Source organism: Ovis canadensis, chromosome 24 (assembly GCF_042477335.2).
Source record: "Ovis canadensis isolate MfBH-ARS-UI-01 breed Bighorn chromosome 24, ARS-UI_OviCan_v2, whole genome shotgun sequence".
Lineage (NCBI taxonomy): Eukaryota > Metazoa > Chordata > Mammalia > Artiodactyla > Bovidae > Ovis > Ovis canadensis.
Genome location: NC_091268.1, coordinates 53,647,418 through 53,766,010, shown reverse-complemented (window position 1 = coordinate 53,766,010; position 118,593 = coordinate 53,647,418). Strand labels below are relative to the sequence as shown.

The 118,593-nt window shown below is 47.4% G+C and overlaps 4 protein-coding genes, 3 long non-coding RNA genes and 1 pseudogene across 8 annotated transcripts; 2 read left to right on the top strand and 6 right to left on the bottom strand.

Moving 5' to 3' along the window:
* Window positions 1-9,527: 9,527 nt before the first annotated feature.
* On the bottom strand, window positions 9,528-10,625 carry LOC138429584 (uncharacterized). The gene is made up of 2 exons (XR_011252850.1): window positions 10,304-10,625; window positions 9,528-9,831 (listed from the first exon to the last, which is right to left on the bottom strand). It is a non-coding gene; the product is annotated as an uncharacterized lncRNA (long non-coding RNA).
* A 4,259-nt stretch (window positions 10,626-14,884) lies between these two features.
* RBAK (RB associated KRAB zinc finger) lies at window positions 14,885-25,760 on the bottom strand. 2 transcript variants are annotated; one of them, XM_069571265.1, is made up of 5 exons: window positions 25,209-25,760; window positions 24,115-24,172; window positions 18,355-18,481; window positions 17,992-18,087; window positions 14,885-17,826 (listed from the first exon to the last, which is right to left on the bottom strand). In XM_069571265.1, exons 2-5 carry the CDS (start codon window positions 24,127-24,129, stop codon window positions 15,923-15,925), a joined length of 2,142 nt encoding a protein of 713 aa, XP_069427366.1. In that variant the 5' UTR covers window positions 24,130-24,172; window positions 25,209-25,760; the 3' UTR covers window positions 14,885-15,922. The 2 variants fall into 2 exon arrangements, with proteins under 2 accessions (XP_069427366.1, XP_069427365.1); XM_069571264.1 differs by lacking the exons at window positions 24,115-24,172; window positions 25,209-25,760 and having other exon boundaries at window positions 18,355-18,665.
* Window positions 25,761-31,247: 5,487 nt separating this feature from the next.
* On the bottom strand, window positions 31,248-36,480 carry LOC138428891 (speedy protein E4-like). The gene is made up of 6 exons (XM_069569816.1): window positions 36,372-36,480; window positions 35,489-35,689; window positions 34,649-34,707; window positions 33,883-33,968; window positions 31,457-31,625; window positions 31,248-31,307 (listed from the first exon to the last, which is right to left on the bottom strand). The coding sequence occupies exons 1-6, from the start codon at window positions 36,478-36,480 to the stop codon at window positions 31,248-31,250; spliced, it is 684 nt and encodes a 227-aa protein (XP_069425917.1).
* Window positions 36,481-42,801: 6,321 nt separating this feature from the next.
* Window positions 42,802-43,339, bottom strand: LOC138428890 (large ribosomal subunit protein uL11-like; annotated as a pseudogene).
* Window positions 43,340-45,860: 2,521 nt separating this feature from the next.
* Window positions 45,861-62,832, top strand: ZNF12 (zinc finger protein 12). Its single transcript, XM_069571266.1, has 5 exons — window positions 45,861-46,407; window positions 47,842-47,906; window positions 54,808-54,934; window positions 55,436-55,531; window positions 57,690-62,832. The coding sequence occupies exons 2-5, from the start codon at window positions 47,892-47,894 to the stop codon at window positions 59,537-59,539; spliced, it is 2,088 nt and encodes a 695-aa protein (XP_069427367.1). The 5' UTR covers window positions 45,861-46,407; window positions 47,842-47,891; the 3' UTR covers window positions 59,540-62,832.
* Window positions 62,833-63,046: 214 nt separating this feature from the next.
* LOC138429583 (uncharacterized) lies at window positions 63,047-79,045 on the bottom strand. The gene is made up of 5 exons (XR_011252849.1): window positions 78,721-79,045; window positions 77,378-77,436; window positions 73,171-73,249; window positions 72,747-72,836; window positions 63,047-69,572 (listed from the first exon to the last, which is right to left on the bottom strand). It is a non-coding gene; the product is annotated as an uncharacterized lncRNA (long non-coding RNA).
* Window positions 79,046-95,024: 15,979 nt separating this feature from the next.
* Window positions 95,025-107,839, bottom strand: ZNF316 (zinc finger protein 316). The gene is made up of 6 exons (XM_069571522.1): window positions 107,750-107,839; window positions 103,485-103,791; window positions 103,157-103,275; window positions 102,351-102,477; window positions 101,777-101,890; window positions 95,025-99,194 (listed from the first exon to the last, which is right to left on the bottom strand). The coding sequence occupies exons 2-6, from the start codon at window positions 103,762-103,764 to the stop codon at window positions 96,868-96,870; spliced, it is 2,967 nt and encodes a 988-aa protein (XP_069427623.1). The 5' UTR covers window positions 103,765-103,791; window positions 107,750-107,839; the 3' UTR covers window positions 95,025-96,867.
* A 74-nt stretch (window positions 107,840-107,913) lies between these two features.
* On the top strand, window positions 107,914-110,767 carry LOC138429754 (uncharacterized). The gene is made up of 3 exons (XR_011252878.1): window positions 107,914-108,389; window positions 108,721-108,800; window positions 110,351-110,767. It is a non-coding gene; the product is annotated as an uncharacterized lncRNA (long non-coding RNA).
* The last annotated feature ends 7,826 nt before the right edge of the window (window positions 110,768-118,593 follow it).

Below are 118,593 nucleotides of genomic sequence, written 5' to 3'. Positions count from 1 at the left end.
GAATGAATGCTCACAAAGGGATAAAATGGAATTCTGCCAGAATTCCAGAAACCCTTCTCACCTCTCTTCCTACTGTTACCCTCCCTCTCCCCTGAAGGAAAACACTAGTCAAGTGTTTAGCACCTTATATTCGTTTTGCTTGTCTCTGAACTCTACGGTACATATTCTTTTGTGTCTGACATTAAAGAAAAACTTAAAAAAGACACTTGGTTAGCGATCAGCATGCTGCTTACTCATATACAACAGAGATCACAACCGTGGATTGACTTCTAAGTAACTAAAAACAAAACCCACCAAGATTTAAATTAAAGAAAGAGGGAAAGGAAAGAATAAATGCTGCAGACAGTCTTGGAATGGACATTTTTTTTCCCCCAGATACACTGATTTGCTGTAATCTAGCAAGGAGGTCAGAAAAATCTGTCATTCATTAGGTGGATTAATGAGTGGTATCAGAGAAAACAATTTCAGTGGTTTGTAGATTCACCAGAAAACCTTGAGAGTTTAGCTATGGAAAATAAGTATAAGCTATCTTTCTGTAATGCCTTATCTGCAATCAAAAATGACCCAGCATGCAAAGAAGCAGGAAAATATGATCCATAATCAGGTGAAAAATCAGTCAGAACTGATCCAGAAATAACACAGATGATAGATTTTAGCAGAGAAGGACATTACAAGTTATAATAACTGTATTCCATATATTCATGAACTAGAGGAAAAACTGGACATGTTTAGGAGAAACATGGCATATACCAAAAAGGTGAAAAAAGAAACTTCTAGAGGAGAAAATAACGATGTCCTAATGAAAAATTACACTGGATGAAATTAACAGCAGATTAGACAATGCAGAAGAGATCAGTGAACTTGATACTGAGATAGAAACTATCCAAAATGAAAAGAAGAGAAAATAAGGGCTAAAGAAACTTCCAAATGTAAAAACAAAAACAAAACTAAGTCCACAGATCCAAGAAATTAAAAAAATCCCAAGCACAAGAAATATGAAGAAAACAATGAAATATCTTTATATCAGTGACAAAATGGGACTTCCCTGGAGGTGCAGTAGTTAAGACTCTGAGCTTCCCATGCAGGGGGCACAGGCTCAATCCTTGCTCAGGGAACTAAGATCTCACATGTTGCACAGTGTAGTCTAAACATCCATCCATCAGTGACAAAAAGAAAATATAAAAATATCTATAGTGAAGTTGCTTAGTCGTGTCCAACTTTTTGTGACCCCATGGACTGTAGCCCACCAGGCTCCTCCATCCATGGGATTTTCCAGGAAGAATACTGGAGTGGGTTGCCATTTCCTTCTCCAGGAGATCTTCCCGACCCTGGGATTGAACTCAGGGGTCTCCAACATTGTAGGCAGACGCTTTACCATCTGAGCCACCAGGGAAGTAAATATCTATAAAGATATATTATATACAGAGTAATAAACACAGAGTTATGGCCAACTATTTGTCATAAACAATGCAAGGCTGAAGACAGTGGAACAACATTTTTAAAGTACAAAAAAAATCCATACACAGTAAAAATATCTTTCAAAAAAGATGACGAAAATTTCAAATTTTCTGGATGTAAAAAAAAAGCAGAAAGAATTCATTACCTGCAGTAAATCTTTTAAGATGTGTTGCAACTGATGTTGGCAAAAGTTTCTGTAGAGCAGAAAAAGGCTCAGCTTGACAAATATACAAAGCATGTGAAAATATAAGACCATGGTCAAACCCCAAGCCAACGTAATACTCAATGGTGAAAAGCTGAAAGCCTTCGTGCTAAACTTTGGAACAAAACAAGAATACTTTCTCTTTCAACACAGTACTGGAAGTCCTAGGCACGGCAACCATTTACGAAAAAGAAATAAAAGGGATTCAAATGAAAGGGAAGAGGTTCAATTGTCATATCCAGGTGAGAATGACACTCTATGCAGAAAACCCTAGAGACTCCACACAAAAACTAATACAGCTAAGAAATTAACTCAGCAAGTTAGTAGGATACAAGATTGATAAATATAAATCTATTTCATTTCTTTATACCAACAATGAAACAACAGAAAGAGAAAGAAAAAAAAACCCACCACCCATTTAAAATAACTAGGAATAAACCTAACCAAGGAGGTGAAAGATCTACATCCTGAAAAGTATAAAACACTGATAAAGAAAACTGAAGAAGATTCAAAGAAATAAAAAGATATACCATACTCTTGGATTGAAAGAATTAATATTGTTAAAGTGGCCATATTACCCAAAGCAATCTACAGATTTAATGCATCTCCTATCAAAATAACCCATGAAACTTTCCAGAGCACTAGAACAAATAATCCTAAAATGTATATGCGACCACAAAAGATCCAGAATTGCCAAAGCATTGCTGAGGAAAAAGAACAAACCTGAAGCATAACCCGTCAAGCTTTCAGACAATACTGCAAAGCTACAGTAATCGATTAAATTGGTATTTAATACACCTAACCTACCAAACTTCACAGCCTAATCGAGTCTACCTTAACACGCTCAGAACACTCACATTAGCCTACAGTTGGGTGAAATCATCTAACACAAAGCTTATTTTATAATAAATGCTGAGTATCTCATATAATTGATTGAATGCTATACTGAAAGTGAAAACCAGAACGGTGTCTGTGTCCAGGATGGTTGTACGTGTATTGGTCATTTACCGTCATGACTGTGAATGCGTGGCTGACTGGGAGCTGTGGCTCACTGCCACTACCCAGCATCATGAAAGAGTAGCACGCTGCATATTGCTAGCCCGGGAAAAGATCAAAATTCTGCAGACCGTGTATTGCTTTCACACCACGGTAGAGTTAGAAAATGGTAAATCAAACCATGGTATGTCAGAGACCATCTGAAAACCTACAATTAACATGTTAATTTAAGACAATCTAGCTTGGATGACTACCAACCTAATTCGGTAGGATACAAAAACACTCTGACAATATACCTGCCTCCTCTATCACATCCTTTGTGCCAAACAAATTACATCTGGAAGGAAATCTGTCCCTACAAATTACCGTCTCAAGTTCCATATTCGCTTGGTGGATCCCGTTGGGCCAGAGACTCTATCAGATCCGTGAGGGAGCATAGTCCTCCCAGCCCCGAGGACCAACAGAGAGCTTTTGCCCAATGGGTCATGGTGGAGATCTCGATGCTGGGAAAACTCAACTCCACACTTTGACACCAGAGGGCGGAGCTCTGCGCTGTTCTTGGGGGAGGAGGCCATTTCCTCCAGATGCGGAAATTAGAGACCTGGAAGGATCCCATTGCTTTAAAATGTACCTGGGGAACTTCCCTGGTGGTCCAGTGGCTAAGACTCCAGGCTCCCAAAGCAGGGGGCCCAGGTTCCATCCCCGATCAGGGAACTAGATCACACATGCCGGCACTAAGAACCTGCATTCCACAACTCTCACGCCACAACTAAAGATCCTGCGGGCTGCAAGGGAGATCGACAACTCTCACGCCACAACTAAAGATCCTGCGGGATGCAAGGGAGATCGAAGATCCTGAACGTGCTGCAACTAAGACCTGGAGCAGTCAAAAAAAATAAATATTTTAAAAATCTTGTTACAAATAAATAAAATAAAATAATTGTATCTGGGATTAAACTGATAGGTATGACTGAGTGATAACAATGAGAGGTCAATGGCATCGACTGGTTTTATTACTCGAAGCTCCCCTCTAAACCAGTGGGACATCATGCCCTCCCAGGACAAACCCCGGAACACAACTGGTGGGTAGTTTAGCCACAATCAGCAGAGGCCAAATCATCTATGATACCATCTACAAAAGCTGATTAGCACACCCCTTCACGCTCCCAGACTTCACACCCCCATCATACACAGCAGCCCAAGACAACGGGGATCTGCCTCTTGTGGGAGGAGCCACTCCTGTTCCCATTTTGCAGATGGGGAAAGGAGACCCAAAGTTTGAGCGGAAAGCAGTTACAATCTCAGCAGAGACCATCCCGGGAGAGGACCGGAGCCAGGTGCCTATGCCTCAACTCTCACCTTCCGCTTTACTGCTGACCTGTGCATGCTCTCCAGCTGGCGGGGCCTCCTCGGGCTCCCAAGTCTTCCCCACGCTTCTCAGGGGGACACCGCCACTCCCCTCAACCCCCCAACTCAGTCCTTCCTTTCCAGGGGCTCTGGAATTCTCTCCAGGGAGGACTGACCTGGGGGTGACATAGAGGTCTTCTGGGCACAGGTCTTGAGGCTGTAACTCTCGCCTTCATCTCGGTCTTGGGGCGGGTCTATGGCATCAGGGAGAAGAGGGTTCAGTCCTTTTGAAACCGAGGGCAGTCTTCAGATCCATTAAACTATAACTTGCTTAAGAAATAATCAACTGTACCCTGACTTCAGCATCCAGCTGGCTTTAACTGTTGCTACGAAAGACGTGAACATCCTCCAAGCGGCCTAAACAATAAGATGTTTGCCCAAGCTGTTTCTCAGGGACTTGAAGCCACTGGTTAAGACCGGTTGAGCCCACGTACCCGCCACGTGGGGACGCGCAAGCGTGCCTTCTGACGTCAGAGAGCCACGAGCTCCACCTGCAGAACTTGCTGGAGCCGCCCTTCCGCGTCCAGGAAGCCGGAAGCTCAGCTGCGCCTGCACAGTACTACGATGATCTCACCTTTACCGTCTCTCCAATCAGCTTCCCCCACGTGCATCCTCACGCCGCAGCTTTATCCCACAAATATCCCAAGCCCCGCCCCTTCAAGCAGGTGGGTCGAGATTTGTTCTCTTCTTCCCCGGGGGAAGTGAATAATAACACTTTTCTTTGCTATGTGCCTCGCATTTCGCTGTTTGGCCTGTTGTGCATCCGGAAAACGAAGAACTTCCCCCAAGACCCTTTGCTACCCGAACCCTGATCCCTTTCTGGGGAGAGAGGAGCCCAGGCCTTGGGCAGGGGCCGCCCAAAGGCCGCAGCACCAGGGGGCTCACAGCCCAGCACTCAGAGCCTGGGGGCAGGAGGAGGAGATCAGCATGGGGAGCCCAGCGAGAATCCCTGTTCTCCAGCCCGGAGTAGTCCCGGGGGCAAAGGTTCCAGCCCCTGGAACCCAGAGGCCAGCTTGCAAACCTCATGAACGTCCCTGGTCTTCAGTGGCCCCTCACTTACCACCTCCTTCGGACCCTTGCTTCATTCACAGCAGTAATTGTTTTAATCAATTAGGTTGTTAGCCCAAAGGATGCTCACGACTGGGGTGTCCCCAGGTCCCCAACACGGAGGGGGCCCACCTGGAGAGGGGGAAAGTGAAAAGGGAAAGTGAAGTCGCTCAGTTCAGTTCAGTTCAGTCGCTCAGTAGTGTCCGACTCTTTGCGACCCCATGAATCGCAGCAAGCCAGGCCTCCCTGTCCATCACCAACTCCCGGAGTTCACTCAAACTCACATCCATCGAGTCAGTGATGCCATCCAGCCATCTCATCCTCTGTCATCCCCTTCTCCTCCTGCCCTCAATCCCTCCCAGCATCAGAGTCTTTCCAATGAGTCAACTCTTCACATGAGGTGGCTAAAGTACTGGAGTTTTAGCTTTAGCATCATTCCTTCCAAAGAAATCCCAGGGCTGATCTCCTTCAGAATGGACTGGTTGGATCTCCTTGCAGTCCAAGGGACTCTCAAGAGTCTTCTCCAACACCACAGTTCAAAAGCATCGATTCTTCAGCGCTCAGCCTTCTTCACAGTCCAACACTCACATCCATACATGACCACAGGAAAAACCATAGCCTTGACTAGATGGACCTTAGTTGGCAAAGTAATGCCTCTGCTTTTGAATATACTATCTAGGTTGGTCATAACTTTTCTTCCAAGGAGTAAGCGTCTTTTAATTTCATGGCTGCAATCACCATCTGCAGTGATTTTGGAGCCCCCCAAAATAAAGTCTGACACTGTTTCCACTGTTTCCACATCTATTTGCCATGAAGTGATGGGACCAGATGCCATGATCTTGGTTTTCTGAATGTTGAGTTTTAGGCCAACTTTTTCACTCTCCTCTTTCACTTTCATCAAGAGGCTTTATAGTTCCTCTTCACTTTCTGCCATAAGGGTGGTGTCATCTGCATATCTGAGGTTATTGATATTTCTCCTGGCAATCTTGATTCCAGCTTGTGCTTCTTCCAGCCCAGCGTTTCTCATGATGTACTCTGCATATAAGTTAAATAAGCAGGGTGACAATATACAGCCTTGATGTACTCCTTTTCCTTTTTGGAACCAGTCTGTTGTTCCATGTCCAGTTCTAACTGCTGCTTCCTGACTTGCATACAGATTTCTCAAGAGGCAGGTCAGGTGGTCTGGTATTCCCATCTCTTTCAGAATTTTCCACAGTTTATTGTGATCCACACAGTCAAAGGTTTTGGCATAGTCAATAAAGCAGAAATAGATGTTTTTCTGGAACTGTCTTGCTTTTTCCATGATCCATCGGATGTTGGCAATTTGATCTCTGGCTCCTCTGCCTTTTCTAAAACCAGCTTGAACATCAGGAAGATCATGGTTCACGTATTGCTGAAGCCTGGCTTGGAGAATTTTGAGCATTACTTTACTAGCGTGTGAGATGAGTGCAATTGTGTGGTAGTTTGAGCATTCTTTGGCATTGCCTTTCTTTGAGATTGGAATGAAAACTGACCTTTTCCAGTCTTGTGGCCACTGCTGAGTTTTCCAAATTTGTTGGCATATTGAGTGCAGCACTTTCACAGCATCATCTTTCAGGATTTGAAACAGCTCAACTGGAATTCCATCACCTCCACTAGCTTTGTTCGTAGCAATGCTTTCCAAGGCCCGCTTGACTTCACATTCCAGGATGTCTGGCTCTAGATGAGTGATCACACCATCATGATTCTCTGGGTCATGAAGATCTTTTTTGTACAGTTCTTCTGTGTATTCTTGCCACCTCTTCTTAATATCTTCTGCTTCTGTTAGGTCCATACCATTTCTGTCCTTTATCGAGCCCATCTTTGCATGAAATGTTCCCTTGGTATCTCTAATTTTCTTGAAGAGATCTCTAGTCTTTCCCATTCTGTTCTTTTCCTCTATTTCTTTGCACTGATTGCTGAAGAAGGCTTTCTTATCTCTTCTTGCTATTCTCTGGAACTCTGCATTCAGATGCTTATATCTTTCCTTTTCTCCTTTGCTTTTCGCCTCTATTCTTTTCACCGCTATTTGTAAGGCCTCCCCAGACAGCCATTTTGCTTTTTTGCATTTCTTTTCCATGGGGGTGCTCTTGATCCCTGACTCCTGTACAATGTCACGAACCTCATTCCATAGTTCATCAGGCACTCTATCTATCAGATCTAGGCCCTTAAATCTATTTCTAACTTCCACTGTATAATCATAAGGGATTTGATTTAGGTCATACCTGAATGGTCTAGCGGTTTTCCCTACTTTCTTCAATTGAAGTCTGAATTTGCTAATAAGGAGTTCATGATCTGAGCCACAGTCAGCTCCTAGTCTTGTTTTTGTTGACTGTATAGAGCTTCTCCATCTTTGGCTGCAAAGAATATAATCAATCTGATTTCGGTGTTGACCATCTGGTGATGTCCATGTGTAGAGTCTTCTCTTGTGTTTTTGGAAAAGAGTGTTTGCTATGACCAGTGCATTTTCTTGGCAAAACTCTATTAGTCTTTGCCCTGCTTCATTCTGCATTCCAAGTCCAAATTTGCCTGTTACTCCAGGTGTTTCTTAACTTCTTACTTTTTCACTTCAGTCCCCTGTAATGAAAAGGACATCTAACTCTTTGGGACCCCATGGACTGTAACCTACAGGGCTCCTCCGTTCATGGGATTTTCCGGGCAGAGGTACTGGAGTGGGTTGCCATTTCCTCCTCCAGAGGGTCTTCCTGACCCACGGATCGGACCCAGGTCTACCTGCACTGCAGGCAGATGCTTTACCCTTTGAACCACTAGAGAAGCTCGCTAGGGAGAGGGGGAACAATTCCATAATGAACGCGAGGTGGCGGTGCAGTTCCGGGTTCTGCCGCCAGAGGGCAGGGCTGCCCGCAGGTCCCGGGGGACCGCGGTGGTTTCCGCCCCAGGAATCCCGCCTTCCCGCGTGGGCTCATTTCTCCACGAGAATCCTACACACTCCTGCCCAGGGTGATCGGCGACCCGCTCTGGAGCCTAGGCTTTCAGTCACAGGTGACATAGTGATAGATGTCTTCTGTGAGGGGAAGAAGGACCCAAGAGGGGGCCCCGGAGAGACCGGGTCGGGTCTGCTCAGCACACTCAGTGCTGCTTCAAACTCACAAATGCTATGAGTCTAGCTGTGTATGTCTGTGTGTGCTCAGTCGTGTCCAACTCTTTGCAACCCCGTGGTCTGTAGCCCGCCAGGCTCCTCTGTCCATGAGATTCTCCAGGCAAGAATCCTGGAGTGGGTTGCCATGCCCTCCTGTAGGGGATCTACCCGACCCAGGGACTGAACCTAAATCTCTTGTATTGACAGGCGGGTTCTTTACCAGTCCAGGTGAGCAGGGGGCAAGGGAGGTGGGAAAACATCCTGTGCTTCCTGAGAGGTCTTTCTGGAAACAAGGAGAGAGGAGTCCTGCCCACAGCATAAGATTTTTTCACATTTCAATTTATAACCCATGATGGTGAAACCCACTTTTGGAAATAAAATAATAGCATCCTTGGGCTGTCCTCCTCAGATAACTGGGCATCATGCATCCCAAGTATGGTCAATGGAATTGATGGTTAGCAAAAAGTACCTACCGCTCTAGTGAAAAAAGCATACAGAGATCGCTGAAGGCCCAACAGCATTGAAGAGCTGCTGGCCAGGGACCTAAAAATCATTGATTGTGTGCACCAGCAGGCTCATGGGGAAGACAGTTAGTTGTCTTTTCTGAGAAGCAGAATGTACAGGTCATATTGGTATGTTTAGATCGGCCAGTGTGGGATTATTTACGCTGTAAAAATTGGCAGGACTTCCCTGGTGGTCCAGTGGTTGGGGGACATAGATTTGATCCCTGGTCAGGGAAGATCCTGCATGCCACGCAGCCCAGCCAAAAAAGAAAAGAAAATTGGCATTACCAATCAGGGTTCGGTTTATTCAGTCAGTTGTTGACACTCAGTGTCACACCACGGCCACAGTGCAGGCACGGCAACCATCCCACCTCCTGTAGGCTTCCCTGCTCCACCGGGGACCCATTTCTTGTTGCCCGAAATCTCCATCAGGCATGGTCACTCCAGGCCCCTGGTGCACCCCACCTGTGCAAGCTACACCCCTACCCTTGCTGGGCCAGTTTATACCCCATCTTGCCTTCTTCTGCCAGCCCCAGGCTCTCTGCCCTTTCTGGCCCCCAGCTCCACCCCTGGCTCTTTTCCTGATGCCCAGGCATTCCCCCTCCGACCACCTGAAGGCAGATGTCACTATGGGCCAGCGCCTCTGGCTTGGATGGAATAGGGGGGTCTCTCCAGACAATATTTGGGATCCCTAGAGCTGGAGTTATGGCTCCTGCTGCCCACAGGGCCCAGACAGCCCCATGGCCTGTGCCCCCCACTGGACCCCACAGAACAGAGCTGTCAATGAACACATCACTTTAACTTCAAAACAATTTTAATAATCCAAAAAGAAGCAAGAGAGGGTACATGTCTGCCAGTGCTCTGATGCCCACACCCAGCCCCTGATGCTGAGCCTGGGGAAGGGGGCCTCAGAAGTGGGTCTTGGGGGGTGTTCACTGGGGTGGGGGAAGCCCCAGGTCCCCCCCATAAGCCCCAGTCCTGCCTCCTGGGCTTCAGGGCTGCACCGCGGTGGCAGTGACATCATGCCACAGGAGGACAGCCAAAGTGAGGGAGGTGGTTTGCGACTGCCCGCTGGCCTCTGTTTTCTCCAGCTTGGGGACCTGGGGAAGAACAAGCAGGCTCCAGGTGTGGCTGGAAGGGTGCCCGCCCCAGCCAGTGCCCTGGTTCTCTGTGCAGGGCAGTTCCTGGAGAGAAGCCACAGGCAGACCCCCCGGGCTTGGAGCAGGTGTGGGGTTGGATCTCCGATGCCCCTCCAGACCTGTTCCCAGCTCCCTGCCACCCCCTTGTCTCTCCATCCTCTTGACTCTCAGGGCTGGACCAGTCCACCCTCATCCTGTCCCCTGTTCTTACCCATCCTTGCCCCCTGCCCCACCTTCCTTCTGTCCCATCATCTCTTTATTCCTGCCCCTCATCTGTCCTGCCCAATCGCCTCTGTCCCTCAGGCCCCCTCCCTGTATGTCATGTCTATGTCTCTCCCTTCTTGGTGTCCCTCTGGCTCCCACCCTTGCTGTCTGCCTCCGCCCCTCTTCCCTGTCCTCCTCTCCCCAACCCCCAGTGAGAGGCTGTTGTGACCTTGGAGGAGGCTCTGCTGCAGGCTCTCCTGGGTTTTGGTTTCCGGGATGGGAGCGGCAGTGGCAGCGGGGCCGGGGGCAGCCGGGAGGAGCAGCAGCAGCAGGAGCAGCGCGCACCGCATGGCCGGGCAGGCGGGGCGGCTAGGAGTGGGCGAGAGGTGGGTGGTCAGAGCCCCCGCCCTTTGGCTCCCCGCTTCCGCGGGCCTGGCGCCTCACTCACAGCTCTGTCACTCTCTGGCCCACAGGCCCGTGCGGTTCTCGCCGGTGGGGCCGAGGCGCCTCTGAGCCCAGGCCGAGCTCCACTGCTGACCACGCCCCCGCCTGGCCCCGCCCCTCGACTGTTACGCCCAACCCCAACTTGTTATGAATGCCACGCCCCCAGGGCAAAGCCACGGCCCAACTCCGGAAGCCCTGGTTTCATCTGTAGTGTCCAATTTTTCGGTTGTTTAGCATGAGATTAAATCTGTTTCCTGTTACTGTATCGTCGAAGGCACAGCTGTACTGTCTCTGTTCCCACTCCACACCCTTTGCTCACAAGTCAGCGATTCAATGGCCGTTCACCAGTCTGGAAGGAACTATAACGGTTTTGAGTTCTTCAGTATGAACCCGAGTTTATTTTTTGTTGTGATTACCTGTGGTGACCGGGGAGTCATCTTTTTCCCTTATGGCCCTCATATAACTAGGGAAACCTGTGACATTATCATCACCACATATCATGTGTCCCCTCTAAACGGCTCAGGTGGTTGGATAACAAACCTGGACATAATTTGGGATGGAACAAGGATCCGCTGGTGAATTTTTGCCCTCAGGGGTAAGTGGTCTTGTATTAAGGTCTTTTGACCTACTTAAAAAGAGAATTCAGAGATAAAACCTGGAGTTAACGGGCTCCAAGTTGAACACGGGTTAATATATGAACTGGGCTTACGATGCAAGGGGTGGGCGTGACCTAGCTTGACCACATACCTAGTGCTTGAGCCCAGGAGACAGAGTGAACAGTGAGCCAATGTGAGGGTCACACCTAACTCCTTGGTCACGCCTCCACCAGCAAGCAAGGCACAAATAATACACAGCGCACTCCATCCTGCAATGCGGAAGACCTAGATTTGATCCCTGGGTGGGAAAGATCCCCTGGAGAAGGAAATGGCAACCCACTCCAGTACTCTTGCCTGGAAAATCCCATGGATGGAGGAGCCTGGTAGGCTACAGCCTACGGGCTCGCAAACAGTTGGACACACCGAGCGACTTCCCTCACTCCATCTAATGTCCTAATTCTTCATTGCTGTGCCATACTCCCAGCCAACTTCCCCCACCTCCCATGCTGAGGATTTTTGCATTTTATGCTGCAAGGTCTTAGCTATATCCTTCAGTTAGTAACCTTTGCACTGTTAACTGTGTATTTTACGTTGGTTGAAAGGATAACCTGAAAACTTAAATTTTTCATCACATCAAACTCACCACTGTATTTGACCTCAAAGAAAGGCCACCTCTGTGACAAGGTGATGGTTAAGATGCACCCCAAATTAATATAAAAAATACTTCACCTGAGAAAACTGGAAAGGCTTACACACATCAGTTTATTGAAGAGGTGGTCCAAACCTATTTGTATGTTCCAGACCCCATTTACATATGCCAAAGGGGAGCATGACAATGTATGTAATAGTCCTGTTCCTTTCCAAATATTTACTGAAGATATACATTATACTAAGCTTTAAGGTCACAATGTAGGAAATCTTAGTAGTGGCCCTTAAAACTAAGAGTATTTCCTGCACAGTTATGCAAAATCTACCATTTAGTTCCTGTTATGCAGCATATTCATGTACATCTAGAAAAAAATATGGCTAAAAGGCTGAGCAACAAAAATGGTAGATGTCTGTGACTTTTAAAAATGTTTTATGGAAGTGTAATATACATGCAGAAAAACACACGTATCTTGAGTGCACTGAACACTCAGATAGTCAGCACCGATTTACAAACCAATTATCACCAGCACCAGATAAATACTCCTCACAAGCCTTTGCTGAAGCTGACTGCTATCCTGATTTCTAACTGCATAGACAAGTTTTGCCTGTTCTTATACTTTATATGGATGGGATCATAGTCTGTTTGCTTTTGTGTCTGAATTCCTTCACTCAGCATTAAATGTGAAACTGTTATTACCTGTGCTTGTTGCTCATTCTCCTTGGTCCCTGAAGGGAAAGGCTACCCACTCCAGTATTCTGGCCTGGAGAATTCCATGGACTGTATAGTCCATGGGGTCACAAAGAGTTGGACATGACTGAGCAACTTTCATTTTTCTCTTTGCTTTACAGTGTTTTCCGGTGGAAACACCCCTGACATTTAAGGTTCTATTGCACAGGTGTCTTCAGAGTTGTTTTCCACAGTTTTATGCCATGAACATTCCAGGACACGTCCTTTGGTGGACATCTACATGTACAGTGGACACGTGCATGACTGCTAGGCTTGGGTTAAAAGGGTAGACACACAGGTTTGGCTCCAAGTGCCAGCTTTCTCAAATGATTCTATTAGTGGGCTACAGCACCAGCAGTGTAGATGGGTTTCTGTTACATCCTTGTCAGAGCTTGATGCTTTTTTATGCTTTTCATTTTAACCACTTCAGAGGTGGGCAGCAGTGCCACATGGGGTTTTAAATCTGCCTTCTCCAGATTAGGAATTCCCTGGTGACCCAGATGGTAGAGTCTGCCTGCAATGCAGGAGAACCAGGTTCAATCCCTGGGTCAGGAAGCTCCCCTGAAGAAAGAAATAGCAACCCACTCCAGTACTCTTGTCTGAAAAATCCCATGGATGGAGGAGCCTGGCAGGCTTCAGTCCATGGGGTTGCAAAGAGTCGGACACAACTGAAGCGACTTCACTTCACTTCTCCAGATTACTAGCAAATGTAACATACCTTTTCATGTGTTTATTCTCAGTGCAGATAGTCTCTTTTGTGATGTCCAAGTCTTTCACCCATTTTTTTTTTCTCGTGGATCTGTAGGAGTTCTTTTAATTTTAGATCAGGGGTCAGTAACTACAGCCTGCTGGCCAAATCCAGACTTCCACCAGTGTCTGCAAATAGTCTTACTGGGACATCTCTGTTCAATGTTTGAGCAGTTGTAAAGGAAACCGTGTCGCCCACGAAGTCCCAAATACGATCTGATCATCTACCATGCATTCTTCTACACTAGATTCTGCTGCCAGGTATCGTAATTGCAAAGTTTATTATTTTACATTTCATACTTAATCTGTGACTGCATTTCAACTGGTCTATTTTCTATTAAATTATAAAATTTAATCGATAAACCATTTATTGGAAACAATAGCCTTCCCCACATTACAACACATTATCACCTTTGCCAAAAACGACTGAATTATGTACGGATTTTCTGGAATCTCTATTATAGTTTCACCGATCAATCTGTTTATCTTTGTGCCAATACCACAGGAACGTAATTCCTATCGCTTTCTAACAGCTCTTGATATCTGGCACTACTTCTATCTGTTCTAGAAGATAGCTTTGACGGTTACTGGTCTTTACATTTTTCACATGAATTTGAGAATTCATTTCCATTAAAAAATGCTAGCATTTTAGGGTCACACTGAATATATGAATTAACTTGGGGAAAACTGACATCTTTTTAACACATCATTGACCAGGGGATTTTTGCAGAAACTAAAGCCTGTGGCATTAATAAGTCTCCAGTCAATAATGTGTTAAGATTGTCCTGGAAACAATGAACAAGTTATATCCCACTGAATCTTCTGGAATTTTTTTTTTCTGGACCCAATTCTTGAAAATACAGTTAGATAATTTCCCCCCTCAGGCACTTAAGGATTTCTGTTATTACTGTAAGTGGTATTGCTTTAAACTTTTCATTTTGTTTGTTGCTGGTATATTAAAAAACCAATTTTTGCATAATGACCTTGTTTGCAGGGATTCTGCTCAATTCACTCAATTTTAATTACCTGAATATTCCCTAGAATTTTCCATGTACAAACAAGTTTTACTTGTAATCCTTATGCCTTTTCATTCTTTTGCTTCCCTTGCTTCCCTGGCTAGGTCTTTCTGCACAATAATGAATAAAACCAGGGACAGCAGATACCACTTTTTTTTTTTTTTTAAATCATCTTGGGAGAAAAGTTCCAATATTTCACCATTCAAAATATGCTGTTTGTTGTAGCAGAAGATATTCTTTATCCAATAAAGGAAATTCTTTTCTATATGTGGTTTGTTAAGAACACAAATGAATGCTAATTTCATGAGTCTCCTGCATACTAGGTTACTTTTCTTCAACGTGATTAATTACAGTGATTTTTAAAAAAAATTAACATATCCTCACATTCCTGGAGTAAGACCCATTTGATCACTCTTTTGTTATCTTTTTTCCAGAACTATTTCTGTTATGTTAGCCCAGGATTCAGTCACGTGACCACTATAAACAAGTTACCAATAATCAGAATGAAATTATCACGACTGGTTTAGATCACTCAGGATTCACCCTCTGTGTCATGTGAAGTAATAGTAGATACCTAACTTCTTCCAGTGAGTAAAGAGGGGAGAAGGGACGCTGCATTAATCAACCAAAAATGACTGCTAGAAAGTTGCATCAATTTGTTTTCAAAATTCTGGAATAAAAGTCAGTACAGAAAGTAATGACACCAGATTCACATCAAATAAAAACACAGGCAGATTTTCTGGATTACATCATAGTGGCAAACTGCACACTCTAACCTGTGGGTTAAAAAACAAGAGTGGCAGGAGAGACGGGCGTATTTTAGAGTGTGACCAGTATAGCTGTCCTTCACCAAACAGACTAGATTCCAAGTGATCTATGCACGGTTTATGAAAATAGTATTTTTACGTCTTTTTTGCTCCAGTGCAGTTGGAAACTGTACAAAAGTCACTGGCTCCTTTGTAGTACTCACTAAAAGCCCATTTGAAAATGCCTCAAAAGAATTATGAATTTTAACTATTTAGTACCTGTGAAACACCTCAACAACAATATGCCTACATTAGCACATTTTGCCAGCTTAATATTCAAATAAGAATACTGCCTTTTCACAAATTATTGAAATCCAAACTTCCATAGGGTTGCATAGAATTAACATTTTGGAAATGTGAGAGAAACTGCCATGTACATTTTTAATGCTAGAGTCCTCATTATCAACTCCAGAATATTTTAAAAGTTCATTTTCTGCAATGAAAGTTTATTCAGAGCTGATAGCTTCTGATACTGTTTCTATACACATTAGATTTTATGTCAGAAATATGGCTTTTAGTATAACAACTGCCAAGACAATGTATTTTCCACATTCATCACTTCAACAGATTTTGCCTCAGTATGACTCCCTGATATGTAAATACAATTGGAATCCAAAATAAATATTAAATATTTATAGAGTTTTACTCTTGTATAAACTGTCTAGTTGTCCAATGAGTTGCTGAAAGCTTTGCTTCTTGTGTTTTTAGGGATTGGTCTTTGTGAAAATTCAGGTTAGAATCAACCCAATGCCTAAACGCTTTTCCTCATTCAGAAACAGGAACTCTCAGACAGTGGTATCTGACTCTCAGCTGAACTTTCCACATCCATTATGTGCAGAGGATTTTCTAGAATGAGAACTAACTTCAGAGGAGACTTCCCATGTCAAGTACATTCAAGGTCCCTCTCCTGTGAATTCTCTGATGGCTGTTGAAGGCCGACCTGTGGTGGAATTTTTTCCCACACTCACTACATTCATACGGCTTCTCTCCTGAATGAGTCCTGTAATGCACAGTGAGGTATGACTTCTGAGAGAAGACTTTCCCACATTCATTACATTCGTAGGGCTTCTCTCCCGAATGGCTTCTGTAGTGCACAGTGAGGTTTGACATCCGAGAGAAGACTTTCCCGCACTTGCTACATTCGTAGGGTTTCTCTCCCGAGTGGATCCTGTGATGTATTGTTAGATAAGACTTCTGAGAGAAGAACTTCCCACACTCGTAACACTCGTAAGGCTTCTCTCCTGTGTGGACTCTCTGGTGTCGGAAGAGGGACGAGTTATGGGAGAAGGTTTTCCCACACTCGTTACACCCGTAGGGTTTCTCTTCTGAATGACTCCTATAATGTATGGTGTAGTACGACAGCTCAGAGAACACCTTCCCGCATATGTTACATTCATATGACTTCTCCCCTGTGGGAAGCGGCTGATGCCCATCGAAAGCTGAGTTTTCAAGGAAGGTTTTCCCACACTCACTACATTCATAGGGCTTCTCTCCTAGATGAGTTGTGTGAAGGCTGGTGAGGTGTGAGAGCTTCCCGCACTCACTGCATTCATGGGGCTTCTCATCTGTGTGTACTTTCCTATGTCTGATAAAGGCTGAGTTGAGGTTGAAGGTTTTCCCGCATTCATTACATTCATAGGGCTTCTCTTCTAAGTGACTCCTGTAATGGATAGTGAGGTATGATACCCGAGAGAAAAACTTCCCACACTCACTGCACTGGTAGGGCTTCTCTCCTGTGTGTGTTCTCTGGTGTGTGATGAGTGTGGATTTCCGGTAGTAGGATTTCCCACATTCATTGCATTTGTAAAGCTTCTCTCCTGTGTGGGTTCTCTGGTGGTCACTAAGAGCTGACTTGCGGGAGAAGGATTTTCCGCATTCGCTACATGGATAGGGTCTTTCTCCTGAATGGTTTCTCTGGTGTAGGGTGAGATGTGTCTTTTGGCAGAAGGTTTTCCCACACTCATTACATTCATAGGGCTTCTCTCCTGAATGAGTCCTCAGGTGTTGTGTGAGGTGCAACTTTTGACAGAAGGTTTTCCCACACTCATTGCATTTATACGGTTTCTCCTCTAAATGTGATCTCCGATGCACGGTGAGGGTTCCTTTTTGGCTGAAGGATTTCCCACATACGTTACATGCATAAGGTTTCTCTCCTGTGTGAGCCCTCTGATGTATAATGAATTTTGACTTTTTGCAGAAGGATTTTCCACACTCACTGCATTCAAAGGGCTTCAAGTCCATCTGCGATCTCTGGTATATATTAAAATTTGACATCTGGATGAAGTCAGGTCTAGAATCATTCCACTCATAGCACTTCTCCCCCATATAAGTGCTCTTATGAGTAATGAAAACGGCTTCATTGTCTAAGGCTTCTGTGCATCCATTATATTCAAAGGGTTTCTCCAAAATACTAATTTTCTGAATACTTTCTTCATTTTGGGAACAGGCTTCCCCATTTTGATGAAATTCATACAGTTTCTCTCCATACGTTTTCCCACATTCATTACACTCATCCGGTTTCTTTCTTGCATAGCTTCCATCACTAATAATTAATTCTGAAGTAGATTCCAAAGTCTTCCCACATGAGACACAATTATAAGACATTAGATTTAAAGGAGCAAGACTTGTTTCCACGTTATATGTTTTATCAAACACATCCTCTCTCTCCTTGGTCAGGGTTCTGCTGCTGATAGAAACAGCTTGCCTTGAACATGCATCTTCATTTTCTTGGATTCTCTCTATCAGGTCACCAACTTTCCAGACTTTTTCTAAAAGAGAATAAAAATAAACAAATCTTGTGAATCCGAACACACCAAATTATAGGATGAGAGCAGTACTCAAGGGCCTACTGCAGGCTTGACTCTAGCTTTAGGGTCAATCTCCACACATAAAACCAAGTGACCATTTACAAACATCACATCCCACCACCTCACCTGAATGCTGCTGCTGTAGGAACTTGCTGTCTACTACCCATGGCTCTTCTCCTTGCTCCAACTTGATGATCACGTTGGGTTTGGTGCTGTCATAACCTGTGAATGAGAAAGAGCCAACATGGACCAGCTGCTGGGTTCTGGGTCCCTAAACAGAAGCTGCTGCCTCAGGAGCTGCAGAATAAAGTGTCTATTTTTGCACTTAATCAAAACTAGAGCCTTTCAATGGAGAAGCAAAGATATAAATTACTCTAACTGGTGCCCAAAAGGAATTAAATGGTTTTATTGATTTCCTCAAAGGCAAGCATAAAGTCCTTAAACTGGAAGCCCCCACAGAGCAGCAACTCAGAAAGCAGTTCTCCTCACCCACGGAGACAAGGTGGCTGTAGTTCTCCAGCATCACGTCCCTGTAGGTCATCTTCTCCTCAGGGTCCAACTGCTGCCACTCCTCCTGGGTGAAGTCCACAGCCACATCCCTGAACGATACTGACCCCTGTAATGGCACCATGATGGGAACTGGGTGACATGAACCTGACACACAAGGACAGGAGCTCCCCAGCTCACTGGGAAAAGTAACTGTGAAGACTGAAAGCCTCATTTGTGTTAACAGATGTTGAGAGGAAAACAAGCCATGTTAGAAACACACTACCTTTGAGTTCTTTAATGTGTCAAAAAACAAAACTTCCAAAAAACTCTCAAACCAAAAGAAATGAAAAAGAGCTCTAACTTTGTGTTTAAAGTATCTGAGTTCTCTATCAGAGGATGAAGGAAGGTGAAACCCCACTCCGGCTCAAAAAAGCTTACAGCCCATTGGGAGGCACTGGGTCCGTGAACACATGCATTCCACTCCATCATTCCTTTCAGTGGCCTCTACGGGCAAGGCCTCTGCCTCCCACCTCTTCATGCTCGTGCAGCCCAGCAGTCAGCCATCCTGGTTCTGTGCTTTCATCCTCTGGCCCCTCTGTTCTCACCAGTTACTTGGAGCCATCTGCTTGGCTAAACTTTTTACTGCCTTCAAATGATATCTCAAGCATCTCATTCTGGGAGCAATAAAATGTGTTACTTGAATGACTGCTCGAGGAATTATTAGAGTGACACATACAAGGTGGAGAGTGGTCTACCAAGAGAGAAGTGAACCATTTTAATTATATGTTGGCAGACAAGGCTTTGCAGGTTCAGCTGAGTTCAGGGGAAATCCTCTGAATCTCAGGAATCCTCTATAACTCACAAGAGGTGGCGAAAGTGGAACCTTTATGCATTGTTAGTGGTAAAGTAAAATGGTGCAGCTACTATGGAAAACAGCATGGTGGCTCCCCCAAAAATGAAAAACAGAATTAACACATAATTCAGCAATTCCACTTCTGGGTCTCCACCCTCCAAAAAAATATGAAAGCAAGGCCTTGAAGAGATACTGTACACCCAGGTTCATAGCAACATTATTTACAAAAACTAAAAGCATGGGAGGAAAAAAAAATACTAAAACACAGAAATAACCATCCATTGATGGATGAATGGTTAAGCAAAATGTGATAATACACACAATGGAATGTGATTCAGCTTGAAAAAGGCAGGAAATTCTGACACATGGTACCACATGGATGACCTTTAAGGATATTATGCTGAGTGAAATAAGTCAGTCACAAAAGGACAAATACTGCATAATTCCACTTAGATGAGCTATTCAAAGTAGTCAAAATCCTAGAGAGAGAGAGAAAATGGTGATCGCCAGGGGCTGGGGAAGTGGAACGGGGAGTCAGTGTTCAATGGGTACAGAGTTTCAGTTCTGAAAGATGAGAAACAGATGGAGATGGAGATGGAGAGTGGTGATGACTGCACAGCAACATGAATGTTCTTAAGACCACTATCCTGTACACTTAGAAACGGACACCATACTAAATTTTGTTATGTGTATTTTCCCACAATAAAAAATGTGGAGGAGAAAATGCAGTGATGCCTAAGGACACACCCTCACCCATTCCCTTCCACAGCTCTGCAGCCACCCCCTCCCTGAAGGAAAGAGGAATGAGGTGTGGTCACTGGTTAAGTGTGCTCACAATGTTGTTACTGTTTAGTTGTTAAGTTGTGTCCAGCTCTTTTGGGACCCCATGGACTGCAGCCCACCAGGCTCCAGTGTCCATGGGGTTTCCTAGGCAAGAATACTGGAACATGCTGCCATTTCCTTTCCAGGGGATCTTCATAATCCAGGGATCAAACCCGTGTCTCCTGCACTGGTAGGTGGACTTTACCACTGAGCCATCACTGATTAGAAATTATTTTCTCAAAAGATGAAATTTTAAAAAATCAAGAATTGTCAGCTGAGGAAAACAACATAAATAAAAAATAAACATCAGGATAAACAACTCAACAATGATGAAACCAAATTTATAAAGGAAAACAACTCACACTGACATATTTTATAATAAATTAAGCAGAATATTGCTTCCAGAAAATGAGAACATTCTGCTAAGAAACAGCAACTGGAAATACTTAGAAATTGAAGACTGGATTGTGGAATTACAAAAAAAAAAATCCTGGAGTAAGACGCTTGATTATCAAATGGGACACAGAATATATAACTTAGAAAATTTCTCTGAAAACAAGAAATTGGAATGATGAAAGAAAAATCATAGGTATGAAAGTCAGATCCAACATTTTCAGAAAGAGATTATAGAGGATGAACAATGAAAAATCATCAGATATTCCTCAATCAAAGATCATAAAAATAAACAAACAAAATAAAATAAAACATCCTTAAAAGGGGCCATATAATCTGCAAAGAACAACACTGGGGGAAATATAGATTAAGAAATATTCGGATAAAATTTCTAAAATTTCACGATCAGAAAAAAAAATCCTAAAATTAAAAAACACTAGTTACCCTGGTTTAACTCTAGCCCACTCCAATATTTCTTGCCTGAAAAATCCCATGGACAGAGGAGCCTGGCAGGCTACTGTCCAAAGGGGCTCAAACAGTTGGACCTGACTGAGCACACACATAGGAAGTAAAAATCTTCTGGGTTAATTTAGTTTGGAAGACAAGAAGTGGCAGGGGTTAGAAGACTGAGCAATCAAAAAAAAAAACAAAAAAAAACCAAACCCCAAATGAGACATTTTCTAAGCATACCATTTGGTTTAATATTTGGAAATTCATTAATACAATCTGCCATTGTAATACAGCTAAAAGGAAAAGTGTCACAATTCCAGAGATGCTGAAAAGACCTCTGAAAATATTCAAATGCATCCTAATTTTTTTTTTTTTAAAAAAAGACCCTCAAGAAAATAGGAACTGATGGAAAGTTCACTAAGATGAATACGTGTATGTGGTGGTGTTGTTCAGTTGCTAAGTTGTGTGGGTCTTTTGCGAACCCATGGACTGTAACCCCTCGGCTCCTCTGTCCATGGGATTTCCCAGGCAAGAATACTGGAGTGGGTTGCCAATTCCTTCTCCAGGGGATCTTCCCAACTCATGTTGAACCCGAATCTCCTGAGTTGGCAGGCAGGTTCTTTACCACTGAGCCATCAGAGAAGCCATATGTCTATACATACTCATACCCTACCATGCACAGTATGTGTGATACATACACATACAACCACATGGATACACTTTAAGTTTACAAACACATATTTATGCTTCAGTTCTCTGAGTTCTACAGTCAGGACTAATTTAATGGGGGAAGCAACAGACACATTCTCACTAAGATTACACTAAGATTAGAAACAAGGCAAAACACTCATCATCTCCAATTAGAGAAAACAATTACAGGCCTAACAAAAGGTCAGTAAAAGTATTTCTATTAACAGATAATATATTATACCTAGAAAACTCAGAAAATCAACAATGGAACTAAATCAGTAAAAGGAACTCTTTAGGTAACAGAATTTATAGTTAACACACATAAAAGCAATAGCTCTCACTACATAAAAAGGAAAAAGATGTAATTTGGGCATACATGCAGTTTACAACAGCAACAGAAATGTACAAAATCTATACTAGAAAAACTTAAAAACATTCCTGAAAGAGAATGAATGGAATGATTCTCTTTGTTCTTGGACAGGCTGTGAGGCATAAAATGAGATGTGCCTTTACCAAGACACATCACAATCCAATGGCTAAAAACCAGTGATAAAGAGAATAAACACAGCAAGAGGAGAAGGGAAAAAAAAGATTTTATATACAGAAGAACAAAGATAAGGATAACATCAGATTTCTGGTGGAAACCATGTAAACAAGACACTGGAGGAAAAAACAATAGCAGCAATGATTCCTTTAAAAGGGAAGGTAAAATAAAGACATTTTCAGACATACAAGAGCTAAAAGAATTCAGTAACAACTAGAAGAAATACAGGGCTTCCTGGTGGTTCAGAAAGTAAAGAGTCTACCTGCAATGCAGGAGACCTGGATTTGATCCCTGGGTCAGAAAGTTCCCTTGAAGAAGGGAATGGCCACCCACTCCGGCATTGTTGCCTGGAGAAGTCCATGGACAGAGGATCCCAGTGAGATACATTCCCTGAGGTCGCCTAGAGTTGGACATGACTGAGCAACTAACAGTATGGTATGGTCTAGAAGAGATATTAAAGAAAGCCCCCCAGGCAGAAGGAAAATGACAGCAGATAAAAATGTGGACGAAAACAAAGAAGCACCAGAAATGGGAACTATGCCTTTTCTCTCATCACTTAAAACTCTTTTAAAGATAACTAATTAAAAACAACAATGTATTATGGGATTGGTATGACCTGCAAAAATAAAATGCAACAGTGTAAAGACCAAGATGGGAGAGATGGAACTGCAGCTTCTTATACTCTAAGTGAAATAGTATATAACTTGAATATAAACTATGATAAAGTTATATGTTATAAACCCTAAAGTATCCAGTAAAATAACAAGTGTTCTAACAACCCAACAAAGGGTATAAAATGGAATCATTAAAAAAGTCAGTTCAAAGGAAGGAAGACAAAGAAGATGGGATGAACAGAAAATAAAGACACGAGACTATAACCTTATAACCTAACTGGCTATATTAATACTTACATTATATGCAAATAGCCTAAACACCCCAATTAATAGAATTCTCAAATTGGATAAAAAACAAGGCCCAACTATATGCTGTCTTCAAATGCTATATTTTGCATATAAAGATGAAAATAGGTTAAAACTTAAAGGACAGAATAAGATATTGCACATCGCATGACTCAAAAGAAAACTGGAGTGGATTTACAAATATCAGAGATTCCATTTCACAGCATACATTCTTACCAGGATGGGAGGTCACTGAACAATGACAAAGTGGCTAATTAATCAAGAGGACATAACAATCTTAAATGTTCAGGTATCTTTTAATGAAATTCATGTGGAGAAGGCAATGGCACCCCACTCCAGTACTCTTGCCTGGAGAAGCCCATGGATGGAGAAGCCTGGTAGGCTGCAGTCCATGGGGTCGCTAAGTCGGACATGACTGAGAGACTTCACTTTCACCTTTCGCTTTTATGCATTGGAGAAGGAAATGGCAACCCACTCCAGTGTTCTTGCCTGGAGAATCCCAGGGATGGGGGAGCCTGGTGGGCTGCCGTCTATAGGGCCGCACAGAATCGGACACGACTGAAGTGACTTAGCAATGAAATTCATGAAGCAAAAACTGACAGAACTGCAACGACAAACAAACCACAACCACAGATTTCAACAGCCCTCGCTCATGATCGATGGGAAAATTGGCAGCTCAGAAAGGACACAATATACCTGAACAACACTAACAACTTGATGTGAAGGATATTCACAGAACACTCTGAGAGCACAACAGGCACTCTTCTCATGCGCACATGAAATTCTCCAAGAAATGGTTTCTCCTTGTAGTCAACATAAACCACATAAGGGATGGATGGTATTTTCCTTTTTCTATAAAATCGATCATATTTGCAGCTGGATTCCAGGAGTCCTAAAGCATCACACTACCTTTACATGTGAACTAAACAGAATCTAGATGCCAATTTGTCCCTGTAACGTGTATTTGACATGACAGTCTCTTTTATTTATTTCTACCAGCCCATTTAAAAAGTGTGGATCCTTATATACTTCCTTAAAGGCATTACAAAACAAAGCTCGAGTATATATAAACAGACAGGAAAACTCACCTGGGATTCATTCATTTTCTGCTGCTCTTGGAAAAAGCTAGACTGTGAACCCGTGTACCTAGAGGAAGGCAAGCAATTAGTTGAAGCCGTGAGTAACCTGGCCTACCTAGGCAGGAACCTCCTGGAAACATTCAGAAGAGGCTAAAGGGGTCCTACAGGAGAAACACACATCTGAACCCCTGTAACTCCAACAACATCAGGTTACTCTCACTCGTGAATATAAACAGACTCACTTTTCAAACAGTTTGCCAGGATTAAATAAAAAGTGCAAAAAAACACCACAAAAAACAAAACCCCTCCCTGCAGCACTGTTTAAATACTCCATTATCTCTTTAAACTGATTAAAATCAAAGATTCCTGTCTCTTTAAACTGATTAAAATAAAAGATTCCATGGAAATGGAGAATGTGAAGCTCTCAAAAGTGAGATAAATGAGCATCAAGGCATGGCATTATAAATGATCTGACTCAACCAGGTTACCACTGTAAAGAGTTTTTGTTTTGTTTTGTTTTGAAATTAAGAAAGCTGCAATACAGTCGGAGAGAGCATTTGCCCCAGAAGTCTGATCTTGCTAATAATCCCACCTGCAGACCCAATGACCTGGGACAAGTCACCTCCCTTCTCAGGCCCAGTCACCTCCTTCCTCAGCGGGACACACGCCTCGAAGACTCATCCCGCACTAACTACACGGTGCGAGTCCACCGGGCAGAACCCACGGAGGAGGGGGGCGTGGCGTGTCACCGGAGGCTTAGATTACAGAACCAAGTGCTGATGAGTCTTGAGACACGTGCAAGATCCCAAAAAGGCGAGAGAAAGAGGAGGGGAGCCAGGGATGGAGGGAGGGGTGGACGCGGTACGTCCGGGCCAAGCCTGCGGCCCCCACTGCCCCAGGACACCCAGAACTCACAGGCCCCGGGGAAGCCCAATCCCCGGCTGGGAGCAGCCGGCCCTGCCCTCTAGCCCGGCCCCTAGACCGCCGCAAAGCGGTCAAATCTCAGTCGCTCTCTCCTGGGGTCCGGAGCGGGCTCCCCAAGCCCTGCTCTCTGAGGGACGCAGGATCAACAGCCGCCTGGAGACCGCAGACGCACCACCTACCTCGTCGGGACTCGCTGACCGGCCCCGGGCTCCCCAGGCTCCAGCCGGGGGCTACTGCTCCGGCGCGCTCCTCTCCCCGAGTCCTTCCTCTCCGCCTCCCGAGGCCGCTGCGGGCGAGGAGATGGCTTTGGGCCTACGGGACGAGCTCCCCTCAGGCCAACGTCCCTCCCAGGGCTTCACAGTTCAGTGCGCAGCAGACGATCGGGCCCGAGCCCCGCCGCTCCTTAGCCGCCGCCGCCACCTGTCCGGCCTCTCCGACCCAGCCCGAGGGCTCCGGGGCTCGAGCTTGAGGGTCTCGGCTCCAGCCTCCGCCCGGCCCGCGAGAACGCTCGCGCGCACAGCCCGCGTCCCCTGGACGCCGGCCCGGCCGGACGGGGTTCCAGCCCCGCAGGCCCCGGAATGCCCGCCTGCCGGAGGCCAGAGCCTGGTAACGAGGGTGAGTGGTGACCCGGGCAGCGACAGGAAGCGACAGAGGCGCCGAGGCGGTACGCGTGCGCGAACACGCACACCGGACGAGACGCTCCAGCGCTGGAGGACGCCGGAAGTCCGCCTGCCAAAGCCCGCCTCCGGGAACCGGGCAAATACCAGGACTCTATTTCCCAGAAGTCTCCACGCCCCAGGAAGTTAAGGGAAAGTCTTAAGTGTCTTCACCTCATCAGGTTATGAAGAGGTGCTGTGTTGAGGGGATGGGCCTCTTGGACGTGGGAATCAAATTTCCTTTTAATTTAAGTCAATGTCTGTAATGTCACCGCTTTTTCAGGCATCTTGCCTTTTATGTCCTGGTGTCCTAATTATTTTCCTTGTGCGTGCTCAGTCGCTCAGTCGTGTCCGAAACTTCGAGACCCCATGGACTGTAGCCTGACAGGTTCCTCTGTCCATGGAGTTTTCCAGGCAAGAATACTGCAATGGGTTGCCATTTCCTCCTCCAGAGGGTCTTCCCCAACCCAAGAATTGAATCCACGTCTCTTGTATTGGCAGGGAGATTCTTAACCACAAAGCCATAATATTTTCCTTACCTTGAGTGTTTCAAGTCTTAGAATCAGTGTTCACAGACAACTGGGGTAAATAAGGGAAAGGGGTTTATCATGTCTGCTTCTGATCGTTTGTGAAATATCTAATTAAAGTATTAATAAACAGAGCTTAGCAATAATAGAGTATTAGACTGTGTGGATCACAATAAACTGTGGAAAATTCTGAAAGAGATGGGAATACCAGACCACCTGACCTGCTTATTGAGAAAGCTCTATGCAGGTCAGGAAGCAACAGTTAGAACTGAACATGGAAAGGACTGGTTCCAAATAAGAAAAGGAGTACATCAAGGCTGTATATTGTCACCCTGCTTATTTCACTTATATGCAGAGTACGTCATGAGAAACGCTGGGCTGGAAGAAGCACAGGCTGGAATCAAGATTGCCAGGAGAAATATCAATAACCTCAGATATGCAGATGACACCACCCTTATGGCAGAAAGTGAAGAGGAACTAAAAAGCCTCTTGATGAAAGTGAAAGAGGACAGTGAAAAAGTTGGCTTAAAGCTGAACATTCAGAAAATGAAGATCATGGCTGGCATCTGGTCCCATCACTTGATGGCAAATAGATGGGGAAACAGTGGACACAGTGTCAGACTTTATTTTGGGGGGCTCCAAAATCACTGCAGATGGTGACTGCAGCCATGAAATTAAAAGATGCTTACTCCTTGGAAGAAAAGTTATGACCAACCTAGATAGCATATTTAAAACAGAGACATTACTTTGCCGACGAAGGTCCGTCTAGTCAAGGCTATGATTTTTCCTGTGGTCATGTATGGATGTGAGAGTTGGACTGTGAAGAAAGCTGAGTGCTGAAGAATTGATGCTTTTGAACTGTGGTGTTGGAGAAGACTCTTGAGAGTCCCTTGGACTGCAAGGAGATCCAACCAGTCCATTCTGAAGGAGATCAGCCCTGGGATTTCTTCGGAAGGAATGATGCTGAAGCTAAAACTCCAGTACTTTGGCCACCTCATGTGAAGAGTTGACTCATTGGAAAAGACTCTGATGCTGGGAGGGATTGGGGGCAGGAGGAGAAGGGGACGACAGAAGATGAGATGGCTGGATGGCATCACTGACTCTATGGACGTGAGTCTGAGTGAACTCTGGGAGTTGGTGATGGACAGGGAGGCCTGCCGTGCTGCGATTCATGGGGTTGCAAAGAGTCGGACACTACTGAGTGACTGAACTGAACTGAACTGAGCCTAGGATACCTTCCTTTCTCTTCTAGGGAAAAAGAAATCTAGTTTTTCCAAGCCATTGAAAAAATTTTTTTTTAGTCGGCTGCCCTGGGTATTAGTTGCAGCTCACAGGACTTTCAGTCTTTGGTGTGGTACGCAGACTCCTAGTTGCAGCATGTGGGATCTAGTTCCCTGACCAGGGATTAAACCCCAGGCCTCTGGCATTGCGGAGAAGGCAATGGCAACCCACTCCAGTACTCTTGCCTGGAAAATCCCATGGATGGAGGAGCCTGGTAGGCTGCAGTCCATGGGGTCGCTAAGAGTCGGACACGACTGAAGCGACTTAGCAGCAGCAGCAGCAGCAGCTCTTGCACTGAGAGAGCAAATCTCATGGTTTCCTGCCTGCAGATTGATGGTGTTCATTTCAAATTTCCAACAGATGAAAAGAGTGTCATGAACTGATCACTCAGCCCATAACGCGCTCTTCAGTGTGTAGCCCCTTCCTCTACTCCCTTTACAATCCTAGAGCAAAACCTGGGGAAGGGAGAGTTGGTTTTTTGGGACATGAAGCCAACTTCTCTGCAGGGTTGCCGGCTTCCACTTGTCTCTCAGTATTGAATTTTTGAATGAGGTGAGATCTGCCTCATCTTTGATTGCTTTTTCTACATGGAAAATAATTCAGGATTATTTTTCAGAGTTAAGAAATGTGGTTGGGTAATCACAACGCCATTAAGCAACATAACATTTCGTTTGACTGCAAACAGGCAAACCAAACTGGTAATGACCACGCACATCATGACTGTGAAAAGAGTTTCATCTTTATTATATTTCCAGCATTATCCTCTTTAATAATCTAAAATTACATACAAACTCTCAAGACAAGCCAAAAAAATTACAGCTGAATTACCATAATTCAATAATAAGAACTTTAGAAGTTAAAATTGATGTTTACAAAAATTAGGAGGAATGACCCACCTAGCCATAAGTAGAATCGATATATTATGTACATATAATAGATTAAAAACACAAAACCTCTTGAAAATGTATACAAAATTTATTTACCTATACACAACAGCTATAATATTCATCACAAAACTTTGTAGGAATAACATGTTTTCAAAACAAAGACTGTTTCAAAACTATTTAAAGTAGATATATAAAAATAAAATATAAAAATAAATACAATAATTTTACAGGCAACATTCTCAAAATAAGCCAGTGATGATGGCAAACTTTGAGTCATCTATCATGATGCTATGGCTCTAATTTTATATTTTAAAGTAATTCCTTCCTATCCCAAGCCCCTACATTTCACCTTCAGATGAATCTAGACTAGGGCAAACTAGTGTATAAAAATGGGGCCACCAACATCTAACTCAGGGGAGATTTGAATTAATCTGAAAATTGGGGTGGTGCCTTAGGAAAGAAAAGAATCTGAAAAAAACCCTGATTTCTTATTGTCTCGCCAAAGACTCCTGGAAGCACACTCTGCTCCTAGGAGTACGACCGGAAAACTCTCTTCAGTTCATTCTAGAAGATGCTGGATTCTTTCCCATTTTCTGCACAGAGGCTTCTCTTGTCCTTCCTTGCGGCTGTCATCAGTGTCTGAATTGACTTTCCCTTGAAAATCCTCGTCTCCTCTGGGTGACCTGGAAGTGAGAGAGCTAGGGTGTCACATTTCGAAGGGGCGACTCTCCAGATATAAAGATTATTTATGAGCTTTCCTGCTGGTTCAGTAGTAAAGAATCCACCCGCCAATGCAGGGGACATGAGTTTGATCCCTGATCTGGGAAGATCCCACGTGCCAAGGAGCAAGTAAGCCCGTGTGCCACAACTGCTGAGCCTGTGTGCCACAACTGCTGAGCCTGTGTGCCACAACTGCTGAAGCCCGAGCACCTTAGAGCCTGTGCTCCACGAGAGAAGTCACTGCGATGAGAAGCCACACACAGCAACTAGAGAAAAGCCCTCACAGCGACAAAGAACCAGCACAGACAAAAATAAATAACTAAATAAAATTATTACAAAGGTATTATTTACATTCTCAATCCATTCTAACCAGAGTTTAGGCTAATTAATAATCCCAGGTTTACCTCAAATTCTCCATTCTAAACCCCAATCCTGAACCAGTGTTTTCAAGTGTGATTTCTGCACTTTGGTAACCCCAGCTCCAGAAATGTCTGAATACACCTAAGGTCAGGCCCTGGGATTTGCTTTGTGGCCAAGATCCTAGGTGATTCTGCTCAGGCAGCTGGCACTCAGAGAATGCTGCTGTAGTTTTAACTCACCTCGGTCCTTTTGTACCACTCAGAATCTGAACTTTCAACCACGCTACAAACATTACTAAAAAGTCAACATTATGAATCATCAGACCGGATGCCTGATCCCTAATCCTAAGCCTGGACCCTAATGTTTAAAGAATACTTACTCCTAACTTTGGTTAGTGTTGTAGGCTGAATATTGTGTCCGCCTAAAATCCTTACATTGAAATCATCAACCTTAAAGTGATGGTATTGGGCTTCCCCAGTGGCTCAGATGGTAAAGAATCTGCCTGCAATGCTGGAAACCCAGGTTCCATCCCTGGATCAAGAAGATCCTCTGGAGAAGGGAATGGCTATCCACTCCAGTGTTCTTGCCTGGGAAATCCTATGGACAAAAGAACCTGGTGGGCTATAGTCCATGGGGTCTCAAAGAGTTGGACATGACAGAGAGATTAACTTCAGCAAGGTGATGGTTTTTGCAGGTGGGATCTTTGAGAGGTTACTAAGTCATGGTGTAGAGTCCCCATGAATGAGACTACTGCTGTTATAAAAGGGCCCATGGTTTTTGCTGTGTTTAACCCGCTCAACTGTAGTGGTTTGTTTTTTTTTTTTTTTTTTTTGGCCACACTGCGAAAGTACTCGGAAGTACGTGGAACGTCCCAACCAGGAACTGAACTCACGTGCCCTGCATTGAAAGCACTAGACCTAGTCCTAACCACTAGACCTCCAGGGAATATCTCCAGACTGCAGTATTTTGTTAGGGAAACTCAAATGGACTAAGACAGTTAGTTTACAATTTAAGCCAAACTTTTGCTTAATTCTCTGCCCACATCTATAACACCATTGGTAGATCGTAATAAGCCAGGCTGAAGATAGCATTTCTTAACCTTCACTGGTTCTGATAAACTCCCTTGACCAAAAACCTGAGGTGGGAAATGTGTCATTGTACAAGAGGAGTGACTGATCCAGGAGTGGTGAGTCAGAGGAAATAACCACAGGTGATCTGGAGATAAGGAATTTGAAAGTGAATTTGGATGAAATAAAGCTAGCCATAATTTCTCTTTTATTGTTGACCATGTAGGCTGTTCTGTCTAACATCCTATTTGTAGACAATGAATTTGTGGAAGATAGATTCTGAGAGTCGCTATCCCAGAGGGATGGAAGGCCACAGATGAATTAAAAACAGAAACTCAAAACACAATATATGGAAAAAATTAGAAGCATTCACTTTTCACAAAAACCAACATCCCATCAAAGCTGTTATTTGGACCCCATTGTTTTGGGTGAAATGATTGCAGCCAAACCCATGCCTCTGTGACAAGTAGTTTTCCCCGAGGCCTGGCACCCGAGGACCCCACTGTACTTGCATCTGTGTGTGGTGGTCAGTCTGTAGCTGGGAGCTGAGTCAGCGTCTGGCTGTGTGCCCGGCTGGCCTAAGTCCCAGGATGGAAGGTGACGGTGATCCACAATTGGAATCCTCAATGAACAACACATCATTCTGCCTACATCTGCGAGGACACAGACCTACCTTTCCTCGGGCTGGTGATCTCAGGCCCTCGTGGTCCTGTGGGGCCCCTAGGGCAAGAGGGCACGATCTCGATCCCACACCCAGAGCCTCGGGTGAAAAGCTTGGATCTGCAAAGATGAACAGTCCCTTGAAATGATGATGCCTCTCCAAGTCGACCCCTCACCTCCCCTTGTCCAGCCTCCAATTTTTTCCCCCAATCCTCATGATCCCTCCCTTCCTCACCACCCTCACTTCCAAGCCCCCACAGCCCACCTACCTTCTCACACTCTTCCTGTGTGACCCTCATCTTCCAGTTCATGGAACAGATGAATTGGAAAACCAGTTTGTGGAACAAGCGACGCTGGGAGTGGTTCCTTCCATAGAGGAACGAAAAGATGATCTGTTTGGGGGCCCGGTTGTCCTCCTCCATCTTACTGGCCAGGTAGCTGAAAAGACATCAGGCGGCTGTCAGGAGCAGGGCAGGAAGGGCCTCCGCCTGAGGTCAGCTTTCTAGAAAGGATGCGGGCTGAGCATCTTCACACAACCTGCCCAGCCCTCCCCAGCATCCCCAGTCATCAAAGAGCCACTGCTGGGCAGGACCTTCAGAAGGGCATCTCTCACACCTTGTTGATGAGGATGAAATCCAAACCTCTGTTCCTTTCCGTTGGTTTTCTGTACACACACCTGATTCCCTAGGTTGTAGGTACATGTACAGTTCCTGAGGGCTAGAGCTGATCTATTTCTGCATTCATCCCTTTCCTACTAAATGATATGTTTAGGGCTTGGCTCTTATTGATGCATTAACTCAGCAGCCCTTCTTGAGTCTCTCTTCCCATCACCTCATATCCCCTAGCACATTGTTGCTGTTTAGTCACTAAGTTGTATCTGACCTTTTGTGGCCCCATGGACTGTAGCCTCTCAGGCTTCTCTGTTTAGGAGATTTCCCAGGCAAGAATACTGTAGAGGGTTTTCATTTCCTTCTCCAGGGCATCTTCCTGACCCAGGGATCAAACCCAAATCTCCTGCATTGCAGGTGGATTCTTTACCACTGTGCCACTGGGGAAGCCCCAATCACATAGGGTGCCCTTTATAAGGTTTCACTGAATGAATGGAAGAATGTTTTATAGCCAAGTGCAATACAGATTACCTTGGAGACTCACTATAACAAACCGTTGCAAAATGAAAAAGAATTGTGCTGAGGAAAATACCAATGCATTGGTATTTTGACAAGACCTGCCTTCCCCAGTGGTTACTGTAACAGGATTGGGGAAGGGGGAGGGGAGAGAAGAAATGACTATAATGCAAAACATCACATTATAATAGGATTTTAAGGAAAGTGTAAGTAGGATTCAGAAATTAGGGAGCTCAGGCATCATGAAGGTTTTGGTGTTTGAACTCAACTTAAGGATAAGGTCATTTTCTTCAGATAAATGTGTGTGGGAAAGATATCTGGAAAGAAAGCATAAGGATATAAAATAGAAAATAGAGGGAAGGGCATTTGGAGGGAACAGCGAAACAAAGGAATAAAGAATCCGCACAGTAAGCAAGGGTGATGGCAACTGTCGAGAGGGCTGACTTCCAAACCTGAACTCTGGCCTTGATTTTGGTGAGTAATCAGCCAGTGAATACAGGTCATACCCGTGTCTTTAGAAGAATATTCGGGCAAATAAAGCCGACTGGCTTGGGAAAGACTTGGAAGAAACGTCAGTGGGGAGGGTTTTATACCGGATTTCAGCCGTGTAATGAGGACCCCAATCGTGGCCTTTGTCACGGGAACCCAAAAATGGAACATGGTAAGGAGTGAGACAGAAGAATTCAAACCAGAAATGAAACTCTCGGGCCTGTTTACTTGGGGACAGGATGTTGTCAGTTCTTTCTTCCTCTCCTCTTGGCAGGATTTCTTTGTTTCCTTCCGTCTTTTGACTGATATTAGGGTTTGTTTTGACAACAATATAAAAAACATACTTCATATATATATATATGGATCCTACATATACATATGATTTTTTACTTTTATCTAGTTTCACTTTTTCTATTTTATATTCAGTCTTCCCATTTCATTTAGTTTATGTTTTCTAATTTGTCCATTTCGTTTTTTTGATGTTCTGTCTCAAGACTTTATCAAGTGTAGTCGAAAAGCTTTTGCATACATACATATATGTATATTATATGTAAATGTATCTTAGAAAACGTATGAATTTTGGCCTAACAAAATATTTATGACATTTTGACTATACTTGTTTGACTTAGTATGAATAGAATGCTAGATTTCTAATTAAAAAAATAGACAAGCAACAAGAATCAAAGATTTACTGTATAGCACAGGGGTTGACACGGGAGCCTGGTGGGCCCCAGCCCATGGGGTCACAGAGTTGGACACAACTGAGTGACTAACACTGGGAACTACAGTCAAAATACCTTGTAATAACCTTTAACAGAAAATAATCTGAGAAAACGTGTATATGTATAACTGAATAAGCTTGCTGAGCACCTGAAACACGGTAAGTCAACCGTACTTCAATTAAATATATATATTAAGGGAAAAAACATACTTCAATTCAAAAAGAAAGCACTCCACCATAAACAGTACAAACAGGCGTTTTTGTTTTTGTTTTTTAAAGGTGAAAGGGACGAGCCTCATACCTCTCCTTCCACCCTCCCGGGGTGCTGAGCATTGATGGGGAGATAGAGCAAGCTACTCACAGAGCTATGAAGAAATGGATCCTCCGGTATTGCCAGGAGAAGAGGCCGGCTCGGCTGAAATAAGCGATCACCATCGCCAGGAGATACTGACGGACAGAAAGGAAAACAGAGAGAGATCACATCCCAGAAAAGCAAAACCAGAGAAGGGAGTGGCAGGACTTCCCAGGGGGTGCAGTGGTAAAGAAGCCACGTGCCGACGCAGGGGACTCAGGTTCCATCTCTGGGATGGGAAGATGAGAGATGGAAATGGCAACCCACTCCAGTATTCTTATCTGGAAAATCCCGAGCAGAGGAGCCTGGTAGGCTACAGTGCGTGGGGTCTCAAAAGAGTCAACATGTCTTAGCGGCTAAACGGCAACCACAAAGAGCGGGAGGTGGGGACTGGGTGGTGCCCCTTGGAGAAGAGCCCCCGCCGCATGTTGGGTGAGCTTGATTATTTCTGAGGAGGAGAGGACGGAAAGTCCACGATGCTCCCAGGACAGGGGCTGTGGGTTTGAGGGCAGCCAGCACTGGATGGTTTTTGATGAGCTGGAGCAAAGATGAGTCTCCTCTGAGCAGAGCGGGGGACTTAGGTGACCACCAAGTAAGCTCGCCTGGGGCTTAACCCCCAGAGGACACCTCCAGGCCCCCGCAGGGAGTTGCTGACAAGGCATCAGGTTGGAAAGGGGAGTGGAAATCTGGGTTTAGAGAGTACCCCCACCCCACCCCACCCCACCCCACCCCGGACAGGTGCTGGAGCAGGAATCCCTCTCAGGGGATGACTCACCTTGTCAGATACCTTCAGGTTTCTGTCCCAGGCCAGGAATCTCTTAATGACATGATCCTCTGTGAAAAGAGGGCAGATGTTAGACAATAGGAACAGGGCTGCCAGGAGAACATTCCAGAACAAAGAGGGAGAACGATGCCTCCAATGGGGAAATTTTGGGATGTGACTCAGGGTAGGGGGATGGAAGACCTTTCACTGGATGAGGAAAGGGGGTGACTCCCCTTCTAGGGGTGGCAAATGAGAGGGACCAGTGCCCCATCATTATGCGTGCACCACTGCAGAAGCCATCAAGTTATCACAATTTCTCACCTGACAGTCATGTCAGGCACGTAGATTCAAACAGCCTAGATTCAGTGAGGGCTAAGAACTCTCAGGGGGGCAGCTACCAAGTTAACCTCATCTTACAAGACTGTCGTTTCCAAGACTGATCTCTGCTCTGCTGTGCTCTGTCGCTTCAGTCGTGTCCGACTCTTTGCGACCCCATGGACCATAGCCCACCACGCGCTGTCCATGAGATTCTCCAGGCAAGAATACTGGAGTGGGTAGCCTTTCTCTTCTCCAGGGGATCTTCTCAACCCAGGGATTGAACCTGCGTCTCTTGCACTGCAGGCAGAGTCTTTACCACTGAGCCATCAGTATCATTTCTAAGTCTAATCTAATCCTGCCTCATTCCTAAGTGTCCCTGGTGAGTGATCAGTACCGAGTCCCCCAGGGACTGAGAGCTCATCAGCTAGCAGGGAATTCCTCTCCCTTGGAAAAATGTAGTCATTAGAAGTTTGTTTTTTTTTTTTTTTAATTATAGAACAGGAGGTTGCAGGGCTGATGGGGAAGGGTCCTTACCAAGCATCTTGTTGAAGACCATGTGGTGTTCAGGCAGCACCAAAAACACCGGCTGTTTCTTCAACTTCATCCTGAGCCCACTCAGCGACTTCACGATCCAGCTGTCCTGGGCCTCGTCCTCCACCTCTGCTCCAAATGCCGCTGACCACTTCCTCTTATAGCCAGGGCACCAAGGCAGGGAGCTGGAGCTGGCCCAGAGGGCTGAGAAAGGAAAAGAGGGTTAGGAAGCTTTTGATGGGAAGCTTTTGTCTTTGGAATCAGCCACTGGTTCCCCAACCCCTAAACCTTTCCCACTCCCATCCCCAGCTCTCCCCATCCGGCCTCTCCAGTCTCGTACATTGTTGTCCTTTCCACCTTTGTCTGTCGACATCCATCTACCCCTCCCTCCATTTTGGGGGCCATTTTTCCAGTTTCCCAGCCTGAAAATCTCTGCCTCATGGCAGGTAATTTCTTCCACTGTGTTGTTCTAGTCACCAAGTCATGTTTCTCTGTGACCCCATGGACTGTAGTCCATGAGGCTGCTCTGCCCATGGGATTTTCAGACAAGAAACAGGAGTAGACCCAAGTCTCTTGCATTGGCAGGCGAATTCTTTACCACCGACTCACCAGAGAAACAATTTCTCTCACTCAGGAAAAAAAGGAACCCTCTCTTTGTTTCCCCTCTTCCTTTCTTTCACCTTTGGATCTCAGGTCCTAACCTCCTTTCTTGCTTCCCAGGTTTTCTGTGTCTCCAGCTCCTGTCCTCTCCTCCCCAAGCCTCTGACTTTCTGAGTATCTCCTTCCTTCCACACGCACCTTAGACAGGAGCTCCTTCCTCACCTCTGTACCCCTTCCTCCCCAGTGTTAAGCCCCTGAAATTCCTTCTCATGCCCAGCTCGCTCACCTGAGGGTCCTGGGCTTTCTTCACTGACGAACATCACCATGGGGAGCCCCAAGGAGCTGGACTGGGGTCTCTGGTCCTCAAACTGGGAATTCAGGCAAAAACTGGCCATGATTTCTCCCGAACCCTTCTTCCACGCAACCTAGACTCTGTTCTGTCTTAGCTCTTCTGGATCCTGGCCAAACGCAAGCGTGGTGTCCCTTCTTCAAGCTGAGGATGAACTGGGAGTGGAGGATGTTCCGGGAGATGCTGCTGTCCACCTCCACCACCGAGCACTATGGGAGTCTGCTCTTCCAATCAGGAAGGTCAGAAGCCTCTGACGTCAGTGGTCATTCCAATCCGGCAACCAGCTTGAAGAAAAACACAAGTAACTTTGACCGAGGCGTCCACTTCTCCTGGAGATTAAGGGGAAATTCTATCTCCTGCTACTGACCCAACTCCTGACCATCCCCCAAAACCATTCTTCAGGTGTTGGATTCCCTGTTCATCCCTTCCCAGCGGGCTTGCCCTCTTTCAGGGCACAGTTGAGTGTATCAGACACTTCTGTTTTGTGCGACCATTGCCAATGTCATCTCCAAAATGTGTTCATCTTCCCAAACTGAAACTTGGTCCCCAGTAAACACTAACGCCCCATCCTCCGCCTCCAGCTCCTGGCACCCATCCTTCTACTTTCCGTCTCTTTGAACCTGACCCCTCCAGGGAGTTCATAGAAGTGGAATTGTATAACATTTGTCCATTTGTATCTGGCTGATTCACTGAGTGTAACATCTTCAAGGTTCACCCTTGTGGTAGCCTAAATCAAAATTTCCTTCTTAGACCCCCAAAGCTGGTGTGGATGGAACACACTAGGCAAGAAGGAAAGAAAACTCTGGCTCTGAGGTCGTTGTGATGTATCCTGAGTGCAATGGGAAACCAGTGAAGGAGAGGAGCCATGGTCCAATTTGCATCAAAAGGGAAAAAATTAATGTCGCCTGCTATGTTAATGGGTGGGGTGGAGGGAACCCCCTGGTGGTCCAGGGGTTAGGACTCTGTGCTCTCACTGCTGAGGCTGAGTTCAACCCCTCGACGGGGAACTGAGACCCCACAAGATGTGAAAAAATGGGGGTGGAGACTCAGCAAGAGTTGGAACTAGGGAGACCCAGATGTGGTTAGGAGTTGGGGGGTGGGTAAGTCCAGAAAGGGGATGTCTGAAAAGATGGAGAGAAGTCATCAGGTTCCAGGCATCTGGAGGAAGAACCAGCAGGTCTCTTTGGGGGATCAGACATGGGGGAGGCTGGAGGACTGTAGTCCTCTAGCCTCTGTGTCCTTGCACATGCGTACGCCTCTTCTGCACGCGGGCATTCTGAGTCGCTTCAGTTGTGTCTGACTCTTTGCAACACCATGGACTGCAGCCCACCAGGCTCCTCTGTCCATGGGATTCTCCAGGCAAGAATACTGGAGTGGGGTGCCATGCCCTCCTTCCTGACCCAGGGATTGAACCTGCATCTCTTCCATCTGCTGCTTTGGCAGGCAGGTTCTCTACCGCTAGCACCACCTGGGAAGCCCCTTATGCCTCTCCTGCTGAAACTTGTTTCTACAGAGAAATACTAACTCTTCCTCTTAAAAGTGGAATTATCGAATTTTCACTGTATGTAAAAAGAAATATCAAATATCATTAAATAAATAAGTGAATGCTCTCTGTATAGATTTTTAAAGTTTCCTTCCCTTTTATGGATTAATTGTATCAACATACACACTACATTTTCTTTACCCATTCATCTGTCAACAAACACTTGGGTTGTTTCACAACTGTGGCTCTGAGCCCTGCTTTTGAATTATTGTTTGGACTTTGATGAGAAGTACCTCTGTTGTTCAGGACGTGCCCAAAGTTTTATTTTGTATTTTGATCACTTACGTGTTTCTAGTTGGTCATCTAGAGTCAGAGCAGTTCATCGAAGGTGTGGAGACCGTCTCCCTGGGTTGCTCTCCACGACTTTCCGAGATGGACTAGGTCTCAGAGGCCGTGCAAACCATGTCTGGGTTCCTCCGCAGCTGCCACTGGACTGGTTCTCCTCACTTGGGCACTGCTGGGAGCAGCATGGCTGCTTGAGGACCTGTGTCCTTCTGCTGGGACGATGTACAATTGTTAGGAGGCAAATGAGTTCAGGTTTGCATCCACTAGGCTTTCACCCGTCAACGCTGATTAGGTCTCCCCATAACAAAACAGAAATTCACTCTCTCTCCCGGTTAACAAGCTTTCAAATATTAGAAGATTGGTTTTCTGTCTTCCGGTTATGAACAGCAAAATGCCTTGATTGTTTAATCTAATCTTCAAATCTGGATTTGCATAATCCAATCTTCCCCTGCCCACCTTGCCCAATCAGGTTACAATTGTGTGGGGTCTGTTGCTATGTTGACCAAAAATGGCATAAACTACCCAGATTGAATCTGCTGCTGTAACTAAGCAGAACCTCAGGGTCTTCCGGGATGAATTCTCCTCCTGTCTTCCCCTGCATTTTGTCGTTAGAAAATTTTAGCCTCCTAGGCCTTCTCCAAGTTCCAAAGAATAAAGCTAATCAAAGAAGTGAGAACAGGCATAAAGAAAGAAAAACAGCCAAAAAGAGACAAAATAATAATAGTTTAGCCATTAAACAAAGTCAGTGTCCTTTAGCTCCTCCTCAAGGGGGATAGATAATATTCTGGGCCAAGCCCTGTGAGGTGTTTCACAGATACTGAAAACTCCATCAGGTGGAAGAAGTTACAAGCATGTAGACCCCAGACCAGCAGGAACCAGAAGGTTAATGATGTTGACTCCTGGTTACCTCAACACCAGCCAGTCAGAGGAAGGTCCACAAGCTAATCACACAACCCCACAATCACCCCTCCCCGACTCTTTTTCCTTCACTTGAATTTTTAAATTTTATATTAGAGTATAGTTGATTTATAATGTTGTCTATGTTTCAGTTATACATTTATATATATCTATTCTTTTTCTCAGATTCTTTTCCCCTACAGAATTTTTTTTTCCCCTATGTTGTGCAGCTTGTGGAATCTCAGTTCTCTGACCAGGGACTGAACCTGGGCCACAGTGGTGAAAGCCTGGAATCCTAACCACTAGGCCACCAAGAAACTCCCTAGGTTATTACAGAATATTGTGTAGAGTTCCCTGTGCTGTACAGTAGGTTCTTGAGGATTGCCTATTGTTTCGGCCTTACCGTGTGGCGTGCGGGAATTGTCGTTCCCTGACCAGGGAGCAAACCCGCACCTCCTGCACTGGGGGTGAAGAGTCTTAACCACTGGCCTACTGGGAAAGTCCTGATTGTCCATTTTATATGTCATAGTGTGTATATTTTAACCCCGAACTCCTAATTTGTCTCTCCACCCCTCACAGTTCCCCTTTGGTAACCATAAATATGCCAGCAAATTTGGAAAACTCAGCAGTGGCCACAGGACTGGAAAAGGTCAGTTTTCATTCCAATCCCAAAGAAAGGCAATGCCAAAGAATGTTCAAACTACCACACAATTGCACTCATCTCACATGCTAGTAAAGGAATGCTCAAAATTCTCCAAGCCAGGCTTCAGCAATACGTGAACCATGATCTTCCTGATGTTCAAGCTGGTTTTAGAAAGGCAGAAGAACCAGAGATCAAAATGCCAACATCCGCTGGATCATGGAAAAAGCAAGAGAGTTCCAGAAAAACATCTATTTCTGCTTTATTGACTATGCCAAAGCCTTTGACTGTGTGGATCACAATAAACTGTGGAAAATTCTGAAAGAGATGGGAATACCAGACCACCTGACCTGCCTCTTGAGAAATCTGCATGCAGGTCAGGAAGCAACAGTTAGAACTGGACATGGAACAACAGAATGGTTCCAAATAGGAAAAGGAGTACGTCAAGGCTGTCTATTGTCACCCTGCTTATTTCACTTCTATGCAGAGTACATCATGAGAAACGCTGGGCTGGAAGAAGCACAAGCTGGAATCAAGATTGCCAGGAGAAATATCAATAACCTCAGATATGCAGATGACATCACCCTTATGGCAGAAAGTGAAGAGGAACTAAAAAGCCTCTTGATGAAAGTGAAAGAGGACAGTGAAAAAGTTGGCTTAAAGCTCAACATTCAGAAAACCAAGATCGTGGCATCTGGTCCCATCACTTGATGGCAAATAGATGGGGACACAGTGGACACAGTGTCAGACTTTATTTTGGGGGGCTCCAAAATCACTGCAGATGGTGACTGCAGCCATGAAATTAAAAGACGCTTACTCCTTGGAAGAAAAGTTATGACCAACCTAGATAGCATATTCAAAAGCAGAGACATTACTTTGCCGACGAAGGTCCGTCTAGTCAAGGCTATGGTTTTTCCTGTGGTCATGTATGGATGTGAGAGTTGGACTGTGAAGAAAGCTGAGTGCTGAAGAATTGATGCTTTTGAACTGTGGTGTTGGAGAAGACTCTTGAGAGTCCCTTGGACTGCAAGGAGATCCAACCAGTCCATTCTGAAGGAGATCAGCCCTGGGATTTCTTTGGAAGGAATGATGCTAAAGCTAAAACTCCAGTACTTTGGCCACCTCATGTGAAGAGTTGACTCATTGGAAAAGACTCTGATGCTGGGAGGGATTGGGGGCAGGAGGAGAAGGGGACGACAGAGGATGAGATGGCTGGATGGCATCACTGACTCTATGGACATGAGTCTGAGTGAACTCCGGGAGTTGGTGATGGACAGGGAGGCCTGGCGTGCTGCGATTCATGGGGTCACAAAGAGTCGGACACTACTGAGTGACTGAGCTGAACTGAACTTAGCCATAAATTTGTTTTCTATGTCTGTGAGTCCATTTCTGTTTTGTAAATAGTTCATTTGTATCATTTTTTAAGATTCTACATAGAAATGGTATCATATTTTACTTGACTTTCTCTTTCTGCCTTACCTCACTTAATATTATGATATCTAGCTCCACCCATGGTGCTGCAGGTGACATTGTTTCATTCTTTTTAAAGGTTTCCTAACGTGCCATCGTGTACATGCACCACATCAACTTTATCCATTCACCTGTTGACGGACGTGTAAGTTGCTTCTCTGTCTTGGCTACTGTAAATAACATGGCTATGAACATAGAGGTGCACGTATCTTTTTGAGTTATGGGTTTCTCCTGATATATGCCCAGGAGTGGGATTGCTGGATCACATAGTAGCTCTATTTTCAGTTTTTTAAGGGCCTTCCCCACTATCCTCCATAGTGGCTGCACCTTATATTCCTACCAACAATCACACCCCATCTTTAAAAACTCTTCCCTGAAAGTCACTGGGGGAGTTGGGGCCTGTTGACCATTAGCTGCCTGGACTCCTTGCTTGTCACTTTGTTCCACTTTCCTTCCTCACGACCCAGTGTCAGGAGACTGGCTTTACTGTGTGCATGTGAGCAGACTCAAGATTTGTTCAGTAACAGTGTATTCAGGGGGAAAAGCAGAACTATCACTTCTCCTCTTCTCTCTCCCTCCTATGAATGCAGTTTAAGATAACTGCACTGCAGTGTGAAATGAAAGTGCTTTGTCAATACAATCCTTTCAGCTGAGAATCACATGGAGAAAATAATAAACAGATGCCAGGACCCAGGCTCACCGATTCTAATTCCACAGCACTGAGCTAGAGCCTAATTTGAACTTTCTTGTTGACACGCTTCTGATGGAAATCTCTGGGTGAGATGAGCTGCCCAGGCTGGTGCAATTGCTGTTATTCAGTCCCTAAGTTGTGTCTGACTCTTTGTGACCCCAAGGACTGTAGTCCACCAGGTTCCACTGTCCATGGGATTCTCCAAGCAAGAATACTGGAATGGCTTGCCCTTTCCTTCTCTAGAGGATATTCCCAGATCAGGGATCGAACCCACCTCTCCTGCATTGGCAGGTGGGTTCTTTACTAGTAAGCCACCGGGGAAGCCCCGCTGGTGCAGTAGGAAGTCCTGAAGAAAGCATGTCACCATTGAATGAAATAAGCGGGAAGGGGTGAACCATGACCTGGACCCTAACACGGAAGGGTTGTGGCCAAGCGGTGGGTCCAGGGCTGAGCAAATATATGAACCAGCTTCTAGTGCTCCTGCCAACAGGTCCACGACAACCCCTCAAGCTGCCTCATGCTGCAGTGGATAAGCAGAGCCAGGATCGGAGTTCCTGACAAGCACCTACCTGGTACCTACCTAGTGTATATGTAGTGAAGAAATTGCCCCCTCCACCTGCAGCAGATCTTCCCCTACAGCTCTTGGAGAGACCCACTCCTGCCAACGGCCCAATTTGGACTTGCAACCTGCGGAACTGTCAGACAATTCATTTCTGCTGTTTAAGCCTGCTGGTTTGGCATACTTTGTGACACAGCCCTAGAACACTGCCACAACCAGGATTTTATTGTTGTTGTTTTTGCCTTGTTTTTACTTTGGCTGTGCTGGGTCTTCATTGCAGCTCTATGGGGCCTTTAGTTGTGGCACGAGGGCTGGAAGTTTGCCAGGCTCAAGCTGAGAGCACTCAACTGCACCACTGTTGATATCATCTATGATGTCATGGGGGTGGCAGCCATCAACATTGCAGCCCACAGACTGGGCAATCCCCAGGATCTCTTTAATGGTTCCAGAGAGTTTTCTAGCTAGAGATCGATGATGCATCTGCCTGGCAATGGTGACCATCTCATTAAAACCGATGTTTCCACTGTATCTAGTGTTTTTCTGCTTCTTCCTGTCTCTTGGCAGTTCCTTGAGGGCTTCAGAAGTTCCATAAGAAGTAGAAGGTACCACTCAATCTGGGCTTGTCTGCTCTGAATGATCAGTTTCACTGTATCCTCAGACCCTTCCAATCACCAGTTGCCTTGGTGATGTCATCACCAGCCTCTTTTGCAGACAGACCCTGGGGCCAGTCTTGGGGGCCAGGGCAGACATGGTACCGACCTCCCCTCTGTGCACCTCATTATATGACTCTGATCTTGTTGGTGTTGAATTTAGGCGGCATGATGGAGGCAGATGGTGTCAAAACAACGTGGATTTCTGATGACCCAAGGAAGCAGCTCTTTGCCTCCTCCAAGCTGAAAATGTTGTCAAGTTTTTTCACAGAAGACAAATTACTGTTATCTTAAACATGTATGCAATGTATTCTATCTCCTGAGCTATATAAACAGATGACGTTCATCTCATTTACACAAATAGTGGTTCCCTTGTGATGCACAGCACAGCCTGCTTTTTTTTTTTGGCCAGTCCCACAGCATGCCAGATCTTAATTCCTCCAGGAGGGACTGAACCTGAGCCCCCTATGTTTGGAGGGCAGAGCCCACCAGGGAAGTCCCACAGCCTGCTTTCATGGTTATTCAACAATAAAACTGTTTTGTTTATTTCTACATCTGGGAAGAGGATTTTCTGGATTGGCAGAAGATTTTATTTTTAATTTTACCCATACCAGCTTTGGAGAAGTAACTGGTCGAGAACATGGTTACATGATTTCACCCCCAAAATAGTGATAAATCATTGTCCTTATGATTCTATTTTTGAAAAATGATATTTTTATCTAACATAAACAATATCCTGTTAAAAAGGTAAGCTCGCAGGTATCCGTTTTCTTTTTTCAATTTGTATGTCCCTGGTGGTGCAGAGGTTAAAGCGTCTGCTTGCAGTGTGGGAGACCTGGGTTCAATCCCTGGGTTGGGAAGATCCCCTGGAGAAGGAAATGGCAATCCACTCCAGTATTCTTGCCTGGAGAATCCCATGGACGGAGGAGTTTGGTGGGCTACAGTCCACGGGTGGCACAGTCGGACATGACTGAGCGACTTGACTCTCACTTTCACTTTCTGATTTTTCTACTGTTTTTAATGCATTGATTGTGTAATCTAGAAAAGCTACAATTTCTATTCTCTTTTCCTTCCTTGGAGAAACCATATGCCCATGATTGAACATTTATTATCATGGCTAAACATTTATTATATCCTAGCATTTTAATGAAACATAGTATTTCAACAGTTAAAACTGGACATGGAACAGACTGGTTCCAAACAGGGAAAGGAGTATGTCAAGGTTGTATATTGTCACCCTGCTTATTTAACTTATATGCAGAGTATATCATGTGAAATGCTGGGCTGGATTAAGCACAAGCTGGAATCAAGATTGCCAGGAGAAATATCAATAACCTCAGATATGCAGATGACACCACCCTTATGGCAGAAAGTGAAGAGGAACTAAAAAGCCTCTTGATGAAAGTGAAAGAGGACAGTGAAAAAGTTGGCTTAAAAGTCAGCATTCAGAAAACTAAGATCATGGCATCTAGTCCCATCACTTCATGGCAAATAGATGGGGAAACAATGGAAACAGTGACAGACTTTATTTTGGAGGGCTCCAAAATCACTGCAGACGGTGACTGCAGCCATGAAATTAAAAGACACTTGCTCCTTGGAAAAAAGCTATGATCAACATAGACAGCATATTAAAAAGCAGAGACATTACTTTACCAACAAAGATCGGTCGAATAAAAAGTATGGTTTTTCCAGTAGTCATGTATGGATGTGAGAGTTGGACTATAATGAAAGCTGAGCACTGAAGAATTGATGCTTTTGAACTGTGGTGTTGGAGAAGACTTGAGAGTCCCTTGGACTGCAAGAAGATCCAACCAGTCAATCCTAGGGAAAATCAGTCCTGAATATTCATTGGAAAGACTGATGCTGAAGCTGAAACTCCAATACGTTGACCACCTGATGCAAAGAACTGATTCATTGGAAAAGACCCTGATGCAGGAAAGATTGAAGGCAGGAGGAGGAGGGGACGACAGAGGATGAGATGCTGCTGCTGCTGCTGCTGCTAAGTGTCTTCCGTCATATCCGACTCTGTGTGACCCCATAGATGGCAGCCCACCGGGCTCCTCTGTCCCTGGGATTCTCCAGGCAAGAATATTGGAGTGTGTTGCCATTTCCTTCTCCCGAGGATGAGATGATTGGATGGCATCACCGACTCGATGGACATGAGTTTGAGCAAGCTCCGGAAGTTGGTGACGGACAGGGAAGCCTCGCATGCTACAGTCTGTGGGGTGGCAAAGAGTCAGACATGACTGAGCTACTGAACTGAACTGAACTGTTAGTATTTCAGTTAAGGAAATGGCAACCTACTCCAGTATTCTTGCCTGGAGAATCCCATAGACAGACACGACTTGGCCACTAAACCACCACCACAACCAAACAGGATACACTCCTTCCCCTCTCTGGTTTGTCGGAGATCCTCAGATCTAATCTAAAATACCTCTGGGCAGGGAAAGGACCAGGGATCCAGGAGGCAATCACACAGGACCCCACCTGAGGCCATATGTTTCCTTGACTCCTAACAGGCGTTAACAAATGGGATATTGATTCCCTGGTTCAGAGGGTGCATCCTCTCAGCACAGCATTGCTTCCTCTCCAGATGAGGTGGAGACATTTACAAGGTTCCCTAACTTCATGGCGCGGAGACTTCTGGGAAATAGAGTCTTGCTATCTGTCCGGCTCCCAGGGGCGGGCCCCGGTGCCCAGACTTCCGGCGTCCTCCTGCGCTGGGGCTCTGCGGTCTGTGTGCGTGTTCGCGCACGCGCACCGGCGCTTTTGCTCCCTGTCGCTGGCCAGGTCACCGCTCGCCCTCGTTCCCAGGCTTTGGCCTCCGGCTGGCGGGGATTCCAGGGCCTGCGGGACTGGAACGCCGTCTGGCAGGGCTGGCATCCAGCGGACGCGGGCTGTGCACGCGAGGGTTCTCGCGGGCCGGGCGGAGGCTGGAGCCGAGACCCCGGATCTCGAGCCCCGGAGCCCTCGGGCTGGTTCGGAGAGGCCGGGCGAGCGGCGGCGACGGCTAAGGAGCGGCGGGGCCCGGTCCCGACCGTCTGCAGCGCACGACACGGTGACGCCTCGGGAACGACGCTGGCCTGAAGGGAACTTGTCCCGTAGGCCCAGAGCTGGCTCCTCGGGCCCAGAGGCCTCGGGAGGCGGAGAGGAGGGACTCGGCGAGAGTAGCGCTCCGCAGGAGCAGCCCCCGGCCGGAGCCTGGGGAGCCCGGAGCCGGTCAGCGAGTCTCGAAGAGGTAGGTGGTGCGTCTGCGGTCTCCAGGCGGCTGTTGATCCTACGCCCCTCGGAGAGCAAGGCTTGGGGAGCCCGCTCCGGACCCCACGAGAGAGCGACTGAGAAGATTTGACCGCTTTACCGGGGTCGAGAGGCCGGGCTAGAGGGCAGGGCCGGCTGCTCCGCTGGGGCTCCCTTGGGGCTTGTGAGTTCTGGGTGTCCTGGGGCAGTGGGGGCCCCAGGCTTGGCCCGGACGTGCCGCGTCCACCCCTCCCTCCATCCCCGAGGCCCCTCCTCCTCTTTCTCTCGCCTTCTTGCGATCCTGCACGTGTCTCTCAAGGCTCATCAGCACTTGGTTCTGTAATCTAAGCCTCCGCTGACACGCCACGCCCCCTTCCTCCGCGGGTTAGTTAGTGCGGGATGAGTCTTCGAGGCGTCTGTCCCGCTGCCTCAGTTGAGGGAGGAGGTGACTGGGCCTGAGAAGGGAGGTGACTTGTCCCAGGTCATTGGGTCTGCAGGTGGGATCGTTAGCAAGATCAGACTCCAGGGGAAAGTGCTCTGTCAGTTTCTTAATAAGAGATCTTTTTTGAGCATTGCGTTTCAGTTCAGTTCAGTCGCTCAGTCGTGTCCGACTCTTTCAAACCGCATGAATCGCAGCACGCCAGGCCCCCCTGTCCATCACCAACTCCCGGAGTTCACTCAGACTCACGTCCATCGAGTCAGTGATGCCATCCAGTCATCTCATCCTCTGTCGTCCCCTTTTCCTCCTGCCCCCAATCCCTCCCAGCATCATAGTCTTTTCCAGTGAGTCAACTCTTCGCATGAGGTAGCCAAAGTACTGGAGTTTCAGCTTTAGCATCATTCCTTCCAAAGAAATCCCAGGGCTGATCTTCAGAATGGACTGGTTGGATCTCCTTGCAGTCCAAGGGACTCTCAAGAGTCTTCTCCAACACCACAGTTCAAAAGCATCAATTCTTCAGCGCTCAGCCTTCTTCACAGTCCAACTCTCACATCCATACATGACCACTGGGAAAACCATAGCCTTGACTAGACGGACCTTAGTCGGCAAAGTAATGCGTTTAAGTTTGTACAAATAAGTGAAAGACTGAGCCTCGCCTGAGTGTATCGCGTTACTCAGAGCATCCTGTGGATTTTCTGATCTTAACAGAATTAGTAAGAAAACTGTAATTGTTTATTGTTACTATTTTATATTTAATGATGGAGGTTTATTTTAGTAGGATTCGATGTTCATCCACTGATGAAAAAGTGTTTTCCCGCAGTAAGGTAATCATGTGGGAGTTACAGGCCTGTGAGTGTGTCCTCAGTCTCTGTTCTTCTAAGCCCTGCTGGAAAGTGGAAGGGAGTGTTTCCCACAAGTGTCTAGTGAAGTGCTGGGCAGGGCTCGTTCACACTAGCTCTTCTTGGGTCGCCTCACTACCTGCGTTTCCTCCTTCAGGTCCACCTCTGCTTTCACAGTCCTGCAGGTTATTCCGAGAGCAGCGGAAAATGAATCAATCTCTGGTGAGTTTTGCTGTTTACTTATTTACTCCCTACTCCGTTCGTAGGCTTCCCTCCTGGCTCAGATTGTAATAAATCTGCCTGTAATGTAGGAGACCCGGGTTTGATCCTTGGGTCAAGAAGATCCCCTGGAGAAGGGAATGGCAAACCACTCCAGTGTTCATGCCTGGAGAATTCCATAGATAGAGGAGCCTGGATTGACTCCAGAGAGCAGCTAGCACTTTCACTGATTTGTAATAACGCTTTAGGAGGCCCAATAGTTCAGAATTTAAAATGGAAAAGTAGGAATAGGTAAAAGATAGGGTTAGACAAAGCATAGAGAGCAGGTCAGCACCAAGTGTTTCTGGCAAGTTCTATGTGTAGATTCCAGGATCCTCCAGAGGTCTTAAAGTCACAGAACAAGCCTTGAGTTCTTGACATTCATTGCAAAAAGTGACAAACACCATCTATTGCTTGCCTTTCATTGTTCTTTCCAAACACTTATCCTTGGGTGATAAAGGTTTTCTTGATGTAATATGTGGTGGAGAATGGATGAGGGAATCAAGTCAGGGGGACTTGGGGCTCCAGCTGGATGGCAGTCTGGCAAGGGGGAGGCCTCAGTGAGTTCCCACTGCTGCTGGTCCTGGGCCCCAGTACGTAGTGCATGTCCATGCCCTTGGGTTTTTTTCTCAGTCATGAGTGAGGTTGAGAATATTTTCATAGGTTTAGAAGCTGTTTCTTCTTTTTAATTAATAGACTTTTTAGAACAGTTTTAGGTTTATGGGGAAATTGAGCTGACAGTACAGAGTTCCCGATAACTGTCCCTCTTGGTTTCCTCCATTGTCATCATCTCACACTGGTGCGGTGCATCCTCTCAACTGTTGATACCTTATTATCACCTGGAGTCCGTAGTTTATATTAGGGGTCACTCTGTATTCAGGTCTTGACAAATGTGTAGTGAATGACCTTCAGCCTCCAAAGAAGTACAGTATAGAACTGCTTTGCCACCAGAAACAACCCAAGGCACCTCCTGTTTGTCTTGCTCTCTGCCCCCAGCCCCCAACAGCTGCTCATCTTATTACCGTCAGTGTATTTTTGTCTTTTACAGAATGTCACGTAGTTGGAATCGTACAGTATGTGGTCTTTTCAGATTGGTGTGTTTTTCTTTTTGTATGAAGGGCCTGTTCATGTCCACAGTCCATCTTCCTGTCTCAGCACTGATTTGGTTTGCTTGTCTTATTGACTAACAGAGTAGCCTTAAGTGTTTATAAATGTTTCCAGTTGGAGTCATGTTAGTGAACATTGTTTTCCAAGTTTTTTTGTCTTTTTACTTGATTTTCCAGCAATAGCATATAATTCTTTAATTTTTTTTCATTTTGAGAGGTTAAATACTATTCATTTTTTAAAATTTCTCAAAACCACAAGATTCTTAGTCTTATCCACACAAGTGAATAAGAGCACCCTCCTTGGTCACTACTGAAGTACAACTTCTTTCAAGGAGGTGGGTGGAGGTGGGGAGAGAGGAATTCATTGGCCTTGTGCTTCTCTTCTGGCTCTTGCTTTCTCTTTCTGGTTCTGGGCACTGCGTCAGCCACTCTCTTGTACTTGGTGAAGACTTTCAATGTGTGGACCCCCCAGTCCTCAGGGGGCAGACGCAGGTATGTCTGGTGATGTCTAGTTGGAGTATGGGCTGAGTTCTGGAAGATTTGCTGTTGCTCTCAGACAGGCTTCTCCAGGCTAGACCAGGGCAGTGCTGTACATATCCTCTGTCTGTCTTGGGCAGTGACTCCTTCTACTGGTGTGTCTCATCAGCAGCAGGGCACCCTCAGCCTTCCCAGGCCTGCAAAGTCTGGGTCCCGGTCATCTTGGCATGTAGAGGTTGGGGTCAGGGGACAGGAGCCATTCTGCATCTTCAATTGTTCCACAGGAATAACTTTGATTTTCAGTCAACATCAGGAGTTCATCATTGTCTCTGATAGACCCTGAACTCGACGAGGTCGTTTCCTTAACCTCTTCCTAACCCCTCCTGTCTCCATGTTCTGTTGAGACCTGCTGCTGTTGGTGCTAAGTCACTTCAGTTCAGTTCAGTCGCTCAGTCACGTCCAACTCTGCGACCCCATGAATCGCAGCACACCAGGCCTCCCGGCCCATCACCAACTCCCGGAGTTCACTTAGACTCACGTCCATCGAGTCAGTGATGCCATCCAGCCATCTCATCCTCTGTCAACGCCTTCTCCTCCTGCCCCCAATCCCTCATCAGAGTCTTTTCCAATGAGTCAACTTTTCACATGAGGTGGCCAGAGTACTGGAGTTTCAGCTTTAGCATCATTCTTTCCAAAGAAATCCCAGGGCTGATCTCCTTCAGAATGGACTGGTTGGATCTCCTTGCAGTCCAAGGAACTCTCAAGAGTCTTCTCCAACACCACAGTTCAAAAGCATCAATTCTTCAGCACTCAGCTTTCTTCACAATCCAACTCTCACATCCATACTTGACCACAGGAAAAACCATAGCCTTGACTAGACGGACCTTTGTTGGCGAAGTAATGTCTCTGCTTTTCAACATGATATCTAGGTTGGTCATAGTTTTTCTTCCAAGGAGTAAACATCTTTGAATTTCATGGCTGCAGTCACCATCTGCAGTGATTTTGGAGCCCCCCAAAATAAAGTCTGACACTGTGTCCACTGTTTCCCCATCTATTTGCCATCAAGTGATGGGACCAGATGCCATGATCTTCGTTTTCTGAATGTTGAGCTTTAAGCCAACTTTTTCACTCTCCACTTTCACTTCCATCAAGAGGCTCTTTAGTTCTTCTTTGCTTTCTGCCATAAGGGTGGTGTCATCTGCATATCTGAGGTTATTGATATTTCTCCCTGCAATCTTGATTCCAGCCTGTGCTTCTTCCAGCCCAGCGTTTCTCATGATGGACTCTGCATATAAGTGAAATAAGCAGGGTGACAATAGACAGCCTTGACGTACTCCTTTTCCTATTTGGAACCAGTCTGTTGTTCCATGTCCAGTTCTAACTGTTGCTTCCTGACCTGCATATAGGTTTTTCAAGAGGCAGGTCAGGTGGTCTGGTATTCCCATCTCTTGAAGAATTTTCCAGTTTATTGTGAGCTACATAGTCAAAGGCTTTGGCATAGTCAATAAAGCAGAAATAGATGGTTTTCTGGAACTCTCCTGCTTTTTCCATGATCCATCGGATGTTGGCAATTTGATCTCTGCTTCCTCTGCCTTTTCTAAAACCAGCTTGAACATCAGGGAGTTCACGGTTCACGTATTGCTGAAGCCTGGCTTGGAGAATTTTGAGCATTACTTTACTAGCGTGTGAGATGAGTGCAATTGTGTGGTAGTTTGAGCATTCTTTGGCATTGCCTTTCTTTGGGATTGGAATGAAAACTGACCTTTTCCAGTCCTGTGGCCACTGCTGAGTTTTCCAAATGTGCTGGCATATTGAGTGCAGCACTTTCACAGCATCATCTTCCAGGATTTGAAATAGCTCCACTGGAATTCCATCACCTTCACTAGCTTTGTTTGTAGTGACGCTTTCTAAGGCCCGCTTGACTTCACATTCCAGGATGTCTGGCTCTAGATGAGTGATCACACCATCGTGATGATCTTGGTCGTGAAGATCTTTTTTGTACAGTTCTTCTGTGTATTCTTGCCACCTCTTCTTAATATCTTCTGCTTCTGTTAGGTCCAGACCATTTCTGTCCTTTATCGAGCCCATCTTTGCATGAAATGTTCCCTTGGTATCTCTAATTTTCTTGAAGAGATCTCTAGTCTTTCCCATTCTGTTGTTTGCCTCTATTTCTTTGCATTGATCGCTGAGGAAGGCTTTCTTATCTCTTCTTGCTATTCTTTGGAACTCTGTATTCAGATGCTTATATCTTTCCTTTTCTCCTTTGCTTTTTGCCTCTCTTCTTTTCACCGCTATTTGTAAAGCCTCCCCAGACAGCCATTTTGCTTTTTTGCATTTCTTTTCCATGGGGATGGTCTTGATCCCTGTCTCCTGTACAATGTCACGAACCTCATTCCATAGTTCATCAGGCACTCTATCTATGAGATCTAGTCCCTTAAATCTATTTCTCACTTCCACTGTTTAATCATAAGGGATTTGATTTAGGTCATACCTGAATCGTCTAGTGGTTTTCCCTATTTTCTTCAATTTCAGTCTGAATTTGATAATAAGGAGTTCATGATTTGAGCCACAGTCAGCTCCTGGTCTTGTTTTTTTTTTTTTTTTTTGACTGTATAGAGGTTCTCCTTTGGCTGCAAAGAATATAATCAATCTGATTTTGGTGTTGACCATCTGGTGATGTTCAACTGGTGTAGTCTTCTCTTGTGTTGTTGGAAGAGGGTGTTTGCTATGACCAGTGCATTTTCTTGTCAAAACTCTATTAGTCTTTGCCCTGCTTCATTCTGCATTCCAAGTCCAAATTTGCCTGTTACTCCAGGTGTTTCTTGACTTCCTACTTTTGCATTCCAGTCCTCTATAATGAAAAGGACATCTTTTTTGGGTGTTAGTTCTAAAAGGTCTTGTAGGTCTTCATAGAACCATTTAACTTCAACTTCTTCAGCATTATTGGTTGGGGCATAGACTTGGATTACTGTGATATTGAATGGTTTGCCTTGGAAACGAACAGAGATCATTCTGTCGTTTTTGAGATTGCATCCAAGTACTGCATTTCGGACTGTTTTGTTGACCATGATGGCTACTCCGTTTCTTCTACAGGATTCCTGCCTGCAGTAGTAGATGTAATGGTCACCTGAGTTAAATTCAGCCATTCCAGTCCATTTTAGTTTGCTGATTCCTAGAATGTTGACGTTCACTCTTGCCATCTCCTGTTTGACCACTTCCAATTTGCCTTGATTCATGGACCTGACATTCCAGGTTCCTATGCAATATTGCTCTTTACAGCATCAGATCTTGCTTCTATCACCAGTCACATCCACAACTCGGTATTGTTTTTGCTTTGGCTTCATCCCTTCATTCTTTCTGGAGTTATTTCTCCACTGATGTCCAGTAGCATATTGGGCACCTACTGACCTGGGGAGTTTCTCTTTCAGTATCCCATCATTTTGCCTTTCATGGGATTCTCAAGGCAAGAATACTGAAGTGGTTTGTCATTCCCTTCTCCAGTGGACCACATTCTGTCAGACCTCTCCACCATGAACCGCCCATCTTGGGTGGCCCCACAGGGCATGGCTTAGTTTCATTGAGTTAGACAAGGCTGTGGTCCTAGTGTGATTAGATTGACTAGTTTTCTGTGATTATGGTTTCAGTGTGTCTGCCCTCTGATGCCCTCTTGCAACACCTACCGTCTTACTTGGGTTTCTGTTACCTTGGACGTGGGGTGTCTCTTCATGGCTGCTCCAGGAAAGTGCAGCCGCTGCTCCTTACCTTGGACGAGGAGTATCTCCTCGCCACCGCCCCTCCTGACCTTGACATGGATTAGCTCCTCTAAATCGCTTCAGTCGTGTCTGACTCTGTGCAACCCCATAGACAGCAGCCCACCAGGCTCCCCTGTCCCTGGGATTTCCAGGCAAGAGTACTGGAGTGGGTTGCCATTGCCTTCTCTGTCTGTTGAGAGTACCTGAATCTTATTGGTTTTAATACACTGGCACTGTTTTATAATCTTTTCTGGGCAATTGCATAAATTTAACAGACCCATTACGTTTAGTTATTTAAGTTTACTTCTATGTTTTCTGATTCATTCTGATTTGCAGAGTGATGAGATACACAGTAGATAATCAACAATAATAGCGGGTATTGAAAAGTGTGTTATGTCCAAAGAACTGTGTTAAGTGCTTTCCATGAAAGAGCCTGTTTGGTACTGATCTGTATCATGTGACAGGCACCATTATTGTCTTTATTCTAGAGGTGATGGTACAGGAGGAAACAGGCTGTAATGACTGTGTGAGTGTGAGTGTTTGTGAATTTACTCAGAAGATCCGCACTCACAGGTCTGGGTGTGGCAGTTTCCAGTTCTGTTGTGTGCTTTGTGCCCCTCATCAGGAGTAAGTGAGCTCCGTCCCTGGAAGGTGTTGGGGGATGAAGGGATTCCAAGTCCCTGGCTGGGCATTAGGGCAGGACGAAATAAGCTGTTTCCAGTAGCTCGAGGAGCAGGCCAGGGTCAGGTCGAGGCAGGCTTATCTCTGTAGTAAAATATGGAACTGGGATGTGCTGCCTGGCTTGCTCATCGCCTTGGTAACTGTGGTGAATACTACAGCTCGGTTCCTTCTGTGAGTTGTAGGAGGAGGTCAGGGCAGGAACAGAAGAGATGCTTGGGCTGGTGATAAACATTGGGAAATCTTGAAGTATAGAAGTATTAATGCCTGGAGAATACCCATGGACAGAGGAACCTGGGAGTCTACAGTCCATGGGGTCGCAAAGAGTTGGACACGACTGAGTGACTAAGCACAGCGTGCCACAGCACAGGTTATTAAAGCCATGAGACAAGATTAGATCACCATCAAAGCCAAGGGTACAAGAAAAGAACTGAGCCCCAGGGCGCTATGATGACCTGAGGATGACTCAGAGGAGAGCAGGGGCCAGTGAAGGAGCGACTGGGGAGGACAAAGGAGAACCAACCAACATTATTAATGTTCTGGAAGCAGAATGAAGGAGTGCAGTGCATCTTGGGTTTGCACACTGCCCTCAGGCCTGTGCTTCTCGAGGGCACAGGCTCTGTCTGCTGGTCTCGTCCTCAGGACTCTTGCTGGCTCACAGTGTAAGGCTGTATTTTCTTTTTTTCCTGTACATTGAGCAAACTCATGGCAGTGTATTATATTTATTTTCCTTCCGTAAGGCCCATAATATAGAAAAGGTACACAGTGTAAACTTGACCAGTGAGCTGGGTGAGCTCTTGTCCCTGTGTATCTGCTCCATGTCACCCAGTTCCCACTACGGTGCCATTACAGGGGTCAGTGTCATTCAGGGACGTGGCCGTGGACTTCACACAGGAGGAGTGGCAGCACCTAGACCCTGAGCAGAAGACGACCTACAGGGACGTGATGCTGGAGAACTACAGCCACTTCATCTCTGTGGGTGAGGAGAGAGAGAAACTAGATTTCCCTCTGACTTAGCGATTTTAACTTTGAACTTGTGGGCTTCCCAGGTGGCACAGTGGTAAAAGAATCCACCTGCCAATGCAGGAGATGTAAGAGATTCAGGTTCGATCTTACAAAACTGAATTGGGTTGGGAAGATCCCCTGGTGTAGAAAATGGAAACCCACTGCAGTATTCTTGCTTGGAAAATCCCATGGACAGAGGAACCTGGCAATCTGCAGTCCATGGGGTTGCCTAGAGTCAGCTGACCAAGCATACACACACACAGACACACACACTTTAACTTTGAACTTGACAGAACAACTGGAATCATCTGGGGTACCAGGTAGGGTATGTGGTCTCTACCTCTGGGTAGGTTCTGATTCTGGCACAGCACCAATGGCACTTCTCTCCTGTAGCTCGTAAGCCAGCCTTTTGCTTACATGACAAATCTGGAAGCCCAGCAGCCAAGTTCAAGTTCTCTCTTTTATCTGTTAACAGGGTGTCACATTATCAAACCGGAAGTCATCACCAAATTGGAGCAAGGAGAAGAGCCGTGGGTGGTGGAAGGAGAATTCCTGCTTCAGAGTCACTCAGGTGTGTGTGGGGGGTGGTGGCAGTAAGGAGGGTGATCACTCAGGAGTGTTTTTCGCGGGAGCTTTTTAATGGTGCCAAACCTGAGAAGTGACTGAAGAGAGTTGTTCTTGTACTCCGGCAACTCGAATCTTACTCCCTAAGGCTTTTTCCTTTCCCGCAGCAGCTTGTGTTGGTAGAGCTTCCCACTCTGGCTTCTGCTCTGAATCAAAACCTGCTTGCTTCCTTCCTCCTCTTAAACCTCAGAACTTCTTATGGCATTTTGTTGGCAGGCATATATATAGTCTGTCATTAGAGAATAACTCCGGACTCTCCATGTTCTCATTAGTTTCCTTCTTCTTTCCCGTGAAATGCCTCAGGCTTGTTTCTATCCCTGGCTTCACTTCTCACTTCTCTTTCTTTGAAGTCAGAGTTCACAGCCCCATCCTGTGCATAAACCAGTGAAATCAGTTCACCTGTGCTGTCCTAATCACGGCACTGGTCATTCCTGCTGGAGTTTGGTGACAGCATCACAGGGTCTCCCTATTCCGCCTGATGCTCACTTTCATCTTGTCTCTTACTTTCTGTTCTGTCGGCAGTATCTTGAATCATGTTGTGTCTGAGCAGGTGCTCAGTCAAGTAGGAGACAGAGAAATGAGTCCTGATTCATTTACCACCTCCACCCTGCCCCCTCCAGAAACATCCCTGAAGGGTCTGCCTCACCCTCTGGTGGTTTATTCCCCAAGCTCTTCAGAAGGTCTGAAGAGTATTTAAGGTATTTATATAAAGTATTTATTTAAGGTATTTAAGTATTTATAATCTCAGGTATTTAAGGCTTTTATGTGTTTCATGCTGCTCTGTCTACCTGTTCCTGGTTCATTGTTTCCTGAGAGCTGTAGGTGCTCCTCCATTCTCTTTGGATCTGCAAGATGTGTTCCCCTGACTTTTGAATCCATCTTATCAATAGTCTCATAGGATGAGCCTACAGTCATTCTCTGTTGATTCCTAAAGGCAGTTTAAATTCCTCTTCCTTTCAGAATCATGCAATATTGTCCCTATGTTGCCCAGAAATTTTAATTTTGTATTGTTTCCTGAAACTCTGGCTAAACTTCATTTGATCCACACTTCTAAAGTCTCTTCCGTTTCACTGAGGTGTGGGTTATTTGTCCAGATTACACATTCTATAAGTCTGAACTCAAGTTTTCCCTTTCAGCTCTAATACCAGTCTCTTCCTTCCCTCGACTTTAACTCCATCTCAAGGTGATGCTTTAGGAGAAACATCTAGGTCTGAACAAGAAGTCTGTTGACTGTGTTTTTTACTTGGGTTTCTCCACCCACCCTCCTCAAGTTTTGATAGATTCTGAGGAAACCTATCTTTTCTCAGGTTTTTGCCTCAGGAAAGATAGATTTTGAGTAGATCAAAGGCTGGAAGTCAGGCAAATTTAGTAAAACAACAGGAGCAGAGACTTGCAATTGAATATAAGCTGGGGCATATTGGTACCAAACCATCTCAGTGTAAGTGGTAGCACCTTGGAGTCTGCTCTGTGTCTCCCCACAATATGAAGCAACTTGGTGTGAAATGGAGACCTCTTGCACAGTCCTCCTGGTCCTTGTGCAGCAGCTAAACTCATTGCTCCCCTGTCAGTTGACCTGTTTGCTGTGAGCCCTTTCATATCTAAGAATCAGGCATTTATCCAACATCCTCTATCTTCAGATCATTGCTCCACGTTTTTACCTTCTGTACCCAGTTTTGAACAAAATTTTGAACTATTAATGTGTGCATGTACTCAGTCATGTCTGACTCTTTGCAGACGTGGACTGTAGCCTACCAGGCTCCTTTGTCCATGGCATTTCCCAGGTAAGTGTACTGGAGTGGGTTGCCATTTCCTCCTCCAGGGCATCTTTCTGACCCAGGGATCAGACCTGTATTTCCTGCACTGCAGGTGGATTCTTTATCACTTGTTTTTATCAGCTTTCTTCACCGCTGGAGATCATGGAGCTTGTGTGTGTGCATGTGCAAGTTTATTCCAAACCAAAATAAGGGGGGAAAATACACTTGGAATGGTTTTCAACTGTCCAAGAAGCTAGCACCTGTGCCACAATGAAATGCTTGTGTACAAGTCACATGTCATTTCTTACCTAGGAAGTTGCATAAAAATTGGTTAATCTTGCCTCTTTTTAGAAGTCTGGAAAGTTCATGATCTGATGGAGGGAAGCCAGGAAAATGAAGACAAACATTCAAGGCAAACTGAATCCATTAACATCAAAACCCTGCCTGAAGGGAGAGGTAATGGTCTTGGTAAGACTTGTAATGTGCAAACAAGCCCTGTTCCTTCAAGAAAAAGATCCTATCAGTGTGATTCATGTGAAAAGAGTCTAAAGTCTATTTCAGAATATATTAGTAGTGATGGCAGCTATGCAAGAATGAAACCTGATGAATGTAGTGCTTGTGGGAGATCACTTCTCCATGTGAAGCTTGAAAAAACTCATCTCGGAGATAAACCTTATGAATTTAACCAAAACAGGGAAGCTTATGCTCTAAATGGAGAAAGTATTTATCAGAACATTCACATTTTGGAGAAACCCTTTGAATATATCGAATGCCAGAAAGCCTTTCAGAAGGATACAGTGTTTGTTAACCATATAGAGGAGAAGCCCTACAAGTGGAATGAATCTGAAATAGCCTTTCTCCAAATGTCAAACCTCAGTGTGCACCCAACAACTCATTTGGAAATGAAACCCTATGAGTGCAATGCATGTGGGAAATCCTTCTGTAAAAAGTCCAAGTTTATTATCCACCAGAGGACTCACACAGGAGAGAAACCTTATGAATGTAATCAGTGTGGGAAATCCTTCTGCCAGAAGGGCACCCTCACTGTCCATCAGCGAACACACACAGGGGAGAAGCCCTATGAATGTACTGAATGCGGGAAAACCTTCTACCAGAAGTTACACCTCATTCAACACCAGAGAACTCACTCAGGAGAGAAGCCCTATGAATGTAGCTACTGTGGAAAAGCCTTTTGCCAGAAGACACACCTCACACAGCACCAGAGAACACATTCGGGAGAGAGACCCTATGTTTGTCATGACTGTGGAAAAACCTTCTCCCAGAAGTCAGCCCTTAATGACCACCAGAAAATTCACACAGGTGTGAAACTCTACAAGTGCAACGAGTGTGGGAAGTGCTTCTGCCGCAAGTCTACCCTCACCACACACCAGAGGACACACACGGGAGAGAAGCCCTATGAGTGCAACGAGTGTGGAAAGTTCTTCTCTCGGCTGTCATATCTCACTGTGCATTACAGAACTCATTCAGGAGAGAAGCCCTATGAATGTAACGAGTGTGGGAAAACCTTCTACCTTAACTCAGCCCTCATGAGACATCAGAGAGTCCACACAGGAGAGAAGCCCTATGAGTGCAATGAGTGTGGAAAGTTATTCTCCCAGTTGTCGTACCTCACCATACATCACAGAACTCACTCAGGAGTGAAGCCCTACGAATGTAATGAATGTGGGAAGACCTTCTACCAGAATTCTGCCCTTTGTAGACACCGGAGGATACATAAAGGAGAGAAGCCCTATGAATGTTACATATGTGGGAAGTTCTTCTCGCAAATGTCATACCTCACGATACATCACAGAATTCATTCAGGAGAGAAGCCCTACGAATGTAACGAATGTGGGAAAACCTTCTGCCAGAATTCAGCCCTTAACAGACACCAGAGGACACACACAGGAGAGAAAGCCTATGAGTGTTACGAATGTGGCAAATTCTTCTCTCAGATGTCGTATCTCACTATACATCATCGAATTCATTCAGGAGAGAAACCTTTTGAATGTAACGAATGTGGGAAAGCCTTCTCTCGGATGTCATACCTCACTGTACATTACAGAACTCACTCAGGAGAGAAGCCATATGAATGTACCGAATGTGGGAAAAAATTCTACCACAAATCAGCCTTCAACAGCCATCAGAGAATTCACAGGAGAGGGAACATGAATGTACTTGATGTGGGAAGGCTTCTCTGAAGTCAGATCTCTCATAACGTCACAGAACCCTCTCCATATAATGAATAGGTAACTCCTACCATCCCGAGTTGGAGAGTTCATACAGGTGGGTGTGAACAAACCTGTGAGTATTTTTCAGACTTGGAACCTGAAAGTTTGCAGGTTGGAAACCACAGCTGTAACTAGCCCACATGACATGCTGGCAGGAGTAAAAACTCTATCAGTATTTAAATTGGACATAGTTTCACGATGAATTCAAACTTTTACATATCAGGGAATTCAGATAAAGGAGATACCAAGGAACGTGGAAAACATTCTGTTGAAAATTATGAAACTAAAATTTGTTTCTGATAAAATGTCAAGCTTTTGTGAAAAAGAAAGAAACCACAGAGGATGGTTGTTTTGAATAAACATGCTCCTTATGTACATAGAAGCTGTAAAATCGCTGGGTAGCTAATTAAGATGGCAGCATGGCAACATTAAGCTCACACATGAGTGGATCCTGAGGGTGTTTGGGTGTTTCTGTTTGCTTTTTAGGATGCTGCATTACAGGAGTTGTATGTTCGGCTTGAATCATGTTAGAAAAGGCATTGTATCCTTATTAGAATAATTTCTAAGGTATTTTAAATAGCACCACTATGCTAGCATCTAAATATGTATAGATAATGAACTAATATTTGAAAGATATGAAGTATACTTCTCTTTGTGCTCTTCCCTGGCATTTATAAATGGATTTTATCATTGTTAATGAATTAAGTCTTCCATAAGAAAACCAATGTTTTTAATAGTGTTTTAACTGTATCTGAATCAGCAAGAGATAAAAATCTGTGCATAAAGTAGAAAATTGCATAGATAATTTTAAATGGTTAATGCCACAAGTCTCTGTAGTAAGGGACAGCTGTAGGACTCATTGCAATCAGTATGGTTTAAAAAATGTACTTAAAATAGTCTCGTTTTGATCTATTTTTTTTTCACTTAGTTTTATATTTAGATGCCTTTGTAAGTGTAAGTGTGCAGAGCACATGTACTATGTAACCTAGAAATTAATTAACTGTATTTTTATTTGATATGGTGGTGTTTTTAAGCACCATGGTTTGTTCCTTCCTGAATGGATTGAGAAAGCAGGTTCATACGGGTTGTAGCTGGTGTTGCTGAGTGACCAACCTAGTCACTCATTCCTTGTTTTTGGCTGCCTGAGTCTGGGTATCCATTCCTCTTGATGGAACAGGGGATAAATCCTGATTAGTTTCAACCAATAATGATAATCCCTTTCTCATAGCCAGTAATTGGTTTAGAGTATTTGGAGGACCCCATTCTAGACAGGTAGAGGAAATATCTTGAGCAGGTTATTTCTGGAAAAGGTTTCTTCAAAGATTCAAGGAATCATGCCAGGTGCAGTGGGATCCTGTTCAACGTTTCCTTACCTGGCTGTGTCTTTCAACGATGGTTATAATTTGTGCATGGCAGAGCAGAAAGTCTGGAAGAACCTGGGACCTGGATGATGCTCTTGAGCTACCGAACCAGCCAGCCTTGTAGCCACTCTATCTCTGGACTGTTTCTCTTGTGAAAAACTGAATTGTAGATTGATTTAGGTTGCTTCCAGTGAAAACTAAAGATATAGAGCTTGTAGGAGTTATGTAATTGAGAAGTGGGCTTTAGGTAAATCACTTTTTTTGAGATGTTGACATAGAGATGATTTATTTTCTGTAAATTTTGGTGTAAATATTACTCAAATATTTGAGTATTAGAAAACTTGAAACAATTCAATGTGTGTGTTTTCCTCAATTTTTACATTACTGACCTAAGAACTTTTGGAGCCTGATATGATGTCAGGTATATCTTTCTTTCCCTAATGCATGATATAAATTTTGTTTAGGTTAATTTGTTATTCATGGGTCATTGCTACCGTGTTGTTGATGATATATGGGTAAGGTAAGGACTCACTTTTGTTTCTTTTCCAGTGATTAGCCTAATAGCTTGTATTATTTGAGTCATCCACCCCTTTCTGCAGAGATGAGATGCTATGTTTCTCATGTGTTTCTGTCACTCATGGCTCCCGTTTTTCTTGCTCATCACTTTTCCATCAGATTTGTCTAGATGATCTTGAGTCTGCTATGTAACAGGTACTAAGATTCTGGTACAGTGTATAGTTTTATGTAGGAAGTATATATTCATAGTATACTTGTTGAAGCTTTCCCACACTAATGGGCAGTAGCTTAAGTACCCAGTATGCATTTTAAGTAAAATATTTGGAAAGCTTATAAATGATTTACCACGTTCTTTTTTCTGTTACAAAGTGCCTGATACCAAAGGGCCCATGTGTATGTGGCCCTCAACTGCCTCTTCAGTAATATGGTTGTAGAATTTCTCTATTGTTTCAGAGACACCAGTGTTTTCATACTATTACATCTCTGAAATAGTGTAACACATTCTAATTTAACTGGTGTTTTTTCTTCCTTAGAGGTACTTAAAATAATGGTTTGTCTTATATTTGATGGATGGAATGCAATATTTGAAAAGTTTTAAACTATTCCTGGCAAGACCTGCATTCACGAAAGAAGGCACCATGGGAGATGGCCCACTCATCCGGCAGCAAGGAGTGAATGTGGAATTGGGGCAGAGCGCAAATGCTTGCTCTTTATATGCACAGTGACTTCATCCTGTGGAGCGTGAGCAGATTAGGAACTCCCAGTGGATTTCCAGGGGCTAAGCCAGGGGTTGACCCCTGCCGGCACCTACAGGTGAGAGATTCTCCAAGGTTCTCACCCACCCCACCTGGCCCCAGTCATCCTAATGTTAGTGAAATGGTGGTTCATTGGTTGGCCTCTCAAAACAGGTCAAAATGAAGACCATTGTTAACACCAGGGCAATATTCCAAGACCATGGAGTGACCCTCTCTTCTTTATTCCACTGCAGTGATAATGTTTCTATCCTGGTGACTGGTATTGTTTGTATCCGACAGAAGTGTATAAAATGATACTGACCTGGACATACATTTTAAATGTAATGCTGTATCGTGCAGTAGTCCCTGTGTTTATAAACCCCTGAGAAGTTCTATACACAAGAGAATGTGTATACAGGGAGTTTGACCACAGCAAGATTTTGAGGTATCCTAGGTGACCATCACTAGAAGAGGTGGGTAAAAGGTGGATCATGCATTGGGATGGTGTCTAGCAATCAGAAATGTGTGTTCTACTTGCATGTAGCACATCCAATTAGCACTTTTAGATATGAATGGAAAAAATTAATGGAATGAGATTTCATACAAGTAAACAATGCTTATGTCAATTAAAGTTACACACACCCTTACAGAAGTTACAATGGTGAGTGCTAAAGGTCCTACCTTTATCAGTGAGTGCCTGTGGGGGAAGGGATGGAACTGGGGTTTGGCATGAAGAAAGAATGGGGTCCACACAGATACCAACACTGATAATACATGTTTTGAGCTGAGTAGTACAGTTAACATTGTGCCCAGGACTCCTCCAGAAATACTGAAGACATACACACAGGAAAATTAAAGACCCGCACTTACAATCCTCAATAATGTTTTATTCTGTTCAGTTTTAACCAGAATTTTATGGCTCAGTTGCCTAAATGATACCTGTGCCTTTTCTGGCAGAGCTGCCCAGCCAACATCCCCCCACACCTCAGGTCAGCAGCCAATGGGTGACAACTGGTGCTCCAGGTACAGGCTCCTGAGGCAGGCAAGAATCAGACTTTATTCCCATGGAACTGGGCTGTATATCTCACCTGTTGGCCACTGTCTGTAAGAAGGGAGCAGGACTTCCCTTTGTTGTCTCCTGGGCTTAGAGCAGTCTTCCCAGATGGCTGGTGCCAAAGGCATTTAAAGGCACAAGTACTGGGGGCATCAACCTGGGGCAGGATAATAGTCAAGGTGAGCAGCAGACATACTGAGAAGCCGGGGAAGGAAGAGGCTGGAAAACTGTGTGTGGGGATAAGAGCTTTTAAAAGCTTCCATGTGCACACTGTATTTGTGCAGGGTGGGACATGACTCAGAAAAGATGTGGAAAGTCCCTATGCACTCACCTAGCAACTCTGTAAGCTGGAAGTGAAGACTAAGGCAGAGTGGAACCAGCCTGGTCAAGCACTAGAGGTGTACCCAACACAACCAGCCTGCAAAACTAGGGGAGTGCCTTCACATTGCCTCATGTTTGACTCACATTTGACCTCTGACACATTCCCATTGATTAGTGCTTCCTTCGTTTTTGACCAAGGAGGCCCAGGCTCACCTTGCACACCCTGGGTGTGACCTAGACTGAGCTCTTTCTCCAAGGAGTTCCTTGTAGGGGCCAATGTTGGGAACTGACTTTGCTCACCACTCTGGGGGGTGTTACTCAGTGGACAGAGCTATGAAATATGTAATTTTAAAAATGAATAATATTTTTTGATTCATATTTATCATCATAGGGAGGTCACATGAATTCTTTGATTTCTATGGTTGTCTTATCTCTTAAACTGGACGTTTTGATTCCTAGTAACTTTTATAATTTCTTTTAGCTTTCTCCTACAGTGTACACAAAATAGATTCAAATAAACAGCAATATTATCAGGAAGAAAACTGATAAGTGATTTTATAATTTTTGGCTGGCATTTTTGTCCTTAAACACTTTCATTTAAGGATGTATAGTCATAACAGAGTGCAATATTTCTTCAAAGAATTACTTCTTTTGTGTGGTCAAGTTGCCAATTTGGCATTAAGTTGATTTCAATTTCAGAATCTTTTTACTTTTCAATATGTAAATCACTCATTTGTTCAAAGTTTAAAAATTCATAAAAAGGAAAAATCAAAGAAACCTTGCTTCCACCCCCTCTCTACAAATAACATTCTCAGAGACCCTCTCTCCTAATGAGCTCTTTGATGTACATGAGCTCAAGTTTTCTCCCATGAATTCTCAAAGGTATGACACATATGACTCTACACAGGAATATTTTCCACACCTGCTGCCATTCAGGTTCTCTCTTGTGTGTGAATCACTTCATATTTAGAGTTGACTTCTTGTAGAAGGATTTCCCATATTTGTTATATTCATAAGGCTTCTCCCCTATGGTGTTTGCTGGTGTACTGTGAGGGTTGACTTCATACAGAAAGGACTTCCCGCATCTCTTACATTCGTAGGGCTTCTCCCCTGTGTGGATTCTCTGATGATTAATGAGGTTTGACTTCACATAAAACCTTTTTCCACATTCATTACATTTGAAGGGGTTCTTCCCTGTGTGAGTTCTCTGATGCACAGTGAGGTATGATTTCAGAAAGGTTTCTCACATTCACTACATTTATAAGCCTTCTCTTCTGTGTGAGTCCTCTGATGCATGGTTAGGGCTGACTTAAAACAGAAACATTTAACACATTTACTACACCCATGGGGTTTCTCTCCAGTGTGTGTTCTCTGATGTTCAATGAGATGTGATTTCTGGAGGAAATTTTTCCCACATTCTTCACATTGATAAGGTTTCTCCCTGTGTGTGTTCACTGATGTTAAGTGTGGTGTGACTTCTGAAAGAAAGTTTTACTACATTCTTTACATTTTTAAGGTTTCTCCCATGTGTATTCTCTGGTGCTGAGGGTTGACTTCTCACATTCATTACATTCAAAGTATTTCTCTTCTGAGTGTGTCATCTGATAAACCAGTTAGGCTTGACTTCAGAGAAGGCTTTCCCACATACTTTACACACATGGGATTTCTTTCCTGTGTGATTTCTCTGATGACTATTAAGCAACTTCACATAGAATGACTTCTCGCATTCACTGCATTTAAAGGATTTCGCCCCAGTGTGAGTCCTCTGGTGTATGAGGGTTGAGTTCATACAGAAGGCTTTCCCACATTCACTATATTTGTGTGGTTTCTCCCCTGTGTGTTTTCTGATGTTTTGTGAGGTCTGACTTTTTGTAGAAGGAGTTCTCACATTCACTGCACCCATGGGGTCTCTCCCTGGTATGAGTTCTTTGATGGACAGTGAGGGTCAAATTCATAAAGGATTTGCCACACTCACTACATTCATATGGTTTCAAGCCTGAGTGAATTTTATGATGTTTAGTGAGATCAGACTTCACACAGAAGGTTTTTCCACATTCATTAGTCATAAGGGTACTTTGCTCTATGAGAGACTTGATGAATAATTAGGCCTGACTTAGAGTAGAAGGATGTCCCACACTCAGTACTTTCATAGGGTTTCTTCTCTGTATGTTTCCCCTGGTGAAGGTGCAATGCTGATGTACACAGAATAGAAGGATTTTCCACATTCATCACATTTGCAGGGCTTCTCCCCTGTGTGTGTGCTCCGGTGATCAGCAAATTGTGACCTCTGTGATTAAGTTTTCCCATGTCATTGCATTTGAAAGCTTTCTCCCCTGTATGCATCTTCTGGTGTTTAGTTAGATTTGATTTCACACAGAAAAATTTCCCACAGTCCTTACACTCCTATGTTTTCTCCCCTGTGGAAATTTTCTGGTGATGGTTGAATTTTGATTTTGTGTAGGATTTCCCACAATCTTTACACTGGTAGGGCTTCTCTCATGTGTGAGTACTCTGGCTCAGCTTTAGGGCTGAGATCTCATGGAAAGATTTCTTATACTCATCACACACATGAAGCTTCTTTTGCTGGTTGGTAATGGCTGACTTCCCAGGGGGTTTTGTCACATTCACAGGTTTTCTTTCCTGCATCAGTTCTTTGCTGGATGGTGTCTTGTGCTGTTTGGAAGGTTTTCCCACATTTATTATTGTCACATGGCTCCTCTTCTTGTGTGTTTTCTGATGTTCAGTGAGGTGGGGACTCCTGGTAAAAAGATTTCTTGCAGTGACTACATTCAGATATTTTCTCTCGTGAGTTTTATGAGGTTAAAGTAAGATGAGATTTCTTGCTGAAATTCTCATTTCCATGAGATTTGTGGGTTTTCTCTACATTAGTTTCCTGATGTTGAAAGAGGGTTGATGTCTCATGCTCATTAACTTCAGGGTGATTCTCCCTTGTGCATTTCCTGCTGGATTTGGAGCGCTAACTTATCACTGGTATCTTGCCCCTCCCTGTTCCTCATAATCCTGGGTACTCTATTCTGTTTGAGTCTTCTGTTGTGGGATGGTGGCTGCCTCACTGGAGGTGGCTGCTCTGCACTCATGACCTTCAACAGGTGGTCCTGAAGGCCAAATCTTCTGTTGCCCACAAGGGTCCTCATTATGACTCAGGGGTCTCCCATCTTGGTTATGGTTGTTGGATGCTTCCCAGGATGAGTATCCTCTTGATTATTACCAAGAAGCAACTTCCCACATGTATTAATTTCATCAGAGTCCTTATCTGAAACATTTTTATCATGCCACACTTCCCTGTCATTCACCAACTCCTGGAGCTTACTCAAACTCATGTCCATAGAGTCAGTGATGCCATCCAACCATCTCATGCTCTTCGTTCCCTTGTCCTCCTGGCCTCAATCTTTCCCAGCATCAGGCTCTTTTCCAGTGAGTCAGCTCTTTGCATCAGGTGGCCAAAGTATTGGAGCTTCAGTCTCAGCATCAGTCCTTCCAAAGAATATTCAGGACTGATCTTTAGGAGTGACTGGTTGGATCCCCTTGCAGTCCAAGGGGCTTTGAAGAGTCTTCTCCAACACCACAGTTCAAAAGCATCAACTCTTTGGCATTCAGCTTTTTTTATAATCCAACTCTCCTATCTATACATGACTACTGAAAAAACCATAGCTTTGAGTAGATGGACCTTTGTCAGCAAAGAAATATCTCTGCTTTAATTTAATATGCTCTCTAGGTTGGTCATAGCTTTTCTTCCAAGGAGCAAGTGTCTTTTAATTTCATGGCTGCAGTCACCATCTGCAGTGATTATCGAGCCCCCAAAATTAAAGTCTCACACTGTTTCCATTGTTTCCCCATCTATTTGCCGTGAAGTGATGGGACCGGATGCCATGATCTTCGTTTTCCGAATGTTGAGTTTTAAGCCAACTTTTTCACTCTCCTCTTTCACTTTCATCAAGAGGCTCTTTAGTTCTTCTTTGCTTTCTGCCATAAGGGTGGTGTCATCTGCATATTTGAGGTTATTGATATTTCTCCCAGCAATCTTGATTCCAGCTTGTGCTTCATCCAGCCCAGCATTTTGCACGATGTACCCTGCATATAAGTTAAATAAGCAGGGTGACAATATACAGCCTTGATGTACTCCTTTCCCGATTTCGAATCAGTCTGTTGTTCCATGTCCAATTCTAACTGTTGCTTCTTGACCTGCACACAGATTTGTCAGGAGGCAGGTCAGGAGCTCTAATGTTCCCATCTCTTTAAGAATTTTCCACAGTTTGTTGTGATCCACACAGTCAAAGGCTTTGGTGTAGTCAATAAAGCAGATGTTTTTCTGGAACTCTCTTGTTTTTTCGATAATCCAACAGATGCTGGCAATTTGATCTCTGGTTCCTCTGCCTTTTCTAAATCCAGCTTGAACATCTGGAAGTTCACAGTTCACATATTGTTGACGCCTGGCTTGGAGCATTTTGAGCATTACCTTGCTAGTGTGTGAGATGAGTGCAGTTGTGCGATCATTTGAACATTCTTTGGCACTGCCTTTCTTTGGGATTGGAATGAAAACTGACCTTTTCCAGTCCTGTGACCACTGCTGAGTTTTCCAAATTTGCTGGCATATTGAGTGCAGCACTTTCACAGCATCATCTTTTAGGATTTGAAATAGCCCAACTGGAATTCCATCCCCTCCACTAGCTTTTTCGTAGTGATGCTTCCTAAGGCCCATTGCGCATTCCAGGATGTCTGACTCTAGGTGAATGATCACACCACTGTGGTTATCTGGGTCATGAAGATCTTTTTTGTATAGTTCTTATGTGTGTTCTTGCCACCTCTTAACATCTTCTGTTTCTTTTAGGTCCATACCATTTCTGTCTTTTATTTTGCCCATCTTTGCATGAAATGTTCCCTTGATACCTCCAATTTTCTTGAAGAGACTCCTAGCCTTTTCTGTTCTATTTTTTCCTCTTATTTCTTTGCATTGATCACTGAGGAAGGCTTTCTTATCTCTCCTTGCTATTCTTTGGAGCTCTGCATTCAAACGGGTATCTTTCCTTTTCTCCTTTGCCTTTGCTTCTCTTCTTTTCTCAGCTATTTGTAAGTCCTCCTCAGACAGCCATTTTGCCTTTTGCATTTCTTTTTCTTGGGGATGGTCTTGATCCCTGCCTCCTGTACAATGTCACGAACCTCTGTCCATAGTTCATCAGGCACTCTGTTTATCAGATCTAATCCCTTGAATCTATTTGTCACTTCCACTGTATAATCATAAGGGATTTGATTTAGGTCATACCTGAATGGTCTAGTGATTTTCCCTACTTTCTTCAATTTAAGTCTGAATTTGGCAATAAGGAGTTCATGATCTGAGCCACAGTCAGCTCCCAGTCTTGTTTTTGCTGACTGTATAGATCTTTATCTTTCGCTGCAAAGAATATAATCAGTCTCATTTTGGTATTCACCATCTGGTGATGTGTAATCTTCTCTTGTGTTTTTGGAAGAGGGTGTTTGCTATGACCAGTGAGTTCTCTTCACAAAACTCAGTTAGCCTTTGCCCTGCTTCATTCTGTATTCCAAAGGCAAATTTGACTGTTATTCCAGGTATCTCTTGATTTCCTACTTTTGCATTCCAGTCCCCTATTATGAAAAGGACATCTTTTTTGGGTGTTAGTTCTAAAAGGTCTTGTAGGTCTTCATAGAACTGTTCAAATTCAGCTTCTTCAGCATTATTGGTTGGGGCATAGACTTGGATTCATGTGATATTGAATGGTTTGCCTTGGAAGCAAACAGAGATCATTCTGTCCACCCGGGATGATGGGATGAGATTTAGCACTTTCCTGTAGCTCAAATGGTAAAGAATCTGTCTGCAATGCAGGAGATCAGGGTTCAATCCCTCGGTTGGGAAGATCCTCTGGAGAAGGTTATAGCAATCCACTCCAGAATTCTTGCCTGGAGAATCTCATGGATAGAGGAGTCTGGCAGGCTATCTCAGTGGGGTTGCAAACAGCTGGACACGACTGAGCGGCCTTTGTCTATAAGGTCATAAATAAGAAAAGTTAGGTGTACTTGAGAAAAGCTAACATATTTCTTATGTACATATAATTTATTACATCAGTGATTCTCACTTTATAGTCCCAAGCGCCTGTGATGAAATCCTGAGCATATATTTTCTCTTTTGATCAGAAAAAGGAAAAATAGAAAACATTTGCTACATTGGAAAAGGGAGCGTAAAACTATAATGAACACACATAGATTTGCTGTTTTGCAAAGACCATCAGAACTTAAAAGAAGAAACTAAAGCTGAGGGAAACACACAGATAACTGGGTGATTACCCCAACAAAAACCATGAATAGGAAGTAGAACAAGGAATATGAGTGTACATGGATGTCAGACGACATAGCAGAGGAACTCTTAGGTATGGGATAAAACATTGTATGTATTCAGATACAGCCCACTACCTATACGCCAGTGGGAAAATAAGGCATAGTACTTGTTCAAGATATCCTTACAAAAATACATGATAAAATATTTTTTTAAATATTCACCCCAATCACAAGTCACAGTCTGACAGGTTTTTACACTCAGTAGTCTGCTTTTCAGCTTTGCTTCCACAAAAATTTAGAAGTCCTCCAGGAAATGTATCTCCCTTTCCCTCCCACTCTGCTTCTCTCTCTCCCAACTCCTTTCCTCATATACTTTGAAAAAATGATGCCTCTTAAACTCCATTTTCTCCAACACTGAAGTAGTTACTGCCTATATTTTTTTATTAACACACTATGGAAAGGACTAACTTTATCCAATAGTACTTGATAACACTGAATTTCAATCATGTATCACATGATTTTGTTCTTCTCTCCCAATTACATCCTATGCTCCTAGCAGGTTTTATTGTATCTCTACTTGCCTTTGAGTCCCTCTGAGTAGATGTATAGTTGGCAGCTCTCAAATAGTATCAGAATTACCTATTTCATACTGCAGTATAGTTGACTTACAATGTGGCATCAGTTTCAGGCAGATAACAAAGTGATTCAGCTATACATAAACAAATATCTGTTCTTTTTCAAAGTCTTTCTCCATATAGGCTGTTACAGAGTATTGAGCAGAGTTCCCTGTACTATATAGTAGGTCCTTGTTGGTTATCTAATTTACATACAGTACTGTGTGTATATTAATCCCAACCTCCTAAATTATCCCTCCCCCATCCCAGATTTACCTGGAAATTTTTTTTCAAAACATGGAGGATAAACTGTCATAGCCTGGTGTCAATCTATATGCCTTATGAATCAGAATCTGAAAGTAAGTGATATAGGCCTGTATACTTGGGAAATGCTTTCTGAATAGATAGTCAAACCTATGAATATTAATAGGTGAGCATATCTCTTATATATTACCCATCAAATGAAGGAAAAGTTTAAAAAAAAAAAAAAAAAGAGGCCCCACATGCTCTCCGGTGTCACAGTGCATGGTGAGGTCTGAGTCCTTGTGGCTCAGCCACTAACTGAAATGTGAATTCTAAGAGGGGAGAGAGTACAAAGCACTTCAAAACAGGTGTGAACTTGAGCTCAAACATCAAATAGTGTAAAACACACAAGCGTTAACTACACAGCACGCACAGTCCTAAATCCTTTCTTCAGGGTCTGGAAAGGCAAACCTCAAAAACAGGTGCAGGTGTGGTAAGACATATGTATGAGCCGTTTGGAACTTAACCGTAAGTGTTTGGGCAACATCAACAAAAAAGGATGAATATGCCTTGATGTGTTTAAGAAGAGGAGTCTTAAGTAATAGAGAGCAGCCCTAGGTTTATATAAGGCCACCAACAAGATAAAACAGATGCTTTAGATTTTAAAATATATACTTAGAATTAGGAATGAAATAAGGCCTCAGAGAATAAGGTTCTGGTTTTGAGTGAGGTCACTGGAAGGTAAGAATAAAAGGTATAGAAGACGGTTTTCAAAAGAAATTAAAAAGAGAAACTAGGGAGAGATCAGTACTACATGTGCTTTTTGTGGTTGTCAGATACAGGAGAAGAAAAGTGTTAGAGCCTAAGTAAGTGGAAACAAGAAATGTGAGATTTACATTTTGGAAGAAAAGATTTCAAGGTTAGTCTCTGCCATACTGACAATGAAAGAACTGTAACACCTCAGGTAAAATGCAGCATAGAGGGCGGATAAGGCTGGAGATGGAGGAGGTGGAATTTTTCAGCCACTGAGCAAAGCAAAAAGCTTAACTCTTGAGTAACAGATGAGTACTGAAGAAGCGTTAAAGGGAAGGGACATTGGAAGCCTAGTTCTTAACAAACTTCCCAGGAGACAGAGTGATCGAATGATCAGAACTGTTTCTAAAACGTCTTAAGTACGACATCATAATTTTTGGCAAATTTGAGGATAGAAAATGCTATTTCACTGTGATACTTTTTCTCTCTCTGATTACCAAAGAAATTGTAGATATTCTTATCTATCATTTGTGTTTTTGTTTCCCATTTGTGTCTCCGTTTCTCGTATCTTATTCACTTCTCTCTTGGGCTGTTGGGAGTTTTTCTTATGAATGGTAGGAATTTATTATTTGACAAACTTTTATTAAATGCTAAATGCACTATATGAGACAGTGGAAACAGACATGAAAGAAAAAAGACCCTGTTCCCATGAAGTTTACATCCTAGTGGAAGTAAATAGAAATTAAGTAGAATAAGATAAAATGCCTTGTTTAAATTTCTATTTGAGAAAAGTGTGTAAGCTCCAGGAGCTCAGGGAAAGTGTTGGTTTATCAGTGTATCTTCAACTCCAAGAGCACGGGTGGCACAGGACAAGAATATTTGCAGAATGAATAAACAAATGCCTGGGCAGGGGCAGGAACTGAAAAGAAAATAGTCCATAAAATTGGAGGGAAATGAATACTAGAGAAGGAGAAACCAAGAACAAAGGTCTAAGAAGAGGCAGGCAGCCAATCAATGCTGGGAACAAGAATGGTCATCTTCCTTAAAAGTCAGGCAGGAAAGGAAAGCACTGGTGTTTTAAAAGAGTGGTGGACGGAAGTACAGTTTGGGTTATCTGAGGCAGGCTGGCTTGCCATTCAGTTACTTTCAAAGGTCTGAGGCCCCTGAAGAGTATTACTGACACAGAGCCCAAAGGTCCCAGTTTCTAAATCAAGCTACCTGGTCCACATTTCCACTGGCTTCTTTTTTTCCACCTGATAATGGTTAACTCACCGGAACCACTCCAGCCTGGGAATTTTAATGGCCACAGCTCTTCTCCTTGCTCCAGCTTGATGATCACCTCTGGTCTGGCAATGCAGTACCCTGTGAGTGAGACATGGGGTAAGACTTCTGACAAGCCTCTTGGACATCAGAGCCCCTGAAGGATGAGGAAGGTGCAGGTTCAGGAGTCACGTGATAAAGGTGCCCATTTGAACCTTTCTTTTGGAAGGTGAGAACAGCAAGCTTTCTGTGCCCAAGCAAACACGTCTGACCCATAAGATGAACACACATCATAAAGTTTCACCAAGGGCTTATAAGTTTTGGCAGCTAATGAAAGAAAAACAGTGAGGCATTACACAGAGAAGACATCTCACCCACAGAGACCAGGTGGCTATAGCTTTCCAGCATCACATCCCAGTATAGGGTCCTCTGATACCTGTCAGTTGTCACCACTCATCCCGGGTGAAGTCCACAGTCATGTCCTTGAACGACATGGGTCCTTGGCCAGCACACTTCTATTCAAACCAAAGAGATCAGTACTGAGTGACATGAAAGATATGCAAAATAATTCTTAATATGTTTACCATAAATACTATAAGGCTACCAATCTACACATTGTTTTATTTTATAGATAGAAGTGGTATTGTGATAGGAAAATCCAGATGGTGTATTAACTTATTAATTCCAACAAAAACTCTGAAGTTCCTACCATACATCTGAAATTGTCCCAGCTTGCCAAGACTGCTGAGTTAAATCAGTCCTTTTTGTTTGGGCTTCAAGGAGCTTAAAGGAGACAAATTAGATCTACGAATACTCCTCCTGTAGTAAGGTATTATTCAGTTCAGTTCAGTCGCTCAGTCGTATCCAACTCTTTGCGACCCCATGAATTGCAGCACACCAGGCCTCCCTGTCCATCACCAACTCCTGGAGTTCACTCAGACTCATGTCCATCGAGTCAGTGATGCCATCCAGCCATCTCATCCTCTGTCGTCCCCTTCTCCTCCTGCCCCCAATCCCTCCCAGCATCAGAGTCTTTTCCAATGAGTCAACTCTTCACATCAGGTGGCCAAAGTATTGGAGTTTCAGCTTTAGCATCAGTCCTTCCAAAGAACATCCAGGACTGATCTTTAGAATGGACTGGCTGGATCTCCTTGCAGTCCAAGGAACTCTCAAGAGTCTTCTCCAACACCACAGTTCAAAAGCATCAGTTCTTCGGCGCTCTGCCTTCTTCACAGTCCAATTCTCACATCCATACATGACCACAGGAAAAACCATAGCCTTGACTAGATGGACCTTTGTTGGCAAAGTAATGTCTCTGCTTTTCAATATGCTATCCAGGTTGGTGGTAACTTTTCTCCCAAGGAGTAAGCGTCTTTTAATTTCATGGCTGCAATCACCATCTGCAGTGATTTTGGAGCCCCCAAAAATAAAGTCTGACACTGTTTCCACTGTTTCCCCATCTATTTGCCATCAAGTGATGGGACCAGATGCCAGCCATGATCTTCATTTTCTGAATGTTCAGCTTTAAGCCAACTTTTTCACTCTCCTCTTTCACTTTCATCAAGAGGCTTTTGAGTTCCTCTTCACTTTCTGCCATAAGGGCGGTGCCATCTGCTACGAGTCGGACACGACTCAGTGACTTCACTTTAAAGTTTCACTTTCATGCACTGGAGAAGGAAATGGCAACCCACTCCAGTGTTCTTGCCTGGAGAATCCCAGGGAAGGCGGAGCCTGGTGGGCTGCCGTCTATGGGGTCACACAGAGTTGGACACGACTGAAGCAGCAGCAGCATCTGCATATCTGAGGTTATTGATATTTCTCCTGGCAATCTTGATTCCAGCCTGTGCTTCTTCCAGCCAAGCATTTCTCATGATGTACTCTGCATATAAGTGAAATAAGCAGGGTGACAATAGACAGCCTTGACATACTCCTTTTCCTATTTGGAACCAGTCTGTTGTTCCATGTCCAGTTCTGTTGCTTCCTGACCTGCATATAGGTTTCTCAAGAGGCAGATCAGGTGGACTGGTATTCCCATCTCTTTCAGAATTCTCCACAGTTTATTGTGAGCCACATAGTCAAAGGCTTTGGCATAGTCAATAAAGCAGAAATAGATGTTTTTCTGGAACTCTCTTGCTTTTTCCATGATCCATCGGATGTTGGCAATTTGATCTCTGCTTCCTCTGCCTTTTCTAAAAGCAGCTTGAACATCTGGAAGTTCACGGTTCACGTATTGCTGAAGCCTGTCTTGGAGAATTTTGAGCATTACTTTACTAGCATGTGAGATGAGTGCAATTGTGTGGTAGTTTGAGCATTCTTTGGCATTGCCTTTCTTTGGGATTGGAATGAAAACTGACCTTTGCCAGTCCTGTGGCCACTGCTGAGTTTTCCAAATGTGCTGGCATATTGAGTGCAGCACTTTCACAGCATCATCTTCCAGGATTTGAAATAGCTCCACTGGAATTCTATCACCTCCACTAGCTTTGTTTGTAGTGATGCTTTCTAAGGCCCACTTGACTTCACATTCCAGGATGTCTGGCTCTAGATGAGTGATCACACCATCGTGATGATCTTGGTCGTGAAGATCTTTTTTGTACAGTTCTGTGTATTCCTGCCACCTCTTCTTAATATCTTCTGCTTCTGTTAGGTCCATACCATTTCTGTCCTTTATCGAGCCCATGTTTGCATGAAATGTTCCTTTGGTATCTCTAATTTTCTTGAAGAGATCTCTAGTCTTTCCCATTCTGTTGTTTGCCTCTATTTCTTTGCATTGATCACTGAGGAAGGCTTTCTTATTTCTCCTTGCTATTCTTTGGAACTCTGCATTCAGATGCTTATATCTTTCCTTTTCTCTTTTGCTTTTTGCTTCTCTTCTTTTGACAGCTATTTGTGTGGTCTCCCCAGACAGCCATTTTGCTTTTTTGCATTTCTTTTCTATGGGGTGGTCTTGATCCCTGACTCCTGTACAATGTCACGAACCTCATTCCATAGTTCTTCAGGCACTCTATCTATGAGATCTAGTCCCCTAAATCTATTTCTCACTTCCACTGTATAATCATAAGGAATTTGATTCAGGTCATACCTGAATGATCTGGTGGTTTTCCCTACTTTCTTCAATTTCAGTCTGAATTTGGAAATAAGGAGTTCATGATCTGAGCCACAGTCAGCTCCCAATCTTGTTTTTGCTGAATGTATAGAGCTTCTCCATCTTTGGCTGCATAGAATATAATCAATCTGATGTTGACCATCCAGTGATGTCCATGTATAGAGTCTTCTCTTGTGTTGTTGGAAGAGGGTGTTTGCTATGCCCAGTGGGTTCTCTTGGCAAAACTCTACTAGCCTTTGCCCTGCTTCATTCCATATTCCAAGGCCAAATTTGCCTGTTACCCCAGGTGTTTCCTGACTTCCTACTCTTGCATTCCAGTCAGAGCTATGCTAAAAATCAGTGTTTTGTGTTGTCTGGCCAGGCTTCACTGAATAGCAGACCTTTATTAATGTAGTACCACTGCATATGCAGAGTCAAAGAGACATGAAAAACGCACAGCAGTATGACAGAAACAGGAGCAGGGCAGGACCATGAGAAGATGAAAAGCTGCAAAGGTGTTCGGGAACACACTGTGCAATAATTCTGGACTCATCCCTGGAATTGAGAGTTCTCCAGAATGCTTCATCACCACCCTGAGTGTCAGGTTTTGAGCACCCCCAATTTATTTTTAATAAGTAATTCTGTTGTTCAGTCACTAAGTCATGTCCGACTCTGTCACCCCATGGTCTGTAGCCCACCAGGCTCCTCTGTCCTCCACTATCTCCCTGAATTTGCTCAAATGCATGTCCACTGAATTGGTGATGCTATCTAACCATCTCATCCTCTGCCGCCCCCTACTCCTTTTGCCTTCTTTTCTAGCACTGAAGTAATATATACATTCTCTTAATCCACACAATAATGATAAGCTTAACTTATCTTTCTTTCATTAATGTTTAAATGTAACCAGTCTACTGTCTTCTTCCCAGCAGAGAAGAAAGCACTGGGGCATCTTGTGCCTCCACAGGTGGGAGGTGTGGCCACTGAAGACAAGGAGGAACCAGTGAAGACAGACATGCAATCTCTGTCGCAGCCGTAATATTTACATTAAACAGCAACAGGGAGCTTCCCTGGTGCTCACAGGTGGAGAGTCCACCTGCCAATGCAGAGGATACGGGTTTGATCCCTGATCTGGGAGGATCCCACATACCATGAAGCAGCTGAGCCCATGCACCACAACTATTGAGTCTATGGTCTAGAGCCCAGAAGCTGCAGCTATTGAGCCCATGCGCCCCAGAGCCCATGCTCTGAAACAAGAGAAGCCACCGCAATGCATGCCTCGACTAGAGTAGCTCCCACTTGCCGCAGAAAAAGCCTGTGCAGTAACGAAGACCCAGCACAGCCAAAAATAAATGCATGAATAAAATATTTTAAAATAAAATTTAAAAAAAAGAAATGATGACATCTTAAAGGTAGTAGAGTCTAGATGCCACCCAGGATGAAGTTAGGGGCAGGAAGGACAGGATGAACCCCATTCTGGTAGCTTTTTATATGAACATACTAACAAAACGCCAGGAAATCCACTGGAAAACAAAATAGGGAACAGAGAAGAGAAACACTTCACCTGGCATTTGCTCATTTTCTGTTGTTCTTGGAAGACTGTCCAAACCTGGGAAGGCATTCCTGGAAGAGGAAGAAGAGGCAACAGGATGATGAGAGCTCCTCAATGCTCCACACACCAGCTGGGTAACTGTGATCCTGGAGGAGAGGAAGGCTAACAGCTGCCCCTGGGTGATTTCTTAAATCTGCAACGTTCCCTTACTGTTTTAACTGCTTACAACCCTGCCCACTAACAGAGAAACATCTAAAGCAGAATCATTAAGCAAATGATAGTGTCTCAAAATATGATGCCTTCGTTAAAGCTGATATTGCAGGGTAGAAAACCTAAAGGCTATTTTGTGTAACTGTTTTACTACCAAGATATTAACCCCTTGAGTCTGAGAATCCTCATAGTTTTGAAAAAAGGGATAGGGCCCTTAAACTTGGGTGTTTTGTTTGGTTTAAAAAACAAAAAACTTTCTTCTAACTTGCTCTTACTCAAAAGGATTTTTTTCTTTTTTTAAGGAAACATGTTTCTGTGTGATCGCGTGGAAAGCACAAGCCAGGACTTCCACGTGCCTCTTACTGATTCTTCACCGGTCAATTCCCCCTTCAAGTTTTTTTCCCTTCTGTCAAATGACACAAAAATACACAATCCTGGCAAACCCTCCAGGAACTCCTGCTACTCTTGACTGAGAGTAGTAACAACAGAAAAGCAACAACTTTTCTAAGAACAGGAACAACAAAAACAACTCCAGATGCCGGACATGGTTACAAAGCACCCCACCACACCAGCCACATTTCTCATGCCTTCCGTCCCTGTCCCCAGCTTCCTTCTCTCTTTCCCTGAGCGACACACTCCTTTTCTGGGTTTCTGCCGCTGCTTTTCTGGAGCTCGGATAGGGTTCGGGTCCGAGGGTGGAAGGCAGGGGGGTTTCCCCGGTGAGGTTCCCAGAGCCCCCTCCTTCTGACCTCGGTAGAGATGCCTTATTCTAGCAGAGCCTAGGAAACTGATTCACTTCAGCGGGAAGCTATCTCGGGGCCTGCCTCTCTGAGAACACGCAGCTACCGGAGACTCCGGCCGCGCCTCTACAACGGCGGGCCACCAGCGGTTGGAGTGCCCCCGGCCCGGCCAGCTGCGCCGGCCAGCGCAGCGAGAGGCAGCAGGCCACAAATCTTAGAAAACGAGGGAAACCGCGGCGTGCTGCAGTTCGTGGGGTCCTAAAGAGTCGACTTAGCCACTGAACAAGGGAAACCCAGGATTCAAACCACCGCCGCCTCCAGTCTAGGGCACACGGATCCGTATTTGGGCCTGAAGGACGCGCGCCGCTAAGGGGCCACGCCGGGCCGCGTCGGGGCTCGTCTCACCTCCGGGATGCGGGGGCCGGCCGGGAGTCAGTCGCTCTGTCCTCTGGGCCGCGCTCGGGCAGCCTCGGCGGTTAGGAGGATGGAGACGCCGCAGCCGGCGCGGCCTCTTCCCGGAACGCGGCCCTCAGGGGGCCTCCCGACTCAGGGGCGCATCCCAGGCGGCAGTGCCTCTGCCCCCACCCTGCGCCGCTTCTCGCGGCCTCCAGCCGCCCGCGCTCACCAGGCAGCGGAGCTCAACGCGCGACCGCACGGGGACAGGCAGGAGGCCACAGCTACACCCCGCCCCGAACCGACGCGCTTGCGCGCAGAGCCCGACGCCGCGAGCGGGAGGCACCGCCCATTGTGGGCGGGGCCTGTGGGGGCCCGGCCCGCCCCGCGCCCCCGCAACATCCCCCTCACTCGCAGGTGGCCCTTCCCTCCTCGCCTCACCCCCGCCTCTCCTCACCCGCCTCACCGGCCCCTCCCCCTTTAACCGCCCCCGCCCCAACTCTTCTGCGTCACCCTTCTGCCCCATCTGGAGGTGAGGGGCCTCCTCGCAGCCGCCAGCGAGGGAGAGATTTAACAACACAGATGAAAAAGTTAAATTAGCCCAGCCACGCAATTTTTAAAAACATGAATGAAAAAGAAGGGAGGGGGCAAATTTTAAGACGCAATACACGAAAATCGAAGGTAAATACAAATGCACACAAATGAAGGAAGGGGAAAGAGTATCTCACACATTCTTCCAGAGATGACTGTCCTGAACCATTCAGTTCAGTTCAGTCCCTCAGTCGTGTCTGACTCTGCGACCCCAGCACACCAGGCTCTCTGTCCATCACCAACTCCCGGTGTCCACCCAAACCCAAGTCCATTTTGTCGGTGATGCCATCCAACCATCTCATCCTCTGTCGTCCCCTTCTCCTGCCCTCAATCTTTCCCAGCATCAGGGTCTTTTCTAATGAGTCAGCTCTTTGCATCAGGTGGCCAAAGTATTGGAGTTTCAGCTTCAACATCAGTCCTTCCAGTGAGCACCCAGGACTGATCTCCTTTAGGATGGACTGGTTGGATCTCCTGGCAGTCCAAGGGACGCTCAAGAGTCTCCAACACCACAGTTCAAAAGCATCAATTCTTCTGCACTATGATTTTTCCAGTAGTCATGTATGGATGTGAGAGTTGGACTGTGAAGAAGGCTGAGCGCTGAAGAATTGATGCTTTTGAACTGTGGTGTTGGAGAAGACTCTTGAGAGTCCCTTGGACTGCAAGGAGATCCAACCAGTCCATTCTGAAGGAGATCAGCCCTGGGATTTCTTTGGAGGGAATGATGCTAAAGCTGAAACTCCAGTACTTTGACCACCTCATGCAAAGAGTTGGCTCATTGGAAAAGACTCTGATGCTGGGAGGGATTGAAGGCAGGAGGAGAAGGGGATGACAGAGGATGAGATGGCTGGATGGCATCACTGACTTGATGGACGTGAGTCTGAGTGAACTCCGGGAGCTGGTGATGGACAGGGAGGCCTAGTGTGCTGCAATTCATGGGGTCGCAGAGTTGGACACGACTGAGCAACTGAACTGAACTGAAGCTTTCTTTATAGTCCAACTCTCATATCCATACATGACTCCTGGAAAAAACATAGCTTTGACTAGATGGACCTTTTTTGGTAAAGTAATGTCTCTGCTTTTTAATATGCTGTCTAGGTTGGTCATAACTTTCCTTCCAAGGAGTAGTGTCATTTCATGGCTGCAGTCACCATCTGCAGTGATTTTGGAGCCCAGAAAAATAAAGTCAGCCACTGTTTTCACTGTTTCCCCATCTGTTTGCTGTTTGCCATGAAGTGATGGGACCGGATGCCATGATCTTCGTTTTCTGAATGTTGAGCTTTAAGCCAACTTTTTCACTCTCCACTTTCACTTTTATCAAGAGGTTCTTTAGTTCTTCGTTACTTTCTGCCATAAGGGTGGTGTCATCTGCATATCTGAGGTTACTGATATTTCTCCCGGCAATCTTGGTTCCAGCTTGTGCTTCATCCAGCCTAGCGTTTCTCATGATGTGCTCTGCATATAAGTGAAATAAGTAGGGTGACAATATACAGCCTTGACATACTCCTTTTCCTATTTGGAATCAGTCTGTTGTTCCATGTCCAGTTCTAACTGTTGTTTCCTGACCTGCATGCAGATTTCTCAAGAGGCAGGTCAGGTGGTCTGATATTCCTATCTCTTTCAGAATTTTCCACAATTTATTGTGATCCACACAGTCAAAGGCTTTGGCATAGTCAATAAACCATTAGGCGCGTGTATTTCTGACATTTTTACTATAAAGAAAAAATTCTAAAGGATCATGAGGAGTCAGAGAACCAACCTAAGACTGAGGGTACTTAACACTTTACCACACGGGAAAGGGGCTTGAAGATTTGTGGGAAGTACTATGTTTTCTGGGGTTGCAGGAATTGGGTTATCGCTCAGACATGAGCTTATCTAAGGAAATGTAAGTACTCAATTAATAACGTTCAACAGTAATATCCTCTGTGCCAAGAAAAGCTACTTACTTGGTTCTCTCTCTCTCACAAACTTGTTTTCCTGGGAAAATTTCTCAGGCGATTCCAAAGGATTTGAAGGTGAAAGCGTGTTAGTAACTCAGTCATGTCCGACTCTTTGTGACCCCACTAGGATCCTCTGTCCATGGAATTCTCCAGGCAATTTAAACCAATGCAAAATGGGAATTATAGGGAATTTGGAGAAATTATCATGCAAGCATCCTATTTAGCACTGAAATTAGAGTTGGCTTGGCTGTCAATAGGATTCTTTGAGTATTTTTTAAGATAAAAATTCACTTTTAAAGAATAGAAAAAACTGATTTCAGAAAAACTAAGAAATTTTACTTTTACTTGCAAGTCATTTGATTCCTATACTTTTTTCCCTTTCTATGTAGGTAGTAATATTGCCTGCTTAGTAAGAAATTCCTTCCTTAAAGCTTGCCTCTGAGCCTCCATGTTTGTATTGATAACAACAGTAAGAAATAACACGTTTTGAGCCTTTACCACTAACAGGCCAAGAGCTGTTATAAGAGTTTCTACTTATTTGATTCTAACAACAAAGCTGGGAGGTAGCCATCCTGTTCAGGCAACAGAGGTACAGTTTTATTGAGGTAGAAGTGACATACAGTGTATTGCATGTGTACAAACTATAGAATTTCATAAGTTTGGACACATGATATACCTATAAAACCGTGACCACATCAAGATATCTCAGTTGGGAAAGAATCCACTTGCAATGCAATAGACCCTGGTTCGATTCCTGGGTTGGAAAGATCTGCTGGAGAAGGAATAGGCTACCCACTCCAGTATTCTTGGGCTTCCCTTGTGGGTCAGTTGGTAAAGAATGCACCTGCAATGCAGGAGACCGGGTTCGATCTCTGGGTTGGGAAGATCCCTTGGAAAAGGGAAAGGCTACCCACTCCAGTATTCTGTCCTGGAGAATTCCATGGACTGTATAGCCCATGGGGTCACAAAGAGTAGGACACATCTGAGCGGCTTTCATTTATCACTAATATCACATCAAGATAATAAACAGATCAGCACCCCCAAAGTTTCCTCATGCTCCTTTATAATCCATACTTCTTACTTATCCCTAGCACCCCCTCCCACAAATTCCCAAGCAATCATTAATCTTTCAGTTGCTATAGATGAGTCTGCATTTTCTAGAACTTTTGAATTTTACATAAATGGAATCATATACCTTTTTTAATGGCATCTTGAAAGCAACAGAATTATTTTAAGGTCCATCAGTGTTGTTGAATGTATCAATACTATATTCCATTTTTATTCCCAAGATGTATTCCACCACATGAACAAACCATTCCTTGTTTACTCATCCACCTGTTACGGGACATTTGAGTGGGTTTCAGTTCATTCATCTTATGTAAATACCTAGGAGTTGAAGAACTGAGTTATATGGTAGATATATATTTAATATTTTAAGAAACTGCAAAACAGACTGCTTTACATTCCCGCCATTGATGTGTGAGAGTTTAAGTAGCTCCACATGCTTGCCAGCATTGGCTATAGTCAGTTTGTTTAGTTATAGCCATTTTTGTATGTGTGTAGTAGTAGCCTATCATGGGTTAAGTTTGTATTTTCCTGGGAACTCCCAGGTGGTCCAGTGGTTAAGATGCCATGCTTCCATTGCAGGGGGGGCTCATAGCATTGCAGGAGGGAGTCACAGATTCAGTCCTTGGTTGGGGAACAGGGCACAGCCAACAAAAATAATTGTATTTTCCTAATGATTGGTAATGCTGAGTTTCTTAATTACATTCATGTGTCTAATTACCATTCGTATAACTGCTTGAGTGAAGTGTCCAAATCTTTTGCCCATTTTTTAAAATCGAGGTTCTTTGTTTTCTTATTATTGAACTTTCTGAGTTCTTTTTTTAAAAGTTGAAATGCATAATTGAATTATTAGAAATAATCAGTAGATCTTTACATCCACTACTGGAATATACACAGTCAGCAGAATTCAGTGCTTACAGGCTGTGAATATAATGCAAAACAGTAAAGAACAGCTTGCTGAGTTAATTGAATATTTCTATTTTTATTAATTGCAATCATTTAAATTGAAAAGGACTGTATTTGGTGTATAATACATTTAATTAGTTCATATATTAATGAATTGAAATATTTATTATAATTCTGCTGTCAAGATAATTTTTATTGTTGGGACTTTTTATTTAATTGAACTATGTTTCTGGATATAACTCCTGTATCAGATATGTGACTTGAAAACATTTTCTCCCAGTTTTATCATCCTCTTAACAATGTCTTTTGAATTTCTTGATTTTACTAAAGCTTAATTTATCATTTTTTCTTTTATGGATCTTCTATCTAAAAAGACCTTTGCCTAACCAATTGTTCAGAAAATTTTCTCCTCTGGAGACTTCCCTGACAGTCCAGTGGTTGAAAAGCTCTGTGCTTCCACTGCAGGGGGCATGGGTTTTATTCCTGGTTGGGGAACTAAGATCCTGCGTGCATTGTGCTGTGGCCAAAAAGGAAAAAAAAAAAAGAAAAATTTATCCTATGTTTTATCAGAAGCTTCATGGTTTCAGGTTTTACATTAAATATATGATCTATTTGGGTGGATTTTTGTACCTTGAGGGAGGTATGGATCAAAATACAATTTAATCCAAGATACTAGCAGGAATTCAGAAGAAGAAAACAGAATGATGGAAAGGCAAAGTTATACAGTATTGTCTAAGAATTTTCCAGATTTTATGAAATGTGTCATCAAGCCAGAAAACAAAATTGGTTCCGTAAATTTTCAAAATCCACACTTCCCCATTAGACTACTGTCTTTATTATTATTTGCAGGAGTTCCTCCAGTATTTTAGATATTGCAAATATTTTTCCCCTCTGATATCTGTTTATCTCTAGAATGCTTCATAATACAAATTTATAAATTTTGAAGAAATCAAATTCATCTTTTTTTTTTTTTTGTCTCATGGCTATGATATTGGAATTTTGTTATTTCCTACCCTGAGGTCACAAAGATGTCACCTACATTTTTTTATGCTAATATTATGGCTTTACTTTTATATTCAGGTCTTTAATTATTTGGCATGCACTTCTTGATATGAGGTTAGGCAGGGATCCAGTATCATCAGCCAATTGCCCTAACATCATCTGCGGAATGGTTTGTGCTTTCCTTCTGTTGGTGAGGTAAGTGGCTCCCTCTTATACTCTTCCTCTCCCACAGAAATTTATCAAGGCTCTCAAAAACCTCAGCTGAAAATTTTATTAAAATTGAATTGAATTTGCAGATGGATTTGGGGAGAATTGACATCATTCCTTCCAAGTGCATTGAAATACCACTTACTAGGATTGCTGGGTTACAATAAGAAATGCAACTGCAGAGAAACACTGCTGATATTTGTAGGTTGTATCACCTCTTCTATAAGTTCTAGTATTTTATCAATGGGTTCTCATATTTTTCCAGATCATGTTATCTAAGAATAATGACATTTTTATCTCTTCCACTGCAAATCTTATATCACCTTTTCCCTTGCGTGGGAACTCCAGCACTGTGTTAAATTATAGCAGGATGGTGAACACACTTGTTTCCAGTTCATATACCCAAAGCAAAGGGTTTCCTATCTTGGAGAAATAGTTTAAGTCAAGCAGGTTGACAAGCACTAGGGAAGACTTTCTGTTTCAGAAAATTCTTAAGCCTTCTAATCTAAATGATGGGTTCTAGCCTTTGGCAAGGGCAAGGTTCTGCTTAGTCAGAATTAGGGAAGGAAAAAAATCAAATCCTTATTTCCCTTAGTCACAGGCCTATTAGTTCACTGGGCATTTCATCCAAAATGTGCCCCGTTTTTCCCCTTGTCACACTGGCATCAAGGCAGAGGTAGGTCTTAGGTAATAATCTTCAGATCAGTGGGATACAATTTAGTCCCATGGAGAAATGTATCCAAAAAATGTGGATTGATTCATGACCAAGGTCAAATTTTCCTCATCTGTTTTGCTTTGTGGACAGGAAACTCATATGCGTACATTGTTTATCAATGCTTATTAAGAATCTGCCCACACCTACTAAGATAGCTATAGTTTTTTAAAGGAAAAGAACAAGTGTTGGTGAGGATATGGAGAAATTAGAACCTGCACATGTTGCTGGCGGGAATGTAAAATGGTGCAGCTGTGTTGGAATACCGTTTGGTGGTTCTGCAACAAGTTAAACAGAATTACTATGTGACCCAGCAGTTGCATTCCTAGACTTTAACCAAAAGATCTGAAACAGGGACTCACATAAATACTTGTACCTGAGTGTCCACAGCAGCACTATTGACAATAGTCAAAAGGTGGAAACAGTCCACATCAACGGATGAATGGATAACTAAAGTATGGTCTATACATACAATGGAATATTACCCTGCCTCAGAAAGGAAGAAGGTGCTGATACACACTACAATGTGGATGAGCTTTAAGACCATTGTACTTAGTGACATGACCAAGTGACTGTGGTCACATGTTGTATAATTCTGTTTATATGGAATTAATTTAAATATTTTTACAGTTATTAAATATCCAGAATAGGCAAATCTATGGAGAGAGAGTAGATTGGTGATTGCCGTGGTTTGGGAGGGGGAACCAGGAGTGACAACTTAACAGGTATGGGGTTTCCTTTCCAAGTGATAAAGATGCTTAAAGCTGGATAGAGGGGATCGTGTACAACATGGTGAACGTGCTGAGTGCTGCTGAGCTCTTCACTTCAAAATGGTTAATGTGATGTAAATTTTATCTCAATTAAAACAAAAAAAAGAAGAAAAAAGAATCTACATATGAGTACTACTGCAAGGGTCCAGAAGGTTAAGAAGAATGTCTGGATGAAGTAAATATGGTCCAGTGGGAGAAGAATAGATGTGTTCTGACCTCTCTAGGGTTCCTTAGTTTTCCAATGACACTCCCAGAAGAGATATTCCAAGTCTCTCAGATACACAAACAGATCCAGAACCTTCTATTTATGGAAACTGCAGTATTTGCTGGTCTTTGGCATAGAACTTCACACATGGTCTCAGCAGGGCTGACATATTTCAACATTGTGGACCAGTCACACCCACAAATTCTGGGATCCACAAGCAACTTTCTAGGGGATTCCCCATTGACGATCAAGGTTAAGGATATGGTGAGTGGCCATATATACCCCTCCTCACTCTGTCTAGTGTGTTTTTCCATACCACTGAGGCTAGAAAGCTAAAAACTTCATTTCCCAGACTTCCTTACTGCTAGGGTTCTCGATTCAAGCTAGGCTCTACCAGTTAGATGTGCTTGTGTGCAATTTGGTGATAGAAAAAGTAGAGTAGTCTTCCTATTGCTTCAAGCACTGTGCTGGGAAACACACTCAAAATGGGAGCAAGATCCTGGTTCCTCCCTGATCCAATTTGTGCCTTAAGACCATTTACTTCATGCCTAAAGTTGTCTGTTCCCAGTCAGTGTTCATTTTTACATTCTGACCTGCCTTTCCCCCCCGGCTCTGCTCTTCCATGCCTGACTACTTGGTCGTGACTTCCACTCTGTCAGTTTCCCCCTGTTCCACAGAAACCTCCTTCCTGAAGCTGTCCATCCTCTATCTAGCTCAAATCAGACTGGTGTGTAGCTGTTGGTCTGGGGAGTTCTTGCTCATGGACTGGCTCCGCTATTTCCTACATTCCAAATCTTTTTTGTTCTTCCGTGATTCTTTTCATTTCTGATGTGGCTCTGAGAGGGTAATAGGCAGGAAGGCCAGGGGTCTCCAAACAGAGGAAATAGGCTGCAAGTATCAGACATTTTTTTTCTCTCTCTCTTAAGCGGCAGGAGGAAACAAACTGCTAGCGTTAGAATCCCCCCCCCGCCCCCGCCGCCCCGCTTTCTCTATACAAACTTAAAAAGAGATTTCTTTTTAAATTTCTGTGTTGCCATGACAACACTTGGTTCCACCTGAACTTAACTTTCTCAGACCTTGAGATGGCATCACCGACTCAATGGACATGAGTTTGAGTAAGCTCCAGGAGTTGGTGATGGACAGGGAAGCCTGGCATACTACAGTCCCCGGGGTCACAAAGAGTCAGACGTGACTGAGTGATGAACTGAACTGATGACAATACCTGGTTCTACCTGAACTTAACTCTTCTCAAACCTTGAGATAACCAATGCATTTTTCTTATGGAAATGTTTGTCTTAAGCTATGTTAATGAACTATGTATTTACCCTAGACTGTCTTCAAGTCAGTTCACCTAAGACTCAGAACCGACTTGACAAATCAGTATGTTTTACTCATGCAAATTTTCTCTTAAGCTATGTTAATGAGACTGTATTTGCTTGGAAACCTGCCTTTCTTCAAGATTCATGTCAATCATTTTATGGCCCCGGACAACTCACCTTGTGCCAATGTTCTCTCAAAATGTATGTTGTGGGTGAGGGACCTGATGCCAGTCTGAGTTTTGAGACATTTCCTTTCTTTAATTAGCAGACTGCTAGCAGCTATATAACATCCAGCTAAAGACTAGCAGGGAGGCACTCTTTCTGCCACCTTCTGATGTCTATGTCAGAAGCTTTCTCTGTCTCTCTTATACTTTCATAAAACTTTATTACGCAGAAGCTCTGAGTGATCAAGCCTTGTCACTGGTTCCAAATAGAATTCTTCTACTCCGGAGGCCAAGAATCCTGGCGTCTTTCACAGCTCAGCAACAACCTTTCAGTTCCCAACCATAGTGAATGGATGGTTAATTTTCTGAATTCTTGCATGTCAAAAAATATTATTTGTCCTCATAAGTAAAAGAGCTTGTCTGGATATTGAATTCCAGGTAGAAAATTATTTTTTCCTTAGGGGAAAAAATCAACCTAGTAGCATTGAACACCCCAGCACCCAAACTGTGGTCCCTAAATATCACTTCCCTCTAAAGGAATCAGGGCTTTTGGAGAAAAGGCTAACTAGAGGTTTTAGGTAGGAAATTTTCAAGGTAAGCCTGGTACATCCTGTCATATAAGGAAGTAAGGAAGCTATTAGTGATTGTTACTGTTGAGTAAAAGGACATTGGAGCCAACTTCAACAGGCTCCAGTTAGCTATAGATGGAACAATTTGAGCATTAATAAGAACAGTAAAAAATGAAAAAATTACTAAAGTTTAGATAACTCAAAAGAAAAAGAATAGTAACTCCAATGGATTAAAAAGATTCGCAGAAAATCATCTCTTTGAAACCTGTGGAGGATGCTAGAGAATCAAGTTTTTTTGAAAACTCATGAAAAAAATCCTCTCAGAAACAGAGTAAAATAGTGGTTGCCAGAAATGGGGATGGGGGAAATGGGGAGATATTGGCCAAAGGGTAAAAACTTCCAGTTATAAGTTCTGGGGATCTAATGTGTACATGGTGATCGTAGTTAACGGCACCGTAGTGTGGACTGGAAAGTTGCTAAAAGAGTAGATCTTACATGTTTTCATCACAAAAAATAATGATGGTAACTATGTGAGGTGACTGATGTGTTAATATTGTTAACATTATTGTGGTAACAATTTTGAAATATATATGTGTATCATATAATCACATTGTACACCGTAAACTTACACAATGTTATATGTCAATTTTATCTCAATGCAACTGGGGGAAATGAAAATGCATTAACTTATTTTAAAAAGAAAGAGTCAAGCTTTTTCTTTTTTCTGCCTTTCCTACACAAATAGTTCCTCGAGTTACAAAATAGTTGATGAAGGAAGGCTTCTATTTGAGGAAGTAAGCAGCTGATACATGAGAAAGAAGCAGTCAATTATTGCCATTGTAACCCCTAATGAATTATCAGATCTGAGCACTAATCATCAATAGTGCTAATGTCACACTAGGAGAGACATCCAGACCTGTGTGTGCTTCCTGGTGGAAGTACACACCACCAATGAAGCAGTCTTCGGATGGGGCATGGTAAGGAACATGAATCTGATTAATTTTCAAAAATGTAGGGTAAACATATTAATGGCATGACACACCCACATGCAGTGAAGTCCAGACTGTGGGAACCACCACGGGACAAAAGAGCTCACCTTCCCAACAAATAAACTCCAGAAGGAAAAAAATACAACTGGGGGACCCTAAAGGTTAAGAGAGACGTAAGAAACATATCACCAAGTTGCAATATATGAACCTTATCTGGATCCTGACTCAGACGAATGATTAAAACACACAGACACACTGACAAGACAATAGCAACATCTGAACACTACATGATATGGAACGATTATTGTCAGCAACTTTAGGCATTAAAATGGTATTGTGGTTTGTGTTTCTTCAAGAATGCTTACCTTTTTGATTTAAGGTAATCCTTACCTTACCTTCCTTACCTATACTCAAATAGCTAACAGATGACATGATAAGGTGGCATCCTGGGTGGCACGAGTGGTAAAGAACCCACTTGCTAATGCAGGAGATGTAAGAGACATGGGTTTGATCCCTGGGTGGGGAAGATCCTCTAGTTGAGGGGATGGCATCCCATTCCAGTATTCTTGCCTGGAGAATCCCACGGACAGAGGAGCCTGGTGGGCTACAATCTATTGGGTCACAAAGAGTCACACACGACTGAAGCGACTTAGCACTCACTCACAAGCAGCAGCAGCAGCAGTAGCACAACATGGTAAGATGTCAAGAATTTGTCTTAAGACAATCAAGGCCCTGGAAGAGAGAGTGGTCAGTAGGAGTGTAGGTGAAACAAGTTTGGCCAGAAGTTAACAATGACTTAAGGTAGGTGATGGGCACAATGCATTCAGTATACTGTTCTTTCAAGTTTTGTATATATTTGAAATCTTCCATAATAAATCTCAAAATAAAAGGAGTAATTCCCAGACGAAGGTTGCAGGATTTACTTCAGTTATGTTAATGAGAAATCTGTATGTCAGTGTATTTCTGTTTTTCTACAGGGGACTGAATTTTTTCCTCTCTAGAAAATTTTAAAATCTATATTTCTTAGAAGTCTATATTTGTTGTCCTGGATTTTCACAAGAACACACCCAGCAATAGAGTCCCTTCACTCTTCTCAGCACTTGGTGTACCCTTTCATTCTGAAGACCCAGGTCCATGACCACTAGGAAATTATTGTCTGTTATTTCTGCTAATTTGTTCAATCACCTTCCTGTTTTTTTTTCTTTCCTTATGGAAGTTCTACTAGTTTGGTGTGGAGACTCTTGGGTTTGCTTCATCTGGCAGGATACTTTCAAATGTCTGGTGGCCCTTGGTTGTCCCTTCTTGGTTGAATAATGTTGATAGAAATGCAGAAATATCTCTGCACATCTAAGGACTTCTGGAGATACACAAATGTTTCATACATGACAAGTTTCCCTTTAGGAAGAGTAGGGGGTGGGCGGCCACCCTGCTGAGGGTCTCCTAAACAGCTAAAGATGGCTTTATTCTGGGGGGCTAACACCCAATATGAGGAAGGATACGTGTGGCTGTTAAAAATGACCATAAAATTCTCCGACATCCCTGCTACTGAGAATTGGGGTTCTATGCCCCTCCCCTCAAAACAGCTTTGGCCAATGGAGTATGGTAGAAGTGACACAATGTGATTTCTCAGCTGAGGTCATAAAAGGCCACACAGATCCTGCCTTGTGTGTAGAATGTGCTCAGCCCTGTGGTATCCAGTTATTTGAAGACAACCAGACCACCCGGGGATGGAGGGCACTGGGGAGCATGCTAGCCCAGGTCCAGCTGTACGATTCCAGCTGCCCAGTCTGCCCCAGCAGAGGTCCCAGACCTCATGAAGCAGAGAAAAGCCAGCCCCACTACGCCTGTCTACAGTCCTGACCCACAGAGCCCGTGCACACGGTCAAATGGTGGTTGTGCTAAGTCACTAAGTCTGGGGTTGTTTTTGACACGGAAGAAGTCATCAAAACACTGGGCAGGAGACAGCTTCTACTCTTCTCCTCCATGACGACCCACGTATCTGCAGCAAATAAGAATGCATTCTGGTTGCCCGGTGCCCTGTGACCATCACACATGCGGCAACCTGGTCTCTGCACAGCCACCTCCGAGGGCACCTTCAGAGGGGCATGTAGGGCCCCTGGGATCCCAAGCCATGCAGTCCAGGATAGATGTCCTAGTCAGGGCCCCGTGCCTCCCTGAGAGCTTGAGCCCTCCAAATGCGGGAAGCCAGGAAGGTGGGCATCTAATCTCTGTAACCTCTACTAAAAGTTTGAAAGTTCCCAGGCTCCCCCATACTGGTCAGGTCTCTGCCTGCTGCAGGTTATGGAAACCCACCTCCAACTGTCCTTAGAGCAAAACATTATCCCTTTAGGACTTGGGTAACAGCTCTCTCCAGGAGTATCATCAGCCTTCTCTCTCTGCAAATCCAAGCCAGGCTCTCCCCACAAGACAAACACAGCATCTGCTTGCAACACAAAGGACATCCCACCAACCTAGAAAACAACACCCCCTCTAACTTGAAAGAGGACTTCTTCCCTCTTTACAATGAAGAGCCGACTCATTGGAAAAGTGCCTGATACTGGGAAAGATTTGAGGGCAAGAGAAGGGGCCGAGAGAGGATGAGATGGTTGGATGGCATCACTGACTCAATGCACATGAGTTTGAGTAAACTCTGGAAGATAGTGGAGGACAGGAAAGCCTGGCACGCTGCAGAGCATGAGCTCACGAAGAGTTGGACACAACTTGGCAACTGAACAACAACAACAATGAAGGAACCAAGCTAATTGCTTACTTAGGTCCTCTGCTCTCCCCTGAGCCATTGTCATGGGGTCAGCCCACCCAGGATGGGGCGGGGGGAGGGTTGGGTTGCCCCTAGAAAGATGTTTTCCATAAAAGGAGGTGGCTTTTCCATCAGCTCCAGTTTCTAAAAGTGTCAGGCACACACTGGAGAACCACTGCTTGGGCTTGTATCGTGGCAAATCTTGGGCAGGAGACTTTTCTGTGTCTCAATTTCCTCATGTGCAAAATGGGACTAAAAATAATGTGTTGTATCCAGTTTATTCAAGTAAAGCACTCAGAACAGCATCTAGGACACAGATGCTGTAGAGGTGTGAGCAGCTATTACGCCAGCCAGCTCTGGCATCTCCCTCTCTGAGAGGGAACAGGAGGAAGAGGACAGAAGGGAGGAAAGAAGGGCTCTGGGCTTCCAAAAGGGTACACTGCCCTGGCTTCCCACACCCCACCCACTGCCTAGGTTACCAAGGTCCACCCAAGTTCCCTCATGACCTTAGACACAGGGGCTCAGACGGAGGTGCATGTGAACAGAAGTCTTGCAGAGTCCCAGCCCAGTCTTTTGTCTTTGCTTGCCTGGACATTGGGAAAGCACCCCCTCTCATAGTTCAGAAGAGGGCTGGAGTGTAGGGGAATTCCAACCATGGTTTCCACACTGCAGGTTATGACTCATTATGGGGTGAGGTAGGTGTGTGTGTGTGTGTTTAGTGAAATAAATATGGTGGGATTAAAAAAATGCAAGGATTTAGGAGTGGCTCATTAAAATGTGTGTTTGCATGCACATATGCACTATGTAAGAGGGGTTTCTCACTGTGGGTTAGAATCCAGTTTTCAAAGTGCTGAGTTAGCGAAGTAGAATGTTTTAAGGAGCTTGAAGACTGAACATGCCCCTAGCATAGCCAGAGGGAAACTCCAGTAGGGGGTTCTGCTCAAGGATTCTGCTGAATGAATGAATGAATGAATGAACAGAAGGAAAGGAGACTTCCTATTGGCCCCCTGCTTCAGGGCCCTCTGGGAAACACAGGAAAGGCTGTAGCAGGAAACACAGGACACAAACACAAATAGTGAAGGAGCCGTAATCCAAGAGAAGCCAGCTCGGTCTGGGTAGAGATAGTTTCTATCCACAGCCACAGAAAATACTTAGCAGAGGCCACAAGGTTTTGTTTTTGCTTTTACAAAACCCTGTTTATATGTTTAAAAGAAATAGATGCAAGCCATTCAGCACTCTGTAAAATGCAGAACCAAGTTAAATGGAATGCTGATGGCATGTGTTGAAGTGGCCACAGACTGGCAGCACTTTCTTGCTGTCCTGGGAGAACATGGCACCAGGCTGCAGTTAGCCGTGTTAATTTCTGTCGTGTCTGACTCTTTGTGACCCCACGGACTGCAGCCGTCCAGGCTCCTCCGTCCATGGAATTCTCCAGGCAAGAATACTGCAGTGGGTTGCTATTCCCTTCTCCAGGGGATCTTTCCAACCTACGAACCCAAGTCTCTATATTGCAGGCAGATTATTTACCATCTGAGCCACCAGGGAAGCTGTCCTCCATGGCCATTTAGCTGCATCTCAAAAGTTAAGTATGGATGCCATTTGACCCAGCATCAGCACTTCCAGGGTTTTATCTCATATCAACTGGTACCTTAAAAATCTACATAACTGCACAGATGCACGTACAGGAACCTATGTTGCAGCACTGTTTGCAACAGTGAGAAGTTGGAAACAAACAGCCATTGATGGAGGAGCTCCACAGGTGACGATGGTACATCCACTAAATGAACATGCTGTGATGGGACAGTTCAGAGTGAGGAAGCTCTGTCAGGTAAGAAAGCGTGTATCGTGGCTAGATGAAAAAAACAAGTGATATAGAACATGTAAAGCATGTCCTGAGTTTTAAAACATTTCCATGTGAACAAACGTGCTCCCATGCCTGCAGCACCCGCGGTGTCTGATGGCTGGATGCGGTGGGGCTACAGGAAGAGCGCGTACTTAACTCATTTCTGTACTGTTGGAAATTTTACAACTAGCATGCGTTTTGAAATCAGGGGGAAAAATTAAATAATGAACAAGGATCATAAAGCTTTATTTAATAAATATAATCCAAAACTTCAAAATATTTTTATTCCATATGTAGCCAATTAGGAAAAGAAAAAAAAGTTATAAGGAAATGTTTGAAGGGATTACGTGGAAAGGTGTCAGGAGAAAAGGAGGAGGATGGGAAGATTCAAGCAATAAAGGTTAAGTGGAGACCAGAGGGGGCTCAGGACCTCACAGTTCTCAAAGTGCCACCTTTACGGCCCATGTCTCACGGGGCCCTGGGGGCTTCCGATCCTCCTTGGCCATGATGCGAGATGCTAGACTGACATTTGTGGAATGAATCAGGACTCCAGAAATTTGGAAATCCTCTCAAAACCAGGAGGTAGTCTACCTTTTCTTATATAACCATCAGGATTGCCTTATTTCCCCCCTAAAATCAAGTATCTGGCTGGACAACTGTACGCTCTATCAGGGAATAACTTTTCTGAAGAGCCGTTAAGCTCCTCAGGGCCATCCAGTTTACACTAGGTCTTAGTGTCCATCTGCTACTGAAATACTGGGTTCTGTTCTGATGCTTCCAAACCGCATTTCAAAAGAGAATTGACTTCATAGTTCGTATTTTTCAATTCCCTGGGGAAAGGATGGGAGGGTCAGGTCTGGGCGCGGGGACACCGTGTGGTGAGAAATAAACGAGTCAGTTCAAAGGAAGGCGTCTGAGGTGCAGGGAGGTGAGCTCTGGCCTGCACAGAGCAGGTGAGCCTGGATAAACCTGTGTGGTGCTGGGGCCTCAGGAGAGAGGTCTGGACAGCCAGGAACGGGGCCTGGCTAAAATAACCCTAGAGGCTATATCCCAACACAGGTGTGCATGTTACAAGGAGTAGGTGGCAGTGTGGAGGCCCGCTGGGGACACGGGCGGCACGGGTCGAAGCTCTCTTGGGCTGACTCCGCACAGGCCAATTCTAGGTTCTGAAAAGAGACACTCCTAACATCATCTGCAGAAATAAGACGGGCCTGAAGCCCTGCAGGGCCTCCCTGAGGGGCCAGAGAAGGGGCAACAACACGGAGTCCAGGCACAAGGCTCGTTTGTCCACTCTTTATTAAAGCTAGGTCCTTCCTCCTGCCAACAGCTGCGGGGCAGGGCTGCAGGTCTGTGCTCAAAGGCTGGGCCATGCAGGATGGGCATGGACCGGACCCTGGCCAAGCAGGGCTGGCCCACCTTGCCCTGGGCCCTTCCTGAGGCGCCTTCCCACAGCGGGAGAGAGGCCAGGGACAGAGGGCACCAGCCAACACCGCTGGTGCCTCCCTGGGAACCCCTGTCCTCCTCACCCCCCACCCCACCCACTCCACCCCCATCGGCCAGGCTAATCCTCACCACCACCATCCGGCAGTCCAGGCCCTCCTCCCACCCACCGACTACGGTGACTACGCTGCCTCCTACCGCCCAGCCTCCAGCGGTCTGGCTGCCGGCTCTCGGCCCCGCGGCCGCATCTACACTAACACAGAAGGAACTAGGTCAAGAAGGGAATAAGGTTGCTTCAAATTTTCGGTTTTCTGGCCCCACTCATAGTGGCCAAAAAAACACCAAGGTGGGGTGGGGCAGGTGTCTTGCAGGTGACCTGGTGGCTCCAAACGGCCGGCCTGGAAGGTGGGTGCTGGCCGCAGGCCTTGCATAGTTGGATTCTTGGTCAGTCACTGAGCCACGGGCTCAGGTCGGAACCCCCCAAGGTGGACGGCTTACCGCCCACTCTGTGAAATGGGAATCTAAACAGAAACACTGCTGGCTTCTAGCTTAGAAGGAAAACAGAGGCAGAGTGAAAGGAGCCTGGGGTGAGGGGGCTGGGCAGTCACAGCCCTAATCATGGGATGTTAAGAAACGACCTTGCTACCGACCTATGTCACTTTACGCTGGGTTATTGGATCTAAGTGAGCCACGGGCTCAGAAGAGCAGGGCCCTGTATGTCCCGCCCCCGTGCTGGCAGAGGAGCCGGGGAGCCGAAGGCAGCGCTGTGGGGGAATCTCTGAGTGCGAGCCTCCAGCTGCCCGGGGTAAGGGCACCAAAGGATTCCAAGGGGGAGTTAAGACTAAACCCCACGCCACCAGGCTGGATCTCGGTGCTCCAGTGGGGTGAGCAGAGTGAGGACCCTGGAGAGTAAGGCTTCAAGGTCCCTGGGGACCCTGTGGACACCTGCTACCCGATCCTACCCCACCTTGCATGGGGCCACGGTTTGGTTTCTGGCTTTTTTCTCCTCCTTCCAGATTCTTCGGGCCATACAAGCACTGGAAATAAATATCCGCGGCCACAGAACAAAAGCTTTCCCAGGCGCATCTCTGCTTCCCCCACCCCGGATTAGGGAGGAACGCCGTCCTCTGAAAACCCACGAGGTCTCCCCTCGCCACGCACAGTCCTTAACGTTTCCTGGACATACTCTGAAGGGCCAGGAGATCCCTGAAGTCTCCCGCTGAGGAATGGGAAGAAGTCGTCAGCCAAACCCCTCGACCACCCCACCCTCCCCTGACGCAAGGCCTTCCCCTCCCTCGCCGTTACGTTAAACCCCCGTTACTCACTCACATGCCACCTCTCCCCTGGACCACCCAAATCGAACCCGGGTAAAATAAATAACATCGCCAGCCGTCCCCACCGCGTGGCCTCACCGCATCGATCCAGGGATGTCGCAGTCTCCCATCGAGGTGGCCGCCCCTGCCCCATCGGCTCCGCGCGCGGCTCGCCTCGCCCCCCGCGCCCCCCGCACGGCCATGCGAGCTCGGCGGCCGGTTCTCTAGGGCCGAGCAGGAGGGAAGCCTGAGGCCGGTGCACCGGGGCTGAGGGTAAGGCACCGCACCAGGCTGGGGCCCTCAGCATCCCCCGAGGCCAGAGGAGCAAAGGGCCGGCGGCCTAGCGGCCTGCGCCTCCGTCACAGGCCCTCACAGGATGGTCTCCTCGTAGACGCCCGAAGGCCCCGCGAAGGCGGCCGTCGGCTCGGAGCCAAAGCTCGTTCCGCCCGCGAACTCCAGCAGGGTACTGCCGTGCTCCTCGGGCCCGGTCCCTGCGCCCGCGCTCGGCAGCCCCTTGGCGGGCGCCTCGGCCTTGGGCACGGGCGCCGCGGGCGCCTGGACCGGCGCGCCCGCCGCGCCGCGGTGCGTCTTCATGTGGGTGAGCAGGTGCGAGCTCTGCGAGAAGCGGCGGCCGCAGTTGGCGCAGGCGTAGGGCCGCTCGCCCGTATGCGTGCGCTGGTGCGTCACGAGCACAGAGCGCTGCGAGAAGCGCTTGCCGCACTCGGGGCACGGGAAGGGCCGCTCGCCCGTGTGGCCGCGCCGGTGCTTGGCCAGGTTGGAGCGCTGCGCGAAGCCGCGGCCGCAGTCGGTGCAGCGGAAGGGCTTCTCGCCCGTGTGCGTGCGCCGGTGCCGCTTGAAGTCCGAGCTGTGGCCGAAGCCCTTGCCGCAGTCGGGGCAGCGGTGCGGCTTCTCCTCGGCGTGCGCCCACTGGTGCCGCGTCAGCGCCGCGCTCTGCCCGAAGCGGCGGCCGCACTCGCCGCACGCGTAGGGCCGCTCGCCCGTGTGCGCGCGCCCGTGCGCCGTCAGGTGCGCGCGCCGGCTGAAGCCCGCGCCGCACACGCCGCAGACGAAGGGCTTCTCCCCCGTGTGGCCGCGCACGTGTGCCGCCAGGTGCGAGCCACGGGCGAAGCGCGCGCCGCACTCCGGGCACGGGAAGGGCCGCTCGCCGGTGTGCGTGCGGCGGTGGCGCGCCAGGTGCGAACCGTACACGAAGCTCTTGCCGCAGTCGGCGCAGCGGTGCGGCCGCTCGCCCGCGTGGTAGCGCTGGTGCTTGGCCAGAGCCGCGCGGCGCCCGAACGTCTTGCCGCAGTCGGAGCAGATCCACGGGCTCTCCTCCTCGGCTAGCGCGGCGGGTGCCGGCTCCGCCAGCAGCCCCCCGACAGCAGGCCCGAACGGGCGCAGGCCGCTGGCGCCTCCAGGCCCGGCCCCGCCGCCAAAAGGGTCGCAGGCCAGCCCGGTGCCCTCCACCAGGGAGAGCCGGCCCCCCAGGGGTCCGGGCAGGGGGCGCCCGTCGGCCGGCAGCCGCTCCCCGAAGTCCGGGAGGCCCAGGATCGGAAAGCCATCCGGGTGGAGCCAAGATTTGGGGTGCATGGGAAAGTGGAAGCCGAGCGGGTGCGAAGAAGGGCCTTCGCCCTCCCCCAGGCCGTTGCCCAGCCCCAGAAACCGCCTGTCCGGTTCAGGGTCGTCCTTGCTTCGCGGGGTGGGTGCCTCCACCGCTGCCTCTCTCACCTCGGCTTCTCCCTCAGTCTCTCCGTCCGCCTCATCGATCTCGGGCCCCTCCAGCCCCTCTGGCCCTGCCTCGGCCTCCTCGGGCCCCGCTGCGGGCCCCGTCTCACTGCAGGGCTCCCGCCGAGGGCCCTCGCTGCCCGGCTCCGCACAGCCGCCACCCCGTCGATGGCGCTGGAAGTCGGCGCGGAGGCGGAAGGCCTGGCCGCAGTCGGGGCAGCAGTGGGGCCGGTCGGCCGTGTGCACCGCCTGGTGCCGCGCAAGCGCCGAGCTCTGGCTGAAGCTGCGGCCGCAGTGTGGGCAGGGGTAGGGCCGCTCCCCTGTGTGCGTGCGCTGGTGCGTGACCAGGTAGGATCGGCGCCCAAAGCCCGCGCCGCAGAAGGCGCAGCGGTAAGGCCGTTCGCCCGTGTGGATGCGACGGTGCGTGACCAGGTGCGACTTGTACACGAAGCGCTTGCCGCAGTCTGGGCACGGGAAGGGCTTCTCGCCGGTGTGTGTGCGCTGGTGGATGGCCAGGTGCGAGCGGTACACGAAGCCCTTGCCGCACTCGTCACAGCCGAAGGGCTTGACTGCCGCGTGGTAGCGCTGGTGCTTTGCCAGCCGGGACCGGTGTGGGAACACCTTGCCGCACACGTCGCAGGTCGTCTCCGGGCGCCCGGCTGGCGCGGCCACCGCGGCTGGGAACGCCCAGGGCGCCAGGAGGCTCGCACCCGGCTCCCGGTCCGGCAGAAAGGGCTTCGACTCAGACCCCGGGGCCAGGACCCCGAGCCCGCCGGGGTCCAGACCCCAGCCCTCCGGAGTCTGCGCAGAATCCGAGTCATCAGGGCCCCAGGTCCCAGGCACATCGCCCACTCCGTAGGCCGCCGACCACAGCCCCGGGGGCTCGTTCTCCTCCTCTGCCACCTCTGCCAGGAAGTCTTCATCGTCGTCCTCCTCATGGTCCTCTATGTCATCGGTCCAGAACCAGGCCCCTGAAGGTGACGAGAAGACCACAGGAGAGGTGAGACGACACCGTGCCAGCAGCCCCTTACCGGCTCCTGCAAGGAGCTGTTTCTGCGGGACACCAGGCTCCCGGAGCACCGGGCGGAATTCAGGGTGCCTCCGTCCCTACCCCAGGTAAGAGGAACTCTGCAGACAGGAGATTTCTCCATCCCTCCTAGGTGTTCCTTCCCTTCTGGAACTTGCCTCACATGGCCTCAACTAATTAATCCCTTTTCCACACCTCCAGCTCCCTCCAGGGCTTGCCACCTCACTGAAGAACAGGGACACCTACAAAGTGGGTGACGTTGCCTGGGGGCTCCTGTGAGACCACAGGCCAGAAAAATAGATTGAGATGCCTGCTCTGTTTTTCCCAAAGCCCACTCTCTCCTGGAGAACCCCACCTCCTGGCCTGCTTGGCCCAAGGCAGCCAAGACCCCAGCCCCAGCACGGCCAGGTCACGGAGGACTTGACGTTTTGAGCACCTAAGCTTTGCTCAGCATCTCTCCAGCTCTGGGTCCCTCTCCCCCAGCCTCAGGCACCCACCCCCAGGGCAGAACCAAGAAAGGCTGCCCTGAGCAAGGACCTAAAGGGCCTGGAGGCCTCAGCTCTCTGCACTCACCCTAACTATGCTCTGGTTATTCTGCAGGCAGAGACGAGCCTCCCTGAAGCCTGTTTGTTTTTCTTCTGAGCCGTTGTGCACTTGAGAAATGGTCCCAAACTGACTAAGACCGGGTGAGCTACAAACATCTTCCCGTCATAGAAGGCCGAGGACCCACTTCAGGACCCTGCAATCCCGTCCCTCCTCCACCAGCAGTTTCCTGATCTCACCCTTCAGTGAACAGTGCAGACAGAGAATTGGTTTATAAATGGGGTGATATGCCTGCAGTCATGATACACCCAGGAGAGAACTGGTATTTACAGAGCAGGCGCTATGTCACACAAGGAACCTGGCCTGCAGCACCCCCGGTGCTCAGAGCACCTGTGTGCCACCTTCCTCGGGTGCCCTCTGCCTGCATCTGTCCGCCACGGCCACGCACCATGCAGTCCACCTCAGAATTCCAGCACCTGGAAGGATCACTCCAGGTTGTGGTGGGGACAGGGCTCCCCCCATTCCCAGATGCAAGCCTGTTTGGGATCTGAGTGAGGACCCATCAGGTCTACTGGTGAGGCTGGAGCCGGGGTGGAGGAGGTGTTCTGACAAAGGGCTTGGGGCTTTCTCCACTGCCTCTTCCAGAATCCACGTGGGGAGTGGACAAGTGCACCCTGGGGAAGGGAGCCTGGCACCTCGTCTCCCTGACATTTCCACTCCTGAGGACTCTGACACCAGGTGAAGACTGCCTCAGCCGGGGCCATGTTCCAAGCCTGACAACCTGCCCATACTTCTCCCCGAGACATGTGGAGAAGGCGGACACACCCAACCACGTGTTCAGAGACCAGCCAATGAAGACCTGCAGTATCTCTGTCCCCAGGTGGCATTTCAGAGCTGGACCCCTGAAACAGGGCACACCTCCTGCTAAGACCCTCTGAGAAACATCACCTACACCCCAGTCTCAGCCTGGAGGCAGCAGCAGCATTTCTCGCCAGCCAGAGGCCCGCCCCCCAATTCTGAAGGCCAGGAGACATTCCCACAGGGACCCAGAGAACGTGGGGATCCAGGGCAGGAAGGCCAGCCCACAGCACAGTGGAACGTAAGGCCCGCGGCCTGAGCCCACCGTGGGCGAGTGACTGAATCACTGCTTCAAAAGCTGATTTCCTCCGCTGTCAAGTGAGACCAATCGTCCCTCCCCTGCTCTTTCACAGCGCTGCTATGAGAATAAACAGTAGGCGAGGAGATACTCTGAAGAGCACACGTGTAGGCAGAGTGCCGTTTGTGTCTTCCTGTATTTTATTTAAAACCTCTACACGCTGCTCCAGGTACATGAGTGGCATGAGACGTCCGGAGCCCGCACAAGGCAAGCACCAGCCAAGACTAACGCCAAACACACGCACTGTGCCCGGGCCTCCACTGAACCTCCCGACCTCCCGGAACAGCTCACAGGCCCCGAGGGGCACCTCCATAGCACCAACAGTCCGACAGCCTCAGGGCAGGAAACTATGGGTTTCCTTCAAACTCTTTTACAGGACTACAAAATGAGGCCCAGAAAGTTGGAGCAACAGAGCCGGGTCCGGGGTCTCAGGAGAAATCCACCACCCTGAACACTGGCCTCTGGGACGCTGGCCCCCGGTCCCAGGCCTCCCAGCAAGAGATGGCCGAATGGGTGGGGAAGCCATGAGAGCTGACCCTCAGGCACACAAAACCTACCAGAGGGCAGGGCAAGGAGACAGCATTATTTTTAAAGACTTGTAACAGGAGCCTCGAGATTTGCTACAGACTTCCCAGCCCTTAGGCCTCTGCAGACTGGAACCAAGAGGAGCCAACCCTCAAAGGCAGGGATAAGCCCCTAGCGCTGTGCAGTCCCCACGGAGCCCCCCAACAGCACAGACCAGCAGCACCAGGCCCCTCTCTGGGGCTGCAGCAAAGGTGCAGGCTGAAGGCTGCCAGAAAACCTGCGAGACTCTGTGTAACGCTCACCTGTGTAGACGCCAGTGACGATGTCTCCCTCCTCGGGACGGGGGCTGTCTGGGACCCACGGCTCCTCTCCCTGCTCCAGCCGGAAGATCAGATCCGGCTTGGGGACTGGGTATCCTGGCCCAAAGAGAACAGGCGGCAGCTGCAGGGCTGTACTCGCACCCCGACCCGCACAGCCCTGCCTCCACCACTCCTGTCCCATCCCTTCCAGAACCTGCCTCCCCACCTCCCCGCTGGAACTCCCACACCCCCAGCTCTCCTGCCAAGCCCCCTCCACAGCGGGCCCCACCCCTCTCTTCTGCCTCCGGACTCCTCGCCGCTCAAGGCCTCTAAGGGGAGCACAGAGACCAACACAGGACCAGCCGCTCCCCAGGACGGTGCTGCCGGGCCACAGTGAGCCCCCCATGACACACCCTGGCCAGAAGCCAGGCTGGTCCCCAGGGCTTCCCTGGGAGGTGAGGTGGCACCAGCACCCCCTTCTCCAGGATCCTCGGGCTCCACAAACCACCCTCAGACAGCTAAGCCCCAGGCAGCCGTCAGGCTAGCATGCCTCCTGCAGACGGAGGGCTCTGCTCACCCAAGGACACCAGGATCCCATAGTTTTCCCGCATGACTTCCTTGTAGAGCTCCCGCTGGTCTGCGTCCAGCCTTTCCCACTCCTCCAGGGAGAAGTACACAGCCACGTCTTCAAAGGTCACCAGCCCCTGGGAAACAAAGCACCCTGGCCACTGTCCTTCCCTGACCTGGGTGAGAGGCAGGGGCACACCCCCACGAAGACAGGACAGGAGATCACTTCAGTGGGAAGTGGGCTCGCCCTGCAATGTGGGGCTCACGGGGACACAGCCCAGCACCCCATCACTGGCAAGCCTACAAACGCCCAATGGAACTAGGGGCTCCCAGGCCTCGCCCAGGCCAGTCTCATTCAGCAATCAGGACCTCAGGCTCAGAGAGGGAGATCGCTCAGCTCAGGTGGGGCGGCATGGGGTCTCACACCGAAGTCCCAGGACCACGACGCCCAGGACCCCTCGGCTGTGCTGCAGGGCCACCTCACCCCTCCCGCGTCACTGTCTGCCTAGAGCCAGGGGTCACATCAGCAGTGTGAGAGCTCACGCCGGGGTGGACAGCTGGCACCAGCAGAGTGTGGGCACTGGCGCCCAATCAGGACAGTGGCCTGGGAAGGGTCAGGCCCAGGACAGCAGAACCATAACCCCTGGGCTTCGGACTAGAGATGGCCAACTGCTTCCCGCGGCCCTGACCGGGCTCACAGCTGGGGCTGCCCTGCCAGCAGGGGGTTTCCGCAACAGGAGGTTCGGATCCCGCCCCCTCCCCCTGCCCCGGAACCCCTGCCTGGTTAACTGAGCTCCAAACCAGGGGGCAGCTCACCTGAGACCCAGACGTCAGGGAGTCGACCTCGTCCTCGTCCTCCTCCTCTTCGTCCCCCTCCCCATCCCGCTCCAGGTCCTCATCCCCCGGCGTGGCTGGAGCCCAGGAGGCCTGCAGGGCTGAGCGGAGAGACTCTTGAGGGCCGGGCTTTAGCCTCGGACGGACACGTGTCCATCCAGCCAGGATGGGCAGCTCCTGGCCACGCCCCCTTTTCAAGTGCGGGGCGCTGATCCCGCAGCCCCAGCTCCGCACTGTCCAAGAGCTCTTCCCGGCTGCCCCCTAGAGCCCCCCGAAACTTCCTCCCCAGGGGTCAGCTCCTTTCTCTTACCCTTTTCCTGAAGGCCCGGCGACTCGGTGTCCCTGCCACCGCGGGGGCACTCCTGGGCCCCCGACGCTGGACTCTGCTCTTCTGCCAGCGCCGCCTCCACCGTGCCATCCACCTCCACATCCGCGTCCACCACCACCTCCACTAGCCGCTCCTCCAGCACCTCCACCTCCTCCCCCTTTCCTTCCTCCTCGTCTTCCTCTTGGTCAGGACCACACTCCGATCCGTCCAGCCTCTCCAGCTGCGCAGCGGGCGAGTCTGGAGTCGTGCGAGGGGCTGCCATCGCCTCTGCCAGGAGCCTCAACTCGGCCTGAAACACAGACGGTAACGGTGACGCGCTGCCACCACGCGTCTGCTCCGGGGCCCTTCAGCCCTCCTGGGGAGGCCGGGTTGCTCTGCCCTCAGGGGCAGGGCACTGGGCACCAGGACAGGAGCTCTTTCCATGATCTCAGGGGGCACAACCTAGATTCTGTCCCCAGAAATGCTGCCAAAGAGCCCCTCACTGTGACCCCCGTTACTTGGCCGCGGCTCTTTCCTGGGAGCAGGACAGGCTTGCTGTGAACCACTGTGCTTTCTTGGAGTAAACTGGGGATTAATCCTGCGTTTTTTATCCACAAGGATGTGGAAGCATAAAGTCCAGGCAACGTGCCAGAGGGTGGTCCAGCCTGTGTTTAGCTGAAAAGGTTGCGCACAATCACTTCTCGGCCTTTTGGCTAAGATTAAGTGAAAGGGGTGCACACAGCCTGTGAGGAACAGCCCACCCGATATATGAGTGGAGGAGATGCTCAAACACTCTGAGCTCTGGACACTCAAACCTGGCAGCAGGGAGTATGGGAGCCAAAGTCTGAGCATGCAGGCCACGGCCCTGGGCGGGGAAGGTGAGACCACCCTGCCGGGAACACCTGCTCTGCCGAGCCAGCAGGTCAGGCCCCTTCGGGAGCAGGCATATGGCACAGCCCTCGCCCCTCGTGACGTCCAGGGCACCTAGAAAAAGCTCAGCAGGTCATGGAGATCTGGTTCATTGCTGGATCAGCAAAGGTGAAATAAAACGCCTGGTAACCCTGTTCACGTTTAGGGATCCGAGAACCCTAAGCATCGAGTCATCAAAGCTCCGGTGACTCACAGCACCTGAAGCTCCCGTGGATGTCACTGACGGCTCAGCCAGGCACTCGGTGGGGGGTGGGGGGGACACAGCCACAATGCCTGGGGCACAGAGCCTAGGGCTGTGGACCCAAGGCGGACGGGATACCAGGAGCCCTGGGACCACTCCTCCCTTCCACCTGCGCATCCTTCACCAACCCCAGTGGAGCACTGGGGACAAGACAGAGGCAGGGGCTTTGAGTGCAAAGCGCAGAGGCTAAGGGCCATCAGCCAGCGTGGCTCATCAGTCTCTCAGACCTGAATGGGGTCACTTCCAAAGTGAGCCAAGCCTACTACAAACACAGCGACCCCAGGATCCTGGGCAGAGAGTGGGAACCCCGGAGGATGAGAGGATACCAGGGCCCACCCCAGCTCAGCCAGCTCTATCAGCACATGGTGTCCGCCACAGAACCCCTAAACCGGGACAGGGCCCGCACAGAAAGGTGCCCCCAAGTCATAAGAACAGTCCAGACCACTCTGGGCACCTCCTAGGAGAAGTGCTCACTGATTAGCTCTTACCACAACTCATCATGTCTCTGTTAATAAGGCAGCGTGAGCTCATTTTTCTCAAGTGCTCTGAGCTGCCACTTTAAAATCCACACTGTAATTGGGAGGGAACTCTGAGCATTCGCACAGCTCCTCCCAGAGATCGGGACCCAAGTCCAGGGGCACACCGGCACCCAGAAGCCACCTCTGTTCTGACTCTCACGCTGACCCCATTCTCGGTCCTGTATCCCTGGACCAAACGTGCCGGTCGTGGGCGCTACACCCAGGAAGGCCACCTCCGCCCCAGTCGCTCACAGAGCCCGTGTCCTCAGGCTCTGCGGCTCTCTGGCCACGTGAAGGGGCCTGAGCTGTAGAAACACGTGCGTGCGTCACCTCGGCCGCCTGCAGAAGGACGGAGCCCTACTCAGCACTTGGCGTGTCAGAAACGCTCGGCAGAGGTTTCCCAATCGCCACCCACCTCAGGCCCAGAGGGAGGCTCTTCTCATCCAGGCCTCAGGCTGCAAATTCAGGCTGAGCCCAGATGCCATGCCAAGCCCAGCAGAGCCCCTCCTGCCTAGCTCTCTCCCACAGCAGGCGCCCCCAGGCTGGGCCTGCACCTGAGGACTCGTGGCTTTGCAATAAAGTGACCCCGTGCTCGTTCCACCTCAAGACCTTTGCACATGTCGCTCCCGCTCCCTGGCACTCTCCTTCCCTCTTCACTGGGCCTTTGGAGGCAGCCCCCCTGGGCTCCTGTGACATGCACAGTTCCCAGGACTCTGCACTCTCAGCACCTACATTTTAATACACTTATTGAATTGTCTGCTATTGCTTGTCTCCCCAAGCACACAGTCAACTCCAGGCAGGCAGAAGCTCCCTCTGCTCCTCTCTCAAATCTCTTCTGTGCCAGACACAGAGTGAGCACTCAGATATTTACCAAAGGAGTGATTCTGAAGTCTGCGGTCAATGCAATCAACATAAGCTTTTTAAGACTCAGTATTCTGGCCCCACTATCACGTTCCGGAACAGACTAACTGCTGTTGAGGGTTCTTCACCCTGGAACCCACTGGTGGTGCATCTAAGGAGGTCAGGCCCCAAGGGCTCTTCTCCTAAGAGGTGCACCTGCTGGTGACCAGGGAAGGAAAGACCCGGCTGCCATGGAGATGGGCAGTCACCCTGCCGACAGCCCAGCCAGACATCCCTCCATCCTGACCCAGCATCTGGGACAGAATGGTTGTGAAAAAGTAACTAAGTAACTTGGATGCCAGGTTCCTTCTGCCTCCCCAGGCCAGGTATGTGCTGCACACTCTCCTCTCTTCTCTTTCCAGCCTGGCAGACCACCAGACACTCACCTCCTGGCATCCCGCTCAGGTAAGCCAGGTAAGCAACCTGATCAACATAACCCCGCAGGTCATCCCAGGCCATTATTGCCTGGGAGGTGGGTGCACCCTAGGGCACCATGCTGCAGAATTTAGAGCAGGGTTGGGGGGGGGTGGTGACAAGATGCCTGCCCCACAGACAGCAAGTGGCAAACTTGGGAAACTTTCAGCAACTCTCCACTGAAATCCCATATCCAGGGAACCTACAGGGAGCAGCAGGAGGAATGGGTGGGCGCAGGGGCAGCTGGGCCCCTTCCTACCCTCTGGTGGCCTCACTGGCCACACCCGTTATTCAAGGCCTTCCAGGCTTCCATCTTCTTCCTTGACTACCAGGATCCTCATTGATTGTCCACGATTTGGGCCCGTCTACTCTCCTGGTGTGCCCCTGGTGTAGGTGTATCGCGGGGCCATGCCTGCTGCCCAAAGGCAGCCCCTCACCTGGCAGCCAGCGCCCCAGACCTGCCAACACTTGTTGAACCAAACCCAGCACTAACGTCTCCCCACCCAGGCACAGCAGGGCCTGACCCTGCATACCTCCCCTCTCCTCTGCCCACTGGGTCCTCCTCCAAAGGCCAGCCCCTCTCCCATCTCTGCGACCACACGAGGCAGCCCAGACCCCATCAGACCCCAGGAAGGACCCTATCCGATCCCAGGCGTGAGCTCCGAAACCTGCCTCCTGGTGGTACAAGACTGCCCACCGGAGCCTCCATTTGCAGAGGGAAGACCCAGACAAGGCCCCCAAGGTCACTAAGCAGGCTTGCCAGGGGCGCCAGCCCAGCCATCTCTACCCCTTCAGGGGGCTGATCAGGCCCCCTCCTCCCGCGGAAGTAGGGGCCAGGCCGTGACAGCCCCTCCTGGATGGGTGTGTCCCGGGGGCGGCCGCGGCCCAACCCTCGCCCCTCCGGCCTAGACCGGGGAGGGCACCTCCCAGGAGTCGCGCGCGTGTGTCCTCCGCTGCCCGCCTACTCCGCGCTGCCAACCCGGACCGACCCCGGGGGTCGGAGCCCGCCCGCATCGCGCAGGCCGGGGCGGGGGTCCACCGGCTGCACTGAGCGTGGGCGCGGCCGCCCAAGGCCAGGCCAGCGCGCCGCTTCGGGCCCCCCAACCCCAGGTCCAGGCCGGGTCCACCCCGCCGCGCGCCGCGATCTCACCGCGGCCTCGCGCGCCGGCGTCGAGGGGCCGCGCGACCGCGACCCCACGCCAGCGCCCGACCCGCCCGCACCTGCCGCCCGCGCGCGCCGCCCGCCGGCCCAGCCGCGCACTCACCGCGCCGCCCGCTCACCGCGCGCGCCAGCCGCCGAGCCGCCGCCGGACACCGGGGCCGGGCCGGGGCCTGCGCGCCCCGCGCTACACAAAGTGACGGCCCCGGAGCTGCGCGGCGGCGGCGGCGCGTGGGCACCGGAAGTGCCGCCGCCGGGCTCCGCCTCGCCAGTGCCCACGGGGGGGCACTTCCGGTCACGCGGGGTCCAGTGCGGCCTCAAAGGGTCGTGCGTGGGGGGAGAGGACGCGCCCCTCGCGCGAGGGCGCCCTCGGCCCTGGGTCCGCGCGCTCGTGTGCACCAGGACCCCCGCCTTGGGGACCGCGGCGACCCTCCCCCGCGCTTTCCCAGGACCCAACCCCACCTCCGGGGACCCCCCCGCCCCGCCCTGGCCCTGGAGACGCCCGCGGGGTCCCGGGCCTGACCGCCGCTCCCCAGAACCCGCGCAGCCTCCTCATTGAACCGCGATTCCAGGATCTCCGCTGAGCGCCAGAGCCTGCTGGCTCCATCCCAGGCCCCGCGATGGTGGAGGGAGGCGGTGACCCCTATGAGTGGCCTCGGGGAGGCGTCGTGCAGGCCCGCGTGCCCTCAGATCCGGACGGGGCAGGGCCGATCCCTGCCGGGCAGGGGCCAGCAGGACAAGAGCAGGTGGGCCGGACGCCCATGGCTCGCGCGGGGCCAACGCTGGATGGAAGGTGGGGGTGGGGGGTGTTCCCAGAATGGAGGAGGACGCGGACCGAGGGGGCCAGCCATTGGGCAGGGGTCGCTGGATGAATGCAATAAGCCCTCAGATCTGGAAACTTTCCAAGTGACCAGGAAGAGGGCCCGCTTCTAGGAAGGGACGTGTGTTCCCCCAGCAGAGGGAGGCGGGAGTGGGAGACGGCCGCCCAGGAGGTGTGAGAAGGTGAAGTGGGAGACTCAGGGGATGCCCACAGCCCTCCCCAAAACTTACCTGTATCTGCCCCCCACCCCGCCCCAGGGCCGCAGCTGCCGTCTTATGGTGACATCTTGCACCCACGGAGGTTGGGCCCTGGGCCTTGCCCAGCTATCATCACACTGGTACCATTTTTCTTCTATTTTCACTAATGCCCCATACCCCCACCCCTTAAGACAGGACATCAACATCACAGTCTGACTGGGCTCTCAGAGGGTTCATACCTGCTTGAAGTGACAGCTTCTCCCCTCCAGACCCTTGGTGGTCTGGCTGTGGGTCTGCTCAGACCACGGAGGACTCAGACCTGCCTGCATAGGGATTTCCATCACAAGGGGGCGGAAAATGTAACTGTGTGTGGTGATGAGGGTTAACTAAATTATTGTGGCAGTCATTTCACAGTACACATCAAATCATTACATTGAACACCTAAAACGAATACAATGTTATATGTCAGTTATATCTCAATAAAGCAGATATGTATATATAGATAGTTTCCCTGGCAGTCCAGTGATTAGGACTTTGCCTTCCAGTGGAGAAGGTGAGAGTTTTGATCCCTGGTCAGGAAAGTAAGATCCCATACACCTCGATCCCAAAAAGCCAGAACATAAAACGGAAGCAATACTGTAACACATTCAGTAAAGACTTTAAACGTGGTCCACATCAAAAGAAAAAGTCTCTAAAAACTGAAGGTCTCATTAAAAGATGGCAGAAAAAATCAGAAGTTCTGCCAGTGTCACGCCTGTGGTTTGCAGGGTCCTACTCCGGGCCCTGAGAAGTGACCAGGCCCTGTGGGTGAGACTGGGCTTTCAGGTGCTCCATGCCCACCATCCCCCCACCTTTCTGCAGGCGCACTTGTCCATGGCACTCCCCGTCCGGTCCTGTGGGCCTCTGTGCTTTGGACTCCGGGACCCTCTCCCCACCCCCTCTTCACCCCAGCTGGTCCCATTGAGAAGCTCTGAAGAGGAGATAACTCAGGAGAGCGGCAGAGCCAGGAAAAGGGGAGTGATAGGAATGGAGGCACGGGAGACCAGCACCTGGACCTGAAGGGGCGGGCGGGGAAGGAGGCTGTGGGGCCTGCAGGGAGCTGGAGGCGGGAGGCGGCGTCACTGGGTGGGAGCTGGGGTTGTGGAGGAGGGGTGCGACTGCCCCCCACCCCGCCCCGGCATGTCCTCCCCTTCCCAGCCTACCAGTGCTGCCCACTGGTCAAGCCCACTCCTAATGAGGGGCAGGGGATATAGTCAGAGTCAGGCCCCAGAACCAGATAGGAAACAAATGGGGGAGGAGGTAGTGGTGATTTAGTTTCTAAGTCATGTCTGACACTTGTGACCCCATGGACTATAGGCCGCCAGGGTCCTCTGTCCATGGGGTTTTCCAGGCAAGCATTCTGGAGTGGGTTGCCATTTCCTCCACCAGGGGATCTTCCCAACCCAGGGATCCAACCTGGGTCTACTGCATTGCAGGCAGATTTTTAACTGACCGGGATTCTTAACGGACTGGGAAGCCCAAATTGGGGAGGGGGCAAGTGAAACAGAGAACTGGCTTCAGACCCTGTCTTCGAACACTTCACCTCGTCGGGCAGGGACCCCTTGGCACCGCGGCGTCTGCTCACGTGCTCTTGGCCTGTTCCCACCTGACCCCTCCCCTAAGAGCCGATTTCTTCCCCTGATCTCTGCAGATGTTCCCAGCTGTGGAGTCCACCAACTCTGCCCACTGGGCGGCGCCCCCACCCCACCCCGCCCAGTCCCTACCCGAGCCTCCTCCCTCAGCTGACCACCAGCCGCTTGAGGCCAAGCAGAGGCTGCTGCCCTAGGCCCTGCGGTTTCCTCCCCTCCCGGAGGGTCTCCTCCCCACACACCCACCCCTGGAGCCTCTCCTTCCTCCTGCCCTGTGACAGGCAGAGTCCCCAAAGCTCGCCCTGCGCAGGACAGAGTGAGGGTCCACACGGAGGTCCTGGAGCCCACTGTATTCAACGTGTCACAGGTCGCAATGTGGCTTCCAGTCCTCCTCTGCCTCACGCCTGTGAAGACTGCAGGAGCCGCATGTGCTCAGGGCGTCCACCCACTCTTCTGTAAGAATAAAACCTGAGCCACTGGCCAGGCTCCTTAGTGTCTGTGTTTGTTTTGGAATCAAATACAATTCCCCACTCTTGTGATCACACCAGGCTCCGTTCTTACGCTCCACTGGACCTGGATTGGATGTATGGGCCTCGCCAACAGCTTCAGACTGGCTGAGCCTCTGCAGGTGACCCCATCCCTGCCCCACAGGCCTGGCGTCACCTTTGTGCCTACTCAGGACTGTCCCAAATGGACCACACTTGGGCCTCGCATGATCTGAAGTCACTTGGCCTTGACTCTGCCAAGGACCTAAGTCCCGAGCTGCCAGGGGTCACAGCTGGCTGCCCGAGGTGCCTGTGGGCACAGACCCTGGAGCAGGACCCCTGCCAGGCAGGCCTGTCTTCACAGGGTGCTGGGGAGCCAGAGACCCAGCTTCCAGCCTTGACGCTCCTCCTCCCCTCCCCGTTTTCTGCATCATGCAGTGATATTCCTTGAAATGTCACACGGCCCTGTGCTTGGGCTCCATGGACTCACCAGTCCTGGCCACTGGCCTTTCTGGCCACCTCTTCCTGTGGGTTCTCAACAGCGTCCTTCACGCCCTCTGAGGCCAGCCGCCCGACCCCTGCTTTTCCCTCTTTCTCAACGGGAGTTTTTGATCTGGGTGTATGTCCACTCATTTACACTCGGCCCGTATGCATCGTGCATGGATGAACGTGGGACTCTGTGCTCACTCCAGTTGGTGGGGAGTGGGGGAGATGGGGGCCCCGTGGCTCACCAAGCCCTAAGGATCTTGTCGAAGCATGTGAGAACCTTCTGGGGGCAGAAGGGCTGCAGGACGAGGTGTGAAAACTGATGGGGGAGGGAGGCTCACAGGGCTGAGACCAGCAACGGAAAAATCCAGGCCTGCGGGAGTCACTGTGTTCCCAGGAGAACCTGGTGACCAAACTGCCAAGTCTAGACTCAGCTAAGGCGCCAGCCCCAGCCACAGGCAGGCTCGGCTTTGGGACCATCTGAATTTGCACTGAAAGCGTTCGTTGCTCAGTTGTGTCCAACTCTTTTTGATCCCATGGACTGTAGCCCGCCAGGCTCCTCTGTCCTTGGAATTCTCCAGGCAAGAATACTGGAGTGGGTAGCCATTTTCTTCTCCTGGGGATCTTCCCGACTCGGGGATCAAAGCCATGTCTCCTGCATTGTAGACAAATTCTTTACTATCTGGGACTTCCCGGATAGCTCAGTTGGTAAAGAATCCGCCTGCAATGCAGGAGACCCCGGTTCGATTCCTGGGTCGTGAAGATCTGCTGGAGAAGGGATAGGCTACCCACTCCAGTATTCTTCGTCTTCCCTAGGTGGCTCAGCTGGTAAAGAATCTGCCTGCAATGTGGGAGACCTGGGTTCAATCCCTGAGTTGGGAAGATCTCCTGGAAAAGGGAAAAGCGATCCACTCCAGTATTCTGGCCTGGAGAATTCCATGGACTGTATGGGCTCACAAAGAGTCAGACACGACTGAGCGACTTTCACTTTCTTTACCATCTGAGCCACTGGGGAAGCTCTGGATTGACACTGGGGGCTCTCGGAACTCAGCGTTACACTCCTCCCTGGCAGCGACAGAGAGCCCCGGGGTCACAATTATACATGGAAACGAGGAGTCGGTATTCCACGCTGTGGATGACTGGAGATGGACAAGGAGTTTGATGCCGTTTGGGGCCATGAGAAAATCTAGATGTACCCAGTGCTGCCAGTCGCCTGGCTCAGAGAGAGGCGGCTGATGGGCCAGAAGCACAGGGACCATCCGAGGAAGGGGGCCCAGTCGCACTCGAGACCTCTGCCAACACGAGGCCATCTGGGGAGAAAAGGAGGATGAGTGGGCCTGCACTGGGGCTGGTCCGCCCTCCAGTCTGCTGCTTGTGAGCCGGAAAGAGGGAGGAGAGAGAGGCGGACGGGGCCTGCCAGGGCCTGTGCGGCCTGAGAGAGCAGGAAGCAGCAAGAATGAGAAAAAGAGAGACCCAAACTGGACGTGGCCCCTTCGCCCAGCCAGCACTAACCTTGAGCTGGAGGTCTTTCTCTTGGGGGTGCTGAAAGGGGGCTGATGGAGAGACTTCCTCAGTGATCCAGCGGCTAAGACTCCACGCTCCCCGTGCAAAGGCCCCGGGTTCCATCCCTGATCAGGGAACTAGATCCCACAACCTGCAACAAGGGTCAGATATTCCCAGTGCCACATCTAAGACCCACTGCAGCCAAATAAACATTCTCAAAAGGCTGGGAGGCAGGTGGAGGTGGGCTGGGCAGCGGGGAAGCAGCAAGGGCAAGGGCTGGCCTCCTGCGCCTGCAGGTCTGGGGAGGGGGAACACAGCAAGGAGGGGCGCAGGGCCTCCCGGCCCAGAAGACGGCAAGTCCTGGAGTCCTAACTGTGAGAGCCAGGTGAGGAGGTCCCCATGCCTTCAGGGGACAGGTGGCATTTCAGCCCCGCCTGAAAGATGGCTGGAGACTGGGATGCAGTGAGGACAGGGGAGACCAGGCCTGAGCAAGACCTATTGGCTGGGGGGGACAGGCGGGGGGACTTGAGGCAGGTCTTGGGAGGGGGCAGGGCCCCATGGCAGCTGGCAGCCCACAGAAGCATCGGGCAGAGGTGGGTCATACTTGTTAAGATGGATGGTGGGGGTGGGAATGGCAGGGGGCCAGGTGGGTGACTGGGTGCTGTCCAAAGGCTGTTGAGGTGACCCAGGTGGAAAGTGGCAGGGCTTCAAGATAACAAAATATCTTAATCCATTTGGGCTACTATAACAAAGTCACCATAGATGGAGGGGCTGAAACGTTTATTTCTCACAGTTCTGGAGGCTGCGAAGTCCAAGATCAAGGTGTTGGCAGATTCAGCATCCAGTGAGAACCTTCGTCCTGGTTCAGAGCCAGGGCTCCATCGCTGAGTCCTCACATTGGGAGAAGGGTGAGTGATCTCTCTGGAGATCCCTTTATAAAGGCACTAATAGCCTTCATGAAGACTCCACCCTCGTGACCTAATCACACCCCACAGTCCCCCTCCTCCAAAATGATGGCATATATTACATTGGGGGTTAGGCTTCAACGTGTGAATTTGAGTAGGGGGTAAGGGGCAGACCCAAACATTCAGTCTCCGGCACGAGATGAGAGTTAAGCTATGGAAATGGGGATGGCAGATAGGGGGGGATCCTGATCACCTGGGGAACATCTCTTGGTTCTGCAATTGTGACACTGCTGTGATGGACTCTGCCCCCCGTTCTTGCAGAGGGAGCCCCTCCCTGCCCCAGCCCCCTGTCAGATGCCGGCACCTGCCTGGGCGTCAAGTCCATTCTAGCCCCTCACCCAGAAGCGCAGGTCGAGCATGGCTATGCTGGGCCTGGGGACAGGGCAGAGGGCAGAAAGGAAGAGCAAACAGCTCCCCCCCACACACCCACAGCCTGGGTACCAACAGAAATGACAAAAATGTCCGCCAATCAGGGGCAGAGGTTCAAGTCCAGGCAGAGAGGAACAGGCAAGGGTGGAGTGTGGATTGCAGACAGAGGAGGCACAAGCCAAGTGTACAAAAGACTCCCTCCTCCACCAAACTTTGAGTCTGAGCCTCATCCACCTTGGGGCTCCCATGTCTGTCTCTTCATTGCCCAGTTTTAGCAGAAACCCTGTCAAGTCAGTTTCACCAGAATCCTTGCCTTGGATATCAGATCACCATCATATCTGATCAGAGTCCTCACCCTCACCATTCCCTAGGTGATGTCTGAACACCCTGGCCTGCCTTCAGCAAGAATCCTGTAGGATCTGTTTAACCAGAACTCCCCCCACCACGCCCCTAATATTCCTTTCCTCTTGGTAATTTTCCATCCAGCAGCTTCCTCCTACCTTGCACCTTGGCTGCGAATCTCTCCTTGCCCTTGTGCCGTTCAGGATTGCGTCCGCTTCTATTCTGAGCCTTCTTTTCTCCTGTTGCCTTAGATCTTGAGTACAGTTTTGTTTTTACTGCTTTGATCACTGTCCGGCTCTGGTTCTCTCTGACGGTGGCACTACTGTCCTCTCCCTTGGGCAGGGCGTGTGGAGGCTGGACGGAGACATTGGTCAGCACTCCTCAGTGTCAGACTCTTTGCCAGCCCACAGCATGAGAACCCAGGAGGAATCCAGGGGGGCTTCCTGCAGAAGGTGTCAGCTAAGCAAGGCCTAGGAGCCTAGTGAGACTGAGCTCTGCCCAGCTGGGGAATCAGCCCCTGAAGGCAGTGTGCACCTGGGGATGAGTCTGTGCAGAGGTGGGGCTTACTCAAAGCCCATATGCTCAGACAGCCATCCTGGATCTCATGAATTCCTAACGCACCCAAATGTCTTGTAACTCCCACATGCCCGTGTCCCTGCTGGTGAACCACAGAAAGGCTGACATCCAGAATGAACTTCCTGACAGGCACTGGATGGCTGACAGCCTCCTCAACACCAGCATGCCCCGGGGAGGGCAAGGCAAGAACTAGGCAGATGATGCCCCTACTCCCGCCGTGAACTCTATTTCATGCATGCATTTTCATATACATCCCCTAAGCTGTTTACAGACATACAAGAGTGGAAATTTTATTAAAGCAAAAGTATAAGATTTGTTTATTGGAAACCATTTGATTTCTTCATCTAATTTTGATGAGCTTAAAAGTTACTCCTTGGGAATTCCCTGGTGGTCCAGTGGTTAGGGGGCTTCCCTGGTGGTTCAGTGGTAAAGAAATCTGCCTGCATTGCAGGAGACCTGGGTTCGATCCTTGGGTCGGGAAGATCCCCTGGAGAAAGGAATGGCAACCCACTCCAGTATTCTTGCCTGGAGAATCCCATAGACAGAGGAGCCTGGTTGGGCTATAGTCCATGGGGTCACAAAGAGTTTAACATGACTGAGCAACTAAGCACACACACACACCAGTGGTTAGGACCCTAGGCTTCCAAGGCGGAGGGCATGGGTTCAATCCCTGGTTGGGAAACTAAGATCTCTGCATACCACATGGTGCGGCCAAACATAGAAACTAAATAAAGTTACTTCTTTTTCAGGCGAATTTGAATGGTGCTGCCAGCACCGAAGGGAGAAGTCAGGGGTGGAGTGCTCCACGTGGACTTACTGAGCCTTAGATCTTTGGAACGTCCAAGTCTAGGAGACTAATGAGTCCTCAGGCTCAGAGCTTTGGGGAGATACCTGCGTGGTGGCTGATGTCACCGCCTTGGATAGAGTCACCTGGAACCCTACAAGACTCGACCTGCAAGGGAGAATCCTAAGGGCATCACTATGCCCTTCTACCATCTGGGGGCCTCACAAAGTCCTCATTTCTACAATGTCTAAACTTTTAAACCTTGGGATAGTAGAAAGCCTTATCTCATAGAAAATACAACCAGAGGAAAGAGTATGTGTTGGTTTCTTGCTTTAGATGCAACAAATATATTCCAAGCGCCTACTGTATGTTAGGTTCGTTTGCATGTATTATTTTACCTGCTTGACATACAACAACCAGGAACAATGGATACTCCTGCTTCCTTGTTACAGGTAAGGGAAGTTGTCACGTAGTAACTGGCAGCCAGAATTCCAATTCCCAAGTCCTCACTAGAGGACCATCGCTAGTTTCTAAAAGATGTCAAGCTGACTCAAAAGAAGCAAAGACAGTACCAAGGGTTGAACTCTTTTCTGTTTTATAGATTTGACTTTACCTTATTCCCTGGAGAGTCTTCATTTTACCAGAGACTTCTGGGCTTAGCCAGCCAGTCCCTGATATGGCATAAGTACCGCCCAGGGTCAGTCCAGAGAAAGAAAAATGACAGCCTTCTCTACTGCCATTAATGTGACTAACACATCCCAAAGAGACAGGAAGGACTTCATACTTGGTTCCTCTGTCTCACACCAGTGCCCAAAGTAGGTAAAACCTTGAGCCCTTTCCCAGCCCCCTCATAGAAACAACCCTCTCCCTACCTTTGGCAAACCCTTGCAGACGTGACCATCATATGAAAAGTTGAGACTAATTATACTCTCAGTAATTTGGGGGCGGTGGTTGATTTTTTCCCACTGTATTTTTTTTTCACTTGATGAGCCAGCCTTGTAAGGTCTGAACTCCGTTACAAAATTCCCCAAGTCAAACTCCTTAATGTTCTTGTCTTTAATTTCCCCTTGATATCTCTCAACACACATGAATTAGTCACGTCTAACTGGCTGCCAGCACAGAACAGACAAAGTGTGATATAAAACCAGAAAAGCAGAGCTCCCCCGTGACTTAGGGTTAGGGTTAGGGTTAGGGCTCAGGACAGAACCTGGGAAAGGCTGACTCAGGACAAAGAACCACTCGATTTGGTGGCTGAAAATGCTGGGAAGAGGTGAAGTGGAGCCCTCGCCAGGGCCAAGGCTCTGAAGGAGCCTGCCTCCCCGCTACAAAGCTGTGGACCTGGAATGGGCTATCTCCACGGGGAAGAGGGACACATTTAAAAATTTGTTCCAAGGTGCCATACACGTGGTATTGGTCCTGCATACACCTGCACCACCTCTGGAAGTCTGTCACCGAGTCAGAAGGAGGAGGTAAGGCCCATGAGGCAAATTTCCTGGACCTCCTTCTCAGGCCCGAGAGGACACAGAAGCATGTCTTTCTACCTCATTTACTTCTGGCTGTGCTGGGTCTTTGTTGCTGCACAGGCTTTCCTCTAGTTGTGCTGAGTGGGGGCTTCTCCAGCCGCCGTGCTTGGGCTTCTCACTGCGGTGGCTCCTCTTGTTGGGGAGCAAGGGCTCTAGGCTCCTCTAGCCTCAACAGTTACGGCTCCCAGGCTCTGGAGCACAGGTTCAATAACTGTGGCGCGTGCAGCATGTCGGATCTGCCCTACCCAGGGATCGAACCCATATCCCCTCCATTGGCAGGCGGATTCTTTACCACTGAGCCACCAGAGAAGCCCCAGAAGCATGTCTTAATCTCCAGCCTAAAATGCCACCCACTCTCAGCCCCGCATCTTCTAGACCCACTCCCGAGTGTACATCCCTGGTTCCTGCCTGGAGGTATTGGCCAGGACTTGCAGCTCCTTTGGCAAATAACCCCTCCCCACTCTTGGCAGAGCCAGCACTACCCCAGCCAAGCCATGCTGGGCCTAGGACCTCATTATAAGGAGGGCAAGTAGTGTCTTGAAAAACACCTGCCTCAACCATCTCTGGACAAGGTAAGGGGTGCAGCTGATGCTTTTAAACTACATTTTTCTTTCTTTCTTTGCTGCATCAGGTCTTTGTCGCAGCGCCGTGCAGCATCTTTCGTGGCAGCTTCCAGACTCTCTAGTTGTGGCACATGGGCTTCAGGAGTTGCAGCGCGCAGGCTTAGTTGCTCCATGGCATAGGGGATCTTAAATTACCCGACCAGGGATCAGACCTGGGTCTCCTGCATTGCCAGGTGGATTCTTAACCACTGGACCACCAGGCAAATCCCCACAGCTGGTGTTTTTAGCCAGGGACATCAGGCCACTTTCACAGGCCCACAGAGTTGGGGGGAATGTGTGCTCAAGGACATCCCCAAGCCTATCCAGGTTTCATTCCTCTTGCCTCAGGCCCTGTCCCCGGTCTTTGGTAGCCGGTCCTCAGCAGGAGGAACTGAGTTTGTTTACGGCACGGAGGCCTCCTGACCGACCCTCTGGGCCTTCAGCTGGTAACTGTGATCCCGAGCCTCTCTTTCACCCGCATCATGGCTTCAGTGGTGCTCAGCAAAACCAACCCATCCCACAGTCCCTAGAATAACCATTCTCTCTCATCTCCCAAGTCCTCAAGATGCCACATGAGCCGGGCAGCCCCTCTCACCTGGTATCCTGTCCTGTCCATCATGAATAGCAGCCAGGAGTCACAACAGGGAGAGCCTGTTGCTGTGACGGGAGA

Coding starts and splice junctions, on each gene's coding strand:
- ZNF316 (XM_069571522.1), bottom strand. CDS start 103,764: ATGGCAGCCCCTCGCACGACTCCAGACTCGCCCGCTGCGCAGCTGGAG. Junction 102,478..103,156: donor CCCTGACGTCTGGGTCTCAG/GTGAGCTGCCCC, acceptor TTTGTTTCCCAG/GGGCTGGTGACCTTTGAAGA. Junction 101,891..102,350: donor TGGGATCCTGGTGTCCTTGG/GTGAGCAGAGCC, acceptor TCTTTGGGCCAG/GATACCCAGTCCCCAAGCCG.
- LOC138428891 (XM_069569816.1), bottom strand. CDS start 36,480: ATGGCCAGTTTTTGCCTGAATTCCCAGTTTGAGGACCAGAGACCCCAG. Junction 34,708..35,488: donor GGTCTTCAACAAGATGCTTG/GTAAGGACCCTT, acceptor CTCTTTTCACAG/AGGATCATGTCATTAAGAGA. Junction 31,308..31,456: donor CACAGGAAGAGTGTGAGAAG/GTAGGTGGGCTG, acceptor TCATCTTTGCAG/ATCCAAGCTTTTCACCCGAG.
- RBAK (XM_069571264.1), bottom strand. CDS start 18,586: ATGAGGCTTTCAGTCTTCACAGTTACTTTTCCCAGTGAGCTGGGGAGC. Junction 18,088..18,354: donor CAGCCACCTTGTCTCCGTGG/GTGAGGAGAACT, acceptor TCTCATTCACAG/GTTATGACAGCACCAAACCC. Junction 17,827..17,991: donor CCTACAGCAGCAGCATTCAG/GTGAGGTGGTGG, acceptor ATTCTCTTTTAG/AAAAAGTCTGGAAAGTTGGT.
- ZNF12 (XM_069571266.1), top strand. Junction 54,935..55,435: donor CAGCCACTTCATCTCTGTGG/GTGAGGAGAGAG, acceptor ATCTGTTAACAG/GGTGTCACATTATCAAACCG. Junction 55,532..57,689: donor CCTGCTTCAGAGTCACTCAG/GTGTGTGTGGGG, acceptor GCCTCTTTTTAG/AAGTCTGGAAAGTTCATGAT.